This window comes from Excalfactoria chinensis, chromosome 13, assembly GCF_039878825.1.
Source record: "Excalfactoria chinensis isolate bCotChi1 chromosome 13, bCotChi1.hap2, whole genome shotgun sequence".
Lineage (NCBI taxonomy): Eukaryota > Metazoa > Chordata > Aves > Galliformes > Phasianidae > Excalfactoria > Excalfactoria chinensis.
Window position 1 is genome coordinate 3,348,166 of NC_092837.1, and position 132,487 is coordinate 3,480,652.

The window sequence follows — 132,487 nt, forward strand, 5'->3', positions numbered from 1 at the left end:
ATGCTGAAAATACAGAACGGTGCACAAGCAGCAGCCTGGGAGGTTTCTAGAGTGTGAGGAAGATGTGTGCCCCAGAACGGGGCTGCAGCTGCCAGCCTGGCCTCCTCCACGGTGTGCGTTGGAAACGTTGCGCCCCGCTGGAGTCGGGGCCAGAACCCAGCTCAGCATGAACCGGGCTGCGGGGAGGAAGTGACTTGCGGAATCAAACTCTATAATCCAGAGACTGGTTATAAAGCAGGTATGTTTATTCCAGCGTTGCGCAGCGCCGGGTGCAAGGGGGATAGCTCCTCCAAACTTGCACACCGTAAGGAGAAAAGTGTGTTACAGATATAGGTCAAGTTAATACATAATCAATAGTCCCCTCCCCAGTTTGATTACATATTCATTACATTCCCTATGGCCCCATTCCCTTGCAACCCCATTCCCCCATTCCCCCTGACCCCATTCCCTGCGACCCTTGTTGTTGTTGTGGGATGACATTCTTCTTCTGTTTTCTTCTTGGTGTTATCTGCTGTTATAGTTCTCCCATGTCAGCCTCGTCTTGCCCGGGGTATCTAATCCTTCTTCTTGTCAGAGGTCTCCGGACAATTCCTTCTTATCTTTATTTCCCTCTTCTCCGGTTTTCTTTTGACTAAGTGTCTGTAATTCCTCCTTTCTCTGTCCTCCCTTAACATAAACTACCTATCTGTAACTACCCTTTGCCTTGGTGAGGCCACTATTCCCTTTCTGTAGCAAAATGTTCCCCTTTCAGCTACTATGGAGTCCTTTTTCACTATTCAGAAGGAATGGGTTGAGTGCTGGGGAAGGGAAGCCCGTGGATCCAGGCCCTAAAGCTGCCCACCTCGGGAAAGGCAGAGAAGAACCAAACTGACAGTGGCATAAGGGAATGAAGTTTTATTGAGATGGGTTTGGATGACATTGGATAGGATTAGGGTTAGGGTTTGGGGTTGGAGATGGGATTGGAGCTTGAAGACGGCAGCTCCGACGGCATCATCAGGGCCGGCCGGTGATGTGCTGGGCCCGACGTGGTACCCGGGAGCGGCTCCGCCCCTGGGCTGGCCCTCGCCGCCTGGACCGGCTGGTGCGGCGTCTTCGGGGCTGGCTGTCGGTGTCCGCAGCCCGGCGATGGAGAGGCGAGCGGCTGCGAGTGCGGGCCCGCCCCGGATGTCTGGATGGGCTTCTATGGGCCGTTGGGGAAGCCCTGGAGGACCCCGGTGCTGCCGGTGTTCTGGAGCTGCGGGTGCAGCTCTGAGCACCTGGGGTTGCCGTCTGCCCGCTCCCACGGTGTCTCTGGGGCCGGCTCGCAGATTCTGGGGCCCGGCGCCGCAACGGAGAGCGGCTTCTTGTCCGGGCCCGCTGTCCCTGCCTGCACCTGAGGTTGGTAGAGTCTGTGCTGCTCTCGGCCATCACAGCAGCACTGTGGGTTCTCCCACGGCGTCCCCGGGACTCATTCAAGATGTTTTCATCCCGGCGCAGACGTGCAGGGATTCTCCTGCGGTCCGTCCTGCTCTGGATGGACAGGCCGCTGCTCTCAGGCACACAGGAACGGTGATCTGGCCCTGATGGTGCCTGGCTGGAGGTGCCGGAGCTGCTGCTCTCTGGTGACACAGAGCTCTCCGATGGCTGCAGTCCCTGCTGGCTGGTGGTGCTGAGGCCAGCAAGACCTGAGCTGGTGCTGGAGGCTGTAAGGGGAGGCAGGAAGGTGAGCAGGATGGAATTCCAGCCACGGGGTGGAACTGGCTCCCGTTTTTCCCGGGCCGGAGGGATTTGAGCAAGGCCGCTCTGAGCAGCCGCTGCCAGGCCTCGCCTGGCCCAGCCCAGCAGCACGCGGCTGTTTGCCTCTTACCGGTGCCCTCTCCAGCACAGGCGTTGCACTCCCATCTCGTTGTGCTGTCGCTCAGGTGGGAACAGAGGCGGTGTGTGCCTCGTGCAGCACAGGAGCTGCAGAGGAGCAGCTCCCAAGGCCTGTGGAAAGCAACGGGTTGTGGCCGTGAGCACAAAGTGCCCTAAGCCAGGGAGTGCCCGGCACAGCTCTGGTGCTCAGTCTGTGCTCCCCCAGCCTGTGGTGAGGCTGCGATGCCACGCAGAGCCCCAGAGGGCAGCTGAGCTCACTCACCCCTCTCCTGACCGCAGTCTGCCCTGGGGGTAATGGCAGTCGCTGGCCACGCAGCGTCGGTACCAAACTGCCAGTCCTGCATAGGCGACGTTTTCCCACCATATTGGAATTCTATCAGAGAAGGGAGGGAATGTGATGAGCACTCACTGGCCCAGGACTCAAACTAACCCATGAAATCCATCCATCCCCCTCCACCTTATCCCTGGTTCCTGCTTCTCACTGACACATAGGCCCATGTTAATGGCTGCCAAGCGCCAGGCCTGCCAGGGCAGTCCTTGGGCAGGCACAGCTCTTGTGCCCTCCCATCTCAAGAGCTGGCTGAAAGACACCAACCTGAATGGGATTCGGATCCCCAGAGTCATCATGCCTCGCAGAAACCTGTGTGTGTCTCTGCAGTTGGGGCAGTGGAAGCGCTGAAGCCCACAGCCGAGGGCCATTCTCTGCAGCAGAAACACAAGCAGTGTGGGTGTGAGCCAGGCCTGGTGCTGCTGAGCGCCTGCGGTGCCGCAGGTTGAGGGGAGGGCTCCTACCTGGATGCAGGCCCGGTGGAACCAGGCGTGTTGGCAGGCTGGGCACATCATGGTGCCGAACGACCTGCTGTCACCTACAGTCTCCATGCAGATGATGCAGGTCGTGTCCGGCTCCGGTGCTGCCTGCACTGCCTGCTGCGGTCGGTGCTCCCAGCAGAAGGCCCTGGGGGAAGATGGAAGGGATGGGCGAGGTGAGAAGGGCTGCGAGGAGGGCAGAGGACCGGGAAGGAGCCCCAGGCCTTGGCTCTGGCTCTGTCAGGCTGCTCTGCTGGGAGGTTCACAGCGCGTTCCTCGCTGCTTTGGCTGGTGCTGACAGCAGGGTTGGAGGCCACAGGCCGCACCTGGCAGCTCTTACCTGAACTCCCCAAAGTACTGGGTGACGCATTGGCCTTCATAGGCGCAGGGCAGATGGAAGCTGCGCTCACATCCCGGCTCTGTGCAGGTGATGCTGGCCCCCGAACTGCCACAGACGAAGCAGAGCTGGAAAGAGCAGAGCAGCCCCCATCAGCTGCAGGCTTAGGGCCGACGCAGCGGGCCCCGCACCTCTGGGCAGGGCGCAGGATGCGGGCAGGGCTGGGTGGCACTCTGCAGAGCTGCCTGGTGAACAGGGCTGGTCTGCAAGAGCAGGAATGTCTCCTGGAGCTGGGAGGAGGGGCTGGGATTGCTTTCTTGGGACCAGGCTAAGCTCTCCTGGCACCAAGCTCCCTGTTCCGGTCCAGTGCTCACCTTCTGCTCCGCCTCCTCCACTGTGCGCGTCAGGTCTTCAAAACAAAAACGTCCCTCGTTGATACCAGGCACGTTATCACAAAGACCGTTGGCAAATCGCTGTACAGGAGGAAAGAGCACGGTCTAGTTAGGGCACAAAGGAGGAAATCACTGGTGGGAGGGAGGTGGCAGGAGCCACCAGGGAACTCACCGCACAAAACTCATGGTAAGACAATCTATGAATGCTCCGTTTGTACCCAAGGATGGCCGAGTCCTCATCCTCTAGGCCACAGAGCACGCATGCTGGAGAGGAGAGAGTAACAGCAGTGAGCGCCTTGCGGGGCCAGGTGCCCCCTGGGTTGTCCCAGGGGCTGCTCTGTGCCGGCTGTGCCAGCTGAGGGGCAGGACCACAGGCCGTGCATGCAGGGATACTTGGCTCTCACCTGGCTCTTCTGAGCCGGCAGCCTCCTGTGTCTCCGCACACGCCGTGCGCGTCGACCGAAACCAAGTGCAGAGTTTCTGTCCCATCGCTGACGGGCCTCGTCCTCTGCGTGCTGACCTATGGGAGAAGAGGGATGAGGCTGAGTTGGCGGCTCAGGCCCCCGAGCGCTGGGGAACCGGCCTCCCTCCCTCGGCAGCCTCAGGCAGCCCCTTCCTCCCTGCTCACCTCACCAAGTCGCACTGAGATCGGACTGAGCCCCGCAGCCTCAGCCCTGTTCCGCAGCCCGTGCGTCACAATGGCCGTTCCATTTGATGTCATTTTTGGGTGCGCTCAGCCCTGTGAGGTGTGATGGCGTCACAGAGGGTGGCAGGGAACGGCCATTGTGACACGTGTGCTGTGCAGTAGACCTGAGGCTGCGGGGCTCAGTCCCAGCTCAGTGCGACTTGGTGAGGTGAGCAGGGAGGAAGGGGCTGCCTGAGGCTGCCCAGGGAGGGAGGTCGGTTCCCCAGCGCTCGGGGGCCTGAGCCGCCAACTCAACCTCGTCCCTCTTCTCCCATAGGTTTGCACGCAGAGTACGAGGACCATCAGCGATGGGACAGACACTCTGCTCTTGGTTTCGCTCCATACAGGAGGCTGCTCGCTTGGAAGAGCCAGGTGAGAGCAAAGTATCCCTGCATGCGCGGCCTGCGGCCCTGCCCCTCAGCTGGCACAGCTGGCACAGAGCAGCCCCTGGGACAGCCCAGGGGGCACCTGGCCCCGCAAGGCGCTCACGGCTGTTACTCTCTCCTCTCCAGCATGCGTGCTCTGTGGCCTAGAGGATGAGGACTCGGCCATCCTTGGGAACAAACAGAGCTTTCGCAGATTCTCTTACCACGAGTTTTGTGCGGTGAGTTCCCTGGTGGCTCCTGCCACCTTCCTCCCACCAGTGATTCCCTCCTTTCTGCCCTAACTAGACCGTGCTCTTTCCTCCTGTACAGCGATTTGCCAGCGGTCTTTGTGCAAACGTGCAAGATAACAACGAGGCACGTTTTCGTTTTGAAGACCTGACGCGCACAGTGAGGGAGGCGGAGCAGAAGGTGAGCACTGGACCGGAACAGGGAGCTTGGTGCCAGGAGAGCTTAGCCTGGTCCCAAGAAAGCAATCCCAGCCCCTCCTCCCAGCTCCAGGAGACATTCCTGCTCTTGCAGACCAGCCCTGTTCACCAGGCAGCTCTGCAGAGTGCCACCCAGCCCTGCCCGCATCCTGCGCCCTGCCCAGAGGTGCGGGGCCCGCTGCGTCGGCCCTGAGCCTGCAACTGATGGGGGCTGCTCTGCTCTTTCCAGCTCTGCTTCGTCTGTGGCAGTTCGGGGGCCACCATCACCTGCGCAGACCCAGACTGTGAGCGGACCTTCCACCTCCCCTGTGCCTATGAAGGCCAGTGTGTCACCAAGTACTTTGGGGAGTTCAGGTAAGAGCTGCCAGGTGCGGCCTGTGGCCTCCAACCCTGCTGTCAGCACCAGCCACAGCAGCGAGGAACGTGCTGTGAACCTCCCAGCAGCCTGACAGAGCCAGAGCCAAGGCCTGGGGCTCCTTCCCGGTCCTCTGCCCTCCTCGCAGCCCTTCTCACCTCGCCCATCCCTTCCATCTTCCCCCAGGGCCTTCTGCTGGGAGCACCGCCCGCAGCAGGCAGTGCAGGCGGCACCGGAGCCGGACACCACCTGCATCATCTGCATCGAGCCCGTAGATGAGAGCAGGTCGTACGGCACCATGGTGTGCCCAGCCTGCCAACACGCCTGGTTGCACCGGGCCTGCGTCCAGGTAGGAGCCCTCCCCTCGACCTGCGGCACCGCAGGCGCTCAGCAGCACCAGGCCCGGCTCACACCCACACTGCTTGTGTTTCTGCTGCAGAGAATGGCCCTGAGCTCTGGGATTCGCCTCTTCCACTGCCCCAACTGCAGAGACACGGACACGTTCCTGCAGGAAATGCTGACTCTGGGGATCCGAATCCCAGACAGGTTGGTGTCTGGCCCTTGGCAGCCATTACCGTGGGCCTATGTGTCAGTGAGAAGCTGGAACCAGGGAGAAGGTGGCTGGGGATGGATGGATTTCATGGGTTAGTTTGAGTCCTGGGCCAGTGAGTGCTCATCACATTCCCTCCCTTCTCTAGGAGAATGCAAATACGGTGGGAAAACACCGCCTATTCCGGACTGGCAGTATGGCACCGACGCTGCATGGCCAGCGAGTGCCTTTACTCCCAGGGCAGACTGCGGTCAGGAGAGGGGTGAGTGAGCTCAGCTGCCCTCTGGGGCTCTGCGTGGCATCGCAGCCTCACCACAGGCTGGGGGAGCACAGACTGAGCACCAGAGCTGTGCCGGGCACTCCCTGGCTCAGGGCACTTTGTGCTCACGGCCACAACCCGTTGCTTTCCACAGGCCTTGGGAGCTGCTCCTCTGCAGCTCCTGTGCTGCACGAGGCACACACCGCCTCTGTTCCCACCTGAGCGACAGCACAACCAGCTGGGAGTGCAACGCCTGTGCTGGAGAGGGCACCGGTAAGAGGCAAACAGCCGCGTGCTGCTGGGCTGGGCCAGGCGAGGCCTGGCAGCGGCTGCTCAGAGCGGCCTTGCTCAAATCCCTCCAGCCCGGGACAAACGGGAGCCAGTTCCACCCCGTGGCTGGAATTCCATCCTGCTCACCTTCCTGCCTCCCCTTACAGCCTCCAGCACCAGCTCAGGTCTTGCTGGCCTCAGCACCACCAGCCAGCAGGGACTGCAGCCATCCCAGAGCTCTGTGCCACCAGAGAGCTCCAGCAGCTCCATCCAGGCACCATCAGGGCCAGATCACGGTTCCTGTGTGCCTGAGAGCAGCATCCAGAGCAGCACGTCCATCCAGTGCAGCACGGACCGCAGGAGAATCCCTGCACGTCCATGCCGGGATGAAAACATCTTGAATGAGTCCCGGGGACGCCGTGGGAGAACCCACAGTGCTGCTCTGATGGCCGAGAGCAGCACAGACTCTATGAGCCAGGCGACATCTCGGTCCTCGAGGCGCTGCCCTGCACTTGTTTACAACCTCAGGTGCAGGCAGGGACAGCGGGCCCGGACAAGAAGCCGCTCTCCGTTGCGGCGCCGGGCCCCAGCATCTCCGAGCCGGCCCCAGAGACACCGAGGGAGCCGGCCGACAGCAACCCCAGGTGCTCAGAGCTGCACCCGCAGCTCCAGAACACCGGCAGCACCGGGGTCCTCCAGGGCTTCCCCAACGGCCCACAGAAGCCCATTCAGACATCCGGGGCGGGCCCGCACTCGCAGCCGCTCGCCTCTCCATCGCCGGGCTGCGGACACCGACAGCCAGCCCCGAAGACGCCGCACCAGCCGGTCCAGGCGGCGAGGGCCAGCCCAGGGGCGGAGCTACTCCCGGGTACCACGTCGGGCCCAGCACATCACCGGCCGGCCCTGCTGAAGCCGTGGGAGCAGCCATCTACAAGCTCCGTTCCAACCCTAAACCCCATCCCTAATCCTATCCAATGTCATCCAAACCCATCTCAATAAAACTTCATTCCCTTATGCCACTGTCAGTTTGGTTCTTCTCTGCCTTTCCAGGCATCGCTGTGGTCGTCGTCCTGCACACAGATCTGGTTACTGGGGACTCTGCTTTTATGGGGTGTCTGGGACCCCCCTCTGCTGCACGCACCTCGTTGGGGTCTTCCTGCCCCTCGGTGTGCAGCAGCACCAAGGTCACTCCGGGCTGGTGTGGGTGTGACAGGCACCACGTCTAGATGCCCTTGGCCATGAGGGAATGGTGCTGCAGTTGTAGAAGAAGGGGCTGCAGGGAGGAGGCGTCTCTTGCAGCCAGCGCACAGTGAGGGGCCCGGTGCCGGACGCAGCCCTGCTGGAACCCGGCGTGTTGGTGCTGCCGAAGGCACCGGGCGGCACATCCACCCTCCTGGCCCCACCTGAACGCTACGGGGCCTGTGGCTCCAGCAGTGTCCCAGTCGAGCGTTTACGTCTTGCCGTGATGTTCTCCAGGCTCTGCCTGTGGGCTGTTGCCCGCTGATAGTTGTACCACTCACTGCAATAAACGACTCACAGAATCACAGAATCTCTCTGGTTGGCAAAGACCTCTACGATCACCGAGTCCCACCGACCACCCCCCAGCTGCCCACGTCCCTCAGGGCCACATCCGCACGCTTCTGGAGCGCCTCCATGGACGCTGACTCCCCCAGCTCCCAGGGGAGCTGTGCCGGTGCCCGACCGCTCTTTCAGCACAGATGTTCTTCCTGACATCCAACGGGGACCTCCCCTGCTGCAACGTGAAGCCGTTCCCTCTCGTCCCATCGCTGTTAGCTGGGAGAAGAGGCCGACCCCCACCTGGCTACAGCCTCCTAAAGCCAACATCTTGTGTGGGGGAGCCTTGCACTGGCACAGACTGGATCTGATTAATTAACAGAACGCACACCGTGTCCTCAGCCGGTGCTCAGCAGCTCAGTTGTAGTAAACTGAGCGCATCCCGGCCATGTATGGATGTTACCTTTAGAACAACCCTGTGAAAGCATCATCTCCATAGGGATAGGGAAATATAAGCAGAGTGAATGAAGTTATTTGCCCAAATCCATAGAGGGAATCGTGGACACAGTTGTGGTCTCCTCTCTGTTAGACTGCACTGCTTCTGGAATTAGCACATCTCTGCCTGGCTGCTAAAACCAAATGCAGCTCCTGGACAAATGAGTGAGGAGCTTCCAGGACCTCAGCCTTGAATTAGAAAAATTCACATTTCTAAAGCTGTTGCATGACTTTACTGTTCATAAGAATTTACCTCTCAGATTCTCAGAATCCCACCTCTGTGACCCAAACAACCATTTTTCTACTCTTATAAAGCTGCCTGGAAGCTTTTTTCCAGTTAGACTAACGTAGTTCATCTCTGCAGTGATTACTCAGAATTGTGACATTCTATGTGAGAGCATTCCTTTCTTCTGTGCAGCATCAGCTACCACTTCAGTCCAAGGCAGACTGGCACTTGCATCCTCTTGCCTTGTGAGAGGACCAGGAAAACCCATCTCATAAATATGTGGATGAGAGGCTGGTGCAATTGCAGGAATTCCAGGGTTTTTGTGACACGAGGTGATTTAATTGGCACCTGGCCTGATGGCTGCAGATGTGTTCCATCTGTCTCAAAAGGAAAAGTGGATCCCTAGCCTAGGAGCTGGGCTTTAAACTAGGTATGAAGGGGGAAAGGGATGAAGCGAGGTTTGCTAGATGAGCCTGAGGGAGCAATGATGGGTTTGGGGGGGAGGCCAGTGACTCAGCTGAGTCCTCTACACCAATGCACAAAGCATGGGCAACAAGCAGGAGGAGCTGGAAGCCATTGTGCATCAGGCAAACTGTGACTTTGTTGCCACTGATGAGACAGTGTCGGACAATTCCCATGACTGTATTCCTGCAGTGAAGGGCACTAAACTCTTCAGAAGGGAGAGGCAAGGAAGAAGGGGCATAAGGGCTCTATAAGAGTGTGTTGCTGAGTTTGGGCCTGGGAATAATAAAGTTGAGTCCATGTGGATCAAGGGGAAAGCCAACCAAGCTGACAACCTTGTGGCGGTCTGTTATAGACCACCTAACCAGGATGAATCAATGGACGAGGCGCTCTATGAGCAGCTGGCAGAATTTGTTCCCATGGGGGACTTGGACTTCCCCGATCTATGCTGAAAATACAGAACGGTGCACAAGCAGCAGCCTGGGAGGTTTCTAGAGTGTGTGGAAGATGTGTGCCCCAGAACGGGGCTGCAGCTGCCAGCCTGGCCTCCTCCACGGTGTGCGTTGGAAACGTTGCGCCCCGCTGGAGTCGGGGCCAGAACCCAGCTCAGCATGAACCGGGCTGCGGGGAGGAAGTGACTTGCGGAATCAAACTCTATAATCCAGAGACTGGTTATAAAGCAGGTATGTTTATTCCAGCGTTGCGCAGCGCCGGGTGCAAGGGGGATAGCTCCTCCAAACTTGCACACCGTAAGGAGAAAAGTGTGTTACAGATATAGGTCAAGTTAATACATAATCAATAGTCCCCTCCCCAGTTTGATTACATATTCATTACATTCCCTATGGCCCCATTCCCTTGCAACCCCATTCCCCCATTCCCCCTGACCCCATTCCCTGCGACCCTTGTTGTTGTTGTGGGATGACATTCTTCTTCTGTTTTCTTCTTGGTGTTATCTGCTGTTATAGTTCTCCCATGTCAGCGTCGTCTTGCCCGGGGTATCTAATCCTTCTTCTTGTCAGAGGTCTCCGGACAATTCCTTCTTATCTTTATTTCCCTCTTCTCCGGTTTTCTTTTGACTAAGTGTCTGTAATTCCTCCTTTCTCTGTCCTCCCTTAACATAAACTACCTATCTGTAACTACCCTTTGCCTTGGTGAGGCCACTTTTCCCTTTCTGTAGCAAAATGTTCCCCTTTCAGCTACTATGGAGTCCTTTTTCACTATTCAGAAGGAATGGGTTGAGTGCTGGGGAAGGGAAGCCCATGGATCCAGGCCCTAAAGCTGCCCACCTCGGGAAAGGCAGAGAAGAACCAAACTGACAGTGGCATAAGGGAATGAAGTTTTATTGAGATGGATTCAGGTGATATTGGATAGGATTAGGGTTAGGGTTTGGGGTTGGAGATGGGATTGGAGCTTGAAGACGGCAGCTCCCACGGCTTCAGCAGGGCCGGCCGGTGATGTGCTGGGCCCGACGTGGTACCCGGGAGCGGCTCCGCCCCTGGGCTGGCCCTCGCCGCCTGGACCGGCTGGTGCGGCGTCTTCGGAGCTGGCTGTCGGTGTCCGCAGCCCGGCGATGGAGAGGCGAGCGGCTGCGAGTGCGGGCCCGCCCCGGATGTCTGGATGGGCTTCTATGGGCTGTTGGGGAAGCCCTGGAGGACCCCGGTGCTGCCGGTGTGCTGGAGCTGCGGGTGCAGCTCTGAGCACCTGGGGTTGCCGTCGGCCCGCTCCCACGGTGTCTCTGGGGCCGGCTCGCAGATTCTGGGGCCCGGCGCCGCAACGGAGAGCGGCTTCTTGTCCGGGCCCGCTGTCCCTGCCTGCACCTGAGGTTGGTAGAGTCTGTGCTGCTCTCGGCCATCAGAGCAGCACTGTGGGTTCTCCCACGGCGTCCCCGGGACTCATTCAAGATGTTTTCATCCCGGCGCAGACGTGCAGGGATTCTCCTGCGGTCCGTCCTGCTCTGGATGGACAGGCCGCTGCTCTCAGGCACACAGGAACGGTGATCTGGCCCTGATGGTGCCTGGATGGAGGTGCCGGAGCTGCTGCTCTCTGGTGACACAGAGCTCTCCGATGGCTGCAGTCCCTGCTGGCTGGTGGTGCTGAGGCCAGCAAGACCTGAGCTGGTGCCGGAGGCTGTAAGGGGAGGCAGGAAGGTGAGCAGGATGGAATTCCAGCCACGGGGTGGAACTGGCTCCCGTTTGTCCCGGGCTGGAGGGATTTGAGCAAGGCCGCTCTGAGCAGCCACTGCCAGGCCTCGCCTGGCCCAGCCCAGCAGCACGCAGCTGTTTGCCTCTTACCGGTGCCCTCTCCAGCACAGGCGTTGCACTCCCATCTCGTTGTGCTGTCGCTCAAGTGGGAACAGAGTCGGTGTGTGCCTCGTGCAGCACAGGAGCTGCAGAGGAGCAGCTCCCAAGGCCTGTGGAAAGCAACGGGTTGTGGCCGTGAGCACAACGTGCCCTGAGCCAGGGAGTGCCCGGCACAGCTCTGGTGCTCAGTCTGTGCTCCCCCAGCCTGTGGTGAGGCTGCGATGCCACGCAGAGCCCCAGAGGGCAGCTGAGCTCACTCACCCCTCTCCTGACCGCAGTCTGCCCTGGGGGTAATGGCAGTCGCTGGCCACGCAGCGTCGGTACCAAACTGCCAGTCCTGCATAGGCGACGTTTTCCCACCATATTGGAATTCTATCAGAGAAGGGAGGGAATGTGATGAGCACTCACTGGCCCAGAACTGAAACTAACCCATGAAATCCATCCATCCCCCTCCACCTTATCCCTGGTTCCTGCTTCTCACTGACACATAGGCCCATGTTAATGGCTGCCAAGCGCCAGGCCTGCCAGGGCAGTCCTTGGGCAGGCACAGCTCTTGTGCCCTCCCATCTCAAGAGCTGGCTGAAAGACACCAACCTGAATGGGATTCGGATCCCCAGAGTCATCATGCCTCGCAGAAACCTGTGTGTGTCTCTGCAGTTGGGGCAGTGGAAGCGCTGAAGCCCACAGCCGAGGGCCATTCTCTGCAGCAGAAACACAAGCAGTGTGGGTGTGAGCCAGGCCTGGTGCTGCCGAGCGCCTGCGGTGCCGCAGGTCGAGGGGAGGGCTCCTACCTGGATGCAGGCCCGGTGCAACCAGGCGTGTTGGCAGGCTGGGCACACCATGGTGCCGAACGACCTGCTGTCACCTACAGTCTCCATGCAGATGATGCAGGTGGTGTCCGGCTCCGGTGCTGCCTGCACTGCCTGCTGCGGGCGGTGCTCCCAGCAGAAGGCCCTGGGGGAAGATGGAAGGGACGGGCGAGGTGAGAAGGGCTGCGAGGAGGGCAGAGGACCGGGAAGGAGCCCCAGGCCTTGGCTCTGGCTCTGTCAGGCTGCTCTGCTGGGAGGTTCACAGCGCGTTCCTCGCTGCTTTGGCTGGTGCTGACAGCAGGGTTGGAGGCCACAGGCCGCACCTGGCAGCTCTTACCTGAACTCCCCAAAGTACTGGGTGACGCATTGGCCTTCATAGGCGCAGGGCAGATGGAAGCTGCGCTCACATCCCGGCTCTGTGCAGGTGATGCTGGCCCCCGAACTGCCACAGACGAAGCAGAGCTGGAAAGAGCAGAGCAGCCCCCATCAGCTGCAGGCTCAGGGCCGACGCAGCGGGCCCCGCACCTCTGGGCAGGGCGCAGGATGCGGGCAGGGCTGGGTGGCACTCTGCAGAGCTGCCTGGTGAACAGGGCTGGTCTGCAAGAGCAGGAATGTCTCCTGGAGCTGGGAGGAGGGGCTGGGATTGCTTTCTTGGGACCAGGCTAAGCTCTCCTGGCACCAAGCTCCCTGTTCCGGTCCAGTGCTCACCTTCTGCTCCGCCTCCTCCACTGTGCGCGTCAGGTCTTCAAAACAAAAACGTCCCTCGTTGATACCAGGCACGTTTGCACAAAGACCGTTGGCAAATCGCTGTACAGGAGGAAAGAGCACGGTCTAGTTAGGGCAGAAAGGAGGAAATCACTGGTGGGAGGGAGGTGGCAGGAGCCACCAGGGAACTCACCGCACAAAACTCATGGTAAGACAATCTATGAATGCTCCGTTTGTACCCAAGGATGCCCGAGTCCTCATCCTCTAGGCCACAGAGCACGCATGCTGGAGAGGAGAGAGTAACAGCAGTGAGCGCCTTGCGGGGCCAGGTGTCCCCTGGGCTGTCCCAGGGGCTGCTCTGTGCCGGCTGTGCCAGCTGAGGGGCAGGACCACAGGCCGTGCATGCAGGGATACTTGGCTCTCACCTGGCTCTTCCGAGCCGGCAGCCTCCTGTGTCTCCGCACACGCCGTGCGCGTCGACCGAAACCAAGTGCAGAGTTTCTGTCCCATCGCTGACGGGCCTCGTCCTCTGCGTGCAAACCTATGGGAGAAGAGGGACGAGGCTGAGTTGGCGGCTCAGGCCCCCGAGCGCTGGGGAACCGGCCTCCCTCCCTGGGCAGCCTCAGGCAGCCCCTTCCTCCCTGCTCACCTCACCAAGTCGCACTGAGATCGGACTGAGCCCCGCAGCCTCAGCCCTGTTCCGCAGCCCGCGCGTCACAATGGCCGTTCCATTTGATGTCATTTTTGGGTGCGCTCAGCCCTGTGAGGTGTGATGGCGTCACAGAGGGTGGCAGGGAACGGCCATTGTGACACGTGTGCTGTGCAGTAGACCTGAGGCTGCGGGGCTCAGTCCCAGCTCAGTGCGACTTGGTGAGGTGAGCAGGGAGGAAGGGGCTGCCTGAGGCTGCCCAGGGAGGGAGGTCGGTTCCCCAGCGCTCGGGGGCCTGAGCCGCCAACTCAACCTCGTCCCTCTTCTCCCATAGGTTTGCACGCAGAGTACGAGGACCATCAGCGATGGGACAGACACTCTGCTCTTGGTTTCGCTCCATACAGGAGGCTGCTCGCTTGGAAGAGCCAGGTGAGAGCAAAGTATCCCTGCATGCGCGGCCTGCGGCCCTGCCCCTCAGCTGGCACAGCTGGCACAGAGCAGCCCCTGGGACAGCCCAGGGGGCACCTGGCCCCGCAAGGCGCTCACGGCTGTTACTCTCTCCTCTCCAGCATGCGTGCTCTGTGGCCTAGAGGATGAGGACTCGGCCATCCTTGGGAACAAACAGAGCTTTCGCAGATTCTCTTACCACGAGTTTTGTGCGGTGAGTTCCCTGGTGGCTCCTGCCACCTTCCTCCCACCAGTGATTCCCTCCTTTCTGCCCTAACTAGACCGTGCTCTTTCCTCCTGTACAGCGATTTGCCAGCGGTCTTTGTGCAAACGTGCAAGATAACAACGAGGCACGTTTTCGTTTTGAAGACCTGACGCGCACAGTGAGGGAGGCGGAGCAGAAGGTGAGCACTGGACCGGAACAGGGAGCTTGGTGCCAGGAGAGCTTAGCCTGGTCCCAAGAAAGCAATCCCAGCCCCTCCTCCCAGCTCCAGGAGACATTCCTGCTCTTGCAGACCAGCCCTGTTCACCAGGCAGCTCTGCAGAGTGCCACCCAGCCCTGCCCGCATCCTGCGCCCTGCCCAGAGGTGCGGGGCCCGCTGCGTCGGCCCTGAGCCTGCAACTGATGGGGGCTGCTCTGCTCTTTCCAGCTCTGCTTCGTCTGTGGCAGTTCGGGGGCCACCATCACCTGCGCAGACCCAGACTGTGAGCGGAGCTTCCACCTCCCCTGTGCCTATGAAGGCCAGTGTGTCACCAAGTACTTTGGGGAGTTCAGGTAAGAGCTGCCAGGTGCGGCCTGTGGCCTCCAACCCTGCTGTCAGCACCAGCCACAGCAGCGAGGAACGTGCTGTGAACCTCCCAGCAGCCTGACAGAGCCAGAGCCAAGGCCTGGGGCTCCTTCCCGGTCCTCTGCCCTCCTCGCAGCCCTTCTCACCTCGCCCATCCCTTCCATCTTCCCCCAGGGCCTTCTGCTGGGAGCACCGCCCGCAGCAGGCAGTGCAGGCGGCACCGGAGCCGGACACCACCTGCATCATCTGCATCGAGCCCGTAGATGAGAGCAGGTCGTACGGCACCATGGTGTGCCCAGCCTGCCAACACGCCTGGTTGCACCGGGCCTGCGTCCAGGTAGGAGCCCTCCCCTCGACCTGCGGCACCGCAGGCGCTCAGCAGCACCAGGCCCGGCTCACACCCACACTGCTTGTGTTTCTGCTGCAGAGAATGGCCCTGAGCTCTGGGATTCGCCTCTTCCACTGCCCCAACTGCAGAGACACGGACACGTTCCTGCAGGAAATGCTGACTCTGGGGATCCGAATCCCAGACAGGTTGGTGTCTGGCCCTTGGCAGCCATTACCGTGGGCCTATGTGTCAGTGAGAAGCTGGAACCAGGGAGAAGGTGGCTGGGGATGGATGGATTTCATGGGTTAGTTTGAGTCCTGGGCCAGTGAGTGCTCATCACATTCCCTCCCTTCTCTAGGAGAATGCAAATACGGTGGGAAAACACCGCCTATTCCGGACTGGCAGTATGGCACCGACGCTGCATGGCCAGCGAGTGCCTTTACTCCCAGGGCAGACTGCGGTCAGGAGAGGGGTGAGTGAGCTCAGCTGCCCTCTGGGGCTCTGCGTGGCATCGCAGCCTCACCACAGGCTGGGGGAGCACAGACTGAGCACCAGAGCTGTGCCGGGCACTCCCTGGCTCAGGGCACTTTGTGCTCACGGCCACAACCCGTTGCTTTCCACAGGCCTTGGGAGCTGCTCCTCTGCAGCTCCTGTGCTGCACGAGGCACACACCGCCTCTGTTCCCACCTGAGCGACAGCACAACCAGCTGGGAGTGCAACGCCTGTGCTGGAGAGGGCACCGGTAAGAGGCAAACAGCCGCGTGCTGCTGGGCTGGGCCAGGCGAGGCCTGGCAGCGGCTGCTCAGAGCGGCCTTGCTCAAATCCCTCCAGCCCGGGACAAACGGGAGCCAGTTCCACCCCATGGCTGGAATTCCATCCTGCTCACCTTCCTGCCTCCCCTTACAGCCTCCAGCACCAGCTCAGGTCTTGCTGGCCTCAGCACCACCAGCCAGCAGGGACTGCAGCCATCCCAGAGCTCTGTGTCACCAGAGAGCTCCAGCAGCTCCATCCAGGCACCATCGGGGCCAGATCACGGTTCCTGTGTGCCTGAGAGCAGCATCCAGAGCAGCACGTCCATCCAGAGCAGGACGGACCGCAGGAGAATCCCTGCACGTCCATGCCGGGATGAAAACATCTTGAATGAGTCCCGGGGACGCCGTGGGAGAACCCACAGTGCTGCTCTGATGGCCGAGAGCAGCACAGACTCTATGAGCCAGGGGACATCTCGGTCCTCGAGGCGCTGCCCTGCACTTGTTTACAACCTCAGGTGCAGGCAGGGACAGCGGGCCCGGACAAGAAGCCGCTCTCCGTTGCGGCGCCGGGCCCCAGCATCTCCGAGCCGGCCCCAGAGACACCGAGGGAGCCGGCCGACAGCAACCCCAGGTGCTCAGAGCTGCACCCGCAGCTCCAGAACACCGGCAGCACCGGGGTCCTCCAGGGCTTCCCCAACGGCCCACAGAAGCCCATTCAGACATCCGGGGCGGGCCCGCACTCGCAGCCGCTCGCCTCTCCATCGCCGGGCTGCGGACACCGACAGCCAGCCCCGAAGACGCCGCACCAGCCGGTCCAGGCGGCGAGGGCCAGCCCAGGGGCGGAGCTACTCCCGGGTACCACGTCGGGCCCAGCACATCACCGGCCGGCCCTGCTGAAGCCGTGGGAGCAGCCATCTACAAGCTCCGTTCCAACCCTAAACCCCATCCCTAATCCTATCCAATGTCATCCAAACCCATCTCAATAAAACTTCATTCCCTTATGCCACTGTCAGTTTGGTTCTTCTCTGCCTTTCCAGGCATCGCTGTGGTCGTCGTCCTGCACACAGATCTGGTTACTGGGGACTCTGCTTTTATGGGGTGTCTGGGACCCCCCTCTGTTGCACGCACCTCGTTGGGGTCTTCCTGCCCCTCGGTGTGCAGCAGCACCAAGGTCACTCCGGGCTGGTGTGGGTGTGACAGGCACCACGTCTAGATGCCCTTGGCCATGAGGGAATGGTGCTGCAGTTGTAGAAGAAGGGGCTGCAGGGAGGAGGCGTCTCTTGCAGCCAGCGCACAGTGAGGGGCCCGGTGCCGGACGCAGCCCTGCTGGAACCCGGCGTGTTGGTGCTGCCGAAGGCACCGGGCGGCACATCCACCCTCCTGGCCCCACCTGAACGCTACGGGGCCTGTGGCTCCAGCAGTGTCCCAGTCGAGCGTTTACGTCTTGCCGTGATGTTCTCCAGGCTCTGCCTGTGGGCTGTTGCCCGCTGATAGTTGTACCACTCACTGCAATAAACGACTCACAGAATCACAGAATCTCTCTGGTTGGCAAAGACCTCTACGATCACCGAGTCCCACCGACCACCCCCCAGCTGCCCACGTCCCTCAGGGCCACATCCCCACGCTTCTGGAGCGCCTCCATGGACGCTGACTCCCCCAGCTCCCAGGGCAGCTGTGCCGGTGCCCGACCACTCTTTCAGCACAGATGTTCTTCCTGACATCCAATGGAGACCTCCCCTGCTGCAACGTGAAGCCGTTCCCTCTGGTCCCATCGCTGTTAGCTGGGAGAAGAGGCCGACCCCCACCTGGCAACAGCCTTCTTTCAGGGAGTTACACGGAGTGAGGCCTCCCCTGTGCCTTCTCCATACTGAACAATCCTAGTTCCCTCTGCCACTCCTCATGGGACTCTTCTTCCAGACCCTTTCCTGACCCATTGCCCTGACACAGTGCAGGTTGTCCCCCTGTGCTCCTTGTTCCAGTGATGTTCTTTCCTTTTCCTGAGTCTCTGGAAATCATCTGCATGGAAGGCAGACTGGAGCTTCCCATTGTACTTTATCCCAGTAGTCCTTGAAAAGCAGGAGTGTACCTGTAGAGCAGAGAGAGCAAGGCTTTGAGATTATCTGGTCCTGCTGTGATCTGGAGGACAAACCAAACTGTTATCTCCCTCCTGGTTATAGGTGTAGAAAACTTTTTTTGTGTGACTGTTTATCCAAATGTCCTCGTTATAATCAGTTATCTGCTGTATGATTCTGTTAATGGTTATTCTCACATAAAGATTAGGGTAAAACAGTTGGGAAAGAAGGGGAGGAATTGCAGCAGGTGGTGAGAAGGAAGGAAGCACAAACAAGCTGAGCATGACACGTCCTTATGAAGCTTGTCTTTTATTTCCTGTGTTTAGAGAAAACAGTTCTCACTTTATGGCTTTTGTTCAATCAGAGAGAAAATGAGCTACAAAAGCAGAGATAGGAAGGAGTTAACCAGCTTCCAATTCAGTTTGTTACAATTTGCTTCAGTAATAATAATTAAAAAAAAAAAAAAGAACAATCCTGGGAAACATAATTTTTAAAACGAAGACTACTAAATCAATAAGCACTACATGAGTAATCATTTGCTGCTTTCTTGGTGGAGGAAGGTAGAGCTGTGATCAGAAACCAAAAGCGAGGCCCCCAGCTTCTCTGCAGTCCTGACAAATTCTGCTTTGCTGTAATCCACGAGAGATTTCCACAGAGAGCATAAACTAATGCTGGTAAATGGCATTAGGATCTTTGCCCGCTATTATCGCCTCATTTTGTGGAAAGAGAATGAAATCCATTTGATGTTAGATGAGTTAATTCTTTAAAAAGCTGCATTTGTTGGCAACAGAGTGTTTCAGGCTGAGATGCAGAGGGTGGGGGTCCCCAGCTGTGGTGGGACTTGATGTAACAGCTACCTAAGCATGGGTTTGACTTGAGGCTCGTGGGCAGTCCTGTGGGCTTCAGTAAGAAAGGCAGGTCCTTCCGTGCTGCTGCTGTGGGGCTCGCGCTGGAACAGTTACGGACAGCCAGAAATTACACACAAAAGCTTTTCCTTTGTAAGCACACGAGCATCTTACCTGGTGTGGGGAGCAGCCTTAGAGCCTGTTGCACAGATGCGGAGGAGGAGGCAGGGGCTGTCCTCTTCTAGGGAGCAGAACCTGTTGCTCTCTCTCCTGCATAGCTATGGCCAACACAATAGCTTTGTCAGCTCACATATGCTGCAGTTCACAATCCCCTCTGCTTCACCAGAGCAGGTTTTCAAAGGTCCATAGTGTAAAACACATCACCCAAAGGATACAGATTCACCTCTTTGAAGAGTTTTGTTTTTCACATGGTCCCGTTTGCACAGTTCCCCATCTGACAGCAGGCTGAGCAGTGCTTACCATACGAGTGATGCTAGGCACCCAGACAGACGTAATGGCAGTGGCAACCCATTAGAACAGTAAGAAACCTTGAGCACAGGATTATTCAGTAAAGAATATTTCAGTAAAGGGAACCACGGGGGTAGTGCTCTCCAAATAACATCATTTACGTCTCCTCTTGTTGTCATTCATTATACCATGTTATGCTGTAGATCCTATTATATGTTTCTTAACTGCAAATCTGGCCAATGATGTCAGGTACAACACAAGGACAAAGAAGACCTCAAAGCCAATAAAAATACCAAACCACCGTTTGTTGCCAAGGAGTTTGTGATGGAAACAGTGTTCATATGAAAAACTGCATTGTCAGTTTTGTGTTGGAAGACAGTGACAAGCGGACGGCTTTCCATCCTGTTTCTCCAGGTTCAGTTTTGTAACCAGACAAATTAAATTCAATGTATGAAGTAGAAATGACTGTTGGATGAGTAGCTGCAAATGAAACCTGAGGAATCATAGAATCACAGAATTACTCAGGAGATGAGATAAATGGAGTGGCTTTAGTTTTTTCAGGGCAAAACGTTAATTTTAGTGGTACAGAAAGGCTGGAGGGGGTTACATTTGGTCTTAGATTTTAGTAAACACCAAATCTTATCCATTCTAACCCAAAGAGGCAAACACCACCTGCAAACAAACGCCTGGTTGTTTGCATGGCTTTCATCCATGTGAGGTCGGGCAACTACTTTAGATTTGTCTCAATGGATTCTTCCAGTGAGGAACCCAAAAATTCAGCATGTGAGAAAGCTCAGAAAAGAGAAGGACTCTGCAAAGGCCCTGTGGCTGTCCAGAGCTTCTTGGAGGAGAATAAAAACCCTGGGCTCTGCCATTCGTATGCAGAAATATGTTGGAGTCATCAGTTTCCAAAATTTACTCTGGCTTAATTGGTTTGATTTTGGAGAATGGGTCTTATTCAGTAGAACCTGTCACCTTATTTGGTTCCCATAAAGTCCCTGCAGGCTGGAGAGGTTTCCTCCTTTGTTCCATTACGTTTAACAACAGGAGAGAATTTTCCTCTCTCAACTTGCAGATTAACAATTAGAGTTATTAATAAAAAAAAAAGATTGTCCAACAGGGTTAAGTCATTCCACTCAAGATGGATTTGACTTTGCCCTGCCAATTATTAATTTGCATGAATTTCAAAGTATGTTTTATGCTGATAAAGCTTCTTAAGGCATTTCCCCTAGAACTGTTCTAAAGAAAGTGGCACTTACATAAGTCCTTTGGAGTACTTTGTGTGCCATGGCGTTTCCTATAAATATTTGCCAGTTCATTATTGTCACTGAACTTCAAAGGTGGGTAGGTGTTGATTATTTTTACCAGTTAAAAGAGAAAAGTCTCTGGAACCTGCATGCTCGTTGAATAAGCTCTCGAAGCAATCTGCAGCTTTCAGGTTGGCCATTATTTCCCAGGTTTCTGCTTCTTCTTCATTAGTCTTCATTTTTTGCCACTTTTCTTTTATATCACTGCCTGTAAAAGGCACTTGACTGACAGCAGTCCCTATCCTTCCAGCCAAGAAGGCACTTTCACTCCATAGAACTTTACAGAATGCCACGTTTGGAGTTAACACAACCTTGGATGGCCGGGTGGGGGCTGAGCAAATGCATCCTGCTCCATGGGACAGCCCAAATGCAATGGCTCTACAATAGAGTGACTCCTTGCACAGGTTGCCCACGCTATCCTCATTCATCATTGTTCTGGCTCCTCTCTCCAAGTGCCTGCAGCCTTGGGGTAACAAGGTCTCGTGTGTATAACATCATCTTTCTGTGACACAGAACACCCCAACATGGTGCATCATCTCACCTTGGCTGTGGCTCAGAAGATCTTGGATGTGACCTCCAGCTAATCCCGAAATTTCAGAGTATCTGTTATTACTTAATATCACAAATGAGTTTGCTAACTGGGGAAAAACAAGTCTGTTGCCACAGGGAATGTTTGAAGAGATCATAAAAGGGACATCCTCTATGACAAATGACACTGAGCAATGCCAAGAGCTACAAGAATGTTCATTAGTGGCAAAGGTTACTTGCTGCAGGTGTTGCAGAAGTCCGGAATGTTGAAGGACTGGAAGAGCTCAAACTGCATTTTCAGCTTCATAAGGGGAAAAAGGAAAAAAAAGAGAAAACAAACCCAAAACATAAAATGTGTGATTCATTACTTAAAATAAGACAGTGGGTAGGAAGTGAGGGAGGGTGACTCTCATACTTTTAATAGGAAACATGTCCAAAGACCCATCTGGCATGGCTGTAAGAGTGGGCAGAGCCAGCACTGCTGAGCTGCACCTTGGCTCCTCTCCCGCATCACCTGGATGTCGCTGGGCTGCGGCCAGTTTGGGATCTGAATTAGGCTGAAGTGGAAGCAATCAATTTTAGTGGGCATTAAGAGGGCTTTAATGCTCACAGCACTGAGAATTCACACCCTGTGCGGTTTGCGCTGATCTCTCAGTGGATAAACGCCCTGGGGGAAATGACTTGTGATTAACTGGAGCAGGCAGCTTTGGATTTTTGGGCTGTCTGGGGTTGCACTGCTTGCAGGCACGATGTGATCACCCAGTGCAGCTGTGGGTGGCTGAGATGGGATCAGCTCCAGGTGGTGGTGAAATCTCGGGGCATTGCGTGGTCTGGCACAAAACCTTGCCGGGGGAGACTGGAACAGCAGAGTTTGCTCATGATGGATGATCCCTAATTTGTTTCTGCTGGAAAAGGTTGTGGAGACAAGGTTACCCTATAAATAATGTTTAGAGTGTAATTTTGTTAAATATCCTTCTCCTGCAGGAATAAATAATGTGCTCTCTCCTTTCATTATGCCAGGTAGTCAGTAACACATCCTCAGGTCCAACACTGTCATTTATTTTATATAATAAGTCTGTGCTCCTGAATTCTATTTGTGTGTGTTTACCAGGAGGAGGAAAACTCACCGAGTGATGCCTGATCCAGCTGCAATCCTCACGGAACCGATAATCCTATCAGCAGCACAGATTGCAGCCTGATGGTTACCAGCTCCAAAATGTCACCAAGTGAATGGCAGCGGGGCCGATGCAGACCTGGATGGGTTTGGGATTTGTTTCAAGGGATTCGTTTGTAACAGGTATCTGACAATGCCGTCATACTGATTGTGAAAACAATCCGCTGTGACAAACCTGTGGATGTTTTCGAGTAATTATTCCACCACGGGGCTCTGTGCTCCTTCTGTAGCCACGCTGCTCAGATGTAACTTCTGAACACCCAACAGGATAATCCCCCCCCTATTGTGTGGCAGTGTGAATTTAGCAATGAGCCCTTCTCAGCCCATCGGGCTCTCAGCCAACAGCATGAGTGACGGCTCTGATCCAGGCTTCACCTCTTAAACAAGGAGAAATGTCAGCCTTCAATCAAGGAGTTTGGGAGTTTGTCATTTAAAAGAGACTAAGGGAGGAGGAAAGAGCCTTTTGTTTAAGTCTGCCTTCCATAGCTCCATAGGCTGGGGAGCAGTTTTTCACCTTACAGCAAGCTTGCTGTAGTGAGGTCGCTGTGGTCCCGAGAAAGCTGCATCATCTGCTTCATGTGTTGCAAACACCTTCTGGAAGAGCTGCTCGGAGAGCACCACCGGGAGGTGTTTTGCCCGGGCCAATGCAGTGCAGGTTTAGCAGCAGGCAATCTCAGCAGCCTGGCTGGTGCATCCCAGAGCAGGTTGGCCCTGTTACCAGCACTCACCTCAGCACCCCCACAGCATGAAAGATGGGTGAGTCTGCTGCCCTCAGGGTTGGCTGCCCTGTGGGATGTTGGCAACTGCAGCACAGCAAGTCAGTCTGCTTCCAAGAACTCAGGGCTGTGTCTGCTCTGGGAGTAGACACAGCCAGTGAGTATTGTTTTCCTCTATACCCTCAGAGGTAGAAGCTCTGAAGATCTGCGTGGATGTCCTCTGATGACAGCAGGAACTTGCATTAACAACTGTCCAACTGCAGTCCTAGAAGCTAGAAGGACATAAAGGTACAGGTAACATAACAGGATGCATTCTACTTGGGGAAGCAAATAGCCATTCCAACTGCCCATCAATTGTTAGATCACATCAGTATGTTTGTCCAGCCAGGAGGGAAATGCCGTGTGTTGATATTTATGGAAATTAACTGGATTCTTGGTGTAAGAGCTGACATCGAGCTTGAGCCCCCCCAAAAAATTCCCCTCCTGGACCATTATAGGGAAACCAGGGTATTAAGAAATGATGCAAAGACAAAATGAGTGGGTTGCCCTGCCCAGGAGAGTCAGAGGAGCCTTAGTTTGGGTCCCAATTGATTTTTGTTCATTAAGGAAATCTGAGGCCCTGCCACAGACCAGCAATAGGGGAAGGACTTAAAGCCACTCTATGACTGTGCTGGTTCTGTGACTACCACAAGCACAGTGACGGGCCTGCCCTTAGAACTGGGAGCTGAACTTCTGGCTCCACCTGTGTAATGAAAAGACTGACATGATAGGTGGGAAACTACCTAAACTGCAAAGTCTTTTTGGCTTAAAAATGCATTCCTGCCTCTCAAGAGTGGCTCTGCAGATGAGAGAGACTTGCGGAGGAGTAAAGCACAGCAGTTGTGGTTCAGCAGGTCACTTGTTGCCAGGTCAGAAGCCTGGAAATCACAGACTGCAGAAGCACACTGCTTTAACCTTAAGCACAGATGTGCTGCAGGTGCTGTTTAAGTGCGGAACCAAGTCTGTTGTAAGTTACTCTTTTTCTCTGCTGGAATTAATGAACAGATCCTGCATCATCGTTGACTGAGCAAATCAGCAGTCAGTTAAGTGCATCCTGTCAGCAGAAGGTAATTTTAATGCTAGGCCAGTGGTCTCTCTAATTAAAAGAAGCATTTATTATTTGTTTTTGGGATTGTTTCCAAGAAGGAAAACAGAGTTCAGAAAGGCTTTCAGAGCTGATTGCCTTCTGTGACCTGGTCTGTGCTTGAGGCTGATATGAGGAGCGGGAGAGAGCAGAATGAAGGATGAGGAGGAGCAGAAAGCGTTGAAAAGCTCAAATTAGTCTCTTTAGTGGAAGAGAAACAAATCAATGCCAAGAATTAGAGAAAGAGCAGACAAGGAGAGAACAGAGAGAGGAGCAGAACAAAACCAAAGAAGACAGGCAAGACATGACAGATTGGGAGGGAGGGTGGTAAAAGACAGCTGAGTGACAGGTAGGGTGCCAATATAGACATGAAGACACCATCATGGGGGTCTGTATGGGAGGCTAGAGAAGCACCTGGCGATGGTGACATTGATGTGGCTGTTGCTGTTTGCAGTGGAGATGGGGGAGGTGGTCCCTGGAGGTCTCCTCCAGCTCTGCTGGCAGTCAAGCATCCCATATCCCTGTTGTCAGCCTCTATCCCACAGCAGCAGTCAGACCAAAGGGATCACAAGTGGGCAGCATCTCCTCCTTTGTTCCTTGCTGGTCATTGCTGGGAGTTACCCAGCTGAGGGTCAGGCCTGGCCAGCAAAGCAGCTCGTTGCACTGAGTCTGTAGAGAGAGAAAAGAAATGCAGCTCAAGACACCCGTAGAAACTAGAGGAAGATCTTTCTTCAGACCACTTTAAGTGCTGATATCATCATCACTTTGGGCATGATATTGTCGAGTGCATTGCCTGATGCCACCAAGATAAGACGATGTTCAGGCAGCACAAGGTCTGTAGGCAGAACTCAGGTGATCTGGCATTAGTGGGAAATTAGGAGAGTTTTTCAGCATCTTAGTGCTTGTGAATAGGAACAGCTGGCTTCAAAGCTAAGTAGGAGTTGAGAAGAGCTGTTAAGTGCTGGATTAGTTGTGTGTCCCTTAGGGCTGTCATGTGTGGACAGATAGCAGGCACTGTATTCATGAGCAGACAAGATGAGTTTCCATAGTTTTCCTTTGCTGCAGAAAAACCCTCAGGGATCCTCCCAGGGTTCCCTGTGAGTTGTGTGGCCCTGTTCAATAAAAGCTTAGGTATATTCCTTATTATCGTTCCACCCCTGGGGAGTTTCTTGCCTTTGACATGGAAGCGAATGGCCAAGAGTGCTGACCATTCTTGTGTTAGAGCATTTGACTGAATGTCATGTTGATGGGTGTAATGTTTTCCTCCTTCCTGTAACTGGTTTGCACCGCATGGAAATCAAAATCCACTTTTGAGATCACTCTGGATACTGCCTGTTGTGATGGAGCTGTGTATGGGATGATGCACAGCACATCTGTGGCTTTCTGCTCTCATGGACCAGTCAGCACCGTGCAGGATGGGGCCCTGTGGTGGCATCAGTTACCGAGGAAACTGCCTCTATAGAAGTGCAACACGTTTCTATTAGCAACAGCAGCTCCAGCATGTGTGTTAGAGCATTTAAACACCTCATTATCGAACTGCATTTGTTTGTGGGCTTTTACACGTCTGGAGGCTGTACAGTGTGAGGTGAGAAAGTGAGCAGGTAATGGAGCAGGAGGGGAGAGCATGATTCTCACATGCACCTGGGAAGGAACTGGGGAGCTGCACACACCAGCAGAGCAGGGAGCTCTGCCAGCCAGAGCTGTGCCTCACAGCCACCCCAAAAATGCCCCCAAAACTAGACCAAAATCCTCCTCCCAGGTCAGATGGATGCTCCACATAGCAAAGGTGTGAGGTATAACGCAGGACTCTTATGGGGCAGTTCTCCTTCAGAACAAACAGGATGCTGCCAGCATGATTCTACAGCTGTTTCCCATAGGCACACAGAGACGGAAACAATCTCTGCCCGATGACAAAAGCAGTGCATGAAGAGCATTTCCTACACCTCCCACCAGCCGAGGCACTGAGCTCCAATTGCACAGGTGAGTTGAGTGGGTCCAGTCTTAGGAAGGCAGGGCATTGCTTCTTTCTCTTGGGCACCGCATGGCACCCCAAATGGGGAAACACTGACCCCATAAGGAGGGACTGGGTGCATGAGGTGCAGTACTGTGAGGTGAGTGCATGGCATTGAGGAGCAGCTCTGTGCTTTCATCCACTGTGAGCAAAGATGAAAGGCATGGCTCTCACCTGAGAAAAGCAGTTTGGGAAGTTTTTTCTCTATTTGCTCCATGTCCCAAGGAGGCTTTTAAATTTCCTTTGGAAAATAGGCTGCAATCACACAGGGAAATGGTGTGTGAAAGGCTGGGGCAGTAATCGTCCATGAAATGAACATCCAAAGTGAGATCTAGACTATAGGAACATGTTTAATGTGAACCTTGAGTTCCACTGCTGGAAAGGTTGCATCTACAAGCAGGTGTGCTCTCATTAAAGGAAACAAGCCCAGATAGCTCAGAGGGTGCAGGTGCTGAAACTAAATTGAAGTTCATCTCAGGTTCTGACTTCTCCTTGCACGCAGACGTCGCTCCCACTAAGCAGAACTATCATTTTCTGCAGAAGAGAAACTGACTCCAAAAGTAGCGCTGAGTGCTGACAGCTCATTAGGTGCTGTTGTTTGGTAGCTCACAGCAAGTCATAAAAGCAGAGCCAAACAGGGCAGCTGGGGTGGGGAGATTAACATTGATATCTGAAGCTGTCATTCCCCCACACTGTATTTATGTTGGGCACTTCAGGTCATTTCTGGTACATCTTTCCCAGCTGGCATGGCTTGCTCGCTACCAGGCTCACCCAGCATGCCAAACTGTATTTGTTTCTTCATGGAATCATGGAATTGAGTTGGAAGGGACCCTTAAAGGCCATCTCCTCCAACACCCCTGCAATGAGCAGAGATGTCCACAACTCAGGCTTGTGGTTTTGCATTTTATTTTGTATTTCTTGTGGTCTTATACATCATTTTGTCTCCCCGACAGAGGGAGAGGCAAAACCCATTTGTGTATTGTCACGGCTGCAACACGTGGCTTTCAAACAGCAGATCAGTTCCCTCTGTGTATGGCTGGGTAAGCCATAATGAAATAAGGGGTGAGAAATGCATCTGAGCCCTTTTGCTTGTGGATGATAGAAACATCTACAGGGCAAAGCCAGGTGGAGTGTGATTGTGCTGCTGTACCTACCTCTAATCACCTTCATTCTCTGCAGTGAGAAGGTGCTGGCGCTGCTGAGTCCCACCTGCCTGCAAGTCTGCTTCTCCTGAGCCATCTAATGTTGATGAATTACTGTAAATACACTTATAATTACTTGCCTAATTACAAGAGCCTTCACAGATGATTTTGCTAGCACTTAATGGAAATAAAGCAAAACATCTGAAGCTATAGTAATGGAAATATAGAGCAACGTGATAGCATGATATTAACAAAACCAAAGCTGGGCACAAGGTTCCACAGGCCCTTCTATAGAATCATAGAATACCCCCTTGTATTGGTTATTAATATACAGATGGTAGCAAATGTACAGAAGGTATAAGTAAGTAAAGGAAAACTCACCAGTGGTGCCTTGGCTGAAGAAGCTGGGACAGTCCTCACTGGTGAGCAATCTCCAAGAGATGCTGCCTCAGTGGGAGTCAGCCCTTAAATGAGGTCTCAGAGGGGATGGAGTCGAGCTCCACCCCTTCCGGGAGCACAGCTCCATCACTCTCACCTGTGCCCCCACAGCTGACCCCACACTTGCCTCAGCTGATTAATCAGAGGTTCAGGCTGTGATTACCAATCTCCCATACACCCATGTTGGAAGGAATCCATAAGGATCACTGAGTCCAACTCCTGGTTCTGCACAGAAGCATGGCGCCACCAGAAAAAATGCACAAGTGGTTTTTTTTTCCCATCAGATAGCTATTTTTCCTCTGTTTTTTGTTCGTACGCTGACAGGTGCTCTGAATAAGGCCTCTGTTTTCTTTGTCTGTTTCACCTTCTTCTATGAAGTGGGAATTGTGGAGCAGTCATTTCTGAATGAAGACATTTCTGTCCAACATTTTGGCTTGCCTGGAGCGTATTAAGCAAAAAGGAATTGTCCTTGGCCACCTGTAAAACGTGTTAGTATTAATGTATGTATGTAATAACACTACTTTTATTTTTTAACGTCTTTTATTGAAACATTTTTAAAAAAAGAAAAGAAAAAAGAGGGCAGCAAATCCACAACACTATCAAATTGGACATGTGTGGTCTGGTACAGCAGGGGGGTCCTCAGAGAGCAGTGACATTGTGAAGCCATGGAGCAATAGGGCTCTTCATTTCTGACAAAGAGCAGAGCGCCTTGCAGTAGCCCAGGCCCAGCAGGTGGGGCAGGAAGACTCTCCTCTGAGGCAGGAGGGGTGGAGGTGACGTTAGCCAGACCTTGGGGACCCTCCAGGGCCCCGCTGAGAGCACTTCTGTTTATAAATCAGCATCCACTTCCCAGGAAAATGGTTTTGATGTTGACTTCAGACATCCTCTCTGTGGGAACAGCCCAGCCTTTGCCTTGCCCCAGAGACAATAGAAGGAAGAGAAGCACAATGGACGCATGTGCTAAACACTTTAATGAGTACTTCCACACCATTCTCCTGTGTTTCCCCGCATCCCATGAGTCAATAAGCACCTCATGCAGCTTTCTAGATAGTGCACAATAAACTGATAGGGCTGTGGACTAATCCAAGCATTTGGCTTCATTCACTGACTAAAAGAATGGAGATGTGAGCTTGTTTTGTTCCCTATATATTAACTCCATAGAACATTCCTAACAATTTCTTTGCATCTGTAAACTTTCTACCGTGAAATTATGCTCAAAATATTTTAAGTGAAATTACACACACTTGTGCAAAAGGGCACTGTGGTAAATTTTGCACAAGTATACACTGCTGTGCATGAGCAGAGACGTGATTTATCTGCACCTGCAGACAGAGCCCTGCATCTCTCTGGTTCATTTTGAATAGCAAATTAAAGAATGTATGTAAATTACTGGTGATTATAATCCAATTTCCATTGTTCTCCATGTTTGCGGTGCTGCTCTGCGATGCGCGGAGCTCTCGGTGAGAAGTTCTGCAAGTTCTGTATAAGAAATTCAGCAGTTAGAATTGTTACTTGGGAGAATTCTATTGCCTGGAGACAGGGCTTTTAAATTATGGCTGCTGTTTTGCATTGTATATGGAAATTTTTCATCTCCAGCTATCTCATAGGTATTTAGATCAGATAGACTCCGTTGTTCCCAAACCACTCAGGCTTTCTCTTCCAATTCACTCTCCTTGGGAATAGTTCTTATGATTTATGTAAATTGCAAATTATCAGGCTTCAGAAAATTCATTTATTTTTAATGATATTTACATACATTGAGGAACCAGCAACAGGTCCTGAAGCAAGGGACGTGGATATCAAAACCCTACAAAGAGAAAAGGAGTGTGAGTAGAGAGGGTTAGAGTCCCGTTCCTTCAGACATTCATAAATTACAAATGTGTTGCTTTGGGGTAAAATTCTGCCATAAATAAGTATTTGTGTTCAAGAAACTTATAGATGTTGTACTAAGGGGCACAGTTTAATGGGGAAACAGTGGTGTTAGGTGGATGGTTGGACTTTGATGGTCTTGGACGTCTTTGCCAATGCTGGTGATTCTATGACTATGATGTGAACCCATTGGGGCCAACTACTACAGCATAGTAGGTCTGGCTCTGAGGTACTGATTATGCTGGCTCAGAAACTGCTCTGTCACTTCTGTCCTGCCAGCTGTCTTACTGTCATTTGATGGGTAGACAGTTGGTCTTAGATAATCTCAGTGCTCTTTTCCAACCTTAATGATTCTATGGTTACATTTTATTAACAGCTTTGCAGTCACCTGAGCCAGTGGAAACCTCATATCTCAACATACATGACCTGATTCTCAACCTCGTGGTCTACATCCATGCTAAGGAACACCAGCCCCACTGCCAGCTCTGGGCACTCGGCTCAGCCTTGCAGACTCCTGTTGCCTTCTCTCCACTCTGGATAGTGATTTTCCTGCCAAGGCAACCTGAGATGGTGAGGCAGAAGTGATGGCAGTGTTGTTCTCACCTTGGTGAATGCTGTGATGTCACCTGTGCTCTTCTAAGCAATATGTGTCCTTTCATTTGTAGGTGGAAAAAAGAAGTTCTAGGAAGTATTTCGTCCCTCTGCCAAATCAGTCTTCTCTGAGTTCTGAGGGCCCAGGGTACTTTGTCAGAGCAGGAATGTTCTCTGTTGCCCTTTATAGCTTCAGTCGTAATTTTCCCTGTTGTTTGCATGATAAACTCCAAACTGTAGCTCAGTTGGCAGCTCAGTATCTCTTTAAATCAATTCCAGTTTCTCGTGTGCCATTAATATTTTATTTATGTTGTATTACATTTCGCAATAGTCTCCATGCCAACAGTTCATGCCAGAAGCAATGTATGACAGAATAATTTAAGTCCTCGGCTCTATGAGCTCCTTCTCTTTAGCTGGTGTCATTAAGTCAGACTCGGTTTGTCCTTTCTCTTGCAGTGTCAGAGCCAAGACTGGATGTGTACCTCCTGACACTGCCCTGGAGGGGACAGTGGGAAGTGCCAGAGCAGTGCTGTCACCTGCTCTGTGTTTGTGGTGACAGCAGCAAACCTCCCATGGAGAACTTCTCCTGGGGCAGGACCAGGGCAGCCATTCAGCACTGCTTTCTATTGCTCCTTGCCTTTGCAGAGGTGAATGAGGACTTGATTCCAAACCAGCCTGCTGCATATTGTGGGCCCTTCATTCCTTGAGCCTGTCCCAGTAGGGACCATGCAGCCTGGGCTATCTGCTGGCTGCTCTTTGGTCCATGGGAGACCTCACAGCATGAAAGAAAGGCAGGAGCATCTTTCTTATGCATGATGCTCACAGTGTTGCCCACAACTGACCACAAACCTATGGAGGGAGGCAATAGTTCTGCTGGCACAGATGAATGTTCTTTCCTCAGGACATGCAGAAACACTTGCTTGTAGCACTGCACCAGCCTAACTACACCACTACTTCTCTCATTCCTGTGTAGGTGTAATCTATGTGATTATTTCATTGTTTCCCTATTAATGCTGTTTATTTTTACTGTAGCATTCTATCTACTACTGCTGCTGTTAAACAAATCCTTCTGATGCTGGACCAGAGAAGAAGCCCCTGGGACACAATACAAAGGTGAGCTTAGCTCTTTCTTACCTGCATGGTTGGTCACTGGCACAGGTTGCCCAGGGAAGTGGTGGAGTACCCATGCCTGGAGGTGTCTGAGAACTGTGGAGATGTGGCACATGGGGACATGGTCAGAGGGCATGGTGGGGATGGCTTGGTGTTAGACTTGGTGATCTTAGTGGTCTTTCCTAACCTTAACGATGGCTATGATTCTATATGCACAGAATGATTCTATACACATCATCTGTATTGAGGGTCATATTTGTAATTTCAGACCTTATTAGATGTTCATAAAAGACTACAGTATGGTTGGTACGCAACCCCACAGGTCTTCCAGGAGGGGACTACTCTGCTGAGCCTGCAAGACTTCCATCCTGCCCTCTCTGGTTTGACCACACCAGCACGGGATAAATGCAAATATCAACAAGAAACAAGTGAAAAACTTAGTAGAAAAGAAGTAATTAAAAAACGGTAAATTATTCAGGTTTATATAGGAGAAGAATCAACAGGAGAGTGCAGTAAGAATGGAGAGTCGGAGGAGAGAGCGACAGAAAAGCATGAGTGTGTTTCTCTGTATGACATAAAGAGGTTGCATGGGACCCCTGTGGGACTCTTTGGGAATGCGAAGTCTGGACAAAATAATGTAGTTATGAGACTAATCTGATGCCACAGAGGAAACAAGTGGCACTAAAAATCCTTCAGGCTCCTGTGGTCTGGCAGATTTAAGTTTTCAACCACAACGTTCTTAGAATCCCGAGTCTCCAAGACCAAGAGATGATATAAATCACAAGTTAGCAAAGGGCACAGATCCAGGAATCACAGCTGCCTTCGTCAGCCCCTGTGCCAGAGGGGATTCAAGAAAAATGAGTTTACTGGAGGTGCTGTGGAGTTAGTACAAATCATCCCAGGGAGGAATCTGTCCATAAACAGTTACCTCTGTGCAAACAAATAGGATGGAAGAGAAAGAGCAAGGCAAAAACTGCAGCTTGTATACGTGGCTTCATTGATCTTTCTGTGCCAATTAATGTCAACTAAGAATGCCTCCCTGGAGACCACCAAGAGGACTATAGGTATACTCACCTTACTTGAGATCACAGAGATCTTTTCAGACTCGTGGTATCCGCCATACTAATCATCTTGTTTCTCTTGTTAAGAATCTACAGCAGGGAAGAAACTGATGCATCTAACTGACACTTGCCATTTACGCTGAGGGAATATCCATCTGTTTCAGCCATCCAAATCTATTCTCTGTCTTGTTATTATTTTTCAGTTCTGTGCTTTGTGAAATATAATGGGTGATGTCCTTGCTTATTTTTCCCAACAAGCAGTTGCTTTGCAGATCAAGCTGCAAGCAGTCCTATGGCTTTCTGACTTGGCAGGGTTATGAAAGTCCTGACAAAGTGTCATGCAGTCTCTGCTGTGAAATCTGACAATTGAAGAAGTTCCATCCCAATCCTAGTAGTGATGGGTTTTGATCCCCTGTTAAATGCACTTCTATTTTGGTTCCAACAGATACCGGTGAAATACATGAAATCTGCAATCCTCTGTTCGTATGGGAGGGCATTAGATGATTCATTGGCTTGGAGCATGCTAGCAGGCACCCTTTGCACGTTTTGTGTTGCTTTAATGGGTAGTTTGCAGCTGTGGGATCATTGCTATATTTTGTAGTGTTCTTCTATCATTAGCTGTTAAAGGTATAGAAGACCACAGTCAGGTTTGTATTAAACTACAAGCTCTTGTTTTTATTGGCACCACCTGGGGATTAAAGCAGATGCTGTCATGCTGCACAGTTAGCCTCAAAGCAGGAGAGTTGTAATGATTATGTGATCAAAGCACTTCGCTTCGTTCAATTGTGCAATAATTACAAATGGAAACATTCTAAACAAGCAACATTGGCTGTGACACACACAGGAGGGCAAACCCAGACCCCAAAGCCTTTATTGAGTGGTTTAGAGATGGGAAACCATCCACAGCTTCTTCTGAGGAGAAAACCTGGGTAAAGGCTGCTGCAAATGATCCTGCAGTACCTCCTGGGCCATGAAAATACCCTGTAGTTACCAAGTGGGTAGTATTGTGAATGCCACATACTCACAATGAACAGATCCATAGTTATAATAAAACTGAACTTTTGTGACCATTTCAGCTCACTCTGCTGTGGCTGCTTGGCGTATTCCTGCCTCCCCAGAGGCTGACTGGGACATCTTCATCCAAAGGAAAATGTATTTACATGGAAGATGGAAGTCAAGTGATGTTTTCCAGCCACTTCAGGCACTGCACTGCTGGTACACGGTTTCAGGAGTTGCCCTTGAGGGCTTTTGGACCCTGTCCTCCTTCTCCTCCTGCCACTGCCAGGTAAGTCTCCTGTGAACATTAATTGGCATTAACATGAAGTATAATTTTGTTACCCAGCTGTAGCCTAGTGCAGGTCAGTGTGTGTTCATGGTCTGCAAACAGCAGTTGTCAATGGATGGATTTATGGTGAGATTTATGGTACTTCTGTTTAAAGTTGTCCAATAGAGTATTCATGATAAAAACACTGTGGTTAATGATTAATTTTATCTTCCTCCTTCAAAAAAAGTGTGAGAAGTGCTAAGATTAAGCTGAGGCTGGAGGCTAATAGAAGAAAGGCAAAGGCACATTGAGGAGTTCCATCCCTGCAGCCCTCGTGTTTGCATGGAGCCCTTTTAATAACTGTGAATAAAGCACTGTTCTTCCAGTTCACTTTCTAAAATAAACCATCCAGATGGCTGTAAGACAAAACCTAGTCGTCAAGCTGAGTAATGTGTATTTTGAGCACATTAACAATGGAACATGTAGAATTGTGCTGAATTATGCAGAATGCCACTCAAAAAGATACACACGCAGAAGCAGGAATATCACAAGCATCAGACAGCCGTGGTTCATGATGTCATTCTGGGCCTAACCAGAAGGAAAATGTGCTTTACAATAAGGGTGGTGAGGCACTGCCACGGGCTAACCACAGAAGTGGTACTTGCCCCATCCCTGGAGACACTCAAGGTCAGCCTGCATAACCTGAGCACCTGGTGGAGCCATAGGTGCCCCTGTTCATTGCAGGTGAGTTGGACCAGGTGACCTTTAAGAGTCTCTTCCAATTCAAATGATCGTATGATACAGTGCTAAGTGAAGATTGATGTAATCTTTTTCTTTTCTGAGGGGAGGTGAAGAGGACAGACAGATGTTCTTATAGTCGGTGAGAATACAATTATTTGGCTGAGCCAATACTGGGTTTCTTCTCTGCTGCTTGCCCCCTTGATGTCCAATTCAAACTTGGAATAAAACCTGAAAATCAGAAAGACTCATTGAGAGAGGAAGGCAAAACCCAGACGTTCTGCTGGGGCTGCATATGTAAAGAACGTCATCAAGAGATTTTCCAGCCCACTCTGCCCAAACTCATAAAACTCACAGCAAAAGAGCTGGGGAGTGCAGAAATGAGTGCCTGATGGCTCCACCTTACGCTCAGTAGGATGTTTGATGTGTGTTTAAAACAGCCTGAATGGCAACGAATGGTCACAAGGTCTGTAATCTGAGGGTTGTTGGACAGGTCTTGCTGGCTCCCCCCAGTGCTTTCTGTTTCCTGACTTCACTCCTTGAGCTTCCCAACTCCCACAGGAATCCAAGCTCTCAGTGCCCAGCGTTGTGGGGGCGCAGCCTGCAAACTGCAGATCTCATGCTGTGAAAAAACATCACCTGGAACTGTTTGTCCACTGCACGGCAATTTTCATAAGCAGACTTTGTGCCGAAGTACAGCGTGAGTAATTGCTTTATTTATTTTCCTTTACCCGAATGCAATTCTTATTTGCTGTGAAATCAAGTCCCTTCCCTAGCTGGAAGCAAGCGAGTGACTTTTGTGTGTAGGAAGACTATAGTGGCACAGCAGAAAAATGAAACTACCAGAAGCTCTTGAGGAATAAATTCAAACCCTCATTAATCCCTGTGGGCTGCATCTCCAATCTGAATTTTATGGAATGTGGGCGGTATTTTCAAAGCGATGGAATTGGTTGGCTTCAAGGGCTGGCTTAAAGGATGCAAACATAACTCTGAACCACAGTCCTTTGCCCAAGGAAGATGCAGACTGGGGTTTTTCCTAAGTACGTGTCCAGAACTCAGCTTTGCTGTAATGCACTGAGGCTTGAAGTAGTGGGTCTGACACAGAGCTGCTGATGGGCTGGCTTTGAATTATTAGATATTTGCTCATACAGTTATTGTGTGCTTCTGAAATGTTTTATTATTATTATTATTATTATTATTATTACTGGTATCATAATTATTGTTCTCATTATTATTATCATTATGACTTCCTTATTTGGGACAACTCAGCTTTTCTGCTGTAAAATTCCAATTAAAGAAAGCTTTGTGGATGCCATCCCACTAATTCTGTGTCACTTCTGCATCTCATCGAGCTCTCAGAGGAGTCTCTGAAGGTGCATCTTGGAGACCTAAATGTCAGGAGTGAGTATAAACCAGGTTTGGAGCAGCAGGGGTGCGCTGACTCTGGAGCTTTTGTCTGACTCTTAATTGCAATTGGGAGCACAAAATTCACCGGTTTAAGCTGTCATAATGCAAAGATTTCTGACTCATCGCTGCAAGAAGAACAGCGAGAAATAAATTTCTGGAAGTCTAGTTTATTACTGAAGTGGTGTTTTTTGCTAAGGATGGGCTATGTGCCTAGGAAGAGTGAAGGCTAATGGCTATAACTCTTCCAAGATATACGCATGACAAAGGGAGCTCCTATTAGCATTTGGAAAGGGCGCAAGGGAGTGTACTGTAGGGGAGCAGGGGTTGGCCTGTTGTTGCCACTCAGATTGCTACCCCAAGTATTCTGGTACTTAGAATCACTGAATGGTTTGGGTTGGAAGGGACCTCAAGGCACTCCCAGTCCCAACCCCTGCTATGTGCACTGACACCTCGAATAGCCCAGGTACCCGCAGCCCCCTCAGCCCATCCCTGAGCACTGCCAGCAGTGGGCACCCACAGCTCTCCAGGCCCTCACTGACCTCATAGTGAAGAATTTCTTTCTATTTTTGGATCAACATCTCCTTATCTAATATGTCCGCATTCTGTACCTTAAATGTAGGTATGTTGCCTGTTTTGGTGGTAATGCTATTAAAACTCGAAGGATGGCTTGAGAAAATCCTCCTTAGTTATGTGAGATGATGGCAGGAATGTGATTTTGTTTTCAATTTAGAACGATTTCTTTTTTACTGATATAGTTATGGATAGGAGCATCACCTATTATATTAACTAAGTGTAAAACAAAATCACACTGTTTCTGAAGCATGAATATCTGAACCTCCCATGTGGGTCAGCAGCAGGTGGTGGTTTGACCACAGTTGGTCCTAAGGACAACATGCAGCCCAGATTTTGCTGATGGAGATCTTAATCTCCACACAGGTGGGAATAAGTGCCAAGCACTGAAAGATGTGGTCCCGTGGGAGCAAGGAAGATGTTTTCCACAAAGATAAGCGAGGCAAAGAAGAGAAACCCATCTCAGCATGAATCGAATTCAAGCAGGGAAATGCTGACTTTCCCCTTGGCAAGAACGCATCAGTTCCACCCTCCCTCAGTTTAACGGCACTTTTAGAAAGAGAAGAGATAAAAAAAAGAGAGAGGGGAGAGAAACCAACCTGCAGAAAGAGGATTTTTTTGCTCCTGTAGCTGCTTCTTCCCTTTGGAAGGCGGGCTCTGCGCATCGCTTGGTGCTGAGCGCTGCCTACCGGTCCCGGCGCGACGTGCAGCCCCAGCCCCGTTTCGTAGCGCTCCGAGAAAGGGCAGATAAAAATCTCCTGTAGCTCTGATCTGTGGTTGCTCTCCTCTCAGACCAGCCGGGGACACAGGGCTTGTGGGGTTATTGCAGGTTGTGGCTGTTGTTTTAACTTGTAGCGTGACATTTCTTCCTCCCGTTTCAAATTGCACCTTTCCCTCTGTGTCTTTTGCTCCCTTAGGAACTGCTGCAGACATGAACCTCCTAATGCAAGACCTTGGTGAAACGTTATGGAAAATGCAGCTTTGGTGCCATGCCTAAATATCAGCAAGGGTGTTAACAGACACACAATGCACAGGTAAGCATCTTTAACACATACCAAACTCTGCCTAGTTGTGTCTTTTTACTCTGCGGTGAATATTCCTCCTAAGGAGCTGTTATTTGCTATTCGCTTACTGTCATTCTTGAATCTCACACACACTGCTTTTCAGCAGTCAGATATTGCCAGAAAGCCACCAGCTGGATTCTTTCTCATAAGTGCCCCCAGTGACTGCCCCTCAAACAAAACTGGCAGCCACTTTCTGGCTCAGGGCTGGACTTGTTGTCACCCCCAAAAGCTTCAGGTTCAATGATGCTGTGAGTTGTGGCACAGAGATGGTGATGCTCAGGGACCTGGGGGGAAAAGCAACCAGAATGTGGAAGTCTCTGAGACTTGAGTTCATGTGGATGTGAGGTTGGGAAGATGAGGCTTTCTGAAGGACTGTTCTACTGGCCTGGAAGGCTGCAAGTTCTGATTGATAAAATCAGTCAGTATTGTTTCCAAATGGAGGCACACAGCAAGCTTTGTTGGAGGATGAATGCACTTCTGTTTCTTTTGTCTGGGAATCATCACCATGCAGATTTAATCCCTAGTCTGTTTTTATATTACAAAAACAAAAGATGAGTTTTTAAACTTGGTGGAAGTAAAGTAATGCTTACCATAGAGTAAAATGGAACTGAGAGGGAGAGCACAGCAGCTGTCAGACACAGGTAGCGGTTTCCTTTGGGGATCTGTTTCTCTTTCAAGATGCAGTATGCTATGAAGTCTATGTATGTGCCATCCTCTTTGATGTACTGAAGAGTGACATTCATCCTCTGGAAGATCTCAGTCTTCAGCCTTTTGCTTCCTCAGTGTGTGTGGACCAATTGCCCAGAGTGAGGACAAACAGCTGCAGCAGGGAAATCCATCTCAGCACCAGATCCCTGGTCCCTCCTGCTGGGTAAGTCCTAATTAAATCCTTGCATCAATATAATTAATCGTTAGTATGAGAATTACATATTAGTCTGCATTATAGTCAATACTGCTTAAATATTAACAAGCTTGTTAGCTATTCACTAACCTTTTAAGCCCTTCCAAATCCTCTTTATCACGCTGCATGTTTGTGTTAAATCTCTCTCAAGTGACCTTAAGAAAGTGAGCATGCTTTTACTTGCTGCTAAACACACTGCAAGCTCCCCATCCAGTTCAGCTGTTTGGCCGCTTTGGCTATTATCTCCCTTTCTGTTTGCACTGATTTAACTGTAGGGAAGACATCTCAGTATTGATGTGAAGCCCACCTGTGATGCAGTGATGGGCTGTCCCCTGCTGAGTCCTCAGTGTCTCCTTTATTTAATTAGGCCAGCTTCTTTGGCTCACTGGAAGTGCCAGGGACCCCCAGGCAGCTCCTTTGGTTCAACATTTGCATCTCTGTTCTACAGGAGTTGGTTGCTCAAAGCTCTGCAGTTCACCTGCTTGATGGCATGCTAATGCTTTCTGCTGCTGCCTCCTTTCTGTTAGCATGCACTGATGGAAGGAAACCACCATCTGAACACTGGGGCAGTCAGTACATCAGTGCTGGCTGGTCGATGGCTTTGTTCCCATCTCTTGTCAGTTTGTCCAACTTCCAGTTTGATTGGGCTGCTGGGTTTGCAGAATTAGGCAGATGTTGAGAATGCCCTAACATATTTCCCATAAAGTATCATAACCATACACACAGTTTGGCCAAAGTGATGTCCCTTTGCACTGTGAATTTGTTCAAGAAATAGAACCCCCATATTTCAAGCCAGCCCATGACTGGTGATGGGGGCTGCACACACCAGATCTGCTCCTTTCTGGGTCCCAGCTGTTCTGATATTTCCTCTCCAAAATCCTTGACTTCTCTCAGTGATCATTTGGTAAGGTTCTTAGCTTTAATTTCTTATAAACAGAGTTCATTAACCATGCAATGAATTTAACATCATTTCTGCTCGTAGCATATGAATACCTAGACCTCCTAGACCCCATTTAAGGGCTGACCACCACTAAGGCAGCATCTCTTTTTGGAGATCGCTCCTTTGTGGGGCTTTTTGTGGCGAGCCTCAATGTTGGTGAGCATCCATCTCAACTGAAAGCCTCAGCACTGGTGAGTCTTTTCTTAGATACCCTCTGGTTATCCATTTACTCTGTAATTACAACTATACCCCTGTATTATTCCAACTATACACTTGTCATGAATATTAATACAATCAAACCTCAGTACCTGGATAGTTCACGGAATGCAAATGCAAAAAAGGGGAAGAAGCACATTTTTCAAACTGCATTTTTCTCTGTACGTTTTTCAGTCTCCTTTTGAAGTTCTAGAAAATGTGGTGCTCCTTCATAGCAAATTCCTGCATGCAGAGCAGGGCTGTGCTGCTTTGCTCACCCCACCAGTCACATGGCACTGATGGGATGTGGCTGTGCCCCCACATCACTCTACAAAGCTCCTCCCACTGTGCTGCTATTTGTGCTGACCAGAGCATGCACAGATGCAATACTCAGCACCAGAACACTTCCTTCTGCAACACAGGACCTTAGGACAAATCCTATAGTGTGCTGCATCTAAATAGGCAAAATGTAAGTGTATCATTTCTGCTTACCTTTCATTCATTTCTGCTTACCTTTCTTATCTGACTCAATAAATAGTATGATGAGAAATGGAAATTATGGTTAATATTATTTCCTTAGCATTAAGGAATTCTACTTGCATTCTTAAGGGATGTTAGAACACTGAATGAGAAGGGTGAAATAATTTGTGGATCGAGAGGCAGCTGTAGAGTTGTAATGAGACAAATCTTTAAGACAGGGCTGCTTTACCAACGTTGAAATGAGTTTTGCACAGTGGGCTGTAGGGGAAATACAACAGTATTGCCATGAAAGGTAGTCCATCTTCTTATGGAGAAAGCAGAATAGTTTAAATCAGCACCATTTTCCAATGTAAGCAGAGGAAAACAGGCCAAAGAGATGACAAGTTACCATTCCCACAAACATTACACGGAGTGACCATCTGATGCCAGCATTTGGTGCTCTGTGATGGATGTTGTTATCTAAGCGGCTCATCATAACACTACTCTGCAAGAACCATCATTCAAAAGTAGCAGATTTCCCACCGTAGTTTTAGAAATGTGTTAATACTGTTGACAATACTAATAATTTCAAATGAAGTTTCCTTAAGTTCATTCCCTTGTGATATACTTTAAGTTTTGCCTTTTGACTCAGCCAAACTTCGGAAGTTTTATGGCGAAATTGCTTCTTTGAATGGCTTCATTGTTAGCGCTGCAGAAAAGCACCAAAATGTTTGGGATACCCAAAAGATCAGGCAAGTATTTCACCGAGTGTACAACAAAATATTATGAGGTAATTTTATTATTTCTTTTCCTGCTTTTAGGTAAAAATATGACAGTATACAAGATAATCTTATTAAAGGTAAAAATACAGTATTCTGCTTTTTCTCTAAACAGATCTACGTACAGTACACGTTTTTATTGTCTTTTTTTTTCCTCACTGTTTTTGTACAAATATAACTATGATTCTATTAGGCTATCTGTGTTCTCATCTGGCACTTAAGAACTGATCACGGGTCACCTTCTGCTTCTGCTTGTTTTTCGCAGCTGATACCTAAACGCAATGGTCATCTCATAGGTGTACCTTGTGAACAAACAGTACAGTTCAGCGGTTCCCAAGTAGTAAGGTGTGCTTTAAATATTGAAATCACGTAGCTAAATGTAGAAACCCAAGCAATCCAAGTCTCCAGTTGTTTTGCATCGACTCGCTGCTCACCCTTTGTAAAAGTGCAGTCTGAGTGTTTGTATTACAGCCTTGGAAGTGGTTTTATTTCCTTCCAGGTCCTCCACAAAAGCCAAACACATAACTCAGGACAATCATTTCTCCAACAATTCATTCTTCTTTTTACTTCTTATTCGTCAGCACGTCCCCATTGGAAATGAAGCCTTTTCTTCCTACGATTCGAAGATCTGAAGCTTCTGGGGTATGTTTTTCATGTTTTACCTCATGCTATGGCTTGCTGTTTGAACTCTGGAACCCAAAAGCAGAGCAGCTGAATTGCATTGCTGTCATCAGTTAGTGCTGTTCCTTGCCCTGAACACATAAGCACAAAACACTTTATTTCTGCTGTGGATTTTCACTGAATGTTTCAGTACACTGTTGTTGTAGCTGGATCATCTATGGACAAAAGAGAGGCTCGGTGTGTGTACGAAGGGACCATATCCATTAGTGGGTTGGCTAATACAGCTGGAAAAGGCTGAGAGGGGTTTTTGGATTGGAATCCCTTTATCAGGTTCCAGCAAAGGGATGAAGGGTGCTTTACCCAGCAAGTTTGGTTCATGGCTCCAACTCTCTTATCCAGTCTGAGAAGTAGCTGATAATCGGCCTTGGCCATTTCAGCAGATGATTTCTATGCTTTTAATTAACCACCATGCTGTTCAAAGTTACCTCCGTGGATGCCCATGTAAACGTAAAAGGACACAGCAAGGACAGGATTCTTTTAAATTCTCAAGGAATATGCTTGGCACGTTTTTCCTCCAGCCTTCACCTACTTCTGGTCAGTACAGAGTTAAGGTAAATGAGCACAGTTCACTGGAGACAGGTGGATGAAGATCTGGCTTTTTTGCCTTTAACTAAAGGTGCCTTCCCTACGTTTCCTTTACTTCTGATGTTGAAGGTTGTATGCTTTTTAACAGTAAGTTGTTTTGTGTCATAAAAGCTTTAACTGGAAAGTCACCAAACACAGGAGGAATGCAAGTGTTCCAACTGACACCTGCCAGTTTATAGAAGAGTGCCTGGTCCCCATTTTTTGCACTGTTTTTTGTCCTCTTAAGATGCTGGTTGAGACTGAGTAACATTTAGAAAACCAGGTGCTTTCCTCTCTGCTCACCATCAAATGTCCTTATTTAAGTTCTTCCCAAACTTGTCGCTCAGTTGCTGTATGAGTCTTGCCAGCTCACCAGTAGCTTGGGACTTTTCCTCCAGGAGTTCGTATCGGAGACTAGAAATATCTTGCTTAATCTCTTTAAGTTCTCCTAAAGGGAGGAAATACATTGTTGTTAGCAATATCAAGGAAATCAGACCTATGGTTTTAAGACAGGAGAGATTATCTCCTATCTTATACCTGAGCTTGGACATGGGTGTTTGTGGCACTCTATATGATGTTACTGCTTTTATGCATTTAATATTTGGCTTATAGGACCAAGAGCAGTAACAACTTTGTATGAAAAATTCATCTTTTTTTCTCCAGTCTGTTCTCTCTCCATGTGTAGACCTTCACCTACGTGGGACATTTGCAGAAGGATAGCGGGGAGAAGGCATTACAAAGTGTGTCTTTTCTATCTGCTTACAAACCCTACAAGACACCAAGGCAGCGCATATCCTTATTCAGTTTCAGCACTGCCCTTGTGATGGGCATGGGCAGTACAGCCAATATCTACTTTACTTAGGCCCCAGGACAAGGCTAAGTATGAATAACGCCCTGGGTTTTGCAAAGGAAGGATATGTGGAGCTAAGAGGCAAAGCAGGACAATGTACAGACAGACCCTATAATACATGTTTTCTGCTAAAGAAAATTTCAGAGCAGAAAAGTGTCTCTGGGTCAGCATTGTTTGCCTTCATGTGAGCCTGAGGCATGTCTCCTCTCCACCAAGGCTGTTCTCTAAGTTCAATCCTTTTGCTTGAGATATCAGTGGCAGTAACATGACATGCTCTAATTTGTGGCAATAATAAAAATCCACTCGCCTTCATTGACTTCATCATTTTCTCGGTCCACCTGCGCCTTCAGCACATAGCGCTTAATCAGGCGTTTCATTATTTTCTGAAAAGAGAACAGAAACACTTAATGTGAGTTTATCCACACCTCCTCAGTTCTGAGAAATTCAAGCTCTTGATTTCTCTATGGATGAAGCCTGGCTCCAGAGGAGGCAAAGGGATTTTTATTACTGACTTCTTGTTTATTTTCTACTTTATATTGTGAACTTTGTATCGAAGTAGCTGATTGACAGCCATTCCATAATGAGTCCACATTTTGTTTGTGAGATGCACATGAGTGCAGAGTGTGTCCCACAGATAAAATAGAAACACAGATGATCCAACAGCAATTTAAGAAGTGGGACTCAGACCATTTCTTGAACAAGCTGCTATTTAATGTATCTATAAAATAAGCTTTACTGGAAGAAATAAGTTGTTAATTAATGATGGTAACAAACTCACTAATGATGATGAATTGAACATCTGACCCAAGGCTAAACAGAAATACTTGCTTTGGAACATGGGGTTGAGGAGAGAAAAGAGAGAAAGAGAGAAGAAAAATGGAGAAGGAGAAATTTTTTTAGAGAAATGGTGGATTTTATGGGACACAGAGAGGGCAAAAACAGCATCATGTAGATTTATAAAATGGGCAATGACTGTTAGTGAGGAACAGCATATATGGAAACGGTAAGAGGTGATGGATACAAACTTGCAATGTGATATTGTTCATAAAATGCCTTATTTATGTGGAAGGAAAGTAACTTAGTCAGTCTCAGGCTGCCCAGTGGCTTACAGCAGAAGGCCTACATCATTGCCAGCTCCTTGCTACAGAAAATATGCTCATTAGTGGGGAAAAAAGCATTTGAACTGTGAGAAATGTAAAATTATTGCTCTATCAGAGACTATCGGAGATAACAATCAGGAGTCTAAACTGATATACCTAAATTTGCTTATTGGACGCTTATATCAGTTCTTGGGCATTCAATGCTCAATGGCCATAGCTCAGTCTCAGGGGGCAGCTAAGGCAGGATGTGCCATCTTTCTTGGGAGCAGCTTCTTGAAACAGGAAAACAGGAGAGCCTTTTACCGTCCTGTTTGACTGGACTACTTGTAGAATGAGGTCAGAGGGCTCTCTTTCTTTGAGTGACAAGTTCAGTCAAGAGTTCTGCACCCTCAGGGCTTTCTGCATCCTCTGCAAACAGGAGAGCTCAATGAACATCCAAGAGAAGATATGCAAATATCTTTTCTTGAGAGGGTGGCCACTATTAAGGGAAAACCTCTCTCAGCATGAGCTCACCTACTAGCAGAGCAGTCCTGTCTGCTTTGAACATCACTTAAAATCGCTGCAAAGACTGTGAAACTCAAATTAAGGAGTCAATACACTTTGCTCTTTTTGTTTCCCTAGTAGCCAGCTATGAATTATAACAGCACAAAATGCACGTGCACATCAAAGAAGGATCCGCTCATTTATATATAGGTCATGAAGTCAAGGAATGTGGAATGTTAAAGACTCTGTCCTTGTCTCAAAGAGGCATCTGGCTGACCAGGTGGGTCAGTTAAGGCAACAGAGGTGAGGCACGGCGCACGTACGGTGTGTTGAAGATGGCCAAGGTAGTAGAATCCAGAGGGAGGTAAGGTTGGCACCTGGGAAAACATAAATGAAGTAATGTTTGGGGAAAGTAGGGAAATCCTGGATCCAAAACAAATGATTTGTTTTGTTGTTGTTTCAGAACAGGTGACAGGAAATTTAGAATAAAACGAGGAATCAACATAAACAATATAATTATTATCTGGAAAAAATATGATAAGACCTATCTACTCCACTTCCCATGCAGCTGGTATTTTTGATGGCCACTACTCAATTACAGTCCTATATTAACTGCTGTATGTGAAAGCCAAAAGCCTAAAGGTGCCCACCTAACCCATTGAGTACAGAATGCAGACAGATTTGTCTGCAGAAACTAAATATTAAAAACGTGGCCATCCCTAACATGAGGCTCCTTAGTCACCTGGTAAATAATTCTGCCAGTAGGTTTAGGAAAGTAATTTGGTTTTGCCCCAGTATTGCTTTTCTCCTTCTCACTAATGCTGTTCCTTATAGCTACAATAAATGAAATAGCCTCTCTGCAAAACAGTTTTGTTTATCACAGGGAAATGCAGAATAAAGCTTCAAGACAGCATCTTGATAATGAAGCCAAACTTGAAACAAATACATTTGGTCTCTAACCCACACATTACCCATCAAGCAGTACAAGAGCTCCAGAGTGAAGTGAGCCATCACATTTGCTCATCTCTTAACTTGCAGCTGCTTTATCACTCCGAACATCAAATAAATACATTCCAGAGCTTCTAAAATTACGAACTAGTCCTTCCAATTTCCCTGACAAATCCTTTCCTGACTTTTATAGAGGAAGGTGCTGCTGACAGCAGCATGACGGACTGACAGTGCTGGGAGTAGGGACCGACACATGAACTTAGTGCAGCATTTTAGCACTGCTCCCTTCAAAGCGTCATCTCAAGAGGGTTTGATGAAGACATCCTTTTACTCAGCCTAGTTTATCCCCACATCATGGCAGCTATTTGTTGAGCTGTTTATCCTGTTTCTCAAGGTACTGCATGTTTAGGTTCTGCACATCTTCTGGTGTCCCGTGAGAGCACCATACTACAGCTACACAAAGTGCAGGTCTACTTCACCTGATAAGAATCACCAAAGGAAACATGCAGAGAAGCCACTACTTCAAACATCTTCTCAGCTGCAGAAGAAAGCTTGCTGTCCAGATATCAATGTGTTTGTTCTTTTTGTATACTTAGATAATGAAGGTTATTACACCTTTCTTGTGTTATTTGACAATTTCTTCCTGCAGCAACTGACACTCTAAGATCATTTAAAGGCAAGTCCGGTAGGAGCAAAATCAAGAGAAAATAACAAGTATTTATGCCTGTCTTTCTTTGAAAACTCAACTTATTTTCACAGCTGTCTTTGGCTTTCTCAGCCCTAGAAATAAGGGCTTAATTTACCACAAACATTAGGTGATCTCATTTACAAATTATATCAACAGAAGCCAACACATCTTTCTGCTGTCCGTGGGTCTGAATGTACAGGAAAATGTCAGAAATGCCAAAGTGCTGCTTTGAGAAGGACAATCATCTCTCTTCCCTTCAATTTTGATGGCATTAAGCCAGCTAACTCCAGATGCCAAAATGAACAAATTCCACTTCTGACTGAGTCTCAGAGACACCTTGGTGTCTTGGTATAAAAGCAAGAACAACTTTTACGACCAGGAACATATTATTGCCAGTTTGTTATACAACCCAGGAGCTCATTGTGCTGGAGGCTTCACCAACGTAGAACAAATCGGTCTTAGAACTGCCAGTGCACATTTTACCCCATCAAACTATTCTTTTCCTTATCTCTTTCATGTCAGTTCCTCCAGCGGCAGTAGTTGCCAACTGATTCTTTTTCACTGTATAAGTAAAAAATAAAAATTGAATGGGGACACATTTTGCTTGTGGTGTTGCCCCACTATATGCTTGCATGAGAAACAACACTTTCTGCTGGAACAAGTGCCGCAGTGAGACAGAGCTGTGTTAGTTCCATGCTGGGGTTCCTTCTGCCACCACTGCAGCCATAGGTGTTTTCGGACCATACCACATTGCAGGTAGGACATGTTACTTGACAGAGAAAGCACGTGCAAATGGCAATGGAAAGGCTGGAGGGATGGTGTGGTGTCATGACAATGAAACACTGCCAGTGCAAGACTGGGAGATTAAAACCTGAATGACAGTCCTGCTATGAAGCTTAATACCCATGAGTGGAATTAATTAGCGTGGCCTATATTAACACCATGTCTATTTCCATGGATGATACACTGCATTTGTCTTTGAGTGCTGTGACCGAATAAGCCACAGCTCAGCACATCACAGGATGGCACTGAGTGGATCCAAGCAACACAGCCCAGCAGAGCAGCACACCAACACACCTCTGCCCCGCTCTGTGATTACCTGGTATCTCGTGGGCTTGTTGTAAGCATTCTTCACTGAAAAATTCTCTGTATGTAGACTGCCAGACTGAAAACGAACTTTCTGAAACGATAAAACATCGTGATGTATTAGGTCAATGATAGCTTCTCACATGTGGATAACCCCAAAGTAAATGGAGACTGGTAAAACCCAGTAGGAAATGATTAAAGGCGTGGGTAGAATGAAAGCCAGTGCGTTCTGTTCTAAAAAGGTAACGTTCTAAAAGAGAGAAAAGAATTGAAAACCAAAAATTGCTGGGAAAAAGGAAAGGATTTTAAGTTGTCAAGGCAAAAATAGCACTCTCAGACAAGTTTTGGTTAGGGAGGTACTAAGAAAAAACATATTTATATTAGATTGGTGATTACCAATGGAGGGCATTGCTTTAAAAAAGTAAATAGATTTGTAGAGAACAAGTCAATGCAGCTATCAGAAATTCTGAAACGGAATTGATTTTCAGCAGTTCTCTGAAAACAGGAGGCTACAATTTGCTACTTTTTTATCTGAACCCTCTTTAAAAATAGAACAGTATTTATTTTTTTATCAGATGACAACAAATCTATTGATTTTCCCTTCTAGAAGCTTCCAAAAGTCTTTTCAGAAGACCAAGATTCATTACAGATTTCTTTGACACCTTATCCACCTATGAACTTTTTGGCCCAAGCGCTAGAGAAGTAGACTAGTACTTACTCAAAGGAATTAATTCATACTGTAGACTCAAAGGTGCTAATACACAGACAGACCCTTGCAACTGGATGCAAGTAAGGAGAGGTCCTTAATTAAGGGCCTTTTATCTCCAGCTGTCCTGAGAAATAGTGTCATTATTATTATTAACCAGCATGCTGATAATGGTTAAACAGGTGATGGGGAACACACTTCTCTTTCAAGTGGCCAAAGAAGAGATGGAAGAGGCAGGATCTGCCCATCAGTGCTACCCATCACTAGGCAAAAGTAAGCAGAGGGGTTACTAATTACAGCTATAGGCATTTAGGAGGTGTTATTAGTAACTGCTTGAAAATCTGTTCTCAAACCTGGAATGGTACTAAATATGGTGGTTAAAGTAATGGCACTAAAATTAATTGGGAAATCACTTAAAGGCAAGAGTGTGTTTTAGAGTGGCATAAAAACCTGCTGGGCAGATTAGGAGCCAGACAAGATGGAATATTATTTGTGCCTCTGTCCCAGCTCTTTGACTTTGTCTATTAGGATCTGGGAAACCCCATTACAGAAGTGCCTCCTTTTATAACAGTTGTTCTGTCACGAGTGTACTGACAGCGCTTGGTACAACAAGGCTGCAAGTCTGGGAGGACCCTCTAGGTGCTGATATAGGACAAGTAACAACACTGAGAGCAAGAGGCTGCACTGTCTTTGGTCAACCCACAAACCACACAACCCCCTCCAGAAGGTCCCTGCAGCCACGAATCCAATATTCTACACAGAAAGTGAAAAGCAAAGATGCAACATACCCGTTGTTTGGAGTTCAGCATCCCCATCTCAAGATCATTTTCACAGTTTTTGGCCTTAGATTTGCAGAGTTTTATGAGGCACATTTTTATTCTCAGTATGAGATAATAAAATGATTTAGGGCTTGGCACTAGATTAAAGGGAGCAGGTAAAGTCCTTCCTTCGTCAAAGTAGGACAGCCAGAGCTTGGCACGTGCAAACTTCCACTCCACATCTGCATCCTCCTTGGAAAGGGAAGAGAAAATAACACCCAAATGCATCATTAGCACAAAGAAAGGAATTGAGCTATCGTAAGAAACAACATACAGGCAGGATTTAACAAGAATCAGCCCAAACAGGATGCCTGAAAGCAACATTATCTTCTTGGGTTTCTCTGTCACCTCAAAATAAATAATTAAATAAACAAGGAGAAAAACGAACAATGAAATGAATAAACAGAGCACACAGTCCTCCAAATACCAGACTGAATGCTACCTTATTTCTGCTCGACAGTCCTACAAACTGCTTATTAAGAAGAAGTTGGGAACCGTTTCTGCCTTCTAAGCCAGGCAAATGCCATAAGCCAGAAAGGTCAGTGTAAGATGGGATACAAACGAGTTCACATTTCTCTCCAGCAAAGGCTGCACAAATGCAGCATGGTGTCACAAAGACATTTTGGAGGATGGAGGTAGGAGCAAGGACGGCTGGAGCAGAGCTGTGCTGCAACAAGGGAGATAATGAAGAGCAAATCATTTCAGAGTGGTATTTTTCACCCTGTTTCTTTGTCTCATTTGAACATGGGAGCACAGCTGCAGCCAGCTTTATAGTGGTGGCCAGTAATTGGGTTTATTGAAGGTGCTTTGCACACTAGTGTGGTTTCTCTGAGCCAAACATTTCTTATTTCATTGGACAGCAAAGGGCTCGTCCTTCAGTGACAGCCCAGTGCTTGTGCTTTGCTGCTAAATACCTGCACTAAAACATACATACATTCATGGAAAGGAGAAGAACAACTTACACATATAACAACGACTCCCTCTGATTAGCTGCAGTGCTAATTGCATGGTAACTGCTATCACTGCACTGGCCAGTAATCACCCATAGAGGAAGCTAGATCACCGATTTTTTCTATCATCAGATTACTTCCATGTCAATCCTGATTGCATTCACCACCACAACAACCCCAGATCAATGCACCTTACTTCTACCACTCACCACCTGCCACTTAAGCAGCTGTAGAAATAAAACCCATGACTCAGCGCCTATGAATCTCCTTTATGAAGCATCAGGATGGGCCAGGATCATTTCCAAGCACAAGGACAAGGTTAAGGTTAGCACACCCTTTATGGATCTGCTTGGCATTTACAGAGGATGATGGTCAGACCCATCCATCAGGACAATTTATCAGGAAAAGGAACAGAGGAGATACAGCTGCTCTACAGCTGTTTTCCTTGCAGTCTATGTGGAAGCCAGCAGCACAGATAGAAACACATTCTTCTGGTTCCTTATACTCACATACATTCATGCTGTGCTGAAATTAGCAACCTCTGGTTACTTCTCCTACCTCCAAAACCATGTCAAACCTGGCATGCCACAGCTGAGCTTCATTCTGTCACATCTGCAGTGATACTCCTGCCAACAAGGCAGCACTCAGTGCTGTCACTCAGCCTTCTCGTTTGGGGTTGAATCTCACAAAAGCCTAAAACTGAATTATGGTAGAAATAATTTGCTAACATTTTTAATGATGGTTAAGGAGCTAATGATGGAAGTCTGCTAACTGGCAGGAGGGTTTTTTTTTCCTTTCCATCAATACAAATTCCAAAGTAGTCAGGAAGCATTAATACTTGAGGGATAAACAGAAGAAAACTAGAAGTAGCTGAAAAGAGACATTCAATGGAAAGCACAAGAATACTATTTCGTAACCCTGGCTAAAAGAAAAGCATTTCCCCACTGACTGCAATGGAATTTAATTCCTAAGTAATTACCATCCTCTGTCATTATTGACACTGCTGTTGTCAGATAAACAGAAAGGATTTTCTATTTAGTCAGTCGGATGACTTTGTCTTTCCTTAATCTCTCTGTCGCTGAGGATTTAAAGGAATTAGTGTGAGATTTACTACATTTCTCCCAGTTCTCAAGTAGGAGGGCCAGGATGGAATAGCTCACATTTGTTTCTCTTGCTGACAGTTATAGATGTTCTCTAACAAAGTTCTCAAAAGTACCAGGCAGCCAAGAAAGATGTTAAAGGTTTTCCCAGGAAACTGTTCACCATGGAATATGCAATATGGAGCAGAACACTGACATAGGCCACCTACTGAGACATTTGTTCACATTTTTCTTCTGTAAACTTGCAAGAGTATCTCTACTTACTACAATAAACTAGAAAAAGCATTAAGAATCTGAGACCCCTTCAGAAGGAGATGTTGTTTCAGTAGAAGGTTGAGGAAGTTGCTTCATGTTAAGGTTTGGGGGTTGGAATTCAGGGACCTTTAAGGTCCTTTCCAACACAAACCATTCTGTGATTCAAAGTGATTAGAAAACTTTGGGAAAATACCTTCTGCACACAAGAAAGCTTTCAGGGCAGAGAGCACATGTAAGGTCTCTCTGACATTTAGACTCAGTTACAGCACACATGAGATAGAGCTCTATTTGCACTACAGTACATGGAGGAATCAGGCATTACAGTCAGAAAATAATTTCAGCTGTGGCCTTTTGCAGTGTCAGGTTCTGAGGGAAGATTAGAGCAAATAATTAATACAAACCAAGCGACAGAAACTTGACATTTAGCAAATCAGTAAAAGAGGTGAACCAGCATTCAATCACTGTCCAAATATTAATCCTTTCTTTTTCTTCTTCTCTTTATATTAGCAGGGAGTTGTTTTTGTCCAGAGTATTTAGCAAACCCAGCCTGCTTCTACCAGTGCTACTGAATAAAGTTGGGTAAACCCTGCAAATGCAAAATAGCTGTATTCATATCCTTTATATTCTGGGGCTTTATATTTATTGATTGATTTTTGCTCATGCCATTATGATTTGTGGGGCCAAAGACTCCTCAAAATAAAAGATAATAAAAAATCTGTACCAAAATTTCATGCCTGGTATTTGGAAATTAAAGGAATCTTTATATGTGTATCTATCAGCTTCAGCCCTAGATGGGCCTGCAAGATTATCCAGTAAAAAAACAGGGGAAGAAACAGGTGAAATATCGCTTGATTTGTCATAAGGAAACAACACAGCTAAGGCAGTACATGCGGATAAATTATGGCAACCAACATAGGGAGTAAAAAAAATACTACAAACTGCTTTCATTAAATACGTGCAAAGGAAAATGGAGATTGCTCACAGATGGTCATTAAAAGCAAGGAAGTTGAAGTTCTTATAGAAATGATTCGTTGTTAATTATTAATTCAGCCCCAATTTGGGATTGATACGGCCTTGACTCTTACGCAGCATAAGAACTGTGTTTCAGAAGTGCTCCAGTTTTGCATACGAAATAAACAACAACTTCCTTGTTAACATTTTCATTATCAATAATAATTCTGCATATTGTGTTCATAACCCAGTTTCTTATCTTACCTCAATTTCCTGATAGGAGTTGTTTATCATGGCTATTAGCATATTAAGCAGCACCACCACCATGGTCACGTTGTATACTCCATAGAGTACGTATCCAATATTCTCAATGAATTTGTGATCGTACTTCAGCACCACAGATATCACTTCAGATAAGCCAAATATTGACCAGAATAAGGTTTTAAAACTTTCTTCTACCCTAAAAATAAAGAAAATGATCACTTTATAGAGTTGGTAGCAAATTAGCCAGAACAAATGCTAATAACAAAAGTGGCAACCCACCAATATAAATATGATGCTTCGGCACAGTAATTACAAGCAGTTACCCATCACCCTGGGAGATGCCAGATTAAATTTCCTGATCTGATAAAGAAATACTACTTCTATTAACATTATAAAGTGGCCGCTACCCCTCCATCTGTTCTTCTCAGCTGTGTTGTTTGTCACTTGGCTTTTCTGCCCCTATTAAGAACTCCCCCATGAGCCACCTGCAATTTCGAAGGGACTCAGAAGTTCTACACCATCTCCTATTTCTCATTTGGAGAAGACCAGCAGAGATTATCTGGGAAGAAGGAACCTATCTTGACTGTCTTATATGTGATTTCCAGGGCAGAAGAAAAGCATTACTTTCTGCACAAAAGGAATCTGTGAAAAGTTCTGACTTGTGGCACGAGTATAAGCAATGCACCATGCAGATAAAGTCATGCCATGGTCTGATCTTCTTTGGGACCACAGAAAATTCAGGCACCCAAAGATTTGTAAAAAGTAAAAACTTAAACTCCTAAACAACTTGAAATTAAGGAGTAATAGAAGATGCTACAGGAAGCATTTCAATTTGATTATTACAGTTACTTGGAAGAAGAAAGAAATCGGAGGAAAATAAAATTCTGAAAGACAAAAAAAAAGGAGAATAAGGTAATGACAAAGAAATGGAAAAGATGCAGGTCGAGCAGCAGATCAAAAGGAGAGCTTAATTCAGAGGAGCCAAAGCTGTACCAGACCAAAGCAACCCTAGACTGAAATGAAAGAAGGGGGAGGATGAGTTTTCTTAGCTTAATGCCTTTACTTGCATCCCAGGAGGCAAATGCCCTTTAAGAAAACAAAGCCATTAACTATATTTAGGATCTTTTAATTATTATTAGGGTGGCAGACTAATCCTGCAATATCTATTTGTAAAAACAGATAATAGACACAAACTAAAACATGTCCTAGGGAAACAATAAACTTTGCAGCCACTCTGGAATCTATTACACTGTGTGCAAGCAGAAATTAATTCATACTCTCTGGAGGGTGAGTGCAGAGCACTGTGCAACTCCTTTCAGCCACAGCAAACTGGCTCTTATCTCCCATCACAACTCTTGGCATCCCCTCCTCCATTTGCATATGGTAGCAATAAGACTGCAGTAAATATTCAGACATTGTTCTCATCTAGCATAACTGCACTGACTGACGGGAGATGATCCCAAGTGGTGTTCCAAATAGGTTGAAATGTGGCTCTCTATTCAGTCTCCATTTTACTCAAATAAATTTTTGTTCACGCCCCCTTGCTGTTTTGTATGAGGCTGGGACATTACACAGAGATATATCTGTGGGATGAGCTATGACTGCTGCACAGAAGCACCACCTCTTTTCTACTTGGTGTGTATTTCCTCTCCTCAAACACTCTCCTCTTGTCTCCTGCCATCACACGCAGCAAAGGACACCTGACGTTAATGTGTCAGATATCCTTCACTTTTATGGTAGCAATCTGCTTAGTTCTTATTCTATTAGACATTGTATTTCCAGTTAAAGATCTTGTACAACACCAAAACCCATTGGCTTTGAAACCTGTCATCAAGCTCACTTATCGAACTAATGAAAACCATAACCACCAGCCTTGATCCCAGCTGCACCCTGCTATTAACCTTCCCTTTTTAATTTGGAAAGGTTCCCTTAGTTTTCTACCCTGCCGGTGGTTTTTAATATAACATGTCAACTTTGCTCCTTTTCTGCAGCTTAAGCATTAACCCTTGTTCTGGAGAGGTGTCAGGTTCTTCTTGAAAAGTTAATTACTGGCTGGCCCTGTCCACCCTGACAAGCTGAGGGCTCCAGCACAGCTACCACGCTCCTCTGCACATGTCCGAGGTCCTTAATCCTAGCCTCAAGTGGGGAAAGAGCGGGTATGGGAAGCAGGAGGGTGGTAGAAGTGGCATCCCAACACAACGCTCAGCAATGCCTACAGAAAGACACAGAGCTCTCACTTGTGGAGGAAATGCTTCTGCAGGGACCTGGTACTAGGACATCCCTGCCTTCTGAAGAGGCTCCATCAGAGAAACATAGAATGGCTTATGTCGGTGGGGACCATAAAGATCCAAGCCCCTATCCATGGACAGGGTTGCCAACCAACAGCTCTCCTGCCCAGGTCCCCACTCGTGGCCCAGCACACCTCCATGGAGGGGGCACCCACAGCTTCTCTGGGCAGCCTGCACCAAGCCTGGATGGCTCCTCCCCTCTCACTACTGCCAATTTGCACAAGGTTTGGCATAAGTCACAGGGAATGTATTCTTTCCTTTTTGAGAACATCTCACTAAACTATGAGGACAGTTGGAGCCAACATCATGAAATTTCCAAGACACTGATGTGTCTTGTCAGTGCCAACTATGCTGTTTACCCCCCTCCTGCAAAGACCCAGGGTGCTTTATCTTTCCCAAAGGCGAACAAATGAGGGAAGATGTCAGGAGTCCTGCCCATCTTCACAGCACCAGAGAGCAGGGGGAGCTGGCAGGGGCAGATTGAGTGTTGCTGCTTGCTGGGATGGGTACACTGCACTCTCCTTACTGCAGAATGGCCAGCTATAGGAGAGGTAACAAAAATAATTTTGTTTCAGTAAACAGTTGGTGAAGTTAAACAAAGATTCTGAATTAAGGAAGAAAACAGACTACAGGCGATCATCTAGTTTCAGATTTTCTTTGCTTCTATAAGCAGCTGTGTGCTGTTCATCAAAGAAGATCACGGCGAGGCCATGATTTCATGTCAGTCTTTCATCCTCCTCTTTAAGAAAGCTTAAGGCATCCTTTCAGACTGAGTTATTTCCTTAAATTGATTGGTAGAGCTTTAACATTGCCAGAAAAGCAATGCAGTCAATACAATCTACAAAAATATTGTATTTTGACAAAGCAGAATGAGAAGAAAAAAAGCCTCCAAGCATCTAAGTAACACTGGCACCGAGCAGTGACTCACAGTTCCCCTTGGGGAGAAGCAGACAGAAACCCTCATGCTGTAGCCTTCAGCCTGATTTGCCATGCAGAAAGCAAGATGAACACAATCAGTCTTGCCTCCATTTCAATTTTGTTTGCATAGCATGTTCATAATTACGGGCTGTTTGGAGAGCTGTGTTCTATACACAGCATACAATAAACACATAAACAGTGCTGGGGTCGGTTGCGAGAGTCCTGAAAGCTGTCTACTTTTCAGCACTGAAGAACTTAAAAAGAAAAATCTGAAAGTATACCCTGGTTAGCTAAATAACCTCAATGTTTAACAGCGTGAGGAAAAAGCACACTGCGTTTTCATTTCCTTTGAGTCAAGAACATTAAAACTGAAGAACTGACAGAAACTGCGTGATAACATGGTTCAGAGGCCACCGGGGTGCTGTGTGCCTGCTCTGCAGAAAGCAAAATGAACAGGATTCCAAAAGTGCAAGCTACACCAGCATTCATGGATGATGATTATTATTAGATCTAAGCATGCAATTTCCTCTCAGTGAGACCTGGACAAATGTGCACTCTTTTTTCTTCCTACACACTGTCCTGGGAAGCTGCGGTTGTCTCAAATTCAATGTTATTTCTGTGAGCAGCTTCTTATCTGTGAGGGTATCACTGGGGATATCCACTGTGATGTTCAGAGGGAGCTGTCAATTCAATGCCCTTTGGAACAGGCCACAATCTGATTAATGCACCAATCCAGCAGGTTTTTACTTCTGTCACAATTAGCCAATTGATACCACAGTTAGGTCCCATAGTAAAACAGCCACCATTTTGAGTACAAAACTTAATTTCTGTAAAATTCCACGCATTAGCGATGCTATGAGGTGCATTCAGAGAAGTCAGCGAAGTCACAGAATGCTTATGACTTCAGCAAAGTGAGCATTTCTCTCTGCCTCAGCAAATCTGGACAACACATTAAGACTTCCCCTCTTGTCACGTATAAGTGAATGGCAGCAGGAGAGCACAGTGCTCAGGATGGCTCACAGACAGCTCAAGAAAAGCAAAGAAGGAAATGTGTGAGGATCAGCCCCTATGCCAACGTATCTTTCCTAGCTTGTCAGAATTATTTGGGACCGTAGGTTTCTGGTTTGTTGAATGAGGCGTCTGAGAAGCATTTTGAGCATGAATGTTAATTTACACTCTTTGTTTTGTGCGATGAAGAGCTCATTTTCACTCATCATGCTTTAACGCCTCTGTGTGTTTACATAATCAGAGGAAATCAGGTTTATTTTAAGTCTTTTCCAAAGTATTGAAAGGAAAATTCATCTTCATGGAAAATTTGCTTCGTAACACCATGAAGTCCCTCCAGGACAAGTGATCACAAGGCTGACATTAAGGAGGATGAGTGGTGCCTTTTGACAGGACTCCCCCCAGCCCACACAGCCCTCAGGCACTCGAGCAAGCTTTCCTCCAGTGAGCAGTCACCCTTTCAGGCAATGTTTGCTCATTATTTCCATCAAAAGATGGAGGGATCCACTCGTGCTGTGTGTGTTAATTGAACGGTTATCATTACTGCATCAGAGATAGAATCTGTTAACCGCTGCTCTGATGATGTGCCTGGGGGACACCACAACTGCTGCAATCAAGAGACGGCATCGACTCAACTTCACATTAACTCCTGTGCTTCAAGGACATCTTCTCTCCCAATAAGAACCAAGTCACATCCCACACTCAATTTTCTTCTCTCTTACTACTGAGCACAGATAAATGTAATTGCATCTGCCCTCACAAATCCTTCCATTAAAGTGTATCCTGAGGTTACAGGAAGGTTCAGAAAGCACATTTGGCTCAATCAGAAAATTTAAACATTGTGGTACAAAGTATGTGTTGCACAAGAGAGTAGTGTAGTAAGACTGGCTCCTGTCTTTGGAAGGACACAGCCACTCACAGGGCAGCAATGATACCAATAAAGTCATTTCTCCTAGGGGAGCTACGAGCTGAGGCTTGCTGTATGACACATCCAACACCAGCTGCAGCCTGCTCCTCATCTCAGGCTTTACAAGTACAGTGAAACTGCCTTGATGTCAGATCACAGCAAGGGGAAAGCATCACACCAAGCTTTCCTCTTCCCTCACAGGTGGGTGCGTGGGATGGAAAGCCCCACTGTGGGAAGCCCAGCAAGAAGTAGGGAGGGAGCAGCTAAGAGGAAGGGAGGTTTAAGTTTGGTGGGCTCACAGGAAGAATAGGGAACACAAAGGTACAATGAAGAGATGGACTTCTGTTTTCATATAGAATCACTCACTGCACAGACACCTCTCTGCTTTTAGCCATGCACCTCACTAATAGCAGAAGAGTGTTCAGCAGCATCCCAACTACCTGGGCAGAGTTAGCAGCAGCAATAAACCATAGAATCACAGAATCACAAGGTTGAAAAGGATCTACAAGATCATCAAGTCCAACCATCCTCCCACTACCGTAGCTATAACAAACCACTAAACCATCTCTCATAGCTCCTCATCCAGATACCTCTTGAACACTGCCAGGAACAGTGGTTCCACCACCTCCCTGTGCAGCCATTCCAGTGCCTGACCACTCTCTGATAGAAAAAGTTCCTTCTTAGATCCAATCTAAACCTCCTCTGGTACAACTTGCAGCCACTTCCTCAGATCAGTTTGTTGCCTGGGAGAAGAGGCCAAGCCCCTCCTTATTACAACTTCCCTTCAGGAAGTTGTAGAGTGCAATGAGGTCTCCCCTGAGCCCCCTCCTCTCCAGGCTAAACAATCCCAGCTCCTTGAGCTGCTCCGCATAAGACCTGTGCTCCAGAACAAACAGAACCATGCAAGAGCAGTCCCTTTTCCTTAAGTACTCACGTTGTAAATGCAGGGTTGTATTTTGCACCAAGGTAGTAAGAGTAAAGGTTGAACATTCCAATCATGAAGGCCAGGAACACCATGATGAAGATGACCATGAACTTGAAGATATCCTTCACAGTCCTTCCCAAAGAGATCTGCAGGGGCCCGAAGCTTTCGTTGGCTGGAAGAATGTAAGCAATGCGGGAGAAGCTGAGTACCACAGCTATTGCATACAGTCCTTCTGAAATGATCTGAGGATCCGAGGGAAGCCACTTGTTCCTGGCTAAAACAATACACGGACATTAGACATTAGTAATGAAAAGTGGTAGGTGGATGTTATGATGATGAACTACTCCCTTTTTAGGTCTGAATCTTGATTCTGGCCAGGAGTTACAGGAAAAAAAGGGTTTGAAACAACTGGTCGCTGAGGCCTTCAGCATTCTTTACCAGGATGGGCAAAAAGTTGCATTTTTGACATGGAAAAGATGAGAAATGAGCAAGTCACTGAGATTTACCAAAGTCACACAACAGATAAAAGATGCGACTATAAAACAGTTTGGGAGTTTTGATTTCCTGTTGGAGCATCAACTGTGCTGTCCTTTTTCCAGCTGATGCTCCTGAGATTGAAAACCAAAATCAGAACAAAGGAGAGTTTGGCCATAACTCTAGCTAGATACATGGCACTATGTCAGTACATGGAAGAGAAATGTTAGGGAGGCTGAGGTCTCTCTCCATAACTTTAGACAAGGAAGCTTGAGTTTGTTCAGATAAAGCAGATACTGCCACTAAACATATCATCGCTGTGTTATCTTCAAATTGAAACCAATTTTGGCAACACAGTCACTCTAATATTTCTACTTCAAAAAATGTCTTTTTGATATCAGTTATGCATCGTTTGTTAACTCTATTGAAAAACTGACCATTTGTATTAATGTAGCTCGTGTCATTGCATCAGCTGAGCTCCTTCATGAAAGTATTGACTCAGAGCCAAAGCAAGTGGCATCTTTAGGACACAGCAGTAAACTTCGGCATTATTTCCAGTAATTTGTGCCCAAAGAAAAGCAGCAGATGGAAGAATTCACAGGATCTGCTTGCGATACTGTTTTCTGGACCCTTTGCACTTCTATATCATGAATTCACTTTAAATGGGCCACAACATAAGTTCAGAGGCCTCTTGCTTTCTGGTGCAGTGAGAGGGAAGCTTACCTTCAGAGAGGCAAGCAGGATGCTGAGCAAGTCCATGGCTGCAGGCTCAGGGCACGCATCCCTAGTGCCACACGGTGCTAGTCTACTGTGAATGAAGACTGCCAGCCCAAATCTGCCTCTCTGGTCCAAGCTCATTGCTAGAACGTTGCTTTGCAAGCCTAGTGAGTAAAGGGTGCTCCACTGTGCCCACACCCGCAGACTTTGCAGCCCTCCATAAGCAAAGTCCCCATAGATTTTATCCAAGGTTACATCTCAAGCTTACAGAGGCAGACAACAAGTCCAGCCACTACACAGGAGCGTAAAGCTCTATTTGTGAATATCACAGAAAGAGCATCAAAAATAATGTTAACCAAGGTTATGCTATTGCTTGCATTTCCAAATGTTAGCACTTATAAATCATATAGGAACTCAGAAATAAAGGTTTTCTCTTGGAGAAGGAGCAGTGATGAGTGCGATTTCTGTTTGGATGTCTATTACACAGGCACTGGATGTAACAGATGCAGAGCACACCACCAGTTAAAAATGCAGCTCCGGATCTCACATTGGTTCACATGTCCCTCCTCTTGCATTTGGAAAATGAAGTGGGTTCATCATCTATAATTTAAATTACATCCTCCCAGGTCCTGATAATTTGTTGCTCAAGCTATTTTTCAGGACGTGATTGAGCTAAGCCTCAGAGCAAAATCAGAGACTCGATGAGGGTCAGATCTCAGTTCTTTTTGGCCGCTTATGAAAAGGGCTGGAATGGGTAAATCTCAGAATAATCATTTTAATTTGGAAATAGCTTCCAGACATATCACAAAAAGAAAGGGACTTTCAGCACTACCACACAACAGCTTGAAAGAACAAGAAATGTTAGACAGCAAAAAGCATCTTACCGTAAGTAAAGTAAGCAACTTCAGGGGGAAGGGTGACATTATTGAGGTCATCATCTTGAACGTACTGATCTACGTACTGTTGTGCTTCAGTCGCTTTGAGGAAAGCCATGAACCTGGCGGTGAACGATGCCACAAAGATGGACAGCATCCCGAAGTCCAGAAGGTTCCAGAGATGTACCACGTACTCTCGTGGGCCCTCTTCCCAGATTTCCTTACACTCTGACCATATCATGCCTGCAGAGAGGCCACAGCACGTTTAACCAGCTGACAGAGGCACTTTTTGTATTCAGACAGACCCATTTGTTGGCTACCAGTGGCTTCTAGGATTGAAGCAAGTAATTCTTCAGTTAAATTGACTTTCTCAAGAGAACACTTAATATCATGTTTTTTTCTTTTTTTAATGATATACTTAAGCTAGTATACTCCTTTGAGCATACAATGCTAACATCTCAAAATTTCACTAGATTAATCAATAGTAAAACAGATTTCTGCTGACGTCAGTGAAAGCAGAGTTCACAAATACTGAGGATGTTACAAAATCCTCCAGCTGATCTGCTTGTGAAAAAAAAAGATGCACATTTCCTCTCTTCCTTTCAAAATCTCCTTGCTAATCTGGGCCGTTGAAGACAGCACTACTTACTCTCCTGGGGCTTTTCTCCTCCCTTAATGCAGAACTTGGGAGCATTTTAAGAATGGAAATAGCATTGTGAAAGGAAATCTGACCTAGCAGTAAATGTAGCCTGATCAGAGAAAAGGAAAACCAGAAGTTCTGTCCTTGCAGAGCTTTTCATTAAGTTTTATATACCAAATAATAATGAATTTCGAGACACTAAAGCCTGCTTTACCACTCTGCAAATCCCTACTTTATCCTGTATTTAGGATCCTTCTAAGAGTACACAGATAAATCTAAGTACCAAAGCCATAGAATTCAAGGATTCTGACATCCATGCTGTACTGGAGAGTTCTGGGGAAAGGGGACAATTTCACTGGATGAACTGGAGCCGAGAGCTCAGGTCAGATTCACCAGCTTGCTCAATCATAGTTCAATCATAGCAGGACTCCAAGGTCAAAACATTTCAGAACAGATAAAATGTTGGAATATTTTACCCACTGGTAATTATAAATATTTCCTCCAATCCTGTTTCCATAGCAGCAGCAAAATTCACATTTAATCAAGCATGAGCAGGGCCGACCAATTTCCATGCAGCCTCCTGCAGCCATGTCCTTTATATGAACTCTTCTCCATCCTCTTTGCTAGAAGCCCTTGTGGTGTGGCATGTAAATGCATTTGCTCAGCTACTTCAGAGACTCCTGGAAGCACACAGGGTCCCAAGAGGAACAGTCAGGAGTTGGTTACAGGGAAGGAAATAAGTCAGTGTGAGGCTGACAGGATTAAGAACAGATGCCATCAGTCCTCAAGCACTAGTAAGGGTTTGGAAGACAAAGGAAAGCTAAGCTCTCTCTGTTTCAGGAACCACCAGCCTGTGATCTCTGTAGCCATGGGACCTGCAGGCAGAACCCAGGAGCTGTACCATAACACAGGTTATGGCTCATATAGATCTATCGTAGAAGAAAGTCTGTGGTCTGCTGAGTGCTGAGCAAAGCCAGGGGGAGGCAAAAGGTTTTTGGCTGAGTAAAAGCAGGAACTTCATCCCAAACCATCATTTACCATGGTGAGATTTAATAATAAATAGCCTGGGGCAGAAAGTGAAAGAATTGGTTTCCTAGGAACTGTTCTGGAGTAAGGATGAAATATTAAAAGAACACATTTTTGGCTCCAAAAAAAAAGAACAAAATTATCAAACTGATAGACATGAGACATTAGGCTACACATTATGTGCGCACAGCATATAAAAAGTACTGAAGTACTTCAGGAAATATTACGTGCACGTCATTGCCAAACACAGCACTTCTTCACCAATGCCCATAAATGTCTTTCCTGGTTTAAATATTAACTCTCCTACTCAAATTTATTTCTAATCTCGGTCACTTAATATACCTAAGTCACAGATTAATGTAGTAAGACACGTCTAAAACTGAGTAGACTGACTAAAATTAGAATCACTCTGTGAAAGTATCGCACTGTTGGCCTATAATTTACATCGTTCTTTTTGCCAACTACGTGGCAGTCATTTTTTATCCATACATACAGAAAAATGTCTATTTGGGACGAGTAAAAAAGTTACAGTAATTATGTGGTCAGTACTGCTGGCTAATTATATATACATTGTGGGGAAGTATTTAAATCTACCATAAAAATACTGAGGAGAAAGAATGTAGATAAAATTGAGGGGATGGGACTTTAGATGGGATGTAGAATAGAGATAAGTCAGGCAGCGAGGCTAAAGTAGGTTTCCCTGAGTGTAATGGCATTTCAGCACGGTACTTCTGAGGTCCTTGATGGTTTTGGGAGAGGTCATTTCCCTGAATTTAAAGCACAGAGATGTGTATGAGCAGCTTCTGCTCTCCAGTTCCTGGAGGTGCCTGCTGTCCCATGGCAGGGATAATTGGAAATGTCACCTTGATGGGCACTCCCTGTTTCAGGAGGGGAATTAAGAGTCAAGCTACAGGCACAGCTTGCTTAGGAGAAATATGGAAATACACAAGGCGTGCTGTTCACCACCTGTGCACAAAGAGGAACAGTTTGTCAGGTTTTCATATCCACTGGCCTGATACATAAATCATGAACAGACAGTGTTGGAGAGCCTACTTTGAACCTTCTTCAGACCTGACAAAGGCTGCAGAGAAGGTTGTGCTCAGATTGTGCCCACACTTAGTTCTGCTGCTTGCTCTGCTACTTTTGCAGTGGTGAAATTGTCTCTCTAAATAGAACCTCCTCACTTTTTATGAGCATTTGGGGCACATTTCTCACATAGAAAATCCCAGCCTTCCTCACACAAGAGATGGGAAGACCTGGATGGAGGCTAAAACGTAGGCATGGGGCACAAACACCTGAGGTGTACAAGTCAAACATGCAGTGCCCAGCACTCTAAGGCCACTGTATTTCTCTGCGCTGATGAGTTTGCCACCAGCAGCTCTTGAATGCTCATTTGTAACAAAGAGGCATGAGAGCAAAACAGCATTTTCCCATCTAAAACTGCCATTGCTTATCTGGCTCTTCACTGTGACATTAAATGGGCTACCAAGACTGCTTGACTGATCCAGCAGTCCTTTACAGCCATTTCAGAACTGCAGAATAATGGACAAAAGGGCCTTTGGTATGGAGTTTTGAGCAGAATAAAGTGTTTCCTGGCTGAAAGTTGTTGTCTCTGCTTAGTTTACTTCACTTCTCACTTCCATTATAAACATTTGGGAGCTAGACATGACAATGGGATCTATTTGTCTAACAGTAGCCTGTCATTCTTGCACCACTATTTTTCTCTTAATATAGATATGTGTATCAATTTCTGTACCTTCAGCAAGGCTATTTGTGTTATCACAGGTTTTACTCACTCTTGGCCACAATGTGCTATGTTAAAGCGTCACATTATTCTCAAACAATGCTATTCTGAACATCTGTTGCAATGTTTTTGCAACAAACTCAAAAATAGTCTGCTGTAGTTGAAACAAATAAGGTGCCATCAGCATTCATCACTGCTGCCACAATATGAAGAAGAGAACATACAGAAATAAGGTGTTTTAAAACTGAGAGTAAGATTTCACTTTTTGATTGTGCTATGAACTGAAATGAAGGTAATCACTATGCTTTTGAGACTGGAGAGAGCAGATGCAGCCATTGCCGAGCAAGATTAAATACAGTCATGTATATTTAGTACGTAAGAGATTTACTACACTTCAGCATATACTTACTACCTACTTACATTTCTGTCTTAAGGAAGTATTTCTCGCTATCTTTGCCTGTGCTATCTGGCTATAGCATCACATTTAATTATATTTACACCTTTAGATGTATACTTACACTATCTACAATATTTTTGCACCCTACAACTAGGCACTTCATGATCTCTAGTACCTTGACAGTTGATAAAGTTGATAGTACATACATGGCCCATTAAACCCCCCAAGCCCCGGGCCAGCTGTCCATAGTCTAAATGCACTGAAATTTCACATTAGTGTGGCTGAGACATTATTTGAAGCTCTATTGTAGGCAGACAGACAAAATGGCTGGAGAAGACTGTCAGTGCTGATGTAGGCAGTCATTACAAAATCTCATTATATTCAGAAATCTGTACAATGAATCACTTTCCTTCTCCCAGGAAAGTGAAAACCTTTGCTTTTAAATGAAATGTTTTCTTCTTCATCTCTCAGGAACTCTCCAGGCAGGCAGATACCTTCTGCCTATGAGAAAAGAATACCTAGGCTAAAATCTAATCATCTTGTCCAACTGCTTTAATATCATTTTATAAATATCTCTTACTCCATCCAGTCTGGCATCTATTCAGTTTTTTCCTCTTGTCTAATATCCTGTGTGGGACTTCACTTATTGTGGGGACAGGGAACAAAGAAACGGCGGCCAGGAAGTCATCAGATAGAGCAGCCCTATTCTATTTTTTCAGAGGGATTTAATGTCATCAGTACTTACAGAAGCATGACGTTATTTATCCTAGTGCAAGAAAATAATAAGAATCATGGTGAAAAGTAAAAATAGGTAGAGAAGAGGTAGATAAAGATTCTGCAGTGTCTAAAAGCTCAATTTCCCAATAAATCTTTCTGAGCATGTTGAGATTAGCGGTTCAAAGAAGCTGACCTGCCAGGAATAAATTGTGCCAGCAAAAGAAATACATCTGAATCTGCCCAAAAAATCCCTGTGAAGTTTAACTTGTGCATGTGACACAGTTTTGCACTTGAAGGGTTCATCCAAATGAATTTGTGCTTTGTCAATTTTAGGCAACTTCATTTCTTTATAAAAAGTTATCTCATCTGTAGCAGCTCCATACTACAAACTTGATGAAATCCAGCTCTTATTTACCCAACAACTTTCATCGCTAGATCTCAGAGTTCTTTCAAAGAAGCAAAAAGCAATATATACCCATTTTACAGATGAGGTAACCAAGGTCCTGTGAGCTATAATAGGATGCCATAGCAGGGTAATAAAAAAAGGTGGTTGTTCATGTCCCAAAGGACGTGTTTTTTTTCCCACTCAGAGAAGCTGTCAGTTGCAATGACTGCATAGAATACTACATTCTTTACGATTCAATGATTAAAGAAACCACACCATACACACATCTTCCAGAAATTACCCTGGAAAATGGAAAAACCAGGAAAGCCAGAATTTGCTGAGAATCACTCAATATTTTCAAAAGCACGGGCCAAAATAAAAGGCTTTTCTGATTCTGTTTTAATCAATCAGAATTACCTTAATCAGCCTGAAATTTAACTTCGTCTCGTTTTAAATTATTTTCCCCCCCTCTCTTAGGGATATCCCTGTCTATCATGCTATGTTAGTTAATTTCCCTCAAGGGCTTTAAGACATTTTGTTTTTGCTTACCCAATACCCACTTCATGATCAGCAATTCTGTCCACGAGAACTGGGTTGTTTTGACTCTAAATATTTGTTTGGGATGATCTGTGATGGTTTCGTTGGGAAGATTTTTTACTCCTTCAAACCGATCTGAAGCGTTCACTACTAACAGTCCAAGGAAGATTGTGAAAGAAACTGCGTGTGCCACAAACTTCATGAAAGGGCTTCGGAGGGTCCGTCCCAACTGAAATGAAACACACACAAGATAAGATTTTTGCTTTCCTTGGTGTCAGTATAATTTGTCCCATTCAGCCATATATATTATCTAACTCTCCTGACTGTGTAGTAAGGAGAAAATGAAATTAAACATAATGATGTGCCTACTTCTCCTCTTCTTTATAACATCCTAAGCAATAATATATTCAAATCTTGTATCAGTGCTGAATTTTTGATTCATTAACATGTTGGAAATACCATTTCATATAAATATTCTTTTGTAATAGTCTTCATACGCCTCAATATGGAAGTCTTCCCTTAAAATTACCACAGAATCCGCAAATTCACTCCCTAGAACATATGGATTTATTTCAATACAATAAGCCAAGAATAAGCACAGCAATGATCTGAGCCAAGACTGCTCTACTATAACTAGCATTTATCCTGTTCTTTGTAAAAAACTTTTCCTATTCAGTTTAAATAACACTTTTTTCCTTTTCTGTGGCCTGTTCCAGGAAGACCTCAATGTACAGCAGTGCAAAGGCAACCTTGTACATACACTTTCCAGAACCTCAAAGCACATGGGATTTTTTTTTTTCAGCATATTACACACTGATTAATTTCCCTCAATGAGAGGACATCCTCAGACCTTCTTAATATCTACCCTCTTGATCATAACACCTCATGAGAAAGACGAAAAAGGACTAAAGTAGGAAATTCCTTGTTTTCTTATTTGGCTCCAGCAGCAGCCTTGGTTAAAGCCCTTTTTGAACGAACTCAAGTTTCTGGCCATTGCACAAAAAGGACTCTTTAGAAGGAGAGCTATTTAGGTCTAACAGAAACACAAACAGAGCCCTCTGGTTCTGCTTATGACCTCTTTTTCATTTATGAAACTTCAAAGTGCCAAAAATAGGATACTTCATTCTGTCAGTGTCACAAACTACTGGAAAATCTGCAAGTTTCTTAGTACGAGAAAGACTTTCTAACACAATCTATTCTATTCAAGAGCTCTTACTAACAAGTTTACTTCTTAACAAGGTCCATAAGTATGTGTTTAGGAAAGTGCATATAGCCCTGACTCAAAGTCTCCTTGTTCTTTTCTAGGAATGTTATGGCAGACATAGGAGGTCTTCTGGCTAAGTGAAACGTAATAGAAACAATCCCAACACTGATGACAGTGGTTCACTCATCTGCTGCAAAACCTTGTGTGGTGTGTGTTAGTTCTCAACAGGTATTTATGTCAGATGTTGACATCATGTAGCAGACCTTATTGCTTCCAGTGCAGATGTCCCACACAGTAGTAGCCTCGAATATTTAGTGACCAGCCTGGGGGAGCTTAAGGAGCGAATTTTAACAACTGTGAGTATACAGAGCCCTTCTCAGTAGATTTTAAGAAGGTGCATTTGCAGCCTATGTACATTCCATTCCCACCCTCAATTCACTAAAAGAGAAGAAGCACTTTCTTCTGAAGCTGGAATTGCTACCAAAAAATTAGACACTTTCTAATGTCTACAGAAACTCAAAAAATAAAGACCTGGGATTAAAGCAATCCCTCCACTCAGCATAATATATTATGACATTAAGATATTTTTTCCATGCACCATGATACTGTTAAACTCAAGGTGTGTCATTCTTGAACGTATCAACTGCTTGATTTCTTTATTAAGTCAAAATTTCATCTTACTTCAGATAGAGACTGCAGGGAAATGCCTGACTGCTGCTGTTAGGATGACAGAAATGCTGACAGAGTGCCAATACAAAGGTTCATTCTTAAGAGAATATCTCACTTCATGACTTGAAATCTTATCTGCATCACAGGAAAATAATAAAGCCTACAGACACGTGAAAAAGAAAATATATAAAGGGTGAGGGTGAAACAACTTTCCAAATGCAAATTAATCTTAATTCCATGAGGAAGGAACAAATAGAAACTGCAAAAAGAAAAGCTCTTCACTATTTTCAGTACTACGTTCATAGTAGAAGCACGACCCATATTGTAGAAAATATACATAGCTTAACTGCAGAGGAAAACATCCAGAGAAAGCCAAAAATCAAGACTACGTTGTTCTGATTGATAGGAGACCATTCATTGAAAGACAATTCCTGAAATAATTTCCAATTTGACTTTAGGACAGAAGGATAGAGGTGCTTTTTCAGAAGAAAGCCCGCAACACAAAAACAGGACGCTGGAAAATGGGAATGCACAAAAGGTTTTGTGTAACAAAAAATCACCAAGAAAAAGAAAAGTTAAGGGGAAAAATTGTGCTGTTCCATATTTCAATATATATATTTTTATTTTAATATGCCTACCTCATGACATTAAATACCAAAAACCTTTCTCAGTTATTTTGCATTTATCTTGAAATTTAGTTCAAGGTTTTGGGTGAGTTTTAGCCCTGTCATTTTTGTTTGGTTTATGGTTTGGTTTTTTTTGTTTTTTTTGTTGTTGTTTTTTTTTTTTTTAATTTAAATTCTCTGCTTATTTCTCATCTGACCTTTTTCCCCACCTACTGCTGTATTCAAACACAAAGCCTGTAATTCTGGGAATACACCAAAAACATTGCTGTTGGCTGGCGTGCCAGCTCCCAGCACATTCAACAGAGCTGAAGGAAATTAAACAGCTTCACAAATCCCTACTAGACAGAGCTCTTACACAGAGGAGTCAATGTTACCTCCACATGTATTCTCACCGTCTCCTAACCAAAACCAACTGTAGTACAGCCCTGTATTCACACGTGCTTCTCCATGGGAAACTCTGGAGCCCTGTTCAGTATTCATAAAACCTATGGGCTCATGTGTTGATATGTATCTTGACAAAACGAAGCTGATATCTAAAGCACTCTGAGAGAAACTACTTGTTCTGTAGGACACCAAACCTTAAAAATGTTTTATTATCTTGGATGCCCTGGAAGACTGTTTGCAAAAGGTTTGTCTAGTTTTACCTACGGATACATTTCTTAAATTACAGTGTTTCCTTAACACCCACCAGCAGATCTATAATTTCTTGGGCTTGGCAAATTTAGACAATTCCTTGTTGGATTTCTAAAGGAAACATGAGAAGTTGCTTTCAAGACAGAGTAAATTACCAATGCCAGGGGTCATTTCTATCAGACTTAAGTACCTTTGATAATCCTCTTGCTGAGAACACTCTACCTTGTAAGGGATGATGCTGCTGAACATGAAATGAATTTCTCCCTTGTCACCTCTTTTTCCTTCAGTAAGAGCAGTGAAAAAAGCTATTTATCAGTCAGCTGCACATCTACTTATCTCCACTCATCTGAGCAGTCTCCCTCAGGATGGAAATCTGCTTAGAGAGCTCATACCACAGACAACTCAAGCATGTACACAGGCCAGTGGTTGGCTCTAGTCCTGTGACCTCTAAGCCTTGGCAAAACACTCCTGCTTCCACTGGATGCTGTGAGACAGAGCACAGCCATATTTAGGAATATGGAATTTTTCCAAATTTCATCTTCTTTTCCCTCAAAACCATAAAGATTGTTTGATTAATTATAGCTTTCTCTGCAACCCTGAGCTGTCCTCTGTGTCTTGCCAGAGTCTCAGGTATATGTGCCACAATAATGCTCCGCTAACTGAAGATAGAGGGATAGAAAGAAGGAGAAAGGGGAAGAAAGGAGTCCAGAAGAAGTGAAGAACTTTCAACAGTAAGTACAGAAAAGAAATGAGAGTCTAAGTGTCAGAATAAACAATGTGAACCATTGGACATCCATACCTTGCTGCAGGGAGCAATCCAGTAGGCTATAGCAAGGAAGGGCAAGCCTATGGAGACCCCAAAGACAGCCAGGAACTTCACAGCTATGGATTGCTGCCGTAAGCCTGAGAGGTTTTCATACCACATGGTGAGCAGCTGCTGCTGGCAGTTGGGGTGAGCAACAAACTGTAAGAGAAACAGAGAAAGGAATATTAGCAACGTCGTCTGAAGAGAATGAGATTTTGGCAAGCAATATGCTGAATGTGTCCAACAGAAAAACACAGGACATGTCTTTGTCATCCAACATAGCTTTTGGTGTCAAAAAACAGAACTGCAAACTAACCACCCCAGTGCACCGACAGAATGAGTTTCAGTTCTGGTCTTCTCTCCAGATAAAGGTTTTGTCAGACTGTGTAGGCCAAAACCCAGTGCCTTACAGGGGGCAGTAAGGACAAAGCACCTCTTCAGGGTCAGGGTCTATAGCACAGACAGTCCACAATGAGATACAGAAAAGACAAAGAGGTACTTGGATGCTAGCAGCTGAAAAAATCCCTGATAAATGGCTAAAGCCTGAAGAGGCCATTGAAGGAGTAGCTCAACACAGCACTAATGTAATATTATTTATATTTGTTGAATATTGACCCAAAGTGAACCACTGTGCACTGTTTTTTTCTGTAAACTGTAAGGAGTCCACCTGATATTTAGCAGTGAGCAACATCAAATGCTTTATTCTCAGGTTACCATTCAAAAACAATGGCTCATTCTTTACTGATCAGAGAAACAACAAATGCAGAAGCAGAAGGAAGTGCTCTGCTGAAATCAGGAATGGGGTAAACAGGGGCCTTTCACATGAAGATTAAGTATCCCATTCTTTGGTGAAAGTCAGAAGAAAAAGACCACAGGGACGCGTCAACATTTTTGTAGTCACGACAATGCAGCTGGGTATACGTAAGGGAAAGGTAGCCAAAGAAATTGGTTCTGACTGGATTGAGTGAAGGAGCTGGGTCAAAGAAGGAAGGTCAACCTGAGGAAGACTTCTGACTTCATCCCATTGACCACCAGAGGGAGACCCCCACTACGGACTGCGCATGCATCAGTAGGAGGGACAGCATGCAAATGAGTTCCTGGAGAAAAAATGAATATGCTAATGACAAACTGGAAATCTTTTTAATATGTATATACTTGCCCTATAACTTTCCAACACTTGTCTATCGAGGCACATGATAGGAGGAGTGATTCCCCCATGTGCCCAGTGCAGAATAAATACATACCTGCTTTATAACCTAGTTCTGGTTATAGAGTTTGATTCTGCACATCACTGGTACAGAAAGTACATATTTTGTACCTTACAACAGAGTTTCTTCAGTTTATTGTTCAGGGGAAAAAGAAAAAGAGAGCAGCATACAACTGAAAAGGGCAATTTCTTAATGATAAAAAAAAAGAAATCACAGCATCACCGGATCCAAGAGAAGAGCTTTATAATAAAAGATTGAACTTTATTTCATATTGTTCATCAGAGTGATTGAATTTAGCATGTGACTGTTTTTAATAACAAAGAGAGATAATTGAAAGGCAAAATAACTGAAAGAAAGGATGAAAAATAGATATGTGGCTAATTACATTTGGATAACTGAACATTTCATTTATGGGTTTGGTGGGTGACTAAATGTGCTGAGAAGGGAAATGCAAAACTCCCCACTATCTCAAAAAGCAGATCTTTAAGGAGGTAGGCAGAGGGGAGAAAAGCTGGAGAAAGAGGAGAAAAGCAGAGGCTACAGGTTCCTGCTGTGCTCTTATCTTCATCATCTCTGCAAAAACGATCACACCAGAAATATAATGGACCTTTTTCCTAGGCGATGGTGCAATAACAAAACTGTTACTGGGATTTCTAATCACCTGTTCATTGGTAGTGCAGAGTGAAATACAGTAGCACAGTAATTGGGATGGCTGCGGACTCGCGCAGTTCCATCTTTAACAGCACATTAGCAACCATTTAAAACGCACTTCTTCAGATGAATTAGGCTTTGGGGCAGGGGGGAGGCTACGTTCCTCAAAAGAAAAAGGAAAACTATCTTTTGTGACTAAGCCTTTCAGGGTGAAGGAACTTGGTAAGTACTTTTAACCTCTTCCATCTTGAGGAATGGTTCTTCGAAATGTTAACAACTTGCTTTGCTGCTTCTCTTCCCCAGGAAAAAAAAAGTGTTTTAAAAAGATCGATTATAAATCATCAGCCCTAATCACACGAGCACTTTAAGGTGATAACAACAGTACTACAATGAAGGATTTCCGAACGGTCCCTGTTTGCTCAGGCTAATTATCTTTCTGGCAAACAGCCGAAAACCATGGAAGGAAGCTGGACAGAACTGATTTCCCTCATAAGTTATTTCTTTCTTTTTTAGATGGGATGAAATCAACACCGGTTTTAATGGCTCATAGAAAGGAAAGTTGCAGTGGTAGACGTGAAGACTTCTGCAACGACAGCCAGGCTTGTTGGCTTCCTCCTACCCGTCACTGTTCACCATGTTATGAGAACTGATTCAAAGAGATTCAGTTGCCCTTGGCAATGAGGCAGACAAAAACTTCTGCTGGTTGGCATTTCAGAGAACTCACGAGACATTTTAATATGTTCATTGTTTCACTCTGTCTGGGAACAGCTCGAATGAAAACACAAATTCAGGGAAATGGAGAAGCAATTGCCATAAAGCCAAATTCATGGGAATAAAGTATTTTGTACAAGACAGTAAAGATTGACAGTGTGTCATAAGGGCTTGCTGGTAATCATCTTTGTCTGATTCATAAGAAAATGAAGAATAAAAAATCAGAATAAGAAAGATAAGAGTACAAATAAATTTTCATCTCTTGCTTACAAGAAGCAGTACCATTTTTCATTACATTTACTTTGTGATGTCTTAATGAAATACACAGCAAGCATCAGACAATGTCAGCCTTCTCTCAACCCAAAGCATCAGAAATCGATCTTAGATCCCAAAAGACCTGAAAGAGCAGCTTAACTTTCTCTTTTCTCAGAGTATGGCCACAGACGTCAAATGAGATATTACACTAATATTTGGCTTAGCATCATAAATGTAGAAAAAGCTTTCTACATTCAGAAATGACTGCAATAGCTTTTCTGATCCCATGCCACACACGAACCAATAGATGGCCACGGCTTTTCCTTATGCTATGCATATTTTATTAATAAGTGGCACAAATAACACCTCTCCAGCCTATGAGATATATATAAATATATAAGTTAGAAAGGCCTAAAGAAAGAAATCACTTGCCAGTGTGAAGAAGCAATTTAAATAATAAAGTGACATTTTTGAGAGCTTCTGAATGACAGGGCAGTATTGACAGCTCCAAAAATGATCTGTGCTACAGGAAAATGAACTCTGTGAAAGCTGACCTGAAATAAATACATGGAAAACAACATTCTCAAAGCCTTTGGTGAGAACTGAAAGAGTCCAAAAGAAGGGGATGTTCCAGAGATCACATCAGATAGTGAACTGGACAGCAATTTTTCCACCTTGCTGCCCAAGCTAAGATACAAGAATGAGCTGTCATATTATCACCACCAATGCAACAGAATTAACCACTCATACAGTCTTACCTTGCTCTGCTCATGCAGATGGCACAAAACAGCCAAGGGGTGATGTAGGAAGAAAGAACTCATCAGTGAGGCAGTGCACAAACTGCACGCCAGAACAACACAAACTAGTGATGTCCTATTATACAGAGCATTCCTTCACTGTAAGCACTGTGATGTTGGCAAGCATCACCAATTAAATCTGCAATTCTAAGGAGCAGAGGTGTGTTTAACCAGTGAGTGAATGCTGGAGAAAGAGCCACACCAACAGACCTCCAGGGGAACATCTGTAATGTCAGCAGGCACTGTGAGAGGCAGGGATGGACCTGATAAAGTGTGTAAGTAAAGCTGCAGAGAGTTTAAGATTGGAAATTACTTGGACCCAAATCACCGTCATCTGATTTATTCATCACAAATAATAAGTGTTATTCCAATCTAATTATCCATGCTAAGGGATGGTGCATTCTTTGCCAGAGAGACCCACTCCAGTTAGAGCTAACTGCCACCCATGGCCATAGGCCACATTTTTAAAACCATTTGCACCAGAATAGCCTTACAGGTTTAAGCACATCACCAAATGGATCTGACCATAGGAAATCAACAAACCCTATATGAGGAAGGCCCCCTGGGCTGTCACAGTTGCTGCAGATAGAACATGAAGTAAGGCAATGTCCCTGCCCTGAGGATTCCCGCAGCTTTTCCTCCCTCCTTGGGGTTCATTTGACTGTCTAATGGTATCACACAAATATTCATGAGGATCTCACTCATCCTGTAGATGATTTTTTATGACAGCCTCAGTGAATGTTTGGTCCTGGTATCAAGTCAAACAGATATAAACCTTGTAAAAGGGAGAAAGTTTTTATTTGCAGGCAGAGCCCAAATGACCTCGAACTACCAGAACAAAATAAAAATGGATTGTGCAGCTTCAGACACAGTTACTTTAAAGACACACAAAAAAGTCACTGATATGGTGTTAGTAGTAAAACATGCCTTTTGGAAAAGCTCATACATGGACCTCCTTAACCAAGAGAAGTTTCTTATTAGAGTAATTAGAGTGGGGAAAAACATGCTTGCATCAAATCCAAGACATCCACATATTCCTCAATGCTCTGGAAATCCAATATCTGGATCCACTTGCTGATTAACTCTATCTAATCTCAAATCCTGATTTTTGGCACTTTAAACCTTAACATAACTACTGTTTGCAACCACATATCTTTCATGCAACTCAGTCTGCACTATAAAGGCGAGCGTGATGTTTAGAATGGATTTTCTGCTCTCTGCATAATCAGAAAGCATAGTTACGGGATTGGGATCTCACTTTGCAGAACTGACAAGCAGTAGAGCTAAGGTAGTGAAGGACAGCCCAGTGCTGGCACAACTGCCCAAAGCACCTATGCAGTGCAGAGCTATAAAGGAGACAGTGTAGTCCCATTAGAATGAGCAATGTGAATGGAAACTGGGTTTGACTAGGCTGAAAATATTAAACAGACAAAATAAAGCCAAATAAAAACAAATCAGCCTAATAGAAAACAAAAATAATGGGGTAAATAAAGCTGCCAGGACCATTTCAATTGCAATTTCCTACTAACAGAAATAACCTTCAGTACTGAGAGAAAACAAAGTTAATAATCCTTTCAGCAATCGAGGAAGATTTCATTGTTATTGTTGTCATTTATTTTCAATCCGTGTTTTGCAAAATTAAGTGATATATTTGAGGTACAAAACTAGAAAATGTAGTGTTTAAAGAAATTCTTTAATTTAAACCTGTCTGTAGCTTATTTTCAGTTTCACTTCCTTTGCTCAAGAGCGAGCACTCTTTTTGTGCTACGCATTTTATTTCCTACAGAGTAATGAATGCTGTAGTTTGTTTCTGAGGAATCTCCAGTTCCATATTCCAATATGCTGCATGCTTTATGAAGAGATCTGTTGCTAATGCCAAGTTTCTCATTTCACATGCATAAATAAGTCTTGTAATTGAACTATTTATCTGACAACAAGCAAATGAAGTGAAAGCCCCAACCTCCAGCATTCCAGGTTTTTCATAATTCTACGGAATCAGAACCACTTGGAAATCCTTGCCTACCTATTTATCTGAAAGCATGCCAGAACAAACAGCTACCGAAGAACAAATTCCCTTGGGTACCTAAATAGAAAACGACCACAGTGGGCACAGAGTTTTAAAATACTATAACCTCTTCCCTCGAGAGAACCAGTCGACTCTTTTCCAAATGACAAGGAAAGACTGTGCTGATACAATGCTCAAATTTTAACGCCTCCAAGATAGAGGGTTTCACTCCCACAGCTGATGGAGAGATTCTCTTGTAGGATAAGTCCCCTCACCACAAGGCAGAGTTCAAAAAAGTTATTAAATACGGATATCTACTGGCGTGACAAGAACAAGGAATAGAAGAGATGTAGCTTGGGTCACTGCTCATGGAAATGCTCAAATTTGAACACTATTTCGGAAATGCCTTCAATCTGAAATACTGAATCCTATTCTGTTCTTGAGGGTTTGTACTCATCCCATCTGACTTTCCATCCCAAAGACATTAGCAGGTCAACTGCCTGCAGGGAGATAAATGAAGCCAAAATTGGGGGCACATAAGGTCAGGTTTAAAGCACACAATATTAATTGTTCTTTTCTAAAATAATTTTAATATTAATAAAGGTAATTTTTAAGTCCTTTTATCTATGATGGAAACGCATGCAAAGGATTTGATGTGTTCTCCTGCTCTCTCATCAGTGTCTTCATGAACATGTAAGACCCTGTGGTACTTTGCAAATGAAAATAATTAAGTCTGCATATTACTGTAAATTGGGAATATTGCAAACACCACTCAGGATGGAGATATGATTCATTTGAGCCTTGAGAGGATGAATTTATGGGCAGGAAATAACAAAATGAGATTCATCCTGGAAAAGAAATTAAAACATCTGGGCAAATGGATATCATCAGAGCCACAGATTTAGTGGGAGGAAGGAACCTTGCTAATGAAATAGTCAGAGACATAAAAATTGTTTCCGTAAGGAAGGAAAGTAACTCCTTCCCTATCACTTAAAAAGAATAATCTGTAAAATAAGTAAAAATACAACAAGGAATATTACATGGATAGAAGTAGGAGTCCAGAATGACCAGGGTATTTCTACTGTCACATAAAAACAAAATGTCTTTTTCCACAGTTTCAGCCGGCTCTGGTGCTGGAGACAAGAGACACTTCTCATCCCTCCACTGTGGGCCCAACCATCAGTGATGGACTTCAATTAGCTATTCCTGAAATTCAGTAGTTAAAAGTGACTGGAGTTAGAGAACACCAAAGCAAAAAACCAACTTCCTGAAAACCTTTTTCATGAGAAGTTCTCCTCCTCAAGGCCTGACACTTGGACAGTATAACACAGCCTTACCCTGCTTAAACCAATTTATGTGCATGCTACAGATAGTGAAGTTTGGGATTTCCCATGGGATAAACCCTAAACTTTCACCCTGTTTCAAAGAGTGACAAAGAGCCATTAGGAAGATTGCCCTGAACCTTGACAGCAAGAGCTGATTCTTTTGCCTGTTCCATGGATGCAGCCACTGATGTCCCATGCAATGACAAAGAGCTCCCTGGACTGCAGCTAGCATGCAAGATACAGCACAGGGCAAAACGGCATCCTCAGAGCAAATGAATGGGAAACTGAGGTTGTCACAGCAGTTTACAAGAGCTATGTGACCAATGCAGGAAAAAATTATAATCTAATATAGCCACGAGTATTCTGTTTGAAGCATCCTCCATATGTTAATTATTAATAATACATTTATGAGAAAAGTTCCTGTTCCAGTTCTCCATTAAATAGGATTTACACAGCCATCTGGTGTTCTGTTTAACTCTTATTAATTTTTGTTTTAAACTCAGTTTGTGTGCCTTACTGTTAATCTAATTAAAACTCGTGAAAGAGAGAGGTGCTCTGGCTTTGTGAGCTATGAAATGAGCTTCTAACTGAGAAAATAGAGAAGGGCACTCAACGTTTGCAATTAAAAGAATACAGCAGCAATGATTTTTGACAGTGAGAAAGAAGGGAGCAAACATCACTTCTTATAGAGAAGCAACAGCCTTAGATCTAAAGGTATCAAAACACAACCTTTCTGCCAATATTAAAGGGTGATAAACACAGCAGAGCAGCATGGAGTAAAATGAGAACGGAAAATAGGAAGTGTTCCTCAAATGCTTTTGTTGTGGTACAACAAGAAAAGGTGCATTTCCTCACTGCTGCAGGTCTGGGGGAAGAACTCAAGGGAGAGCTGTCCCAGCTTCTGTCCCTATACTTCACAAGTGAAAAAATCAAACCCTGGATGAATTAAAAATAAATTCAAACATGGGAAATATAAATGTGGGGAACGTTTTCCCTATATCTGATTGGGATTGTTCATCTGTTTAAAGAAAATACACTCTTGAGCAGTTTCCTACCAAGAAAGTGAAGTTAACCCTCGTATCTTGCAAGCATGCTACTAATCAGCTACAGAGATACAGAATGGCTCACTGCTTCACAGCAGATGAACTTCTAAAATATCAAAGCTCTTTGGAATACATCAAGATTGAGGAATAAGTAACCTGGTTCTGACAGAGCCCGAGAGAGAAAAAGCATGGAAGAGAAGCTGGTACTGTCATTGGGATCAGTTACTTTATTTCATTGGGAAGAACACTTCAGTTTAGGTTGCCTAGTCCTCTGCAATGCCACAATGGGCTTCACTGCTACGCCTACTCCCAATGTTCCTTCTCCCTTTGATGAAGTAGAAAGAATCCAGACCTTTACTAGGGTGCACGTGTGAACCCAGCTAGGTTATACCAGGAGGCAGCAACAAGTTTGCAGCAACTCCATAGTGTATGCTAGAAGTCCTTTTCTTGACAAGCACCCAGGGCTTCATAAGCACTTCAACATTTGAAAATCATTTACTTCATCCCTGACAAACTGTTCCTATTGTAACCATTACTGTAATAATTTTTCAGGGAATCACGAATCATTAAGATATTTAATTTGAAGGGAGCGATATCCCCAGTGAAACTGAACAGAGGGTATTTGAGTGCAGTTTTCCAAGAACCCCTGGGTACAAAGTGACAGTTTATTTCTTTCAGGCAGAGAGTTCAAGTCATACAGTTCTTGGAGGATGCTTTATAAATGACTGCAATTTTAGCTTTTTTCCTCGCTGTGAAATACCTGCAAGCAGAAGGTCTTAATTCTTCACTGCCCTTGTATATAAAATACTCAGATGTGTTAGAGACTTCAACTTGCTTTCTTGGCAAGTATTATATATACACACTAAGAGCTTCTTTTTCAGGAAAAGGAAAAGAGTACAAAGTAGAGACAAATGAGGCTCCAAAGTTTGAAACTTTGGATGTTTTCTTGAATGAGTTTCCATTTCATCTGAGGTTTTGTAAATAAGAAGGGGGCAAGAAAAAAAGGAAAGAGAAAAGGATTCTGATCAATACATCAGTGCAGAGGAAGATCATTTAGAACTTAGAACAAGATCAGCTGAGGTTACCAGCTGCAGGTTCCTGGGTAAAAGATGTAAGGAGGCTCCAGTCCCTCTTTTGGTGTACAAATTTTCCTGTACCCTCAGTGTGATAAGTGAACAGCCCTGGTCTCCCATTCAGTTCAAGTCCAAGCTGCCCTTGGAACGAGAGATTTTCAAGCAGAAGTTTGGTCTTAAAAAGGGGAGGTGTGGGAAAAACTGAATATCTGGCTAAAAGTGTGAGTTTGATGACTGAATTCACTGCTCTGTGTGCAGGGAAATGCAGCCCATACTTCCAGCAACTGTCACTTATTCAGGAGCACAACTGCCAAATTAAGGATATTGTTTAATTAAGATATTGTGACAGGACAAAAACTAGCACTAACAACTTGAACAGCAAACATTACCTTAATTGCATTCCTACAGTTTTTATATGGGTACAAATTGTGATTAAATGGGGACTGCATTGACAGCTGTGCAATAAAACCATGGATAATTTTCAATATAAAGTTGTTCTCTGCAAACCTTCATCAACTGAAGCCTACAGTAGACATTGAAGTGTGAATATAGAAGCTAATGGTAGAGGTAAATGTAAAGCAAAATAAGTTCTCTTAAAACTTAAGATGCAAATAGTTTTGATATTAGCTCAATGAAAAATACCTATAATATCAAACATTTACTTTTCCCTGATCCATTGTGAAGTCCTTAAGTGTATCTTGTCTAAGGTTCTTCTTGCTTTTCATGAGAAGGGATAAATATTTCAGGAGTTGCCCCCCCCCCCCCCCCCCCCAATAAAGTAAGAGAATCTTAATTTCCCTGGCTTATTTAGGGCTTGTGGAGTTGGAAGCAGAACTGACCATTTGAGTGTTTATGCTAATGGTAAAGGTAGGAGAGTTTTAGTAATAGGAGCAGCAGGCACAGTTGTAGTTTTCATTGCATTAACTTTGCAAATGTGACCTGGAATGTATAGATTCTTGAACTGGTTCTATCAGATATGCATGGCAACTCACTCTTCATCACATCCCTTTCTATTAAATATTTTTCTTCACAATGAGAATAAGTTTTAGAGCACAGGTTTCATATACATAAGCTTAAGCGTCTCTCAGCTGAATATAAAATTTGTACCTGAAGCCTATTTTCTCTTAAGGAAATCATTACTGTGCTACCCTAACACAATCTCTGTTCAGCATGTGCAATAAATACTATCTTATTATCACAAGCCACTGCCAATAACCAAAGCCATTTATCTGAATGCATCTCTGCCTCCCACAGATGAAGCTATCTTACTTTCCAGCTAGCAGTTAAATGCTCACCTTACATGCAAACAGTGCTGAAAAGGGTATTCTGAGAAATGCAAAAATGAGAGTCAACATGAGACTGAGTAACGTTTGTGTTTATATTCTGTAATTAACAGTTATTATCCGTGGGCAACGAGCTGTTGTGATCCACAAAGGACACTTGCTTTCTCTAGCATATGAAGTTATTTATAAAATAAAACAAACTGCATGTGGCAGATCACAGATGCCTTAAGTAAGTGGTCGGACATAAAATAACCATCTAATATAAAATAGGAGAAATTGAGGAAATATTCCTTTGAAGAAGTCTAAGCCAAGACAAACACTCTCAAAGAAGCACAATTACCAGCAGCAATTCAGCTCTGGGTAATGGTCTCAGTATCTAAAAGATGGTGCAAGTGTTTAAAAGAATAAAGGAGGAAAATGGCACAGAAAAATTCATATGCTGAAATAACTTGAGGTTCTGACCAGCTTCATAATAACTCTCAGACTATGGGTGACCGAGGGTACTCCTTGGTGATGAGCTATGAGTACTTTTCAGTTGAGTTCAGTTTCTGAAAGAGCATCAGAGCAAATCTGGCCCCTTGCTACTAAAGCGACAACTTCACTAGCTGAACTTGACCCAGCTTGAGGAAAGGAACCTTACTAACCAAGGTACCACACACAGCATACTAGGAAACCATATTCAGCTCCAAACTACGTGCTCCCATACAAAAGCAATGCATTTCAAATAAGAGCCCTAAGATTCTTTTCAATTAATGGTTTTCATAACAGGAAAAACCTTCTCTGGGCAGCAGAGTAACACAGTCGAGAGGAAAAGTGGAGCAGGTGATGGGCATGCAAGGGGAAAGAGAGCAGATGTTAGCCTGAAAATTTGGAATGCTCTTCCAAGCCCATTGCAGGAGCCCAGTTTCTATCAATGCATATTGTAGGAGCAATTAATCAGGACCACCCAGACCCAGAATTTGCCAGAATCAAATTTTCCATTCATAGAACATATTTCCATGACGTGCTAGGACTCAAGGAGCAGCCTTGGCTCTCACTAAAATCCATCTCCCTGATTTTCCAGGTGGCATTTAGCTGACATGCAAAGATGTATCCACCCCCAAACAAGTAGCTTACCTTTTTGACTTCGTACTTAATCGCCAGTTTAATTCTGCTCAGACTTGGTCGGTGATGCTCAGGGCACAGATGTATGTTCACATCTCCATTCAGAATTGCTTCCACTTCTTCAGTGTCTCTGCACAGGTCCAATACCCCGACTACAAAGTCCTTGCATTGCATAGATAGCTTCCTATAGTCATTCTATGGGAAAACAGAAAGACACAAGCTATTTAACTGTCCATTTGAGAGCATGCCTCAGACTAAAGCTACAACAATGAAAGAGTCCCAATAGAGCAACTGTGAGCAAGGACACATCTGTAAATCATGCTGACTGGAATAGCAGTGAAGCATTTGATTTCAGCCAGAACAGAACTAGATTATTATAAACATATGATCTCCTTTCCCAATTAATTGGCAAAGTCTCTACCAGCAGTATACCCTGAGTCACAATAAAATGTTCCCTGAAGAATGGATGAATAATTTGTAAAGAAATCCCAATTTAAGCAATAATGCAGCCTCTTCTCTGTGCATACCTTCTAGAAAAAAGATATCCAAACAAATGGGCTTGAATTTACATCAAATTTTACTATTTATACCTTTTGCAATAAACTCTTTAATAAGTATCAAGGAGTAGCAGATCAGCATCAAGCTGCAGCATCACACACAGATGAGCTTAAATGAATTATAATGAATGGTAATACCACTTCTAGTTTCAAATGCATTACCTAAACACGTGATTAAGCTGTTCCAAAAGAGCATCCAGAGGATCATTTCCCTCACAGCACTTCAAGATGTAGGACTTCAGAAACTCAACATGATTGTCCATGAAATAACGTCACCTTGCAAACCCAATTTACATTTATGGGAAAAGAGAGGGTATGTGGCTGACCTGAGAGATTGCTAGAAGAGCAATTTCACCACCTTAAATTGTGATTGGTTTTCACATGCTGGCACTTAAAATGAGGAAAATGCCACCATCTGAGTAAATGAAGTAAAGAAGAACACGATTAATGCTACCATTAATATCCTAACAAAATAGTGATAAAGATTTCATGAAACAAATAGAAATAATAAGCATAAGATAAGCTCCTACTGTCTTGAGAGATCTTTCCAAATTAAGTTTAATGAGTTAATTAAATTCAGCAGCTTAACTAATTAAGCAAGAAGCCAAAAAAGAAGGTAGTTAAACCTGACTTTGATGAAATGATAAGAGTAACCAGGCTTTGTACTCTCATATTTTCTAAATTATTAATTCTAACATTTAAACATAGCAACATATTAGCCTTCCTTGTAAAGCAATATCTCAAATCACAGTGCAAACATTAGTTAATTAGACAGTACAGCACTGACTGAAAGATGGTGTTACGCTTAGAGGCCATCAAATTTCTTTGGAAGTGATAGGAGTTTTGCCCTTCAGAGCCAAGTTGCTTTTGACAATGAATATTTTCTTAAATAAGATGGTTTGACAATTTTGCTGTCGCTTTTGAGGCTCATCTGATGCCCTCTCACACATACACCTTGGTTATTATGCTGTCATATGGGTTGAAGTCTACTGTTTCCCAGGTCAGATCCAGGTAACACAACAGTAATGCACTGCCTCTTAAAACATACAACTGCTTGTTGAGAAAGCATCCACTTTATGGGTGTGCCACCAGTTTACTTTCTAAGGCTTGGAGTTTCATGCACGAAGATTTGGCACAAGAACTGGAATACACATTTACCCCTTAAGGAAGTGATGTAGGAAGTGTGGCTCCTGCCTGTGCTTTGGGCTCCCCAGCTTGAGGTCTTTAGGAAAGCAAGATCAAAGACAGCTCTCAAAGTTATCAGTTGCATGTAGCCCAAAGGTGCTTCAGGGCCAGGATGAGATGCTTGCAGAAAGTGAAAGATAGCATTTCTGATGCGTGTTTGTGAGATCAGAGCTGGGGATGTATTTTACTGATAAGACCTTCTGGGAGGAGGAACTCTTAGGGTTACATCCTGCTATTTGCTCCAAATGCTGAAGGCTGCTGGGTTTCCCATTTCCATTTTGAGCACTGCAAACATTCACTGTTTCAATTGTGTTGCTCATAAACAAGTCAGCAAGAACTTCCAGCCTGCATTAAAAGGGACACAACATAACCACAAGCAGGTATTTACCTCTGGTAGAGCAGGAGCGTGCCCCATAGAAGAAACAGGGACACCAAGCCTTCTATAAAAGGGCCAAATTAGGACACAAACATATAAAAGGTCTTTAAGGTCAGGCAGAAAATGACTGCACATTTGCATTTAAATTGAGCACCAAAGTATTTTGTGGAGACAGGGTTTGTGGAATGAATGCTACCAAACATAGTGTGAATTGGTGTCAGAAATAAAAGATTGTACTATAAGGATTCAGAGTGCTCCTCTCTAATCAGTCTTGTGCTTTAATCTTCACCGTCCCAAGGAGTTCTCTGTAGTAAAACACATTGGGAGCACAGATGCCCAAAAGCAAACCTCAGCTTGGAGTAACTGCAGGAGCTGTGAAGGACAGCAAATACAAACCTGAAAAGGGGTGTAGGCTGGGAGTGAAGTGCAAAAGTGGCCCCAGGTAATGGAGACACTGAATTAGCCCAGCAGGTTTGAAGGAAACAAGAGCGAGGACTTAAACTGTAATAACGTTCCCTATTTGTACACCGTTTACAAAGTTCACAAGCTTACCTCCTAGCCAGCATATTTTAGGTAATTCTTACCACCATTTCCACATCATCTGAACAACTACTATGTATTAGCTCTCATTTTTCTTCTTCTACTTCCTTTAAGGAAAGCAGTTTACTTAGCAACTAGAAAAGAGCTTCTGAAGCAACTGTAAATGGCAGGCTCCTAGCTGGCACACTCCATCACCACCCAGCTTTATTCACATCCCCTGCAGACCCAGTGCTGCTTCTGATTCTGTACACTTGCACAAACCAAGGATGATTTTTCTGTTCAAAATCATTTTACTCCAATTATAAGTGCACATGAGAAGCAGCAGGATCTAACCATGATACAGGATGCGTAAAGAATGAAATAATAAAAATACATTCCAATCGATATGCATCTGTGCTGAAAAGCAGCTCCCTGCTCTCAGGAGGCATTTCTCACACATAAGGCAAACCTCAGGGATTGCTCATAGTGCTTCAACCTAGATTCCTCTTCCAAAATCATTTATCATTTTGTGCTGGTTTCCTTGATGTTCACAGTCGGCACAGAAAATCCTGCTCTGTTTGCTAATGAGAACACACACAGCACTCAGCGATTCTCCTACATCAGTGCATCGCCCTTTGCAATTTTACAATGCCCTTTTTTTTTTTTTAAGCTAGAATATAAGAACTAAATATCAGCTATTTCCTGCTTCTCCTGACACCGTTGTGCATGTGGAGTTAATGTCTGATTTTGCTGCTTTGAAAGGCTGATGGTACTTGTCATTCACTGCAATTTCTCTGAGTACCCTATTATTATCTGTTGATTATGTTCTAAGTGAACTCTGTCATATCTCTGCATCTGTTCCAAACCACTCAGATTTCTTCAGAAGAGGGCTCTTTCAGGTCAAAGGGATATAACCTAAGTTGAAGTTGAGAAGAGATGTGAAACATGAAGTAATAGCAGTCATCTCTCTCGATCAGTTAACAAACACAACCCAAAACAAACAAAACCATCCAACAACTATTTCACAGAGCCCTCAGAGTTGGAAGGAACATTTAAAGGCCATCTAGTCCAACCCCCCTGTAAAAAGAGACACCCACAGCCAGATCACATTGCTAAGAGTCTGGTCCAGCCTGGGCCTGGATGTCTCCAAGGATGGGGCATCCACCCCATCTCCATGCAACCTGTTCCAGACTTTAACCATGTCAGGCATTGGAAAGGAACTTCTTTATCCAGACACACTGACCTCTAAATGTCAGCTCTGCAGGTGTGTTTCCAGTAGCTTGAATCAGTGATCCTTATGGGTTCCTCCTAAATTGAGATATTCTATGATTCTGTAATTTTGGGCATCTGGCATGAAGTGAGATGGTCTGAGATGTGCTGAACTCCCCAAGTACAGGCAAGCCTTCACCACACACTGAAGTAGGAAGTAGTGCCAGTGGTTCAGGAGGAAGAAGATGAAACCACTTGGCATTCATCCTCCATCTCAAGATTACTGCTGACTCTGCCTTTCCAGTCCCAGGCTCAGGAGAATGCTGTAGGTTTAAGTTCTGCTGAGACTGATGAAATACTTCTAAGCAATGTGCTGAAGTTTACATTTAATTATTATTATAATATATATTTTTTGCCTGGTTGTTGTAGATAATTCACAACACAGTGGGCCACAGACCCACACAAGAGCAAATGACACACAAATACAAAACAACCTACACAATTGCAGTATTCAAGAAAGCCACTCCATCTATTCCATTTAGGGCATTTAATTAAATTCACTCTGATAATTACTTCCAAATAACACACATCAAGAGCAAAACAGGAAGCACAACCCATCAGTGGATTTTCCAGGTAGAGATAATTCCCAGATTCCTAGCCCTTAGTACTATCTTATTCTTTTAGTACCTAACAAAATCTAGGCATTATTTAACTAGTCTGGGCATTAGGAAAGAGAACATCACAGTTGAGTCTCCCCTCAGATATACATCTACATATCTTGATAAGAATGATTTCTTCTACCACCTTTTTCAATTAAAAAGCACAACCTAATGTTGTTTGCCAATATATGCATTTCCCTGCCAAATAAAAGTCAAATAGGAAAAAGAGAAGCAGACAGGATAACTAAAATGACTATCTGTAATGCAATGGAAACCACAACAGTAACAGCAGTGCAGCAAAGCCCCAGGCTCCTGCAAGCAAGGAGCTACTCAAATACAACAGCACAGAAATAAAGAAAAGAAGCTGCTTACCTTCAGAAGGTCTGAAGCATTCAGGGACCTTAAAAGACTGACCCCTGCCACCACTGCCAACCTTTGAATAAGGTCTGGGAGAGGGCAGATATTGGCTCCACCCCTTCTGGGCACTCATCTGCATTGCATACACCTGAGTTTGGCCCTGCCTTTCCACCAGGTGCTCCATCACTGCTTCAAGCCATGACTTGCATTTCTGCTACAGTATATTATTGTATTTAAAGCTCTGTCCTTCAAATGTTACCTATCCTGTAAGTCTGTCCCACTGCAATGCAAGGGTTTCCACACAAGCCCAAGACTTCTAGAACTCATGGCCATTTGTATCCCCCACCCACGACTGGGACTATCATGGTGCCATTAAACATCTGTATGTTTCCAGTGCAACCACAGGTTAACTGCATGGCACACGCTTGCTACATCCAACCTCTCTTTCGTGTGCAATGCAGGAGCTGTGTATTTGGCAGTAAATCTGGTGTTTCTGCCTAGCTTTAAATGTGCTGTGTTCTTAGTGTCTCCTTGAAGCTCTTGGCTCTCTCCATTTAGTTTATGTCACGTGTGCACATATATCATGGAGAGAAATGTTGCATTGCTTGGATTAGCATTTGCAGGAGCAGCAGAAAGAGAATAAAATGCAGAAGTAAATCTGTGAAAACCAGCAGAAAATGCCCCCAGATAACAATGCATGTAGAAAGAAAAAGGCAAAAGAAAGGAGAGGGGAAGCCAATAATATTACATACTAAATTTGAATCGCACTTTTTAAATAACAATCACGTCAAGCAGACAAAGTGCTTGGAAATATTTACTAATTAGATTTCACATGAAAAATGCAAAAGCCAGCTAAGAAGCTGTTGGACCTATTTCCTTCTGGGTATTTACACAGCCTGTGGACAGCCATATGCTTCAGAAGGAAAAAGCACAAGGTCTGTGGGAGGGAAGGAAACAAGAGGAGATGCTAAGAAGGGCCCTAACACTGCTCTTGTCGCCACAGTCACATCCCAGGGGCACTGAACCCATTCCCCAGAGCTCTGCTGACTGTGCACATAAGTGCTGGTATCTGACTACAGCTGAGTACATTGCTATTCTTTCCAGGCTAAATGCCTGTATGTATAGATGATGCCAAGTCTCTACAGTTAGTTTTACGGACAGCACAACATCTAGTTGGTTTATGCTCTTGTGCTTTCTAAATGGCAGCACATCAGCAATTTTTTTAGGAGCTTTGTTTCGTATCCAGTGGGCACATCTCTGAAAATGAAGCTAAGTGCTCATTTAAAGCATTTCACTCCTCAGGTATGTGTTGTTAAGAGCGTCTGGAGGTAACAACAGATGCCACTTGTTCATTTTGCAGTGAGCCAGACCTTGACTTCTTCACCCCCAAAGAGCAGAATATAATAAACAAGCTGTTCAAATGTAAGTTTGACATTTCAAAAATGTTTCTGTGTTGTTTTCCAAACACTTTGGTCCTTTCTAAATGGAGCAGAGAAAAGCATGGCACCTGCCTGCTTCCTGCAGTGGGGAGCTGCAGAGGGGCTATGACTCCAGGCTAAGGGTGCTTGTTAAGTCCTGTAAGGGAGTGTCGGGAGACAACAAGGGATGTGTGCTACAAAAGAGCCCAAGGGCAAAGCAGAAAGTGATGTGCTCACAGTTAGTTTTGGCCAGAGAAGACCAGAAAAAAACAGTATGCTTTGAGTGTGGAGCAGAAATCGTGTGGCTTCCAATAAGCCATGAAAATATCATCCCTTGCATCACGGCAGGAATTTCAATGGCAGCTGCACTGAATGATTTATTGTAGGAAGGGCTTTTTTGTACCCTTTTCTCCTCTCTAGGTCAGACTTTCTGGCTGGAATTCATCTCTTCACATGCACTGCAGAGGCTGATCTCTGAGGCAACATCTCTCTTCAGTGATGGGGTGGAGCTGTATGAAACCAACCCTGGTTCTGCGGTTCACCTTGGGGCTGTTCCCCAGCAGATACAAGGACACATTAAAGAAGTTAGCTGGGATGGTGTTAAGGGTTCAGGTGTTAAGGGTTTCCAGTGTGGAGTGGGGAAATCTCTTAAAATTTATAACTCTGCTTTTCTAGTATTTTCGCAGGTCTGGTGGTATGAGTAACCTCCTGCAGTAGTATATCATTAATGGTAGGGCAGATGGAATCTAACGTTTATTATATTGAGCAGAATGCTGTTTCTTTTTTCTTTCTTTTTTTCTCCCCTCAGTAAAAACCTCATTGTGCACTATAATTTATATCCATTACCAGTTCTTATTACTGAATGCAGAGTAAAGCTTATTATTGAAAGTGATAAACAGAAGAAAAAGATCCAATAAGGTGGTTTATCACTGAAAATTCCAAGGATTTTTGAGTGGGTACAGTCAAAAGCAGAAATGAACCCATTTTCCTTCTACTGTTTTTCCTCTCTCTCTGTTACGTGTCTACCAGCAACTAATTTGGGGAAATTGTTTTAGTGATAAACACAGCTTCTGTAGGATAAAAAACAACAGATCAGTTCTGCATGCTCTTCCCACCAATAAAAACATTGGAAGATGCAAAACATTTCATTTTTATATTTTCTTTAAAGCCTCTTCTCATGCAGTTCTTAATGCTCATTTTCTACCATTTGCCATGGCAAAATGTCTTACGAGGGGAAGTACCTACAAGAATCTATTCACATAATGTTAGGGAAAAAGCCATGTTTTGAGACTGAAGGCCATTCCCAAGTCATTAGCCCAAATTCACGTTTCCTAGATTAAAAGACTTTAAAATCTGTCCCCTCTACCATTTTTTAAAGCACTTTGTTTTTTCAATATATATATATTTTAGTTTAAATTTAAAATAAGTTTCACATACACCAAAATTCGTGTATCTCTTGACTTACTGAAAGTTTTCCCCCTGATATGATTTAGCAGAGGGTTGTTAGAGTTAGGGTACTATGGTTAGGCTGAGGTTGGACTTGATGAACTTTGAGGTCTTTTCCAACCTGAGTAATTCTGTGATTCTATGATGATTCTATGAATAGGAATCAAAGAAGTCGCCTGAAGAGCACCTCCAGCTTCTGCACTCCTCTCCCACAATGTCACCCTCTTTCTGACAAGCACTGTCATTGGGCACCTCTGTAGTGCATGTGAGCACAGAAAAAAATCAGTGTTATTCAGTGGAGAACAAAAGTCTTACTCCATCTCTCTGAAGATATTCAAATGCACTTAGAGCAGAAATGATGTTGGTTGGCAATGTTTGATTGTGGATTTTTTTTTATTTTTTTAAATCAGAGTATTTAAAATCTCAAGGCTGGCATAGAAGCTTTTCAGCGTAATATGGCATTTTAATGCTTGATATCTTTCTCTTTCATATAACCTCAGCTGGTTTTCAAACACACATCACAAGTAAGCCACATGCTTTTAATTGCTCAACTAATTAAAAGGTGGTTTTTACCTTACTGCAGATTTTCTCAGGCTCGTTTGAATGCTTATGCTGAAACACCTGTTTCCAGAAGATAAACTATAGAGTCCCTGGATGTCACATAAACAGGACAGGCTGTACAGAGGCATTAAGCAAATGCTTTGGCATGCAAAGTGCAGGTAATACTTGCATTAGCAAAAGAGAGGGTTTGTTTCCCCGTGTCCTGTCATCAACAGCTTCTCTTTATAAAATACAAAGTACACATTTCAGGATAATACTCTGCTAATGCTCATGAAATGACACACTTAGCAATGAGTAATTTTCACGCTACGCTGGTGTAAAATTCTCTGCAACAAATTATATTCCAGGCAATTGGCATTTTTGATCACATAAATGCTCGAAACAATAGACACTGAAGTACCTATCGCCAGTTCATGCTAATGTAAAATTATTTGTATATCATTCCTGTTTATCCACAATCTAGTGGATAGTCTGCTTAGATGCAGTAGGGACGGGTTCATTATAATTATCTACAATAACAACAATTACAAACACAACGAGGGATAAACTAAATCACTTCCCATCTGCATCCACTTTGATATTGGACTTGAAATCCTCAGAATGCATTACTTGGTTTGCATTCATTAATATGATATGAATTCCCTACAGTGCCTTGGATAAATGTACCTGACTTTATTCTCCCATCTGCAGATCTAATATTATTATTCCATTCAGAACGATAGTCCTAATTATGCTCATTTGTAGTTTCAGTAGATATCCTTGCCCAACGTGAATAATAAGCAGCAGTCTTTGGAAACCAGTTATCTTGCTCATAACAAATTGCTTGGCTCCTAACTATTCCCTAAAAACTGATGCTGGTATGAACTGAAAGCTTGGGCATTTGATGTTTCTAATTAAACACAAAGCTTACCAATATTGTGTTACTCTGATAGTGCAATTGTGATAGCATCATTTTCCATCTGTTTGCCTCACTAATAATTTGATTTCGTCTTTCTGAAAAATGTCTTCATCTTTGGTGCTCCAGAGCATTCCCTCTTGGTAGCATTTAGTGCTTGGGGGTGAAGGGGGAGAAAGAGGGTAATTGTATTACTGTGTAATTTTAGACCTATAACTGCTCTGAAAAAACAAACAACAACAAAAAACCCTCTCTAAAATGATTGCTAGTAAGGGCACACTCAAAGGCACACCAACTCTGCACTTGTTGCAGGAGGATCCAGTGACTGGCATGGGAAGAACCAACACATATCTCCTCTCCTTTAGCAGCAGCCACTACTGGTGGCAGGAGCCCTGCTGCCGTTTCCACCGATAGACGCACCGAGTTGGAACACCAAGACTCATTTTGCCTTGCACGCTCAGTGGGTAAGTAAGGAAAACACTCTGTCACTGTTAACTAAACTCAGGCAACTGGCCAAATTATTCCCCCTATTTATCACAGTGCTACTAGCAGCTGGCAGCAGCAAAGCCGGCAGACAACACGAGCTGCTCCTCTACGAAGACAGCAGGGACACAGCTGAGCACAAATGAGAATTCCTCAGCAGCCAGGAGTGGAGAGGCAAAAACACATTGCTGTGGGATAGTCCAGGCTGTTGGTAAACTTTGTGGCAGAGCATGAATCCTACTGACCAAAACAGCGGCTGATGGATTAGATTTCTCTGGTGGATCTCTTCATCTGAGATACAACAGATTATTTCTCTTTCATACAAAGTGAGGAGCCTATAAGCAGTGCTCAGGCTCAGATCAGACCCACTGGTTTCACTTTACATAGTTCTTTTAAGAGTGGGAATGAAATCATGGTTTCAGTGAATCCCAACAGGATGTGATGGTTAAAGGAGCTGTGATTTTACCAATTTCTGGAGTTTTTCTTCCACAACGAAGCTATTAGAAAATATGAAATTAATAATTGTGGAAGGCTGAAGTCTTTATATGTAATTAAACTTTGAAATTATTTCTAAATTATTTGTTGCCTGATGTCAAAACTTCTCACATTCCTCATCAACCCCTTCCAAGATATATTATGCTTCACGCTGACTATGAAAAATTCAGAGATGGTCTGTATCAAAAGTAAGAGACTCTTGTATTCATTACCAAAAATTTTAGTTTTATAAAGAATGAAAAGGAGATTACTCATCTCTAAAGCTCTTTTTTCTGAATATATTAAAAAACACACAAAATTATGCTATACGAGGTACTTTGCATTCAAATATATTTCCTAACAACAGTGTCTCAGTAAAATTACGCAACGCAGGACTAGATATGTCCTCCAAACAGGTGGGTTTTTTTTGAAGGAGACAAAATGAAAATATTCGGGTTTCTTACACTGACACATCTCTGATTAGAGCCATTGAATCCTTTTTCCCACCCACTCTTCCAATACACTCAAGAGCTTCTTCCTCTGGGACAGCGATCAGAACATTTCCCTGCAGAAAGTATTCTGTTGACTTTTAAAGATTTCTCTTTCTGTTTCACGAACATCAGCTGGCAGATTTAGCAATAATGTCACTCAATCACCCCAAAAGTAGGCTAAACGTCCTCATAAGCAGTGACCAGGATCCAATTTTCTGCAGTTGCACACTGAGTTGTGCTGTCAGTAGAGTTACAGCTTTCATGAATAATGGTCTTACTTTTTCCAGGTGCGGATGAGGGTTGTAGATGGCTGAGTTATACCCTTCACTGTGAATCACAGCATCTGCTACTCTGCTTTACAGTGAGTAGGCACAGACAGGTGCTAACATACCTTCACGTTCACACATGCAGGTATATTTTTGAAGACGGCTCCAAGCATCACAGCTTTGGCACTGGCCAAACCCATTCTGAAAAGCTTTGGAGATTTTCTTCTCATGCAACGTTTTAAAACCATTTTGCTTGGGCAGTGTGCCAGGAAGAAAATGATTTAATCACAGAACAGGCATAGAGAAAGCACTCACAAGAACAGCTCCCCAGATACGGAACATTCTTCTTAATTTATAAAAATATAAATGGAACCATAGAGGAGAGGTCAGAAGGATTCTCTATATACATCTATATATTTTCAACAGCTCCTGCTACAAACCAATGCAAAATGTGGCTAATCAGTTTAGCTCTCAAGAAAAATCCAATGTACAATCTAATATGTATGGATTTGTCGTTGAAAAAGAACAGCACAGAGAATGAGATCCTCACGTGCAGAGTCCCATTCTGTGAGCAAAACGCAAATTTCACTATGAGGCTTAAACGTATTTTCCTTCTCCCAGGTTATTTCCACCATCACTCCTTATTTGCTCTCTTATTTTAATATTCAATTTCATCCAGTAAATTAAAATTTTAATAACAGGAGCTTGTTTTCCTGCTTGATTTCTTCCTGTATCGTGAGCTGGGTAATTGGTTGTACCTGCTTATGTATTTGCAAACTGTAGAGAACTTTAAAAAAGAACCAAATATTTTAAGTGCACGTTTTCAAGGCAGTGTGGATAAATGGATTTAGGTAAGAGTGAAAAGAAAAAGGAAGACAGTTCTTTTCTTAAGTTAAAAAAATACCAAATCGCATCCTTCTCTAAGAGCAAATAATGTTCTCATTCCAGAATGACCTGGAAATGTTTATATCCAACACAAAACAAAAAGGGTTATATGTTACTATTGTACCATTAGAAATAGCAGCTGTCATCACATCTACAGGAGTGTACAGCTCTTTTGCCTTGTGCACTGAAGGTACAGATGCATTTAGATTGTATGTTTTTTATCTTTTGCAGGGGTTATACTTGTTTGGGTAAAGATTCACAACTTGAGTTAATCCTTTTGACACTGCGTACCAAGATGGCCTGAAAGGCAGCAAGGATTTCGCTTGGAGTAGCCAAAGATATTGACGTACTATAGAGCCAATAGGAGAAACAGATGACAAGCTAATTAGAACCCAGATTACAGAGTAAGAAGCATCAGAAAGGGATGTTCTGGCCCAATCACATCAAAGGGCAGAGTCATCAAGCATTAATTTGAGATAAAGCTGAGTAAACTGCTGGCCTGCTCTCTCAATTGGGAATTTAGCAATGACACAAGAGACAGTAGAGGAAAGGGATGCAAGGAGAGGTGGTTTTCTCTCCCAAGCAGGGCTTTTTGGAGCAGTTGTCCGAGAACCCACAGGAGGAGCAGTTTCTTTGCAGCTGTGCACAGACACGGTGTAAAAAAGACATGATTTGGAAGTAGTGTCCATTAATATATTCAAAAGATTTTATGATGGAGGTGCTTGATTTTCAAAATAGGAACTGGGCAAGACTAATGGTATTTGTGAAGGAGAACAGAAAAGCAGAAGTAAAAAGGAGTGAGTATATTCCTTGTAATGGAGACTTTAGAAGTTCTCTCTGTCTTTTCTTCCTAAAACTCAGCAAAGTGAAACAGCAAAGATAACAAGGCAGCATATGTGAAAATCTGTCTTTTTTACAGGAGCAAATCCTCTCTGGATGAAAGAAAAAGAACAAAAAAGCTGGAAAATTAAACAAAAAATTGGAAGACCAGATAAAAACGTTAAGGCATCAGTAAGCACCTTGCCAAAATAATAAATATCACTAATAGAAGGTGTCAGAAGGAAGATGCATAAAAAGTGTCAGAAGTAAGATGCACGCCAGAGAGAATATTGAATCAGGGGATTATGGAGGGATAAAAGGATCACTCATGGAAGAGCTGGTCAGAGTAGAAAAGAAGTGATTGATTTACAAGAGTGTTCATGAACGAGGAAGACTCCCACAACAGCATCTTTATTTTCATGGCAGATGAAACTTAGGGAATGCCTCCAGGCAATCCTGAGAGCAAAAATGCCAAAGAGATTCTTCTGTTTGGACAGAACTGCAGCTTCTCAGCAAGATGTAATCAGATACACCAGTGCGTATTATCTTGCAGCAGTGGTACTGTCACATCCTCAGCATAGAGTCTGGTCCAAATTCCACATTTGCAGGAATAAAGAAATACATAGGAATATTACAAGGTTATTTTTCTTACAGTGTTTAGGTCAAGCACATTCTATTAACAATCTAGGTAGAAAAAAAAAAGTGGTAAAGAGTTATGGGAGCAAAAGTTTCATTGCAGGAATGCCAGATCATCCCTAACCGATACATGCCATTACGTCTCCTGGGATGTTTTGCCATTCTTTTTGGTTCCCTGAGGGTTCAGGGCTTTGAGTCTCAGCTGTCTCACATTACTGCAGCCCCACTGAAATGACAAGCAGTTCCTAGCAGGCATATCTCTGTAGGCAGCTACACACTTGACTTGCTGCCACACAAGCCATCGCTCCCCATAAATAGGGCAGCAGCCAGGCACAGCCCATCAACCAGCTGAGCCCGGACATGTCACATACACACACAGACAGGATAAGGTCACTTTTGGATGTTGATATCTTTTAGAGAAAGCACTACAGTTGATCAAAAAGCATCAGCAAGAGATACAGAATCTAGAAACAAAATGTGCTATAGTAAATGAACAGAGCACATTGGTAGGATTCATAAGCAAAGAGTACACACCATATGTCTTTCAGGTGGTGGTTTTGATCACACCTTCAGAAATATTGTAGTCAACAGGAGCTGAGAACTTATTTGCCATATACAACTCATGAGATCTTTTCACAGCCTCGTTTGTGACTCTGTAATTAAATTTGTCTGGATTGGTAAATGGAATGAATTGGCTGATTGTCTTCACCACGAGGACATATCCTGATCTCAAAGCACGTCATGTGTTTTGTTTGCATCCAAACAGGCCTGGTATGGGTTGGGATCTCACCAGAAACAGGAGTGCTCCATCACAGCTTTAAAAGAGCAGAGCTACTGCTCAGTTTGCAGGATGTGAAGTGTTGCATTAAACCTGATGCTGCCATTAACTTGCAAGGTGCAAACATTTCTTCAGACTGTTTGCTAGAAAGATTATCTCCAAAAGGAGATAAGCGAGCACATGAAAATGATTCTACTGACTCTGCTATTAATATCTCAGTCTTAGAAGAGTCACCTGGCTGTCAAGAGCCAATATCTGTGAAGAAATCTGCATCCAGCTTCATGCCAAGGTGACATGAGGAAGATTGATTTCCCTGGGCTGAAAAGGAGAGCAGCCTTTACCAGCTGGATTCACAGGCAGTGACTTAATTGTGCGGACAAATCCTGCCTATGTTATTCACACTGGAATCTTACTTGCGTGAGCAAAACAAACAGAATTCACTGATTGAAGACAGAAGGATTATTTGCTTTATGACTCATGCTCAAGGTCTGCCAACTTTGAAAGAAATGGGAGTGCACATAGGTCTTTCAGTTTGAGTAAAAGCATGTCCTTCCCCTGCAGCTTCAGTTGCTTAACACCTCCTTTTATAGACAGCTGTGTTTAACACTCAGCTCTATTTAGAAGCTGTAATATCTTAGCAAAATATGAGATATACGCAACATATACAAATACTGGGAGGTATTCCGAAATTTCAAGAATCCTCATTGGATGACTTTCCTGCCTGCTTCAGTTTTAGGCTAACTGCCAGGTCATTTAGTGCACCCAAACTGCTAGTATTCTCAGCAGAAACAACCAGCACAGTAAGTTTTAATCTTATTTTGGGAGAGGGCAATATTCTGATTGAATCTACTCTTAATATTAAAGACCTATCGATCAGTCAGCAGAATTGCTGCCAAAGGTCAGCAGTGAGATCTAGCATATGGCCAGGCTTCCATTTTAACCTCAATAATACTCCTATGAATGGTGCGTTAGAGATTGAGGGCAGCAAGCAGCAGGTGAGAGGCACTGCATTTATATTTTAATTATCTCACGCTAAGAGTTTCTTCAGAGGTAGGTTATCTAGCCCTTAATTACTATTTCTTCACCTACATTATTAAAATCCTACTTGTGTCCTTCAGTTTCAAGGACTTTTTGTTCCTCTTGAAAACTGTATTGTTAAGACTGTGCATAATTACCTAATTCAAAATAATTCCAAGTGATAATTCTGTATAGTTGTGGAGCAGGGATGGCAATTACAGAACCTCCGCACTAAAAAGCAGGAAGTTGTGGGAAATCTTATTTTAAGATGCACACAAAAGAAGACCTCCGGAGCTCGTCTGATTTCATACATTTTTCATAATTTGTGGCCTTCTTAAATCCATCTCCAGCGAATGCATTCTTTTGTAGAAATAAATGCTCAAAATGTCACGTTCTGTGAAAAAAAGGCTCTGCTATATCCTGTGCCACATTGGTTATGTTAATTAGAATAAATATTTCTGAATACATACATAAATTTTATTTTTATCTACAGCAAAGTGCATCATAATCTTGAGATATTCCTTATTTCTAGAAATGGCAATATATTAAAAGAATATTAAAAATGTGAAGGAAACTACTGGGTCAGTTTAACTTCAGAGGTACCTCATTAATATATATAGGTGTGTTTTGCACAGAACCTTCTCACTGGAGAGCAAAATTGGAAAACATTCCTGAAAATACAATAAACTGGCAAACGTTTTCTAGTGATTTTCCTGTCTGGATTTATTCACATCCATTTGTCAGCCTGGGGAGATGGATGCTAACTATCATGAGACCATTCAGCATTGCATCTCGTTTGCTCCTGGAGGATTCATGTACCTGCCAATGCCAGTCTAGACCACGCTGGCAGCTCTATGAACAAAAGGAAGGCTTCTGGAAGATTTGCATTTCTTCACCAAGACTTTTATCAGAGCTGACAGGCATGCAATACTGAGACTGCTCACGCTCCGCACAAGGAGATGGTCCTCTGCTGAGAAGAAGATGGAACGTTAATGAGATATTAATGTTGTTAACTCTTTGAGTGAACCCACGTGGTTTCACACCAAAGTAACCCTTTGCAGTTGTCTCAGAAAACTCAATGAGATTTCTTCTAGGACAGATAAAAAAAAAAAACCTTTCTTTTAAACTGTTGTGTTCTTCCAATTCTGATTCACAAAGGAAACAAACAAACAAACAAACAAACAAACAAAAAACAAAAAAAACCAACTTTGTAAGATTTTGCCCTAATCTTATTGCCTAAAAGGTTCACGGTTTTGGTATTTTTCCCCTTGTTACTTACTACACTGTTTCAAAGGTAACAACCTAAGAACGTGCTTCTTGTCAGTTTTAGATTAGCGATCGTATAGCTGTAAGTCATGAAATGGATGCTTTAACACTTGAATAGTTTTCTAAATTAAAAATAATGGATTTCTGGCTACCCTAGTTTACTCACAATATATGCTTTATTACTCCAGTGTCATTGATTGTTATTGTAGCTGCACAATAGTTATAAGTCAGAAAACAGCTTAAAGTTGATGACTGAACCACTGAAAATGAGTTTTCTCATGACTAATTTATTTTATAAAGGGAGACAATGCTATTTATGCGATGTAAATGACATAGAGAAATAATGCAAATGACATTGGACATTTACAAACTCATTATGATAGTGCAAATATTGAATAACTTGTCAGAGAGTTCTGCAAGTTCCACTGTTGTTTGGCATGATAATTGACTTCATAACAATTTATTTTTAATTTCTCCCCTCCTTTTTAATGAAATCCATCATACAGAGATGCAGTTCTCAACCACTAAGATGAAATGCAATTTTAATTACCTTGCAGAAAACCAAAAGTGCTTAATTTATACCTTTTATCACTGGAACAGAACTAGATGTTCTGGAATCTCAATCAATTACACCAGATTCTAGAGCTCTGCCTCTAAAAATACATTGCCCAATTAAGAAGACTTACCTTTCTTACAGGAACCGAGTCTTCATTTTTGGAATAAAATAATTTAAGTTTTATTCCTGCTTCAAACTAAAAATTCTAAGCAATCATAGAGTACAATATAAAAATTCCCACTAAGGGCAGCACTGATGCACTATGCAATATTCAGTTCCAAATAGTTACTATTTGCAGAATGTGTACTGATCTGGATCTGTGTGTTGTGAACCCATACAGATGGATTCTCTACTTTATGTTTCCTCCCCCCAAGAGTGCAAGCCAAGACTTGATCAAACATGTGAAATATACAGAACACTGAACACATTTGACCCACGAAAAATGCCATGGAAGTAAGTTACCTTAAATTCAGTTTCAATGTTGGCTAGTCTGGCCAGTTCATTGCTTAATTCTAAAGCAGTAAGGACGGGATCTTCACTGGAAAGAGACAAGTAAGCAGCACTGGCTAATCCTTTGTAGGCATTCATTCTCGATCGAGAGTGACTAAAGGAGTCTTTCCTCTGCTTCTCAATACATTCATTGCACTTGCAAAAATAGTCATGTGGCCTTTCAATCCGTGCACCTTTTAGAAGTAAGATGTGAACAATTTCATACTCCTGGCAGTGGGCAGCAAGTATGATAGGGGTAATGTCATGGGAAAACCTAGTTCCGTCTTCATCGTAGGCATAAAAATCATCATCTCTCAGTTCCTGCTCAAGTGGACTGAGTGTGAGACGCTGTCCTTGTGCAAAGGCAGGATGGTTCAATATTGCTTCCACTATGCGCACGTATCCTTTACTGATGGCCAACAAAAGCGCATCCCCAACTCGAGCTAGATTCTCCTTTTTGAGGAGGAGCTCCGTCACTTCCAAATGCTCATTCCCTACAGCTAACTGTAGGGCATTTTGTCCCATATAATCGACACAGTTGAAGTTCAAGGTTTTGGATTCCTCCAGCATTTTTCGCACAACAGGAATGTTGCCATATTCAGCAGAATCAAGAAAGCGTTCCTCCTCTGCAGTCAGGCTGGTGCCTTTCTCATTGAACATGTAGGCTGGGCCCCGGATGGCCTGCCTGCGGCCCTTCTCCCGAAGGGTTGTGTGCCTTCGATGCATGTTTTTATAATTGCTGTTTCTCAACCTGGAAAAAAAGAAACCAGCACAAAGGAACAGAAGTTATGCTTTTGAAGACTCAACTCCACGTAACTTGAAGTAAAGCTGGAAGTGCATTGTTATGATCTGATCTTGCTGGCTTTGTATGTTCTGAGCCAAAATAAAGAATATTTTCTTCTGGACAATGGGCAAGTCTTTTCCTGATGTATAACAGTCTGGATTTCAACACGTATGCCACTAAGAACATTCTTAGTTTGAGAACTTCATTTAAAAAACAGTGCAAATACATTATCTTTTCTTGTTTGTTTAGGAACTGTACCCATAGCATAGTATTTCTCTTAATTACTCTTAATGAGGTAAGCTAAAGAAGGTTAGCACATCAGTAGTTCTTGTAGCAATAAACTATATAAATAGTTAAGAGAAAACTTAAAAGATATGCCTCTAGTTTTGAACACATAATAACATGTAATAACAACAGGAGTAAATATATTGCACATTCTGCTAAGCTTCAGCTGGTACAAACAAACCACCTTTTCATTCACTGCTTGTTTCTATGCTACATAACACCATTTTCCTCTTTCCAGATCTAGAGTAGTTTAATGAACGACTGTCTAATTTTCATGTTGAAATACAGTTGGCAGCTACTCTAAATACAAGTACTCACATCCAGAGACCAGTATTGTAAAACACAAGTATAATTCCTCATTTAAGGATCACGCCTCAGAAAGAAGTTTACTGAGAGCTACTGTTGAAAAACAGTGCAGATATCTGACCTCCAGCCGAAGACAAAGGACTGAACAGATTGGAAAGGGTCATTAGTTTCCCCACTGATTTTGTGGCTAAAATGCCTTCACTTTGAGTTGGTTGGATGAAGCCAAACTATCCTATGCCATCTTCTCTGGAACCTCCAAAGAAAATTATGCTGTGTATAACTGGGCTCAGAGGGGAAATGGGCACCCCCTTGTACAAAACCCTAAATCCCCCTTATACAGAAATGCTAAATCTCCCTGTGCTTTTGAAGCATTCACAATCTGCATTTAGTACCATCTCACTGTTGCCCTTTTTCCATTTTACTGCAATAGCATTTCAATAAAATCATGGTCCCTCTCTTAGGTTCCAAGCACATGAAGTTAATTTCCACCTTCAAAGAATGCAAAGCATGACTAAGAAGGTGAAAACAAAACCACTTTCACAAATGCCATTTCCACTCAATGCAATTGCAAGTCCTAAATCACTTGGGTAAAATTTTCAGGTGCATGTAAGCTGCAGCGGGCAGATGTAAGAAATAAGCAGGTGTTAATGCTCAGTGGGTGGCAAAGGTTCATCTTTCCACACCCCATCTGTTCTCCAAGTCAGTTTTGACCTTCACTCAATGAAAAGTTCATGTGTTGCTCTGAAAAATTACTAATGGAGTCTGAAAGTACTGTCATGAGTGACAAGAGGGAAAAGAGCCAGGAGATGCATTGCCTTCAGTATTATGTTCTTCAGGAGAAAAAAAGAATAAGGGAAGTAAGACAAAAAATAGAATAGTGGAGGATATAGTTGCAATAGGTGCTTGATGCAAGAGGAATTCCACTGGCCTCTTCTGATCTTCAAAAATCATTTATTTTTATGTTCTAAAAATGTGGTATGGTAAAATAACCGTCAAACATACATTTGTTGTTATATTTAACGGTTAGTACTTGAAGCATCCCAGAAATATGGAGCAATTCCACCAGTGAGGAACATATTAAATATTCTGCTCAGTGTCCAGCTATTCTTGATATATACATATATATATACACACACACACATGTATAAATGTCTATATAGCTTTTTTTCTCCTGACAGGTGAGGCACAGATGATCTCATAAAGAAAACATGAAACTACAGTAACACTACCACTGAACAACTGAAAGTTTTGCCTGAGAAAGGAGGTTAGGGTTTAGCCTAGAGCTAATTCACACCAGTCTGTTGTGTACATAATAACATGCCAAAAAAAGGACCTTCATTTCATTTCCTTCAATTCAGAGACTCTATCGGTTCCTTACAGTTTCTTGTAACCGAAATTATATCAGAAAAAGAATACAAGCTCATATATATATATATATAATTTACAACCTTGTGCTTATAATACACGTTCAATAGGGATGTCCCTGCAGCACAGAGTTAATCTCCACTGCCTAAAGGAAGGGGAAAGCACCATAATTCAGAGGGCTTCACCTCAGATGAATTATGACCCCTAGTCATAGGGTATGAGCACGGAAGATCAATATCTCTGCCACTGCACTTTATAGAGAGCAGGAGATGAATAAAAAATTATGCTTTTAACTTTGAATGATTTCATGAGGAACGCTCAGCTATCAACTCCTGTTCTGAAAAGAAAGTTGTAATTATGTTTGACACAATCACCAGATCGTGATAGAGAAGTGGCAGTGCGAAGAGTAATTTATGCATCATCAAAGCATCTTGGAAACCCAACCCTTCTATAAAGTCATGACTGTACTCGGCACAGTTTTCTATTCTGCTTTTCAGTCATTTGCAGGCAGTTTCAGAACTAATCATATTTAGTGAGTGTGTGTAATATCTTCCTAAAAAAATAAAATAAATAAATCCCAAAAGCAGTTGTAAATTGATTGCGTTTATCTTAACATTTGAAGGGGGGTTGTATTGAAATGTCTCTGTATTTGTGTATTTTACTGAGACAGTTAGTGATCAAGCTCATCAAGCACTGCAATTAAATACTGTATTTCTCGAGGAAATAATGCCAGTGTATGCAGTGTTTTAGAGATAAAGTGTTCTGGGAGTAAGAAATGGGCCCATGTACTGCTTGCAGCAATGTACATCTAGCTTTATACAGCTGAGGGAGCCATAAGATGTCTGGACTCCTGTGGTGAGTGGAGAAGAATAACCATTTCTGTAGTGATTAAGCTTTTAACAAATCATCTTATGGGAATATCCCAGCTCCTAATTAAAGTGGCTTAGAGTAGGTCCTTGCAACTTGCACTGAAGTTACTAGGAGCTGAGACGCTCAACTCCTCACATGGGAACATGGCATAATATGAGGCTTGTTCTTAGTGAAGTGTCACTGAAATCACTGTTGAAGATGAAGATCTTCCTTTGGTAACCAAATTCCCTTAACTGGTTAAGTGCCAGATGTATAGAACAAGGGAAAGAGAGAAAAAACTGGGCTGTTTCATTTTGAGCATATCCTAGTAAAGGGGTTGTCTCCTTGACCCTCCCTTCCACAGTGCTTCCATTTACACTGTGCAGGGTCTTCTGACAACTCTTTAGTGCCATACAGAGTGTTCCTTACAACCTTTTGGTCCCATACAGCATGTTCCTGCGTAGTGAAAGCAACTGTGAAGTAGCCAAGCTACCACCTAGAGCTCAGGCTTGGAGAAAATTTTCAAAGGTACTTTGAAAGAGAACTTTGAAAGCCCATGAACAGGTTGAATGGTACCTACTCGAGCAGATACACTTGAAGCTTGAATAGGTGTTGAAATCATTGAGTACTTGCATTTGAGGTAGTTCTGGAAATCTCAGGTGATGTTAGCCTTTACCTGACTAAAAGCCTAAAAACTGAGCAGGGCATTTAGAAAAGCAGTTTTAGGAACTTAATGACTCTGACTGTTCTTTGGATTTCCTTTTAGTGGAGAGAAGCTGTCAGGAGTCTTCCTTGTGGTCTTTCACCTACTCTTTTTGTCCTGAAACTTCAGCTGAAATCTGGGATAAGTAACCATTACCATGAGCCACACTGCGTAAAACAACCATGACAGTAGGCATTGATAAGACATCGACTTTGTCAGGGTGAAAAGGATGCTGAAGTTTCTGAAAACCATTTTCAAATCATATCTGAGAAGACTCAGAAACTGCCAGTTGGAAAATTTACTTCTTCTTTTAATTTCTACTTACACCAATGTTTTAAAGAAATAGCCAAGGCACAAAAAGACTGCGTAATCCCTGAGGCCTCTTTGAAATGGTCATGGATTTCATGCATTAAATGGACTCTTTTTCTGTACTGAACATTCCTTACACACACACACACAAAAAAAAAAACCAAACTGTTTAAAGACATGCTATAAACACAAACAAAAATTAAGGATACTAAGGTTTATGACGAGACACAAATAGATAGAAATTAATCAGTCTTAAAGTGCATATTAAATTGCTCTGAGCAAAAACGGAAGATGTTATTCCTTTATGTTAAAAAAATGATAGCCTGTTTTGAAGCAGACTCCAACTTCAGGGGAAAATCACAGACTGAACTCAAACTTCAAATATTTTAATATATGCAACAGGCTACACTGGAGTTTCAAATGCTGCACAAGTGTTTATTACCAGATCTGTCTCAGATCCTCATTTCTTCCAACATCTTAAATAACCATCTAAATCTTACCTTAAATTGCGACATTATCTTTTAAATCAAAAGCTCTAAGTTCCATTTTTCATATACTGATGATTTACTTACTATGCATACTGAATACCATTTGATATGGCTGGTTTTGATTAACAGCAGATTATACTTAAGCTTTCTATGCTACGAAATGCGAAAGAACCTTTTTTTACTTAGTCTTGGGATAGATAAAACTATGACAACACCGTCAGCAATGTAGTTCTTGTCCTGTATGAAAAGTTACATGTGTAAGCAGGAGTAATTAATGGAATATTTTAACTCTATTCACACAGTGGGGGTGAGGGGGTGGGGGAGGAAGGTGGTCCATGCCCAGTAAATACTGGAGAAATTCATTCATTTGCAGTATAGTCCTTCAAAGCAGTTGCAGAAAGAAATGTCCCATCCTCCACCATTCCCACTGCTCATAGATAAAGGAAAAAGATATTTCAAGGTCAATCTCTAAAAAGAGACCTTGAGGAAATACAGGTGCAAATAGCAAAACCACACTTTCTGAAATCTCTGTGAGAAATGGCATGGTAAGATACATTCAGGCATACAGACCAAGTCTTACTTGTCATTAAAGGATGTTACTGAATTATACACAATAACTTCCACAATCTTCTTGCCATAAAACATAAGGTCTGAGGCCAGTATCCCAAAAACACTGAAAGAACACTGGATCTTTATTGGCACCTGATCTCTAATATCCTCCCTGAATTCCCTCCTGGTTTAAGGCAGGTAGCTCTGTCCTGTGGTTTGAGAAAAAGGAAATGGAATTTGACTTTTACCAGATATCTTTCACACACACACTCACAAAGAAAATAAATAGATAAAAATCCATTTCTTTCTAACTGTTTTCCCTTCCCATAATTTAAGAATCAGCATGTTATTTCCCATTCCAAAAAAACCTCATCAACACAAATCTTCAATGCTAGAAGAGGCTGTGAAATAATCATCTTGGCTATATTCCGTTTACTCTTGCTTTTTATTTACAGGGTTATTTTCCTAATTCCTTATGTCTCCCTCATAGACAGTATTGAAAATGTCTGATTATTGCAAAGCTATCACAGAGTGCTTGTGAGATATATATTAAAATGAGCTCTACTCTGACATTGTCTCCAACTGTTCATTCATTAACATGTTTGGCCACCAGATGAACTGCCATGAAGGGAATCTGCTATTGTAAATAAATACACCTAGCTTGTTGAATTAGGACTAACTCATCCTTTCTGTTGAAGCACTTCAGAAGTCAAGCTGAGATCACACCCAGAACACAACAGAGGAAATACCTGCTCATTCATAAATTTTTACTACTGATGACAATAATGAAATTTTTTTTTCTAATTGTGCAAGCAGGGGGCAGTGTAATGCTGGATTTCAACAAACAGTTCTATTTAAAAAAGAAAAAGAAAAAAAAAAAAAAAGAAAAACGTCTGAAAAGAACTGAAAATCTCAGTTCTGAGTGTATTTTGTTTTTCCTAATTGCTGCACCCTTTTCACTTGCCCACCTGATATTAGTCACAAGAGAAGAAAAAACACGAAAAGACTCCTGACACTTAGACCCAGCAAACTGAAATAGACATGAGACCATGCTGAATTTTAAGACCTGTCATTTTTCCTCTTTTTGTGTTGGTCAAACTGTTTCCAAGACAAGCAAACCCTTAAAAAAAAATTCACCCAGCTATAAGAGATGACAACAACGCTCCGAACCATATATCCATCAACAAACAGCAAACCCTTACAGGTACACTGAAACCAAGCAGTTTTCACAAATTCCAAGGGTAGAAAGCCAAACCGATTGCTCTCATAGCCACCCACCCATCTCATTGCCAGCTCAGACCCAGGCTCGTGGGAGACTGAGCTACAAGGAGACATCTCCATTCCCAACAAAACTTCCTAGAGCACAACTAAGGACTGGTATTGGAGCCAGACTAAAAGCGAATCGGCTCTGAGAGAAGCAGAACCCGCTGCTCGCCGCTCCGCGCAGGGCAGCAGCTTACATGTGCGCGTCGGGCCGGCTCGGCTCCACTCTAGAGGCGCGGGGTTCTGCGCGGCGCTGCGCGGACACGGCCCCCCATGGCGGCGCTGCTGGCGCTGTCCGTGGTGCTGAAGCGGCACTTAGCCGTGCCGGACGGGGCGGGAGCTCAGAGCGGCGCGGTCGAAGCGGCTCCTCATCTTAATCTCCTCCTGACGGCTGGGGCAGAGCTCCCCGGGAGAGCCGGAGATTTGCTTCCTAAGGAAAAGCCTTCTGCGATCTTGGCATGTAAGTTGCGTTGTCCTCCCCGTCTTCCTTCCCTCCCTTCCCACGCTGTCCTCCTCCTGTAGGTGTGGATTTGATGTTTTTCAGCACGCCCCCTTCTCGTCCGGAGCTGTGCAAGTGCCCCCGAGCTCTTCCAAGGGCTGTCCCTGAGGAGGCGTGGCTAAAGAGCCCTCCTGGGGAGGGCAGAGCTGCCTGCGGGCCGCCCAGCGGGGCGGGGGGGCTTTCTGTCTCATAGGGTTCACGTCTGCCTGATATGACTCTGCTGTCCCTTCTGCTTGCCTGTCTGCCGTGTCCAGGTTGAGATCGTTCTCTGCTTTACCTAGGAAGGCTTGTCTCCCGAGGGGTGGCCCTAAGAAGGTTGTGGATGTTTGTGATGGTGGGAAAAGGAGGGAGGAGAGGGAAATGAAATCAACAGGCAAAAAATAATAATACTAATAAAAAGAAAAAGAAAATCAATAGGCTCTCTTAGCTGACAGAAGAGAGTCACCTGAACAACCACTTCAGACTTCACACAAGATCCCTGGTGTACCCTTCTGCACTCTATTCTGAGTGCTAAGAGCAGGTGTAATGCCTGACAGCCCAACGAGTTTCTCTAACCACCTCCCATGTAACTCCAGCCACACAGATCCAGACAAGCCCATGACCTTCTCTGTCCTTCCCCGTACAATGCAGTCCCCTTGCCCATCTGATCCTATTTATTTAGACAAAATATCCCCACCACATGTCTTAGAATGCAATAGGAAAAACAGAAAAGTCCATATGGGAAAACATATGAGAAGAACAGGGATGTTACTGGGCTCAGAGGAGAATGGCGTTCTTTTGGGAAAGACATCTGGGGCTGGGGGAGGGGAAGCAAGAGAGAGAATTCACTGATACTCCCTTACAGTGTTGAAATCAACCTGAAATGACATATTCTTTTATTAATATTGTCTTTCCAATGATTGGGAATACTCAGAAAAGGTCATCTTATTCATGATTTTTTATTGTTATTTTAAAAATTGGGTTGATAAGAAGTTGCAATCAGACAAAAAGAGCATTATTCATTTATATTGTTCACAGACAATACTACCATGTTATCTGAAAAACATTTGAATATGTGATTAATTTGACTAAACACAGGCAAACTTTCTCCCATGCATTTCTAGGAGAAAAGAAAAAAAGAAATCAGGCATGGAATCAGCACGTTGCTTCATCTGTCTGTGCAGCAGCAATTCTTTCTCCTGAATCTTTTTAGTTCCAAATGCAAAAGAAAATGTTCACTGCATATATTTTCATGCATACCATTTTTCTAAATAAAATACTCAAGCCTCAGAGGCATCTAGCACTCAAAGATATCAGGAGGACATTTTAGTAACTGTAATAATCGACAGCTTACCCACTTCAAACATATGCAGCTGATAAAATACTGACAGTACACCCAATAGCAGTTAATTATGTCAAATCACCACGTGAGAAAGGAAAAAAGTGGGGGTGGAAATTATTTATGAAAGACAAAAGGGATTGAGGAAGTTTATGGTTTGTTGTTCTCAATAGAAGATTAAAAAAATTAAACGTTTTTATTATGATTGTAGGTTTAAGGTAATGCATAGCAGAATTAGTAAAAACTCACAGCCACTGAAATCAAGAAATCTTATAAGAAACCCATTGCATGGTACAGAACTTTTAATGGCATGGTTAGCTTTATATTTTGCTATTGAAACAGTTTCACATGAGAAGTGTGCTGAGAAATCAGCTTAGAACATTACAGAGAGCCTTTCTGATAAAGGACTTACTGACGGAAAAATTACATGGTACAAGGTTTTATCCTACACGTCATCAATACTTTGCATTGTCGTACGTTGCATCAGAAAACACACCTTGCTGGAGCTAAGAATGAGATACTTGTTTGAAAGAACTGAGAAACTCTTCATCTCACCCTTTAACACTGAACAAAATACACTGTAAAGGTTGCATGTTTCCGCAACCAATTAAACACAAATTTATCTGCAGGAACAAAAATCTGGAAATAATTGAGCAATTCTGTGAGATGTGGAATTATGTAGTTATGTCAGGAAATCATGATACAGTTCAGCAACTTCTGAACAACAACTGACAACTTCAATGTCTTCTCAAGGTGTATAATTTTGAAAACTGGTGAAATCTTATGCTCAGTTTTCTTTATTCTCAAATATTAATTTGTTCACAGATACATTGTAGAGAGAAAATTGCATGAGAAAGCCCTAAAATGAAGGTGAAGCTCTACTTTTCTTTGTTTAAGCCTGATGTTTTAGACAGCTGCCCTATACCACCAAAGTAACCTGAAGAAAGATTATTTGGGGGAAGAAGCTTAATTGAAATGGAACAAAAAGAGTTAAAAAGTCATGATTTAAAAACGATGATGTTAAACTTCGGATTGATTTTCAGAGTAGGTAATTCTCCCATTATTCATCATAATAGTCTCTGCTTTCTGTTAATCATTGACAGTCTTCAGTACTTTCACTGTTTTATCAACCAGTAAAAAAAAAACGAGAACATGGATGAAGTGATTTGTCAGAATTGTTTCTGCTTCCATTGATGAACACTTTTCATTATGAAGTCCCTTTATCCACAGACTACTGTAAATCTTGATTTGATTATTGTTTCAAAGGCATGCATTCATTAAGCACCAACATTTCAAACTAACCAGCTCAGTGAAACAGCTAAAATATAAGCAATAGAGCAAAAGGGTTAACAGAATAAGCAGATTTTGGTACAGCTCCAGTTTTGTTCTCCTTATTCCATGGATCCTGTTCCCAAGGACTGAATTGATAACCAAAAGAAATTAGAAGAAATGAAGTAGAATTCTACTGTGCTTTGGAGAAACCAAAACACGAAAGGTGGGAAAGGAGGAACGGGCAGCACTTATACCCTGTGAGAGATGTGGGCAAGCACAAGTACAAGTCGTCTCCTACCAAGCCCACACAGAACTACCTGTACCCACCATCTTATTACTTATAACTGGATAATAGCGTATAGGCCTGTCTTGTGTAATTCAAGATAATGTAAATATGTATATCACATATTTCTAATTTCTTCAGGAATAGTACCCAGCTGAACAAGCTTTGACTCAGGTACAGAAGGCAAATATTGCCTTGCACCTTATTGTTGCTTTTATATAATCATGAATTTTCCATTTTCCTGAGCTATTGGTTGTGACACCGGCAGCTTACAAGGGTATCTATGAATAGTAACCCCATTGGCTATATGGTCTCATCTAATATGATAATATCCTTGCAGATGAAAAAAAAAGACAAAAAGTGCCAAATGGGTCCTCATATTAGACAACATAATTGGGATACATTAAGATTACTCATTCCGTCTAGCTGTGAACTATTCAAGATAGTTATATTCCCTTCTCTGGCATATTGTGATCTTCTAAATACTTCTGTTGCTGACCAAACTACTCCAGGGTAACTGTACTAAGATTAGCAGCATTTTACTACTACCTAAAATAAAGTTGATCATAAACAACATTAAGAGGTATAGCCAGAGAATGAAAGATGGGTTGGTTTGAGATGCTACTAGCAACAGGACTGGTTTGGCAACTGCCTATTTCTTTTAACTCATTTTATTTCAAGAACAGTTTGTATGATAATCAGATCTGGGGCATTTTTTTCCCATTAAAAGTATATGAGACTTACATGTCAAAAAAAGAAGTTATCTATTAATAAATGGGAGAGTTAGCATTTGAATCAGAAGAAACTCCGGAATACAAATAAATTATTGAATCTCTTAGAGAACTTGGTTCTCATTATGAAGTTAGAAATACAGAAAAAAAAATTATGGGTTCAAAAGCTGTCAATAAACATAACCTGTGCCCTTCTTTATATTGCAGACTTATTTTGTTTTAAAAGTTATGACCAGGTTTTGTCCAGGTCACAACATGGACACTGGTACTTCTATATGCATCTTGTAGTTATGGCTGTAGAAAGCATCATACCTGTATTTTCTGATAATTATTTTAACAGCAAGGAGTGCTCTCTGTGTGAGATGTTACCTCCTCTATACTTATTGTCGCTTGTGGAAGTTCGTGAGCACATAATTGAGTTTACTGCTGCTGTTTCATACCAAACAGTGATGCTGAAACTCCACAAACTTCAGACATGTTAAAAACAAATTTCTCTATGTTTGCTTAGACTCTCATTTAACACAGCAGCTGGAAATGTGCTTTATGTTAAGCACCTGCTCAAACCCACGTGTTCACTGTACCACTTTGAGCACATATTCAAAGCTACTCAGGCACATGCATGTGAGCTTTCCTTGCTGTTGGCACCAATTCTTTACAGTCTGAATTCCTGTCAATTCTGTACGTCAGGATCATGTCAGGGGTCTGGAAACACTGCAGTACAACAGTTTTCCATTCATTTTCCTTTCTTACAACAGCAGCTGAAGATTTGTTATAGATTTCTGGGAGGAAGTCTGTGAAAAGCTGTGTGCTTACAAACACCTTGTTAACCCTTAACCTGCACCACCCACACCTTGCCTTTCAGATCACCTACCCTTCCACTGTTTCTCCCCAAGCTTTACCAAAGCTTCTAAAGCCTTATTAACTTGCAGTATTTGTATTTTTAAGTGGTTGATTTTTTTCTGCTCAAGTTTTCTTCTTTTCCATTGCTCCTCAGGGTATGGGTTAAGGGTGAGTTGCCAGATGGCCACTCTTACATTTGAGCATATATTAATTTAGCCTTGAACACTTCCCATTTCCCTTCTGAATTCCTTCCCTCCACTGTCTTTTCTAATCAGATTTCATGCAATGCTTCCTGCGTGATTTCAAAATGTGTTTGGTTACAACCCCTTTGGGCATTTTTCCCCATGATACTTTCTCATCCTGGATCCCACTCTAATTGCATTTAAAAGCTAAAATATATGCCTTACACTCACAGTGATGTCCCTTCTCAGCATTTTCACTGATGTCTCTCAAATTACTGACATTTCAGTTAAATATTAATCCCTCCAGAAATATAGCAAGAAAAACCTGGAAGTTTCTTTTCTTGAGCATAGAATGTATAGAAACTGAAAATCAACAAGATAATATATGTCCCCAAAATCATAATTTCTTTATTTTATGCCCAGATACAGATATCTTTTCTGTTAGTGTATTTTCTATTCAGACCTTCCCAATTTTTCACAACATTCTGTTCTTCTCTTTGTTACTCTCTTCTCCATATCTTAACTTGGTGTAATTTCAAGGAAATGAGATTTTATTCTAATTACGTGGTCAAAAACTTTTACAACTGTTAGCGCCGAATTTTTCCTGTACTCTAGAAAATGAAATAACTACCTGTGGGAAAAGAACTTCATGGTATATGAAATTGCATACAGTTGTGTGTTTATTGCTAAGAGTATTCATAGTAATCAAGCTATTTTCCCATATTTTTATTTCCTTATAAGTGTCCCTGTGGAAGAAAACACTGATAAGATTGAGCCCTAAAATACTGTACATAAAAAACCAATGACTACGTATGACTGATTTTTAATTCATTTTAATGAGAATACATGGACAGAATGAACAGCAGAAAAAGGAGCCTCGAAAAAGAAGAACAAGCTGTCACTTGGATAAATACTAGATACTCAGTATTCGAAGGGGGAAGAAAAACAGCAAAGTAAAACTGGATGTTATGAGTAAGAACCAGAACAGAATGAGAAATTTTATGAATTCTTTCCCTGAGAAAGGAAAACAGATAATTAAAACAATGCTGCTGATAAAAAATAATCAGTTATACTTCAAAGGAGATATTTCAACTTCTACGATAGTAAATGACTTTATATGTATTTTCAGTCTGATTCTAGAATGTAATCTGTAAATATGTGGCCATTGCAAAGCGGAAAAATAAATCTCAATGTTATAATGTATTTTCCAATGAATGTTTAAACATGTTTTGAAGAAACATTCACTCTCTTTCCACTAAACTTTCAGCTCTGCTTCAGATTCTGAGCACAAAATGTTCTTTGACTTTTCAGCCCCCAGAAACATGCACTGTTTCTACCCCTTCTAAAACACTATATTCTTCATGTCTCTCAGGATGTAAATATGAGTTCAACTGATGTAAGTGCAAGCTCTCAGGTGTGTTATGCTTGTCCTGTGGCTTATCCTGTAGTAATGAAACAACCAGAAAATAGAGGCATGATATCAAAACTGTATTTTTGTACCTCTGCTTTTCATCAGGGGTAATTTAGAGCAGCTCAGTGCTGTAGGTTAATTCAGAGTAGCTCTAAAGTCCCACAGGGACTGTCTGGACTGAGACTGAAAAGCGAGAGGACAAAGTCTTCCCTATGGCCAGTGTGGTTCTGATGAGCCTCATGTGCAGAGACAATCTCCTGAGAGCCTAGAGACTGCTGTTCTTCAGTTTCTTTCTTTCTCAGGGGACATTAGATTACACTCTGGGACAGCTTTCTGATTCTTTCAAGTATTCCAAGAGACCAAGAAACAGAACCAAGATTAACTGTGTTTTTCTAAAAGCATTGGTTTCCACCTAAACTTTTGTGTTCTGGAAACGATATACAATATATGACAGATGATGATCTACTTAATTCAGTTTTACTCTAATTTGAAAGAAACCTAGGTAATAACCCAAACTACCAAATGGAAAAGCTTAGCCTTTCAAATCAGGGTTTCCATTACATTTTCGCTTTAATACTTGCAAATACATCTGTCACCAGTACAGTCTGAAACCTCTGAGATAGTACAAATGTCAGCTTCTGCAGTTTGCAGTCCTAAAGCATCCTACTGCACGTCCTGGGCCTGAAAGACATTTGGAAATACATTTCTGAGCCTAACTTTGTTTTGGCCTTTCTTCTCTGGAGTATTACTGTCAACAGTGTTATCACCAGACCAACCTTGCCTGAAGCACATCTGCTTATGGATACTGGTGTGATGCCAGTACTCTCAGAGTTATCAGCTAATGCGATGTATCTGAAGGTGAGCTTTCCAGTAGTACTTAAAAAATTATAATCTTAATAAAATAAATCTCTCATAAACCAGAAAGTCATTAGAAAGTATTTTCCAGGGCTGTCAGTAACTAGTCAGAAGCAGTTACACATGGAAATAGTATGGTGTGATCAGCATATTTGAGATGAAAGATCATGTAATGGCCTCTTTTGGCTCTAAGACAATGTCAGTGATAAAGGATCAGCTCACACACAATCAGTCTCTGTATCTGAAAAATAAATCCCAGAATTCCTAACAATTTCATGCAGGAGATGAGAGTCCCTATTTGCTCTCTCTAGACTCAAGATTTTGGGTGACAAGTCCAACACTACAGTCTGATTTGATCTGTTTGATTTGATCAGAAAGGTTTAGTACATGCATCAAATTTAGCCTGCAGAATTCCCATGCATTTTCCAAAGTGTTCATATAGTATATCTACTCATTGATAGAACAAAAGAGAGAGCTAGCAAAGATTAACTCAGTAAATAAAACCACGAGCAAATTCCTTATCGACACTACATTGAATGAAGTCAACATGCTCAAGGCAGTGTATTTATTCAGTTCATTCCTTCTGGTTTTGTTCTTTCATCCCATGCACCTTCATCTCAAATCATTTTTCTGACCTTAAAAATATCCATAAAAGAAAAGCTGTTTCATAGAACATCTTACTGTGTTTAGCACACTGTTTGGATTTGTGGACCTTTTGTCTTATTCTGCATTCTCAACACAGAGAACATAAGGAAAGAAAATATGAAACCACGCAGCTCTTCTGGTGAGAATTTATGCTATCCCTTCATATTGGCTTTGTCAGGTTCACAGAGATTCTCCAGGCACCCTCACTACAAAGAAAACAGCTCACTTTCTCATCAGCACTACTAGTTTGCTTATAGATTGATGCTTAAAAGGAATTAATAGTCTCTGTGAAAGTGAAGACAGAAGCTGAAGCAAACCTCAGGACAAACTGAGAAAATGCAGCATTTTCCACAGCTTGAGAAGACCTGTTTAGACTGCTTAGGAGATGTGTTTAGACTGGCAAAGGCTGAGAATTCTGAAATACTGTGATAAAGAGTATCCATGTCATGATAGGTAGATTGTGAGCTTCACTTTTGTCTAAGAAAGTCCTTATATTCAGTGATAATAAAAAAATAAATAACAAAAAAGCAACCTGAGATGCACTTCACATTGATATATTTCTGAGCGTATTTCCTAATATAGAAAAGAATTTTTATTCTAAGGATAAGTTTATTTGACCAGTAGAATATTCTCATATCAATCTGGAAAACACCCTCACAAGGAAGGTATTACACAACCATTAATCTAAAGACTAAATTAAATGGTTATCAGTGTTAGACGCATGGTACCTGGCTTCCAACACTGCATTCTATTACATGCTGCAAGTGAAGTACTATTAAAGATAAATTCACATCAGATCTCCTTCTGAAGGCCAGTAATCAATTACTCGTCTTTCTTAAACATCTAATTCTAACTTGGCACCTGCCTTTGCTTGCACAGTCGTGGACAAGAGAAACTTGAGAAAGGAATAGAGCTGGTCCTCTTCCTTTGCCTCATCTTTTGTACTCTAATCCAGTGCTTCAATTATATGAGCTTTCTTATCACTGTCAATTCCATCCCTGCTGAAATGAAGAGAGCTCAGAAATAGGTGTTTAAAGCTCACAATGAGTTTTTGAATTTGAATTAAGATGATGTGATTAAGGTTGCATCTTCTTTCTCCTACCTCCTGCAAACCAGGGCTGCGCCCAACAGTGCCATGCACTGCAGTACTGATATTAACATCTCTATTTCTCTCTCATCACCCATGGTTTTATTACAGATTCACTATGGGCAATGTGCAGAACAAAGCTGAATTACATATGCCACAGGGTGCTCGCAGAGATGAAAACTCTCAGATTCAGCACAAGAATTTGGTTACAATGATACAGTAGTTCAGATGCTGTCCTGCACACAACTACTCAGGCATTGCTAGGTCTGAAATTTTACACCTCTGAAATGTCAGGAATAAGCCACACATTGGTATCACTAAGGTTCTTGCTTAGTACTCGAATAAATCAAAGACAGGACAGCAATTTAACATCTATTTATCAACATGGGGAAAAAGGGGTCAAATCCCCTGCAAATTCCTTCATCTCAGTCCAGTGAGGAACAACATAATCAAACTAATATTGCTAGGCTAGGGCACACATTGCAGTAAGTCAGTGTGTATGCCAGCTGACTTCAAACAAATTCTATTTCATTGCATTTACTACCACAAAGTATTTTCTTTTTTTTTCATGTGCCTAGAAAACATATTTCTTATTTTTTATTATTCTGGAAAATGAGCTTGGTGAATGACCTCTTCAAAGCATCTGAAACCAACAATGCACTTTGTTTTGGAGGCAGGAGAATTTGAGTAACCTTGAGACTGAACATTTTGTTTCATGATAAAAACAAATTGTCAACTCTGTCACCTTTGAGAGTCAGGGAAAATAGGTCTTTCATTTCACCATGCCAAGTACACTTGTAAGTCAGATGTGGTTATACTTGGCATGCTCCTGTTTTGTAAGAAAGGATACAAGAAAATTAGATTTACAAACAATAGAGACAGATCATTCATTATATGTCATCACAAGAAGATGTCAGAATCCGAATACAGTTCAAGTAGTGCCAAGGGATTTGGAAGTCCCTCTGTTCTTCCACATTCCAGGTTTTATATCGTATCTTTTGTGAACCTAACTGGCATGATAAACACATCATATTTATACTGTCATTTTTAATCTACGTAGTAATCAACTCTGACATTTAAGAATCCTGCATGAGATGATTGAGCTTTCAGAATCTGTGTCTCAATGGTTGATTGGTGAAAAATATGCAAATATTGTGGGCAAATGATTGACTATCATGCTGAAAATAAAAAAAAATAAAAAAAAAAAAGGTAAATTTTGTTTTAGAAAAATTGCTTCCATGTGCTGAGTATAAGTCAAAATAAAATATAGCTCACTCAGCCCAGAACAGTAATTCATTCCAGAACACGTGAGGGTTTTTAATATCTGTACTTTATAGAGCCTTCCCTGCCCTTGACTGAGGGATAGAATCAGCCAAAGGACAAAGCTATGAGAATTTTTTTATTAACTATACATATAGTTAATAGAAAAAGTGACCATTGTGAACCTATGGTGCAACGAAGGTTCTGTGTCCACCATTTATGTCACTGGTCTTTGACTTAGAGATCAGATACATCATTTATTGTTCAAATCATGCCAGCAGTACACAGAGAGGCTGAAAGACTACTTTGCTTAGATTACTTCAATTTGCTCTCAGTGTACCTGTTCCTCCTCCTGAGGTGAAATTACTGTAGACTGTGAGTTCAGGTATATTTACAGACACTTGAGTTTGAAAGGACATCTCCCACTTTTACAGACACGAGCCATTGTTTATAAATTATCCAAAGGTGATGCTCAGAGTAAACACTTGACACAAGATGTTTGTCTTGCCTGCCTCCCTGCAGAAAGATGCCCTTAAATCTGAAGAGTTAGCAATTGCCTAATATTAGACTGAAACAAATTCATTCACCACATATAGACAGGCTCATCATCTTCCATAACTCCAGAACCAAATACTGACATTATTTCCACATTTCTTTTAACACATGTACAAAATAATTCACACTCCACCCTCCCTATTACCTTCTTGATCCAAATTAAGCCTGACAACTTCTTTTTGCCTTTGCTTTTATTCAAGAACTTAAGCAAACTCTTCCAATCTCACTGTCTTTCTCTGTCTCAGAATGAAACGTAAACTTCAAACTCCTTTCAGTCTTTCTTGTTAATATCAGCCATCAGTGACCCATCATTTTAGGGTACATTTTTAAGATCTTATCTATCTGAAGCTAGGCCACTGCTGCTTCTGTTCTAGGAAAGTGAGACCCATTTAGCTGTATGAGCAGGAAACCTAGTTATTCTAACTCTTTTCATCCTGACCAGTAGGATTGTGAAGCAACTGCCCAGTGAAATCTCTGCTGTGCAAAATGATTTCCTGAAAAAAATTATCAAAATCTAATTACTGTAGATTCTGCGCTTCTAGTTAGCAGTAGATTGTTCACATTGCTTAATAAATAATACATGGTGGCTGCTGTTTTATCTAATATTACACTCCCACAGCTGTGACTGGAATAAAGAGTATTAAATGGAAATCCTCTTTCCAGTGATCACTTAGACAAACAGGCAGGTCATATTTTCACAATCTTGACAAAGTTGGGTTTTGTTGTTTTTTGTTGTTTTTTTTTTTTTTTTTTTACTGGAATTAATAGGTTTGCAACAGAGTCGCTGAGCATCAGTAAACTTGCCACTATGAATGATATTGGAAAAATCATGGCAGTCAAATGAAGCCAGTAGTGACTGGAGTAAAGGCATTGTTGCATTCTTTTTAAGAAGGGTAGAAATGGCAACCCCAGGGAAAGATTTATGCCAGGGAACATCTTGGAACAGATGCTCCTGGAAGCTATGCTACTCATAGAAGACCTGAAGGTGATACGAGACTACCAGCATGGCTGCACCAAGGACAAGTCCTGCCTCATCAACCTAGTGGTCTTCTGTGACGGTATAACTGCATCAATGGAGAAGGGAAGAACCACTGATGAAGTCTGCTTGGAGTTCAGTAAGGCCTGGGACATAGTTCCTTCCAACTCAAACAGTTGCTTCCTTCCAACTCAAACAATTCCATGATGGTGCTCTTGTTCAACTGGCAGAAACAACAAAAGAGTTATTTTTCATTTAAAAAGTAGTATTACAAGATTGTTTCAGCATCTCAAATCTGAAAACAAATGAATTTCACAGGGTACAGGGCTTTTTGGCAGTGCTGACAAAATCCTTGCTGCAGCCAATTTCAGTCCATTAACATAAGGGTTGCTGCGAAGACAGTTCCTTTCCTTTAAGCAGAAATTCTGAAGAAAAAAGCATCCTCTCTAGTAGCTTCTCTGCCTACTTCATCTTGTTACCCAGCAAGGGAAGTCCAAAACTACTACAGACTTCCTACATCCTGAGGCCAAAATCAACATACCTGCTGTGGCAGATACAGAGCCAGCTCCTCCACTACAGTAGGTAAAAAGGAGATTCCTCGGAGCTGTCCCTGTTTATGTAGATTATTAAAGGGATTCCATTTCCAGAAATGGCAACTTGGTAATTTTTTTTTACATTGAATTGGTTTGTTTAAATGACCAGAAATAAAATACTGAGGTATTTTTAGGAGATGGGAGGGAAGGATACAGCTGCAGCCCCTTCTAAGCCTAATGGGGAAATAAATTCCACATAAAATAAGTGGATAATTAAGTTTTGCCTAAGAAAAATAAAACTGTTCCCTCCCAAAGCTTGTTTTGTTTTCAACTTAAGTACTGCGGGTGAATTTCTGTCTATGCAAAATTACTGAGAGAGATGAAAGTGGTTAGGAGGCTCTGCAAAAGAAGTCTGTATACAGAACCAAGCAAATACTCCAAGTGAATTTGTCTTTTTCATCTTGAAACATGGATCTTTTGGGGAAGGTGAAATAATTATGTTATAAAAGAGAAATCAGCATGCCTATTAAAAGAGGGGATTAGAATGTTACTTGTGATTTGATGGATTTCTGTTCCTTAAGGGAAAAAAATTGAATGCTTTAAGAGCAAAAAATAAACACTGCAGTTTCCTAATCATGTTCCAAATGACAAATATGTTGATCATAGAGGGAGAAAAGAGTTCCTATATACCAACTGTAATATCTACACAGAGAGATGAGGCAAAAATCTGCAGGAGGCTTCTTAATGGTGCTTGAAGCCAAAAGAAAAAGAAAAGCATCACTTTTAAAACATCCTTTTGAAAACATGCAGAGATTGGAAAGAATATTAAGTTTGGATTCCTCTTAAGCTGTGATTACAGCAACAAGAGGATTGTTTGAGGACATGCAGTCCTGTGGTCTACTCTGGAGTCAAAAGTGTATGAGTCAGGCAGAGTTATAGCGAGGAAAGAAACAAACTGGCTTCAGGTATGAAAACCCTGAGGTAGCTCAGGGCAAAAAGCTCATATAAATAGTTTAGCACCATTTATGATATGGATGAAAGGAAAATGAATTTCTTGGCTGAACAGGGAAATGAGTCAAGATCCATAAAGTTTGGAGAATACTCATAATCACTATGAAATCAATGGGAAAAAAAAAAAATACTGCACTACCATTCCTATTTTAATTTTAGGTCACATATTTTGCATTCAAAGAATCAGAGACTGATTGAGGTTGGAAAGGGACCACTGGAGGCCATCTGCTCCAACCCACTGCTCAAGCAGTGCTACTGCTGTCCGGGACAGCATCCAGTATTCATTTCAAGAAATCCAAAGATGGTGATTCCAGAAGCCTCCAAGGCAACCTGTGCCACTGCTCAGTCACCACCACTGTTTAAAAAAGTATTATCTGCTGTTTGCCACCCATGGATGCAGTTTTGGCATTGGATGTGTTCTTAGTTCTAAGGAGTGAACCTTAGTCAAAAAGCATTTTTCTTGCAAAATTTAGCCTTCAAACTCACAAATCTCATCAGCAAAGAACACACGAGCCCTGAAAACTGGGCAGTGGGTAGGACTTCATTCATTTAATTGTCTTTTAATCTTCGCCGAGCTGCTGCTCTCAAAAATGCTGACACATGGAATTTAATCTCCCTTTCCAACATTATACATCAGTGAGTTGTTTGTTGGTTGGTTTGTTGTTGTTATTATTATTTATTTTGAAGACATCACTGTTCTGGTTTTATTATCACTTAATTTCTTCTTGTTTACACAGTGGAAGACAACAACAGCATCGCAGTGACACAGCATTAACTACAGGCATTATTGTACAGAACATTGGTGGTGGCCACATCGCAGCAGGGCTGGTGCCATGGGATGGCTCTAACAAGGACTGCTGGCACTGGAAGAGCAGCTGGACCTCTCATTGTTCCAGTAAAATGAGCTTTCTTACAAGACAGACAAAATCATCACACAGTGGAGTTGCGTGTGAGGACTTGTGCTTTAACCGATAAGTGCACTGCGTGGCAGCCAGGTGACCTACATTCACAGCTAAAGACATAAAGCTGACACAACAGGGAATTGCATCTAACATACAAACACAGGAAGAGGGCTAGGCAGGAGGGTCTTTTAGAAGAATAACCTGAGCAAGAGCAACTGCATGGGGAAAGATTTTCCTGCTGCCCTATGTAAGAAGCCAAAAAGATCAATACTTAATTTACAAGTATTGCCAATGATTGACTGTACCTGTTGTGCAGGGTGAAAATTGACAAGCCTGTAACCATTTCTAGTGCGATACCTACTCCTTAGTCAGTCACTAATGACACTTTTCTTCTTCTCAAACCTCATTCAAGCAGTGCCTGCCCTCTGCTCTCCTGTCCCAGCAAAGGAATTTGCTCCTCTGAATTAAATCTGCTGTTCAGAACTAAAAGAGTTTTCCTCTATTTACAATTTTAAGGCACATCTACACATAAATACTAGACTTGCCTGTTTGGAGGTTTGACATTTTACTGACAACCATACAAGTTAGGTTATGCAGATGGAAGAGACACTGCCATTTTTAGGTATAATTAGCATTTCATTTCCTTTCAGACAATTTCCCCGTCATGTTCAGCACCATCAGGGCAATAGGAATGTTCAGAAGAACACTCCACTGCAGGCTTGTGTTATTAATAATGAAAAATAAGAAAAATATCTTAATATCTGAACCAAAGGACTTTTTTTTTTTTGTGCTGTGATCATTGATCAGTGAGTCAATGCCAGGAAGTGCATTTAAAGCTTTAGGAGGAGTTGAATTCTGTATCTTTTCTAGTGTTATTTTATTTATCTCATGGACTTAAAAAGTGACCTTATGAAAACTTTTCTTGAAGAAGGGGTTTAAATGAGACTATGAATATCCCTGAATTTTGCACAAATAAAACAGGGGTTGTATTCCCATCAAGTTTCCCACGCAGCAACTCCTGTTCCAGTTCTGGTGAGCTTCTGGGCTGTGTGAGTGGGGAGATGAGTCCATTAGACCCATGTTCAGCTCAAAAAGCATTTTTCTGGGCTGCTATGGAATGGGATGAAGCCCTGCCATGTCACAGTTCCATCTCAAATGCAGGCAGGAGATGATGTTTTTTTGTCAAGAGGCCACCTGACCATTACGGTGCTTTCCCAGTTGCTGCTCCCTGAAAACATTATAAAAACATCAAGCAGCCTCAGGATCTCAGAACAGCAAAAGAAAAACCCTCACTAATATATGACATAATAATTTCCAAAGCTGCTTCTTGACAGGATTTAACAGCAGTTTGCCACCAACATCAGCCTCTGCTTTAATAGACCTGATGTGTCATTTGTGCTATTCTTGCCTCCCACATGTTTTCTGCAAAACATGAGGAATAATCATTTTGCTGTTCACTGCAGTGACAGCGGGAGAATGACCCAAACACTGTGTGGCATGTGTCAGTCCTGTCTTGGAGGGAGATATAGGAGAAAAGCTGCCTCTAGATTTAAAGTCAGTAATACTGGTGTGTAAAGCTTGCCAGAGGTGCACTGCCATATAGAACTGCAGGATCCTCATGGATTCACAGTAACCAAATTCTAACACAAAAAGCAATGGTGACTTATGTGCTAGAACAAAGCATTTAGAAAGTCATTGTCCATCCTTGGCTGTACTCTGCAGAGCAACTTACCCTGCAGAAAAGTTGAAGATAAACATTTGGCCTCTAAGCATCTTATTTTTTCCTTTTAAATGCATAAAGTACTCTGCAACATAGAAGTGCTGGTTGTGCTTCTTTTAGAATGGAGCAGTAGCCATCCTCATGTAGATAGAAATGTCCAACTTCGTTCTAACTGAGTGTACACAGTAGAACTTACTTCATTAAGAAGTTATTTCTAAGGCTGTGGTTTCTCTGCTTGGGACATACCTAAAAAACCTGTGGTCATCCTTAAGCAAATGAACAAAAAAGCAATAACGAATGAACTTCCATGCTTAGTTGACACCTTGAGATAAATAGCAGGATTGGATTCATCTGAAAGGGAGCCTGACTGAGCCTAAAAGCAGCAGCAATAGAGTGGGAAGTGTTGGGCAACTGCTCGTATTTATTAAAAGTGTAAAAAAAGATTAATTTGCTGCATAATGAAATCTAAACATAAGCATCCATTTCTACTATTGTAGTCCAATTAAAGTAGATTAAATGGTGCCAGAATTGAGGCTATGGAAATGAATCAGACTGTAAGAGCAGATCACATTGTTTACAGAGGCAGGGGAACCAGCAGCGGTGTGGGAACAGACAGTGAGATAGTAACTAGAAAAACAGCAAACTTTGCAACTCATCTTCTGCCTAAAAAAAGCTTTCATTTTCTTCCTCAGTTTTTTTTTCCTGAGCCTTAAACGATTAGGAATGATAATGTATGGCAGTGACAGCCAAAGGAAAATAAAAGAATTAAAAATCTCTCATGATGAGAAAAAGTTTCCAACATTGACAAATCTTTCTCAGCTCTATACACAAATGGATTTTTAAGCCAGGCTGGCTCTTTGTGTCGAACAGCCAGATGAGTCACTGATAGACGGAGGAGTTTCTAGTGCAGCAGACATGAAAACTGTTCCCTATTATAAACCAATATAGGAAATTGCATACAGAAAACCTGTATTTAAAAACAGACACACAAAAGGGTTTAATAAAGCTGTTTCTACAGCCTCCCCAAGCACAGATTTCCTCACTCCCCCCAGCATTGCAGAGGGGCACAGAGACACAGCCAATGGCAGAAATCCACTCCGTGGCACTCCACTCCCAATCACTGAACCATAAGAGTACATATATATTTAATATCTATATCTACCCTGGAGAGGAGTGCTCTCACCCTGGGGGTCAGTCCCTTGGTTGCCCATTTCTAACAGCAATATTTCTACCTGGAAAACAGCTTTAAGGAAACAAGCTAGCCAAATGCATTGGAGGCAAATAATTTTACTCCAGGACCTGCTGATCTGGGGACTTCTGAACAAAACTTGTACTTTGGTGCACTCATTGAAGCGTGTGTATGGGAAGAGGGGCACAACCTGAGAGCAGATGTCTGAGCACTTTGGCCAGAGTGATGTACTTGGAAGACTAGGGATCCTACTCCAGGTTTCAGTGATCCAGGAGATCTCATTCCAACTATCTGCCTTCACTGTTTGGCGCAGGAAAATGTCCTGCAAAGTGCTCAGAAGGAGCTGCTGCCAATGGAAGAGCCAAGGCCTGATGGAAACCCTGGAACACGGATAAGAGAGGAGAGATGCTGTTGGCTGCCCCTGCCAGCACCCTGCTAGGGCTCCAGGCAGGAAGAAAGCAACAAGATCTCTTATAATCCAGACATTTTAAAATCCTAGAATAACAACATCAGTATTCCTGCTCTTATTTTCTGAAGGACAGATCCCTCGTGCAGTCTGTTGAAGCACTGCAAAGGATGTGGCTGTGCCTCATTTTCTGTCCTCCTGCTGCAGTGCTTGGGATCCATACACAGCAAAACACCAAAAGGATCCCATAAATTGTCTCAAGAAGTGTCAGATGACCTCAGAGAAGTGCCAAAAGGGCAATGATTATATTTTGATTAGATGAGGGTATCTCGATTACCATTTTTAGGGAAACAGATTGAGAAATGCAGCAGCACTCATTTAATCCTTCCACAACTTTTAACACAGAAGGTGTGGACTGTTCTGGTTGTCACATAAAAGCAACAGCAAGAGCTGAAACTGAAAATAGAGGCAAAATAAGCAATAAGAGATGTATACAATACTAAACTACATTTTCCCCTTAAATGGTTAATTCTCTCCCTTGCCATATTGGAAGTAAACTCTGAATCCAATAAAGCAAACCATCTCACAGTAAATTACTTGCAAGTAAAAGGGAATCCGATTCAAAGCTTTTTTTTTTCCTCTCCACAACATAAGTTAATAAATGAAACAGCTACACAAAGTAATAAGGAGAAAAATATTTCTAATTTATGCGACGTTACAAAAGCTATATCCATCAAGTCTCTCTGGGGAAATGGACTGTATTAATAGATTTCCTTTAAATATAGCCAAGAAGGAAATTAAAGCCAGCTTGAAATAGAAATCAAAACCCTCACTACAACGATGAAAGATTGCTGAATGGCTGTGTCCAGACAAAACAAACAAAATCAAACATCCTGTGAACCATCTGTAAGACTGACAGAACTGAAATGTTTCGTGTATGTGTGTGTTAGCAGGACAGCTCTATACAACGAGTGTATCAGCTCCACGTCGTTATGTACTCCTCACTCCTTAACGCATTTCTGAATGGTGTCACACACTTCTATTTCTTTAAGGAATAATTAGTGCATTAGTACTGCAGAGTATTTCTGCTTCTTCACTAATGGGATAATGGCACACCTTCCAAACTCCACCCTGACTCTGGCAGAGGTAGGAACAAAAGTCCGGCATTGCATACAGCCTTCACATCAGCAAAGTTCATAACTGAGCCAGTCCTCCTCAAGGACACCAAATCCTTCAGCTGCTGAACTGAAATGCAGCAAATTCTCTGCAAGAACCGCTTCACTGTACCGCTCTGCCCTTATAGACTTCTCTACGCATTAAGGCAGACACAGAAATTTTCCTTAAGGCAAAAGCAAAGAGTTCACTGCACAAAACAAAGCTGTGAAAAACGTGAATAAGCAGCTATCAAATTCTCATCACTTCTCTCACTCTATGAGATCTTTGCTGCAAAGGTCTGCAATGTTTTATTTTGGTGGGGGTGAGAAGCAGAAAGGCTGTTTTGCATTAAAAGAAAGTGACATCATTGGAATGGATTCTAGACAATGCATTGTATGTCCTGGGGACTTCGAACAGATTTGCAAAATCTTCTGCATATGTTAAAATAGGGAGAGAGAAGATTACGTAATTAGAGAAACAAGTGAAAAGGAGGATGAAAGAACAGCAAAATAAACACTATCCGTGTTTGCTTTTTATACAGTTGAAGTCTTTTTCTGTAATTTAAAAATAACAGAAATTAGACACAAATCTTAAGTTATGCTTCTAAAACAGTGACTAGAAATGTATTTTCCTAGTCATCAGGCAAAGCATCACTCCTTGCATTTAGCTATCATGTCAGTAGGCAGAAACTAACCCAAGAACAGGAAAAATCATTTTATTATTCTCATTTCCTATCACAGCACTGAAGATTCTTCCTCTTCCCAAAATCTATTTCTGTCTGTTCTGAATTCAGCTGCACGGCTTGCTTTCTCTGCATGGCCTGTTGGCTGCAACACCCATACCTCCTCCTGCCTTACTTTGTTCTCTGACTCTCATGGTGCTTCCTGGCTCAATACAGCAGCTCAAGGCCTAATGGCTAACACAGATCTCAACAATCCATAAGCACTGCCTCTATCTTTTGTGTGTCAAATTTAAAGTTGTCACCTTCTTTGTTGTTCTCCTTCCTAACTCCCCTGAAACTTGCTAGACTGCATCACTGCAGGAAGAGGTAACGGCTTTAAGTTTTGCCAGGGGAGGTTGTTGGATATTCAGAAAAATTTCTTCTCAGAAAGGTTAGTGAGGTATAGAAACAGGCAACCAATGGAAGCGGTGAAGTCTCCATTTCTGGGTGTTCAAGAAAAGAGTAGCTGTAGCACCAAGGGATGTGGTAATTGAGGGTGGGTTGATGGTTGGACCAAATGGTCACAGTGGTCTTTTCCAACCACAACGATTCTGTGATTGCTCATCCTTAAAATCCCATCCTTTTCCTCTTCATAAGGGAGAACATCATCTATCTGTCAATATCCAGTGTATTGAGCACTCCTGTACTTCAACCACAACATTTTTCAGCAAGTGCTGTGCAAAAGAACTAAAGAGGGAAATCAGTTTAATTTTCCAACTAATTATTATTTCCATACATTGCTATCAGTGATGAGTAAGATTTTTCCTTTACTTCCCTTGGCCTAGTCAGTAGCCCTGAATCTCTTTGCAAGCTCCAGGGAGATAATTCATTTCTTAATAAGTACTACAAGTATTGGAGGTAATACCCCCCCATCCCTGGAGACATTCAAGGCCATGGATGGGGCCCTGAGCAACCTGATCCAGTGGGGGTAACCCAGCACATGGCAGGGCTTGGAACTGGATAGGTTTTAAGGTCCCTACAAACACAGCTATTTGATGATTCTATGAACTGCTTGGGAAGTTTAAGAGAGCTCTCAGTGTGTTTGGGGAAAAAAAAAAAATAATAATAAATAGTTTTTCCATTACTTCTCCAATCACGTTGCTACTATATAGTTTCACAGAATACTGAAGGTTCTCTATGTACTTATTAATTGAAACTCTTTATACCATCGTGCTCAATTACTCCCCCCAGTGGTCTCCCACTTGTGCATCGTGCCTGCCATACCCTTATTACCAAAACGAGCTGCTAGGTTCAATTAAGAAAAAAATAAAAGACCATATTTTGTCTTTACATTCACGCACATGGCATTTTTAGCATTAAAGCTTAGGGCTTTTTATAATCACCACAGATGTTACTCAGTGCAGATGGAGCTCCTTACTCAAAATCAGAGCAGTCCAGCACGTTGTGATTGAAAAGAACCCCTGCAAATTATGTGGAGGAAAAAAGCATTCAATACAAACCCCACCATTTTCTCTTGCAACTGCTGTCTCACACACCTTTATCTGCACCCTCCAGAGAAGGCAGTTCCATTGCATCAGGGCTGGCTACTGCCAGAGGAGAGAAAATTTAGAAAGGAAGCAGTTCAAATTCAAACAACTTCCACAGATTGCATCTGGAATTACACCATCCAGGCCAAACAACTGGATTGTTCATTAAAATCATCTGATTGCCATGCACTTATCTTTGTGCTCACAACAAAAGGAAGAGAGAAAGAAGAGCCGCTTTTTTCAGCCCTTTGTGCTATCATCCCTTTCTGTTACAGCCTGCCTATCGGACAGAGATTTCACCATGATTGGTTTCTTTGACATGAATTTCTATTGCTTTTCATCTGAAAGGAGAAGGTGGCTAAAAATTAAGCCAATTCTTCATCAAATAGCCATCCCTGCTTTGAGAAAAGGTTATTCTTTCTTTGGATTATTTGATGCTGTGTTAACGATGCGTTTCCTCCCAGAGTCTTTGTGCATAAAAGGCAAGGAGGAAAATTTGGAAAATAAACCTTCTTCCTTGCATCCCTTCCATGACAGTAATTTAAAAGATAACTGTTTTGAAGATAGATAAAGTTGATTTCTGATAACAAAAGACCCACTGTTTAAAATGGGAGTCTGAAGGTGACTGACAGGAAAAAAATAGTCCAGCAGAGGGAACATCCAGGAAGGCTAAGAGAGGCTGCAACAACAGAAAAGAGAACAGCAGTAGTAACTCAAAATGACTCCACTAAATTATTTCTGGGCTAGAACCACATTTTCTTTGCTTGTATTTTCATTTCCTTTAAACAATCAGTGTATTTAGATACAGCAGGAACATAGGACATTTCACATGAAATTACCAAGTGAAAGAAAGAAGAAAAAAACAGCTAGCTTCTTGTTTCACCCATCCTCAATCTGCTCAGTGCTGACTGTCCTAATTGTTGGTGTGTGAGCTGTATTGACTGTGTAGTTTGGGTCTTCCTTCTATTACTGCTAACATGATCAAGTTTACCTGTTAATAAAAACGTGACAAGTAACCTAACCTACCTTCCCCTTCTCCACCCCTCCTCCAAAACCAAAACATTTAAACCTTCAAAATGAATTATAGGTGACATTTAAGTGATGTATTAACCTCATAGTGTTTTGGGTTTTTCTTTTTTTGCCAAGGGAAACTGTCTTGCTGAGCTAATTACTAGTCTCCACAGAGCAAAATATCTAACAAATCTGGAACATCAGCACCAAAGTCTGCATGGCAGATGTAGAAAAAATGACGTATAACCAACTTTTTTTGCCTTAAGAGAAAGAACATATGCCAGTTGTTCTATTATTGTGCAGCATCATTCACCAGCTATCAACGTATTATCCAAAGAGGCAATAAGCATTCCTGAATATCTCCATACAGCACCAAACACAAATGCCATCAGCAACGTTCTGCGTGGTTCTACAGCTGCACACTATAAATTTCTTCTGGTACTCCACGCAAAATGAAGGGTGTGCTGTGTGCTGCCCATGGAGGTGTCTAACTGGTGTGCTGACCGTTGTATTGACCACATACAAGCTATGTTTGTAGTGAGTGTCCTTTGGCTTTGTGTTCATCCACGCTTCAGAACAAGGCTCACCTTGGAATATGTTCAATTTTAATAGCAAAACCAGCTTGGGCTGTTCCATACATAATTACACCCCAGAATATAACCAGCTAATGGATATGAGACCTCCAACACCTGCACTGACTTAGCCTAGCAGTGACCAGCAAACTGAACACATCCAAGCCCTCACTAATTGAAAAGGTGCAGAAATCTCTCTTTTGTCAGTGCAGAACCTTCAAGTCTACCTCCATGACAGCAGCCGGATCCAACGCTGGGGCAGGTTTTCCAGAGCATTGCCCTCATTTATCAGTTTCCTCTTCCTCTGGAGCCAAGTGCAGCTGGCCACTGCTCCACATAAACTTCTGTTTAAGTTCTGAGGACATCTGGAGAGCACATCTGTTGCAGAAGATGTGTACAGCTGGGTGTCAGCAGCATATCAGGACAAAGGACTCCCCAGAGGTTTCAAGTACGTGTTGAAAAGCAGAACAGAAAGGCCAATACTCATGAGGGTCCATATGCCAGGGCCACAAGGGACAAGAAATCAGATGTTTCTCTCGGTCCTCTGGGGTCACTTCTTTCTCCCTCTTTCCTTTCAAAGTGTTGATACTGCTGGGATGATATGGAACAGACAACTTTGATTTCACTTTTTTTTCCCCTTCTTCATTTCACTCTGATCATCCTTTGCTCCAGCTGCTTGCTGGCAAGAGCACTACTCAAGCTGGCACAGTGAGATGATGGTAGTATTTCTGAGCCAGCTGGTATCCTTTTCTTCTGGAAACTTTGAGGAATGCATTTACAAAAGACATCACAAACCATGAACCCAGACAACACATGTAGTTATGTCTATCTACTATTGGATACTGGAAAGGTCCGAAAAACTAACGCTTCAAAGTAAATCTAGAGTGTAATTCCAAGAGATGTCTGCAAAAAACAATAAGTAAAGATGAGAAATCTTACTTGATGACATCTTTTTCTTAGAAAAAGAAAGTCACGGAACAAAAAACCAATCAAAGGAGGAAGCAGATAAATCAATACAGCAGGTGGAACAGTCACAGGAAGATTGTAATCACAGCTGTTGTTCTTTTGTGTTTCAAAGTCATTTTACAAACCCAAGAGCTTGAATATAAAATTTCAACCCAAGTATTAGAAGTTGCCTGATTTTTTTTATTTATTTTGCTGGATTTATTGAAGTGGAAACCTTTGCAACACATCCACGATGCAGCTGGAGAAATCCTAGTCTCACTCTCAGCTTTGTGACTGCTTAAACTTTGCTGCAAAGTGTGGTGAGCTTCACTGTAGATGTTACTCTATGGCTCAACATGGGAAAGATGCAAGGGAGAAAGATGAACTCCTGCAGCTCGCAGACCAGGTTATTTATGGTGAAAGAGTCTAGAAGCAGCCTTGATTACGAAGAGCTGCGTCCAATTGAGTGCATTTTTCTGCAATTACAATCAATTAAAAAAAGGGCTCCCATGTCTTAATAAAATACTTTCCGTATTCAGTCCCACTCCAAGCAGTAAAACCAGAAGTAAGAATGTTAATTATATATACAATAATTATGTATACATATGTTAAATATAAACTAAGAAATTGAAAAGAGCATTTTAGTTCTTGCAGAATTCATCAGACTGTGGTGTTAGGTTGAGGCAGTTCCCTTACTAGGGTCTCAGTATGTTATCTCCAGGAACATACAATGAGAATAGAAGCTCACAACAGTTGTGAAGCAACAAAGACTTAAAGTAAGAATCTGGGTCATATCATATAAAACACAGTGTAGAAAAAGGATAACAATATACTCAAAACGTACGAAGTGGAATATTCCTCAGGAGACACTCTTGACCATGAGTTAGAGTGCTATTCTCAGTTAGTTTTGATTTCTCCTTTTTAATATATTTTTTGTGAATTATCTAGAATTAAAGTGAAAAAGATAGGTGCCTACAGAAGTAGAAAACATGACCTACAATGAACATTAGGAGTAATTGGAACCAACTGGCCCATACTAGAGGAGGACTGAAGGAAAGTAACAGTACTAAGCAACCTGATTCATAACTGCAAAGCTGAATATAATAAGATAACAACACACATTTAGGAATAATTCTGTCATAGCTCACCTCTCCTTAGGTGGATAAGGGGCAGTTATTTGTCTTCCAATTGCACGTATGAAAAAGAAACCAAAAAATCACTGAAAGCAGCAGTTGGGCAGGACATGAAAAATGGCTGGGATCTCCCCTTCCTTCCTGTCATTCAAGATGAAATACAGCTGTAGCCTGAGGGTTAATTTTCCTTCAGCCAGGAGTCTGTGGGAGGAGTAATCAGGCTGTTCCTTGGCTTCCATGAGCCCTGGCAATACAGGAAAGCATGTATCTTTTGGAAAGGCTACCTGATTCTCTCTGGCAGTTCAAGGAAATAAGAAGTGGAGAAAACTTCCTAGCTAGCTCTGCAAAAAAAAAAAAAAAGAAGTCAAACGCATAAAGCTGAACACCCTAAACACAAGTAGGTGATGACATTTGCTGAATTATAGCCAGGAATTGAGGCTGAAGGGGCTGAGTACCAGCTGACATTCATGCAATTTCCCTGATTCTCATCCTGTCTGCAGCTGCAGAGTGATGCCAACATGAAGGTTTCTCTCCTTCCCTGACAGCTGTCAGTGTGTGACAGACACAAATGTAGCTCACGGGACGTTTCTGTTTCTCTTATGTCTAGTAAGAAACAGGGCACACATGGAAAGTTCAATCACTTTCTATTATCAGTGATCATAGTGCCTTTGCCAAAGGACATTGCCTCAGTTATTAGCACACAAACACAAACCCACTCAGCTGCTCCCTCTGATGCTCTTCATCTCTGCAGCCAGCTCTGAGTGAGTGATGCAGATTTTTTCTTCCTTCCGTCTGAGAGAAAGGAATGTGCAGGAATGGGAGGATATCACTCAGTGGTCTGAGGAGGACTGTGTTTTTATAACTGATTAGTATTGCTGTGCCATTGCATTTCTCATTAAAATCCCTTTCTTGAAGCAAGGTACAATTTGCACCATGCTTTCCACTTGTTTGAGCTTCAAGCTGTCGCTCAAAAAATTAATTTTAGCTGGGTTCATCTTTCCATCATGGCCTTTTTTTTTTTTTTGTCACAGTGGTTGATTAATTCTATGTCATTGTTTGCTCTGTTACAAGATTAATTGCAGGACGAGAGAATATACGACATTCTGGTGAGATAATTTATCAACTTATTATAATTCCACAATGCTGCAAAGGAATGTTTTTTTTTTTTTCCCCTTATCCATATTCAGACAACAAGCAAATCACATAGTGATATTGGTTTGGTCTGTTTAGTAGATAGATAGCATTGACTGAAGATGAGACCTTCTTCAGTGGTTTGGTCGAGGTTTGTCACCATACTGCTCGTTCCCTCCGGTTCTATAAGCAAAGACCTTCAACTCTGCAATGTATTTACTGAGCTCTTGAAGGAGGCAAGGTATTTCTAGAGTCCAGCTAAAATGATCCGCAGTGGACAACTGCAATTCAATTTCTAGCACTGAAACAAGCATTTCATCTGGTATTCTACCTCACAGGCAAGGCAAACACCTGGAGCAGTCAAGATTAGGATATTTATCAAAGAGCAACAAAGGAATAAAGGGGAAAAAAAAAACAGTTTTTGCTTTGGTGGTTGCAACACCAGGAAGATGCAGTAGAGATTACCCTGTGCTCATTGCAGTGCATCCTGGGCTGTTATACACAGCTTGTATATCCCTTGTTTATCCCTTTTTCTTTTCATGTCCACCACACAGTTTATATGAGAGCTATCTTCTCTTTGACCCCTCTCCATTTCTTCTAGTGCTGTAATTTCATAGAATAAGTGAGTTCTGACAGTGTAGCAAGACTATATGAGGAAAAATGCTTTATATTTGACTTTGCTACTATGTTTTCCCATCATTGCCTTTTGCATGAACTTTTCATTATTATTATGCTTTTTAATAGCGGGTGCACATTTAACATCAAGAGGCTGGATCTCTGATATTCTTTCTCATTTTCCACAGGTTTTCTACTTGCTCTTCTCTTTCTCTTCCTTGTGCACAAATTCAGCACATTTCATTCATAGAAATTCCTCTTAAAGTTTAACTTTGGCTTTAATTTTATCAGCATTAATCCACCAAGACAAGTACAATGTAAATTATCCTGTTTCGAGGCCAATGGAGGCTATTCATGTAAGGTAAAGTCAAAAAGCATATATTTTTTTGCTAGTGATAAACTTTTAGTAGAAGTAGCATCAACTCCAAGTCTGGATCTGCAAGAATGTACAAGAACAATGTGAGCATTCATCTGATTTTTGCTGCTGGTATTGAAGTAGATCATGGACTATTGAAGTAGAATGGACGCTGAAAACATCCCCTGACCTCCAAGGCCACAAATACTGCTTTACTGCTATTAATTCCACACTTGTCTGACTATAACTACAGTTGTATTTTAAAAATGAAAAAAATATTACATAGGAATCTATTTTGATGCAGTTTGTTCATTTTCAGCCAGTGAAAGCTGTGCTGCTTTCTTTTGTTTTCTGAAAAAGTCCCTCTGGTTCACCCAAGAAAAAGAGTACATTGTGATGTTGGAAACATGCACTAGTCTATTGTGATTACAACGAACTATAAACAAATCCACCTCTTCCCAAAGCAGGGATATAATACAGCATTT

The 132,487-nt window shown here is 43.4% G+C and overlaps 2 protein-coding genes and 2 long non-coding RNA genes across 4 annotated transcripts; 3 read left to right on the forward strand and 1 right to left on the reverse strand.

Moving 5' to 3' along the window:
* Positions 1 to 13,846: 13,846 nt before the first annotated feature.
* Positions 13,847 to 16,693, forward strand: LOC140258364 (PHD finger protein 7-like). Its single transcript, XM_072348570.1, has 9 exons — positions 13,847 to 13,910; positions 14,051 to 14,142; positions 14,234 to 14,332; positions 14,579 to 14,703; positions 14,891 to 15,053; positions 15,144 to 15,250; positions 15,406 to 15,516; positions 15,668 to 15,786; positions 15,951 to 16,693. The coding sequence occupies exons 1-9, from the start codon at positions 13,847 to 13,849 to the stop codon at positions 16,691 to 16,693; spliced, it is 1,623 nt and encodes a 540-aa protein (XP_072204671.1).
* An 18,122-nt stretch (positions 16,694 to 34,815) lies between these two features.
* LOC140258407 (uncharacterized) lies at positions 34,816 to 38,151 on the forward strand. The gene is made up of 3 exons (XR_011905249.1): positions 34,816 to 34,953; positions 37,148 to 37,264; positions 38,078 to 38,151. It is a non-coding gene; the product is annotated as an uncharacterized lncRNA (long non-coding RNA).
* A 1,062-nt stretch (positions 38,152 to 39,213) lies between these two features.
* Positions 39,214 to 42,972, forward strand: LOC140258406 (uncharacterized). The gene is made up of 4 exons (XR_011905248.1): positions 39,214 to 39,326; positions 40,611 to 40,648; positions 41,150 to 41,210; positions 42,477 to 42,972. It is a non-coding gene; the product is annotated as an uncharacterized lncRNA (long non-coding RNA).
* On the reverse strand, positions 40,728 to 105,512 carry TRPC7 (transient receptor potential cation channel subfamily C member 7). The gene is made up of 13 exons (XM_072348097.1): positions 105,400 to 105,512; positions 98,275 to 99,052; positions 80,972 to 81,154; positions 69,499 to 69,663; positions 65,580 to 65,796; positions 60,131 to 60,364; positions 58,065 to 58,329; positions 52,013 to 52,208; positions 48,463 to 48,684; positions 46,982 to 47,062; positions 44,570 to 44,623; positions 42,971 to 43,046; positions 40,728 to 42,261 (listed from the first exon to the last, which is right to left on the reverse strand). Coding segments are annotated over exons 1-13 (2,616 nt in total). The 5' UTR covers positions 105,402 to 105,512; the 3' UTR covers positions 40,728 to 42,118.
* Positions 105,513 to 132,487: the final 26,975 nt, after the last annotated feature.

Coding starts and splice junctions, on each gene's coding strand:
- LOC140258364 (XM_072348570.1), top strand. CDS start 13,847: ATGGGACAGACACTCTGCTCTTGGTTTCGCTCCATACAGGAGGCTGCT. Junction 14,704..14,890: donor AAGTACTTTGGGGAGTTCAG/GTAAGAGCTGCC, acceptor ATCTTCCCCCAG/GGCCTTCTGCTGGGAGCACC. Junction 15,251..15,405: donor GGGATCCGAATCCCAGACAG/GTTGGTGTCTGG, acceptor CTTCTCTAGGAG/AATGCAAATACGGTGGGAAA.
- TRPC7 (XM_072348097.1), bottom strand. Junction 58,330..60,130: donor AGTTGCTTACTTTACTTACG/GTAAGATGCTTT, acceptor GTATTGTTTTAG/CCAGGAACAAGTGGCTTCCC. Junction 48,685..52,012: donor ACTCCTATCAGGAAATTGAG/GTAAGATAAGAA, acceptor TCCCTTTCCAAG/GAGGATGCAGATGTGGAGTG.